The 140,547-nt window shown below is 52.5% G+C and overlaps 1 protein-coding gene across 2 annotated transcripts; it reads left to right on the top strand.

Moving 5' to 3' along the window:
• Positions 1-23,732: 23,732 nt before the first annotated feature.
• RXRA (retinoid X receptor alpha) lies at positions 23,733-125,950 on the top strand. 2 transcript variants are annotated; one of them, XM_079323893.1, is made up of 11 exons: positions 23,733-24,055; positions 87,993-88,258; positions 93,831-93,981; positions 94,641-94,820; positions 102,714-102,883; positions 106,538-106,667; positions 109,607-109,739; positions 111,815-111,906; positions 113,387-113,492; positions 116,975-117,246; positions 125,938-125,950. In XM_079323893.1, exons 1-10 carry the CDS (start codon positions 24,028-24,030, stop codon positions 117,120-117,122), a joined length of 1,404 nt encoding a protein of 467 aa, XP_079180019.1. In that variant the 5' UTR covers positions 23,733-24,027; the 3' UTR covers positions 117,123-117,246; positions 125,938-125,950. The 2 variants fall into 2 exon arrangements, with proteins under 2 accessions (XP_079180019.1, XP_079180020.1); XM_079323894.1 differs by lacking the exons at positions 113,387-113,492; positions 125,938-125,950 and having other exon boundaries at positions 23,898-24,055; positions 116,975-117,155.
• The last annotated feature ends 14,597 nt before the right edge of the window (positions 125,951-140,547 follow it).

The following is a 140,547-nucleotide window of genomic DNA, read 5'->3' as shown; positions in this document are numbered from 1 at the left end:
GTGCCACCTCCTGCCCTGCCTGTGCCACCTTCCCCTCCCTGCTGCTCGGCGCTGCTGGATGCTAAATGGAAATTTCCCCCCGTGCCAAGTGTTAAATACTTATCAAGCTAATGCAGCGTCTTTGGAGGTGTGTACAAGAGACAACATGTTACCCTAATTAACGAGCAGCTGGGCTTGGCACCGGGCTGTGCTGCAGCTGCTCCCTGAGCCTTTCCCAGGCTCTGCCTCCTCCACAGCAGGGGCACAACCTGCAGCAGGGGCAATGCCCCTCACTTTAGACTCCCAGCCCAAAGTTTGGGAACTGTTTCTGGGCTAGATTAGGGATTTGGAAGTTTTGAGAAGTTTTGGGGTGCAACGGTTTGGAGAACTTTAGGGAAACACGGTGCTGGAGGATGATGAGGCAGCAGGAGTCAATGGTTTGGGTGCTGGTTTGTCCCTGCCTTGCTGGGCTTTGCTGGGGGGGCTGTGCTTGGGCAGAGGTGGCCAGGTGTCAGTGGGGTCAGTGTGACACTCCTGGAGGTATCAGCTCTGGAAAGAGAGAAGGGCTGGGATGGGTTTGCAGTGCCAGCCTTGGGGACAAGCTGCAGAGCAGGATTGGGTAGTGGGAACCCATGTGCAGGGTTTCTCATCTGGTTGACTGCATCTTCCCAGGGCCCAGCCCCTTTTATCTGGACCACTATGGATCAGATCACTCCTCCAGGTACCCACTCAGCCCCAAGCAGAGCTGCTGCACAAACCCTCCCCATCCTCTCACATTGCCTTGAGCTCCCTAACTCCAACCCCAGAGAAGTCATCTCAGCAGTAGATGTTTGTATCATGACCTACATTGCTATTGGGTTTTAAATATAATCTTTTTTTCCCTGTGCCATATACCAGCTTCCCACATGCAAATTGCTCTGAGTGAACCATTTATCTAGAAAATAAAGGTTATGTTCTCAAAAGGCATTTAGTTCCCTTTCTGAATGATTGAGTGAGTTTTCCACTGAGAAAACAAAGGTCTTTAGCACAGTCCAAGCCAATGACAGGGAAAAAGGTTCAGGTAAAACCCCTCCATTTATTTAACAGCTCCCCTTCCTCATTCATATTTACAAGATAAAAGGGGCTCCATCAACCCATTAAAGTTAAAATATGTGTCCTGTCTTCAAGGAAAGCAAATCCCATCTGGCATCCCTGGAGGAATATAACCTTAACTTCAGCTTAATGCCACATTAGGGTATCTTACAGATTCTGCCTGAGATTTACCTGCCTTTAAGGGAGATTTATTTCTGGAGCAAACAGGCTCATGTGACAAATCTTCCACCAGCAACTTTGCAAAGAAGGTGAATTTTAGCCTCTCTGGTTCCCTGCTCTCTGCCCAGTGGTGAAGGGGTTGGTGACACTGAGGGATCTCTGAATCCATTGCAAAGCTCCATCCCCTGTCCTGGGAGCTGTGGGGGCTCCAGGTGCTTGCATTTACCTGAGAAATCAGTTTTCTGCAGCCCCATGCCAATGCTGAACCTCATGCTGGATATACCCAGGTGACTTCCTCAAAGATAGGGACCAAAAAAAGGCTTGGGATGGAAATCACAGCCTCCCCTGGTCTTTCAAAGGGTTTTCAAGGTGTGGGGTCATGGGGATCAGAGAGCTATACTGCTTATCTGAGTGGAAATTATTCAGAGTTACCTGCAGGCACACTCTGCTAGCCATCAGTTCATTATTATTGCTGGTTTTACTGATATTCATAGAAATTATGAAGGCTTTTCTAAAGGCCAAATGGATCAGAAATCTTTTTAAGTGTATAATATTCTTTTAAAAAGTCATGGGTCTAAAATAAGAGGAGTCTGTGTGGGGTTTCCCCTTTACCCACGCCTTGGGTTGCAGTTGTAACACTTCCTCCAGACTTTGCTTCTCAACAATCACAAAAATATGAGGGGTACCCTGATAAAAAGGTGGGTTTTGAGCTGATGCTGCTCCTGGGTGGGGGTTTGGGGCAGGGGATGTCCCCTGTCACCAGCCTCAGCTCCTCAGGTGTTGATGTGCAACACTGCTCAGCCTGAGAACGTGAGGACAAGTCAGCTGCAGGTGGGTGAAACCTATCTCCTCTATACTCAACTGGCCTGCCTGACTGGTTCTTTTATGATTATTTTTTATTCTGTCTCCAGTTAGGCAATACAGTTGCCTGTTAGAAATATTGCCCTGGGCTGCCAGCTCAGCTGAGGAGAAAAGCGGGTGTGTGTTGCTGAGGGAGGATGGGGATCACCCCCTCACCCCTCCCTGGGGTGGGCACCTCTCCCCTTCCCCTCTGCCAGCCCTGCCCTCCCTCTGCCACCCCACAGCATCCTCAGGAGGGAATTTTAAGGGTCCCCTCCTGACCCCTCCCCTCTGCAGCTCTCCCACACCCTGAGGAACACTGGAGGTTGTTTGACCAGAGTGGGTGAATTTGAGCCCAGCCCATAGTTTGGGATCATTAACCATCAAGGTGCCCCTGGGAAGAAGCAAAAAGTATTTGGGAAAAGTTGCTAACAGACTCTAATGACTAAATAATCCCTGTTGGAGAGAGCCTGGCAGGTTATGTGAATGTCAAGTTTCCTTGCTCTGCCCAGAGCTGGCTCCTGATTATGTAATGGGGGGGTGTGACCTCCAACAAAGGGGAAAAAGGGAAGAAAAAAAAAATTTCCATGCTGGGATGAAGAGGGAGCCCCCTCAGCCTGGGCACAGCTGGGCTTGGAGGGGCAGAGCAGCTGCCACACTCAGCTGCTGGCATGGCCAGGGGTGGATCAAGGTCCCCCAGCATCCCTGGATGTGCCACTGTCAGCACAAGAGAGCCCAAGGGACACTGGGGGGTGATGCTGGTGCTGTGCTGCAGAGGAAGGGAGGGCACAGGGCAGACACAGCCCTGAGAGGGCTCTGACACAGCACCAGCCCTGCTGCCTCTGCCAGGTGAGGCTCTGGTCGTCATTCCTGATGTGGGTCCCGATTTGGGGACACAGAGCTGCTCAGGAATCTGCTCGGTGCTTCTCAGAGGTGAGGTAGCTCTGCACATCCATCAGCTCACAGCAAGGATTAGACAGGGGATGTGGCTCCTAAAAGCTTTGACTCCTCTCACCAAGGCTGGCTGGAGTGGAACGCTGTCCCATTTTGGGGAGGGTTGGAAATGCCTCCACTTGCCTGGCTAAGCGCGTCCAGCTCTGAGCCAGGCTCACCTCTGACGAGTCTTTCCTGGAAGAAGAAGGCAATCCAGAGCTGTAGAGCTGTGCCATGGTTTCAAACGCGCTTTGCACTACCCGTGACCTGTCCTGGAGGTGACACCCTGCTCGGAACTGAAGCAGAGCAGGAGGGTGCTGCACCCCGCATCTCCTTCCCTATGGCAGCAAACCCTCCCGGGGCTCCGGCTGCTCAAGCTGCGGCTTGCCTGCCATCAATACCGCTCCAACAAGCCCGGTCGCAGACGTAGCTCGGGGCCAAGTCGCGGGGCAAGGGGAGGGATCAGCCCGGCCCGGCTCCCGGTGCCAGCCGGGCTCTGCCAGCCCGGGGCTTCTCCTCCGCACCTGCGGCCGCTCTGAACCCCGGCCTGGAGATGCGGGAGATGCTGGAGATGATGCTGGAGATGATGCTGGAGATGCTGGAGATGATGCTGGAGATGCGGGAGAAAACGGGGGAGAGCCGCGCAGCCGCTCCCAGCCCGCGCTGTCATTTTTGCGCATCCCGGGGGAGATGCGCATCCCTGCAATAAGGGATTAACACAACCGCGCTTCCAGGCGGGAGGTTTTACCCCTTCCCCGCTCCTGCTTTTTTGTTGAATTGCCCCCAAGAAATGTGGGGAGGATGCAGAATGGGGTGGCTCTGGGTGCTCCCTGCAGAGCACCGAGTTTTCCTGCTGGGAAGTGACGGAGAGGGAGAATGCAGGCGTGAAACACGCTGCTCCGGGAAAAAAAAAAAAAAAAAAAAAAAAAAAGCAGACAGAAAAAAAAAAAAAAGAAAAGGCTTCTGAAGCTTAGGGCTGGATATTTATACACTTGACATAAAGGATATTTCTGCATTGAAGTAATAAGCGTGACTCAGTAAACCAATGGGGAAAGGGTGTTCCCTTTGCAGCAAAACCTCAAAAGATCAAAGAACTCCATGAACAGTTTAACATTTCCAGTGTTAAAGGAATTGGGTTCCCCTCCCTCTCCCCTTCACCCCTCCTTCAAGTTTTGAAAAATAAATGGTTTGATCTTAGCTGGGAAGGGAATGTTTCAGCAGCTCAGAGGATGTGTGGTGCTGGCTGGGCTGGAGCACCAAGGTCATGGCCTGTGTGTCCAGGACCTGGCTCCCTGCTTGGGACATCCCAGCTTGGGACAGGGACAGTCTTTGGGCTTTCCCATTCCACAGCTGAGCTCAGGCTGGATGGAAACTGCCTTTTCCCAGATTTCACTGTGTTCTTTCCTTGGGTGAAGCAAATCTTGATATTTTTGTGGGTGTGTCCAGCAGTGGGGAGATGTTAGGGGCTGTTTCCTGGCCTCTGCCAGCAGCCAGCAGGAATTCCACAGCAGATATTCACCAAGGAAGGATCCAGCCTTGTTGGTGGCTCTTCTCTGGGATCGATAGGCTGGAGCAATATATTGCTCTGAGATAACAAATCACTTAGCTTATTGGGTCTTAATTAAGGCTCTTTTATCTCCATGACAGCCACACACCTGGGCTGTGGCCCCAGCCCTCCTTGGCCGTGGGGACACCGTGCTGGAGCCGGGGGATTGATGAGCCTCTGCTGGGTGGAATTACCTCATTGTGCTGCTGCCACTTGGGGCCATCCATCTCCTGCTGGCTGCCCCTTTCCCCACCCCACAGCCAGAGCCTCAGGGGTGGGACAGGGCCAGGGGACACCCCCAGAGGGTGAGGAGCTGGGGGAATGCCCTGGTGGGTAATGGATGCAGCTGTTGGAGTACCTGACAGCAGCAAATGAAGAGCTACATCAGCAGGAGGCACCGTCAGCTGCGAGCTGAGCGCGGCCCCGAGATGGATGGATGCAATATCGCCCTGCCAGGGGGAAGGAGGGAGCAGGGAGGAGAAGGAGGGGAGCAGGGAGGGGAAGGGGGCTCTGCTGCTGCCTCTGGGCTCCAGGCAGAGCTGCTGCTTTGTCAGGCTGGAGGAGAAAAGGCATTTTTTATTTGAGAGGCAGAGGCTGAGGGAGGCAGACACGGGATGCTCCTGTGATGAGTTCATCTGCCACTGGAGCAATCTTGCCCCCACCTTGATGCCAGCTGAGGCAGCAGGGCAATTTACTGCACTGATCAACCCCAGTTTCAGCTCATGTAACCCAAGGATGGAGGGGAACCATCCAGACCTGAGAGGAAACGTGTGCTCACGGCAACAGGAAGGAGGCACGGGCTGCATTCAGTCATTTGAAAGTAGGACAGCTCTTACTCTGAAGTCTGACTGCTGCTGCACTGACTTAGAGTGAAATAATGAGGGCTGGGAGTTGCAGGAGACTCACAGCTGAGCAGCCAAGTCCTGCAGGACCCTCTTTTTCTACAGCATCACCTTTAGGTGGATTCTTAAATCTTCTTCCACGCTGGACTCATCCTTCCTGGCACAGGAGACATCTCTGCTTTGCACCCTGGCACTGGGGCAGGCTGCTAAAGGCATTTCCAACACCAAAACCAGCTGGAGATGGCACAGATATTCTCAATACTCAGGCCAAACTGTGGTCATAGGTTGATTTTGTGACCATGGGAAAAATTGCTTTGGATTTCTCCCTTTCCCAGCATATGGTGTGTCACTGGAACAGGGAAGTGGTCACAGCACAAATGATGCTCTTGGTCATTTGGATCAGTCCTGGAGTAGGATTTGGTGATCCTTATGGATTCCTTTCCAGCCTGAGATGCTCTGTGAGACAGTAGTGGCCATATCCAGCCTCTCCTGATAATTTCAGACACTTCCAAGAGCAGTTGCAAGGTGCAGAGTGGGGACTGCTCTCTGACAGGGCAGACATCACCTTTGCAAATAGTCATTTAAAGCAAGAAAAGAATGTTCTGAGCTGAAGGACGAGGAGCCAATAATTCATTTGAGTGCTAAACAAAGTCCAAAGTACTCACATTACACCAAATCCAACTGAAGGACAACACCCTTCTCCTGTTCTGAGTTTTCATGGCTATTTATTTGCAGGTTTTTGGATGAACATGAGAAAGTTGATATAGGAATGGCCAAATCCCATAAGCTGTGGGTAAAACCTCCCCCTGCAGACTGGTTCAGTGATGTTTTAAAGCATCCACAGTGGGAATTCCCCATGATAGAAGGTTATCCTGATGTCTGGAAGGACAGAATTCCCCTCCATGCTGTGGGATGTTGCAGTCTGGGCTCTGCTCAGCTTTTGGCTTCCCCTTCCCCAAAGCTTTAGAGCTGTTTTGGGGGGTGGTGGGGTGTGATAGGCAGGGCTCAGGAGGGATCAGAGCAGCCCCAGAGCTCCAACAGCAGGATTAGCCACTGATGCCCAAAGTGATGCCATTTGTGCCAGAAAAAGCCCCTCACACCATGGCACAGGTGTCTCTTATCCCTGCACACATTCCCCAGCATCATTCACAACTGAGCAACACCTTCAGTTCCCACACCAGGCACGTGGCCACTGCAGCATTTTTGGCCTCTCCTTCCCACCAAACCCCCTGGCTCAGGGTGCTGCCAGAGAGCCCCAGCTCTGCTTTTTCTCTTGGCTGGAGTTGTTGTTCTGAGTGTTTTCCCTGAAAGCTCAGGCCAGCCCTGTCTCCATGGCTGATATATGATGCCCTTGTAATCTCCAGTGACATAAATTTCACTCCTGTTTGTGTCCCCGTGTCACATCCTTCTTGTGCTCTGTCTGTTATTGTGTCAGGCCTTGCAGTGGTGTTTCAGCATTTTCCCTTGTTTGTCTTCTTCACCTGAGGAACTCCATTATGGGATGTAACAGCTTTAATAGCTTGTAAATGGGAGACTGGAGATTTTATGCTTCAGGGAGTACCAGTCATGGCAGCCACTATTCAGGAGAAGCCTTTGCCAGTTTTTAGTACCTGAACTGGCATTTTCATCCAACTTTGATTTAAAAAAAAAGAGAAAAATAGCTTGTTTAAAGTTGTCAGTCCTTACCAGAGATGAGTTTGTCTCTGCTGGGATTCAGAGATGGAAACTGGGACAGACTGGTGTGACTGGGAGCAGATGGTGGCTCCTCTCCACGTCCACCACCAGTGTTGGGTTTGTCCCTGTCACCAGCCCTCAACCAGAGCTCGAATTGTCCAGCTTTGCCACTCTCTTCCCCAAATCCTGCCCTGTTCCTGGTGGAGCTGGAGCCCAGGCTTGGCCTCTGAAGAGGCTCTTTGACTTTCCCTGATCAGCACAGAGCAGCACACGTTGCAACCAGGATCTAATTAAGCTGGTTAATCTGAAGGAGGTACTACATCTCCATGGAAAACTGCTTCAGTTTGGCTTCTCTGGATAATAAACAAAGCACTTGGGCAGATGATAGGGTATTTAAGTGTTTACTCTTCAGAGCATTAAGTGCTAAATTTGTTTTTAGCTCCCCTATGAAAAGCCCTCGCAGAGTAAAAACACACAAAGGGTCTCAGCCATGCCTCACAGTTTTCCTGCACTCCTGCTGTGTCCAGGGGAGAGTCTGGCTGTGCAGCAGCCAGGAGCACTGACCTTTAGGATCACAGGTTTCAAGTGCTGGCAAGGAGCAGGGATAAAGCAGAAAGCATCCCCAGCTCCATCCATGGGGATGCTGTGTGCAGAGCCAGCCCAGGCAGGGGGCTGTCTTCAGTTACTCCACACTGCCACGGCCATCCTCTTCTTTTTTTTTTTTTTAATCCATTCCATCCATCACTTAGTGTAATAAATTCCCTAAATGGAAAAGATAGAGACAAAAACCTCAGAGTGAGCCAGAGCACAGAGCTCGTTTCTCCTGCTTCTTCCTCCTTACTGTGGCTGAGCCTTGGGATGAAGTTCCTGGGCAGGATTTGGCCGGGAGAAGATGGAAAGGGAAGGAAGAAGGGCTCTGGGATGGCTCTGGGCAACCTCAGGAGAAGTTTTTCCAGCCCACGTGGGGCTGTGATGGGCTGTGCTGGTCACATCTGGCCACTGCTGCCCAAAGACCACGGCAGGGAGGCCCTGGGGGCCTGAGCTGGCTATAGAAAGGGAGCACAAAACCAACAAAACAACTTTCCATTTCTAAAGCTTGAAGGGGTTTGCACCCTGCCATGCCAGGACAAAGGGAGAATTAGCAGCCAGCAAAGAGAAAAACAACACAAAGCCACATCAGAGTGTCAAGAAGCCAAAAAGCCTTTTTCCTTTTTTCCTCCTTAATGTCCGGCTTTAACGACTCGCTGTGGATGCGGAGCCGATGCGGTTCAGCTCTGCAGCACTTTGCATTCCCCTGCCTGCGCCTGGGCTCAGCTCTCCCCGCTGCTGCTTCAGCTGCGAATTTTTAAACCAATTTTGACACATCAAAACCGAGGCAGGATGACTCAGAAGTTTTCAGACAGAACTTTCTCCTTGCAGCAGGGGAAGGAGGGGGCGCGTGCATATTTAGCAGCAGCCGCCTCCTTTAAATCGACCTTTTTTTTTTTTTTTTTTTTTTTTTTCCTTTTTTTTTTTAAATTTTTTTTTCCTCTCCAGAAGAATATTATGGTTCAGGCAAATTTGGGATGTGTCTGAACATGCTTCCCCTCCACATCATGGATTCAATTACGGCGCAACACTTTGCAGATTTCTGTTAAATTTTAACTCGTTTCACATGGGTTGGGTGAACTTTGCCTGACATTTGGAAGCAGGCAACTTGTGTCATCAGGTTACACTCACACTTATCTCTGCAAACATATCCTTGTACTCAGCCCAGCACCAGCACAGCCGTGGATGGCATTAATTGGACCTGAAATGTGCTTTCCTGCAGCATTTGGCTGCTGCCTGCTTGGGGAGGATGTGTCCCCACACTGCTGAAATTGTGTGTGAGCTTGGACAGAAATTGGGGGAATGTGGTTTTGCTGGGAGGTTTTGGTGAAGGGCAGAGCTGGAGCCATGAGAAGGCTTGGAGATGATTCTGTTCCCTACCAGCTTCCAGTTTGCTGGCAAAGAAAAAGGGGTGCAGCTGGTGGCCCCAAAATTTGAACCATCCCATAGGTTTATGGCAAAGCAGTGGAGAAAATCTTTTTTCCTGTCCCCAAAGCCAGGCAGGGACAGCGTGGGTCACTCTTGTAGGATCAACCTGGCCATTCCCTGCTCTCCTCCATGGAAAGCCAGTGCTGAGCATCTCCTTTGAGATGGATGAAAACCCAGGTCTGATCAAAGCCTGGCTGCTCTCCTGGTGCCAGGCATCCACAGGGGGAAGAGGGAAATATTAAAACCCCAAGATCAGTCACTCAGTGGCTGGTTCTTACTCCAGCTGCACCAAGTGACCGGCAGGGCTGATCAAAGGCCTTGCCACTGTTGTTTTAAAGGTGACATTAACATTTAAGGAGCTTTTGAAAGCCCTGGCTTGCAATAAAAGGCCAGACACTCAGTCACAGAGCAACTCAAACGCAAGTTTAATGATAATGAAACAGCCTTTTGTTCTTAAGCTCAAAGAAGAACCACAAACCTATTTATAGTGTTTATAATAAGGGCTGTGAAGCCTTTTACACACAATCCAGCAAACCAATACCTGCAAGTTACCCAAGGATGCTGAGAGTGTGCAGAGAGATTTCTGTGCTTCCCAGGCTTCCTTCAGGCAGGGATGCCAGGCTTTGGCCAGCACCAGCAGCACTGTGAGGATGTCTCTGCCTGCTTGTGAGCCCCTGCCAAGCCTGGGGTCCCTGAGTGTGTCCCCAGCCCGGGTGGCATGGCATGGCATGGTGCAGCTGGCACAGCATGGCTTGGCATGGCTCCTCATGGCATGTTTTGGCACAGCCCTGCTGCTCATCCCATTCAGGAGGTGTTCCCACCTGGAGCCCCCTGCACAGCTGTATTTTGGTCTCCTTTGGCACATCAGGCACCAAACCTCTGCTTTAGTGCAGCTGAAATCATCACTCTTCCCTCTCTGCACCCACCCAAACTCCCTGTGGATGCTCTCTGAGCAGACCCAGCTGGCTGATCCCCTCTGCAGAGCCAGGCACATTTGGCAATGTGGTGCAGGCAGCCACGGGGTGCTGGGGGCTCAGTGCTCACAGCCACCAGCCTTCTGCCATCACCCGGGTTATAAATAGCCTGGAAATGGGATCTGAGCAGATAGGAGCCATGGCTGGGTAAGAAAATCCTCCTCTCCCTGCACTGCTTCTGGCTGTTTTGTCTCTCACTGTGAAGCTCTTTGCTTTATGGCTCCCAGCCCTGTGCCAGCTCCTGTGCTTCACCTCAGCTCCAGCCTGGGCAGTGGCTGGTACCTTCCTTGCACATGCCATTGGGAATATCCAGCCAATTCCCTCAGCCTGCAAAGTCCTGGAGAGCCTCTGCTCCACTGTACAGACATGTTTTTATGACAGTGTGTTACATCAAAGATCTTTTTTTACGCCTCCTCACCCTCCTAGATGTGGTAAATAGTGCTGGGTCCTGATCACATGCATTCCCTGAGCAGGGAAAGAGCTGGAGAGCCAAGGAGGAGCAGAGGAGGGAGGTTTTTTCATTTGGTTCCACAAGGGCTCAGGTCAGAGATTCCAGCAGAAGGAAGAGTGGAGCATCAATATCCTGCAATGCTGGATCCTCCAGACCCTTCCTGCCCACAGCATTGTCCAAAGGGGCATTCCCTCTCCTGCAGAAGAGTTATTATTTCTGTTTTCCAGAGGGATGGGGAGGCATTGCAGACCAAGACCTTGCTCTGTGCTCTGTCTCCTGCACCTGGTTGAGAGGTTCCTGAGCTGGGATGGTTCCTGAGCTGGGATGCTCTCAGGTCTGGGATACTCTCAGGTCTGGGATGCTCTCATTGTCTCAGAGCCCAAGCTGGGAGCCAGGATCTCCCCTTAGATTTCTAAGGGCATGGATATCCCAATAAATGAGCAATGGGAATGTGAGGGGGGTGGGGGAGGCAGGCAAGGGAGAGCTGGAGAGTTGGAAGTGACCCGAGCCCAGGGAACAGATGCAACTCATAACGTTAACGAGGGGTTTTCCCCTCCCCAAAGGCTCTGCACTCTTGAGAACGGGTTTTTTTTTCTATCCCATGGCAACACCAAGCAAGGAAAAAATGGGCCTGGCTTTTATTTCATTTTTTTGTCCTTTACAGGAATCGCAGGCAAACAAAAGCCCTGAACAGATTTATCATTTTTCTTTCTCCCCCACCCCCTCCTTTTCTTTCCTTTTATATTTTTTTAAAATAGGGTTAGAACAAGATGGATGGTTCCCCAGGCCCAGGGAATGAGCAAATCGAGGCAACCCTGTCGTCTCTGGCATCCCATTAAGCCAAGCTCTGCGAGGAGGCCGCCCCAGGACTTATTAAATTTGCCCCAGCCCAGACCCCACACCCCATCCCCAGCACGGGGCTGCCCCAGCTCAGCCACCTGAGTCCCACCTCACCTCCCACCTCCAGCCCCTCTCCTGCATCCCCCCAGAGCATCCCCAGCCCTGCTCTCAGCCCCCATCAGCCCAGCACAGAGCTCCATCCATTCCTGTCAGCAGAGGCCGATTTGTCACCGCCGGGGTGACAAGAGCTTGTATGGCTCTGTCAGCCCTGCCTGGGCCCCTGCAGCCAAGCCAAGGGTCCCCCCAGGGAGGGGCTGGGGGCAGAGCAGGGGGGCACGGCCAGCCCCGACCTACCCCTGACCTGGGGGCTGGAGAAACAGGGATGGAGGGGCAGCACAAAGGGGGAAAGGGGGAAAGGAAAAATAAGGGGGTGGAGAGACAATCTGAGCCCTCCCAGGTCTGCACAGGGCAGGCTGAGCCAGTGGGCAGGCAGGGAGGATCCTCATCCTCATCCTCATCCTCATCCCATCCCATCCCATCCTCATCCTCATCCTCATCCTCATCCTCATTCCATCCCCATCCCCATCCCATCCCATCCCATCCCATCCCATCCCATCCCATCCCATCCCATCCCATCCCATCCCATCCCATCCCATCCCATCCCATCCCATCCCATCCCATCCCATCCCATCCCATCCCCATCATCCATATATCCATATATCCATATATCCATATATCCATATATCCATATATCCATATATCCACATATCCTTGGCTATCTATATCCCTATATTCATATATCTCTGGCTGGATATACCCATATATATGGATATATATCCATATAACCACATATCCCTGTCTATAAACATCCTATATCCATATATCCATATATCCATATTTCCATATATTCATATATCCATATATCCATATATCCATGTATCTATATATCCATATATTGCTGGCTATATATATCCATATATCCATGTATCCATACATCCATATTGCCATATATTCCCATTCCATCCCATCCCATCCCATCCCATCCCATCCCATCCCATCCCCAGCATGGATATTTCCACTTTAATACTTAACAAGGCTTTCAGGCCCTTCTGCAGCTGGAGTTTGTTCTCAATGATAAATTTTGAATAGCTTATAAATTATGGACAGCACACGGTGTCTGTGTCTGGGAGCAAGGGCTGGCCCCAGATTGCTGCTCTGGGGTGTGAAGCTGTGCTGGCATTCCTGGGAGATGGATCTGGGATGGAACACTACTGGGATCAGCTCGCATCCCAAAGCTGCCTCACACCTCCCAGGAATCATCCCCGGCACATCAGGAACCACAGGCAGAGTTACAGGGAGCAGCACCTCTGTGCCCCTCTATATGGGTATATAGGGCCAGGGATATATGGATAGATGGAGAGATGGATATATGGATACGATATGGCCAGGGATATAAGGATATATGGATATACGGGGATATTAGCCAGGGATATATGGATATATGGGTATATTGGATAACAGATGAATCAGGGATATAATTGGAATATAATAGATACATATAGGCCAGGGTTATATGGATATATTGGATATGTGGAATATGTATAGTCAGGGTTATATGGATATATTGAATATAATGGATATATATATATAAGCCAGGGATATATGGGATTATATGGATATTTGGATATATATAAGGCCTACCAGCACTGCACAGGCTGGAGGGGTCAGGTTGCCCAGCTCCTTTTGGCAGCCATCCCCCAAATGCCCCAGCTCCAAACCAAACATGGCCTTGCCACAAGACCCACAGACTCCAGCTACAATCCCTGCAAACTGGAAGCCCTGGATCCCACAGAAACCCCTCAGCTCTGGGGGCTGGAGGGGATCCACCAAAAAAATCCAGGCTGGGAGAGGTGATTTCATTGCTAGCAACCCTGAAAGCCAAAGGGGGCTGGGCAAGGGGCCTCTCCTCTTTCCCTGGCACAGTAATTAGGTTACAGCATGGCTCCAGCTGTATTCCAAAGCTCTGATGGCCAATAAATGTGTACAGTGTTCATACATGTGCCTGCAGTATATAAAGGCTGGAGGAAAAGGGCCAGTTTTCACTACATTAATTCATAAAGCAGGTCAGGCTGGTCTGGCCCTTTACCTCACTTGTTATTTCTATTTATTAGTAATATTGATGTTTCAACCAGGGAGCAGGACCCTATCGAGCCAGCTTTAATATCAGAAAAGATTTAGCAGGAGAGCACTCTGGAATGAAGCAACAACCCCACTCTGAGCTCCTGCACCATGCAGCTCACAAACACTGTTATTATTATTTGTGATCATGTTTTATTCTGCATTTTGCTTCCATGGCAGACCCAGAATCTCTGATTACCCTGCCTTGGATGTGTTGAAGTCTGGCTGCACCCTCCTCAGGTTATTAAAAACCCCTGTCAGGACTGAAAACTAAAGAGGTTTAAATGTTGTGGAGTCGTGGTGATAATGGGTCAGGTACCCATGGTGTAATTAGGTGATCTGTTAATTACCTGGGGAGGGGCTGGAAGGGCTCCTGGTGTGGACAGTGGGACAGGGACATGACAGTCACACTAACCCAGCTTCAAACTCACTGCCTGCTGAGATGATGAGCAAGAGCCAGTCCTTTTAAAGCCAAAATACACTCACTTAACCAGGGTTCATCTGGCAAAAAAACCCTGGAATCATTGATCCTTGAGAAAAAGCAGACATGAGAAATAAAACTGTCCTGGTCCTCACCTTCCATGCTCCTCATCAATGCTGAAAACTTCACAGGGCAGGCCAATTGTTCCTGCCTGGAGCACATCTCCTGTGGCTGATGCTGAATTGGGGCCTGGAAGTGCAGGATTGCTGTTCTGCCAGGCAGCAGGATCCTCTCTGCACCTCTGGGATGTGTTTTTGGAATGATAATATTTCCTAGAGCATGGTGAACCACAAACTGTGTTTCGGTGATGCACCCAACTGCTTGGAGCTGCAGCAAATCCAAATGTTCCCAAAGAGCCACAGGAATTGTTACCTGTCTTGCCCATCCGTGGCCAGGGCATTTCATTTTCTGGCTGTGCCAAATATTCTGAGGCTGAGCTTGGATTTCTTGTGTTTGTGGAGCAGAGTTGTGCCAGGGGTAAAAACCCCTGGGAGCTGAGGTCAGTGCTGGGGGAGGAAACCAAGAGATGTCAAGAAATTTTAGGAAAAAACTTTTGGAATTCCAACCTTGCTCACTGAGGAAGACCTCAGGGGTCAAACCCAGCTCTCACACAAATCTGAATAAAACTGAGAGAATCAGCCAAGGTCACTCCAGGCTGGGAAGTGACGTGTAAATGGCAGCAGGATCTGCCCTCCCACAAAGCTGCTCTCCATCCCCCCCTCCCACCATCTCTTTTGAAATATTTATGTTGGATTGTCCCATGGTTTACACTGGAAATCCCAGCGCTGCCTCTCTCCCCCTGAAACGTGCAGTGTCAGCAGCTGGCAGCCAGGATTCTGGGATGCATCCTGGAAATCACACTGCTGGGACAGGGAGGCACGAGAGCTGCAGAGGGGAATGATCCAAATGCTTTTCCAAAAAAAAAAACAACAAAAAAAAAAGTGGCACTTTTGGAGGTGTTACAGGATTTGGGCTGTCTGGGCAGGAGCAGGGGTTGTGCCCCCAGATCCACTCACAGCATCCTGGACAGCCACAGCCCCCTGTCACTGTGTGACACAGCCAAGAGGGAATTTTTTTCTGGTGGACTTTCATTTTCGCAGGGAAATTCCAAAGGGCTGAAATAACAGAGCAGAGAAACCCTCCTGGGTTCTGGAGGAGGAGGAAACAGGGATTGTGCAGTGCAGGGGTCAGGGCTTGGGGCAGTGGGATAAGCCAAGTTCAAGACGTCCTGCCTTGGGGACCATCGTGGTTTGAGGGTGATTCTGAGCTTTTCCACCTTTTCATGGCAAATCCTGGAGGTTTTTACCAGCTGGGCAGAGGGAAATAATCAGCATTTCCCCCAGCCTGTCCCTGCAGCTGGCCTGGGGGGTGGCTGAGCTGCAGTGCTGCCCCTGAGCTCAGACTAGCAGGGCTCCTCACCAGCATCAAGGGCAGAATTCCTTCTTTATCATGGCACTGCTGGTGATTTCCCTGGCATGATGCAGGAATATTTTGCTTCTTTTTTACTTACAGGAATACCCAACCACACCTTGACCAACTCAGAGAGAGCAGAGCAAGGATGGAGCAGAGCATCCCAGTGGAACCAGTGCCACACCAGCGAGTGGGACAGCACAGGGAGGAGCCCTGGGGTGTCCCCAGAGCCATTCCCAGGTCCCCACCCCGGGGCTGGCAGGAGCACAGAGCCCTTTTCCCCCAGCCCTGTGCTATTCACTGCTTTGCTCTGCATCCTGCCCGCGGGGCACGGAGGCTGCGAGGCCATATGAGAGCGTGGCGAGGAACATCTCAGCCTGACCTACTTACAGGGCCCTGGGACTTTCTGGAATTCATCCTCTCGGAAACACAACGTGTAATTTTAGGGCAGCAGAAATCCGTGCAGGATGGGGATGCGGGCTCAGTGACGCCGGAATTGCCGTGGCTGCCTGGGAGCAGATATCAATGCACAGGCTCCATTAGCAACTCTGATTGCCACTGATATGCCTCTCATTAGATCTCGAGCCTCACACATCATTATTTCATTTACAAGACGGTTTTTGTTTGCTCTGCTCTTAATTCGTGTCTCCCCCCCCCCCCACCGCCGCCACCCACCACCCCAAAAAAATGAATCTCGTTAAAACATCACAATTGAGAGCAAATCGTGCCTTAATCCAACCTGCCAGGGAAGCCAATCACCCTGGAAAAAATCTCCTTGAAGTCTCCATGCAGGGGCAGGCAGAGGGGGAGAATAATAAAAAGACATCGAATTAGGAGGTGCCGAGGCTTGTTTGAGCAGAGAGGAAGGGACTGTGGCTGCTGACAGGATAGAAATGTAAATCCCTTTTGGAGCACCCGGAGAATCAACCTAAATGGATTAATGTGAGGACAGAGAAGAAATTACTTCAGTTGTTTCCCTAATTCGATTCAATTTATTTTTATACGGCATTTCCATAGCGAGCATCTCGCAGCTGCGTCACCCAGAAGAGGAAGAATACAGAAAAGCTCTTCTGGCAGAAGTGCTCACCAGAACAGCACAGTGGAGGAAGGAATATGAGTGCTGGCCTTGAGGATTTGATTTGCCAAATCATCAGGAAATCACATGCTTTTTTTTTTTTTTTTTTTTTTTTTTTTTTTTTCTCTGTTTGTTCCCAATTTTACTAATTTCCCCAGGCTTTTCTCAAACCATCTCCATAAATACTGAGGCTGATTCTAACCTCACACTGCTTTTATAGCACTGTAACTCAGAGCTCACACTGGTTTTACACTGGTGCAGCTCCACTTATTTCCACTGAGTAAATTCCTGATTTATGTTCGTGGAAACGACAGCAGAAATAAGCCCATGGTTTTCCCTGGAGCAATGCCTGGCTCACACCAGGCTGGGGAAGAGGAAGATCAGGTCCCTTGCAATGCAAATGATGGAGAAAAGTGACATTAAATTACACCTGGGCTCTTACTTTCAAACAGGCTTTTGCTTTCTTTTATAAAATGTTCTGTATTGTCAAAGTTAAAAAGGCATGGGAAGAGATTTGGAAGGGAGATGATGGTTGATGGAGGGTGGGTTGCTGCTCCCCTCTATTTTTTGGGGGAAAATCAACACCTCTTCCTGCCCCAGTTTCCCCCATTTGTGCACAAACTCTTCCTTGGTCCCAGCTCTATCCACCAAGAGCACAGTGCTTTGGATTAAATTGAAATGTGTGCATCCTGTTAACTTTAAAAGATTTCAGTGTAATCCTGGGGGATGAAATCCCTTTGGAGAGGGGTGGGAGAGGTCAACCTGCAGCCCCAGACCCCTCATTAGTGCTGAGCACACGTGGGGCTCTCTGCAAAGCCCCACTAACAGAACCCTAATTAATTTATTTTTTAGGGCTACACACTAAGGAGCTGATCAGTGCTTCACCCTGAGGTCTGCTGTGTTTGGAGCACATATCACTGCCTTGATTTATTCCCTGAGATGTGGAAGGATGGAGCCAGCATCCCAATAACCTGCCCTCGACAGGTGCAGCCTCCTGAGTGAACTCCTGTGAGCAGCTCCTGGCCCCTGGCAGAGGCTCCCTTTAAAAGCAGCTCCCTGGATGGACACCAGACATCAATTCTGGGTGTGATCTGGGCTCCTGAGTCCCCCTCAAACCCTGCTGGGTGACACCAGGCTGTGGCATCCAAGGGACCCTGAGCTGCCCACCCTGCCTTGGTGCTGCTCATGGGGAGAATGCAGGGCTGGTGTAACTCATGGCTGTGGCAGCCACTGGGTTATCGTGGATTTGAGGAGTTTTCCCCTCTATTTTTGCTCTAGGGACAGAGATGGGGAGATCAAGGCAGGCTGGCAACCAGCAGGGAAGTGACATTTGCTGGTTTTTGTGCCCAGGGGTCCCTCAGTCCTTGTGCTGTGCCCTGAGGAGCCTTTTGAGGAAGTGTGTGGTGGCCAAAGAGAAAATCCCTTGGGGTTAGAGGTGTCACCCCACTTCTCCCAGCTTTCCTGAGCTCCAGCCCAGCTAAACCCTGAAGGTTCAAGGTGCCTTTATCCACCCTCCTGCTGCTGTTCCAGCCCTCCAGCAGACCCCTGGCTGGGCAGGCTTTGCCTGTGGAAGGCCAGGAAGGGAAAGGAAGAGGATTCAGATGCCCCACTCCCTTTTCTGAGTGCCAGAACACCCTTGGGAAGCCCAGGGAGCATAAATCAGTGAGGCTGCATTGTTTTTGCAGGGCTGTGCTGATTTATTCTGGCTGAGGACCCTTTGCCAGGGTCCAGACTTCACACCCAGAGTGGCACCACTCCCCTGAGCCCCTCTCTTGCTGCTTTTTGCCTCCTCCTGCTCCTTCTGTCAGAGGAAGCACCAACACATACAGGGACAACAGCCCAGGGCTCTGCAGGGACCCTTTGGCCTCCCCAGACAGCCCCAGGGGGATGAGATGCCACAGCCTGACATCAGCAGAGTAAAATATGGCCCTGGCAGTAATCTGAGAGAATGTGATGGTAATTTGGGCTGGGGGGAGGAGAGGAGGAGGCATTGAAAAAAGGAGGCATTGAGAGTACACTTCCTTTCAGTGCATTGCTGGGAAGACCATTAGGAAAACCACTAGATTATTTTTCACATTCTTCAGTGCAAAACTACTGCATTTTATGACCACTATCAATAACAGCTATCATATTACTAATGCTACAGTTGCCACATATATAATATTTAAATCACATTTGTGGCTGACAGAGACCTATGGATATTCTCAATCCCAACAGGCTATTACAGTTCATATCATGTCTGTCATATAAATATTATGAATCATTTCCCACTATCTTTATGGGGGCTACATTGACATCATCAAAAAGGCTCTGGGTACTGCCTGATACTGCATATTTATATACACCTTATGTATATGTATGTGAATGGAGGGAGATTTATACCACAATCACGGGTAATAAATGCCCATGATAAAGCATATTATCTTCACACTTCATTTGCAAAGTGTTCTGTATGCAGGGACCAGGGGAAGGCCAGCAGAGGAGCTGTGGCTGAGTCACATTCTCAAGCCCTGGTGTAAATCAGGTGTCTGTGGCAGGGTGAGCAGGGTGGGGTGAGCAGTGCCTGGTTTCCTGAGCTGCTGCTGGTCCCATCAGGGGAGGCTTTGGCTCCTGTCCCCCTGGGGATGCTCTGTGTGCCTGCACTGTAAATCCCACAGCCCATGGGCTGCCTTTCATCTGCCATCCCTTAATGCTTTCCTTGCTGCCTTCTTTGGCAGCCAGGCCCTGGTCTGGGTGATGAGCTGGAATAAAGAGATCTCCAGGTGTTTAAAAAGGCAGGAGTAGACTCTCCATTTGTAAAGTCATTTTGCAAAGTAGTTCATTAAACCACTGTCCCTGCAAGCCAGGTGAGACATGCCAAACCCAATCCACCAGAAAAGCACGAGGAGAGGATGAAACCTCCCTTAGGATTATTCAAGCTGGATCCACACCAGAGCCCAGGCACCTTGAGACCTTTTTCCCCAAACCTGTTTTAAGAGCCTGAACACTCTATCAACACTTGTTCTATATGCAGAGACAGACAAGAACAAATGCAGCTCCATGGCTTGGAGTTTGGAGGTCTCTAATAAGCATTTAATGCCCAGTTCTGGAGCAGCTGAGAGCAGAGCTCTGCCTGTGCAAGAGAGGATTTGATCTGAGCACTCCCCAAAAGGAGAGAATGCAGCATCTCTGCCTGTCCTTGGCGTGGGAATGTGCCTCTCCAGCAGATCAAATAAATTATGTGCATCTCACTTCATAAACAAACATCATCAGCCTGTTAAATGCTGCTGGGAAACAAAGCAAGGCAGTTGGAATCTGCAGCAGAGACAGAAGTGGCTGGTCCTGGAGCTCTGCTGGGCTGTGTGTGCAGTGTCTCCCCAAGGAGCAGGAACCCCCCTCAGCAGCTGCATGGCTCTGGATGTGGCTGAAGGATGCTGAGAGTCTTGGCAAGGCTCTGTTCAGAGATTAACTCCACTTCCAGGCTCCAGGAGCACTGACCCGTCCCCCAAAATCTTGTTGTGTCTCTCTCTGTTTCCTAGTGGGAAGAAAAGCAAGTTGTGAGCTCCTGTTGCCCCTGAGAACACGAGGTCCTGAGGGCTGACAGATCCAGGGAGGAAACTGCAGAGTGGAGGGACTTTTCTCCTGAAATTCTGCTGGGAGGCACAGGGAATGCAGATCCTGATCCTGGAACCTGCAGTGACTTTGGGAGAGCAGGTCACTGGAGGTGAGGACACACCTGGGAAAGTCCCACAAAGTCTGCATGTGTGGAAAGTGCCTTTCCTTGGCTGGAATTGGTCCTCACATCACTGGAGTCCCACACTGCCTGCTCAGGGAGGGACTCTGTGGCCACCAGCCCCAGGCCAGTGGCCACAGCCACCCTTGCTCCCACATCATGCACCTCTGGCCCCTTGTCACAGGCTCCAGGTAGAGATGGAGCCCAGACACAGCCCATGAGCTTCTGTTCTTTCTCCCTCAGATTGTGCATTTATCCTTTCTTTAATTTGTAACAAAATGCAGCCAGGCAGGAAAGTAGATTTAATTTTTTTTTTATTATTCTAACTGTGCAGGAGGTCATAAAACAGTAGGGGAAGCACAACAGGTTTTGCTTTTTTGTCCTGTCAGATAATTCAGGGTTATGGACAAGAAAAGCTGGAACCACTTAGAATAAAATCATAGAGACTGTGATTTCCAAATTCACTCACTGTGCCCAGGTGCCCAGTTCTGAATGTGGTCCCAGCTCCCAAAACATCCCAGTGCCTGTCTCCTGCTGAGGCCCACGTGCACCTGGATCCCTTTGCCCCAGAGGGATGCAATGGGGTGGGAGTGTGGATGGAAGGAGATGCCTTTGCCTAATTTTGTTTACCTGATGAACACAGCATCTCTCTCTGCCAGATTCAGCCAGAACTGAGTGCTGGGACTGAGAGCTGCCCACATGAGGCCAGGTACCCCAAAATGATCCCGTTTTACCAGCCTGCCTTCCTGAGCAGGTTAAAGGGTGCAAGAGGACCAGAGCCTGAGTTTCCCAAGCCAGCTCAGGACCTTCAAGCATCCCTGCACCAACCAGATGTACAAGGCAACGAGCTGCCAAAATTATCTGAATGTGCCCCCCCCATGAAGACTGAAGTCCTTCCTGGGAAGGTGAGCACAGCATTAGGCAGCTTATTAAATTAATAGTGCATTAAACAACTCAGGGGAGGTGGAAGGGAGGGGAAAGGGAAAGAGAAGGTTTGTAACATCACAGAAATATCCTGGCTTACCTTCTGGCATCTTCAAGAGACTGGAAATGTGGGACTGCATCCAGCTGCCTTCTCTGGGGCAAAATTCCTTTGGCTTCTGTGGGAGGTTTTACTCAAATAAGGACTGCAGGATCAGACCTGTTATTGTCACTGCAATTAACATTTAGATCCACATCTAACATGAACTGTTACAGCCTGGTTAGGGAGAAATTTAATTTGCTCTAAACAGCTTGATGGGAGAGGAGCGTGAAATGTCCTGGTTATGGTAATTTCATGTGTTGGGAGTCTGCAAAGGTGGATTTGCAGCCTTGGCTCTTGTAACCCTGCTGAGCCTGCTTTGGGATGGGGGTTTGGGGCCAGATCCCACCCCAAGTGCTGCTGATGGACACACTGAAAGCCCTGAAGGCCTTGGGCATCCAGAGGAGGGGGGACAGGCAGGTGAGAGCCCAGCTCTGCCCCGAGCTGTGTTTGCCCTTATCAGACACATGAGCTTTAGTTTGTCTACCAGGAAACTGATTTCTACCTTTGAGCTGTCAGTCTGCACACAGATACCCATGAAATCCGTGATTTTTGCACTCTTAGAGACTTTGAACCTGCTTTTTCTGACAACCCCCAATGCTCCTTTATATCCTTGTATATTTTCATTTTTTTTCCTCTTTTCTCCCAGGAGTTGATGTAACTCACTCTTAAAAACTGACTTGGAGATGAAACTTGGCATTTCAGGTCCCAGCCCGGGAGCAAATGAAGTTACCAGTTATAAACACACACCAAAATCTGTTTGGACACGCTGAAATTACAGGAGCAGAGGATTAAAAGGATCCAAGACGCTTTATTTTGTTTTAACTTCTGCAGCTCCACCTGAGTGTCAGTTTGCAGCTGCTTGCCTCACAAGATGGGTCCTTTTTGGTGTTTTTATCCTTCAGCTGGATCGCAGTGGATTTGGATTTTTCACTCTACAGCAGATGGGCTGTGATGTGGTGAAGAGATCCCAAACTGGGATGCTGGGGTGCTGCCAGCTGTGTACCCCTCATCCAACCATCCCCGTGTGGGTCTGCCCTGCAGCAAGGGCAGGGTCTGGTGTTCTACAACAGAAGAGTTGTAGGAGAAATCCAGGTGTTGGGGCCTTTCCAGAGCCTCTCCTGTGTGGCTTGAGATCCCAGAGTGACAGGCAGGAGATGGGGCAATAAGGACATGCAGGGATGGCAGATAAGAGGCCTCACTTCTCCAGGAGGAGCTGCTAATATTTATGGCACGAGACACTTTGCCAATTAAAGAATAAATCAGGGGCAGATAAGGCTGGGGAGCGTTCCACACATCTGCCACACAGGGAGGTGATGGCACAGCATCTGGGACAGCTCTGATGGTCCCAGCTACTCTGATTTCTGTCACTGCAGCAGAGCTGGGAGCTACCTGTGCCAGCAGAGCCCCCCCAGCAGCTGTCCCTGGTGTCACTCCAGCCTCGCTCAGTGCCCTGCTCTGCTCCCCAGCGTGTGTGAGCAGCTGCAGCCTGGCCCCAGCCTGTTTGTTATGCATGTTACAGCCGGGCAAAGCGAGGGTCGATACGATGTTTAATATGCTTCATGCATAGTGGAGTCGCTCTGGTCCATCAAGCCACTAATACACATTCTTACAGGGCTGAGTATCATTTATTAAACCTGGAGGGCTGCCTGGGAAGGGGGGCCGGGGCGCTGGGGTGGTACCGGCGGTGCGAGAGTTTGCGGAGGAGCCGCGCACACACACACACAGACACACACACGGAGTTATTTGTTGTGCCTCACGGATGGCAAACGAAATAAATCGCGCTGCGAGCGCTGCCCGCCGTGTGACACGGCCCGGGGACAGGCAGCGGGGCTCGGGGGCACAGCTGGCACTGCTCAGCATCGCTCCAGGAGCCCCCTCCCGGGGCTGCCGCTGCAGCGCTGCGCACCCCGTTTTTCTTCTTTCCCATTTCCCCCTTCCTTTCCCCCTCTCTTTTCTTTTCCCCCATCTTTACCCCTCTCCTTTCACTTCTTTTTCCCCTCTCCTCTTTCCCTTTTATTTCTGCTCTTCTTTCTCTCTTTCCCCTCTCGTTTCCTTCTCTCTTTTCCTTCTCCCCACTCTCCTTTCCTCATCTTCCCCCCCCCTTCCTCCCCACCTCTAATTTCCCCTCCTCGCCCCCTTTTCCTCTCCTCCCTTTCTTTTTTTTGTTTCCTATTTCTTCCCCCCCCCCCACTCTATTTTACTCATCACTTTAAGAAAAATAAAAATACAAAACCCAAAAAAAAAAAAAAAACAAACCAACCCCCGAACAAAACCATCAAACACCACCCAACCACCAGCGCCGCGCTGTCCGCGGGCCGGCGGGGCGGGCGCGGGGCGGCGCTGCTCGGCTCGGCTCGGCTCGGGTTGGACTCGGCACGGCTCGGCACGGCTCGGGTTGGACTCGGCACGGCTCGGGTTGGACTCGGCACGGCTCGGGTTGGGTTCGGCTCGGCTCGGGCACGGCTCGGGCACGGCTCGGGCGCGGCGCTGCCGCTCCCCCTGCGCGGGCCCCGGCGCGGAGCCGGGCGCGCCCGGCGGAGTTACATTGTTGGAGTTTGCCACAACTGCGGGGCCGCTGCGGGGCTGCAGCTTCCCCGCTGCCGCCTCCTCCTCCTCCTCCCTCCCTTCCTCCCTCCTCCTCCTCCTCCTCCTCCTCCTCCTCCCCGTGGGTGTTTTTTTTTTTTTTCCCCTCCCCTCCTCCCCCCCCCCCCCCCGCTGATTTCCCTCCCCTCCGCCCGCCCTGCCTGTGTGTTTTCGCCGCCGCTCTCGCCGAGCCCCTTGGCATGAGTTAAGCACCAGCCATGGACACCAAACACTTCCTGCCGCTGGGTGAGTTCTGTTCCGAGAGATTCTCCCTTCCTACCGCGGGGGGTGGGGGACGATAAAATCAGCGCCTGTCCTGCCGCTTCCCCCGCCATCCCCGGCTCCGCTGCCCCTTCCCCGCAGCGCGCACCGGGCCCGGCGGCCGGGGGATGCGCTCGCCCCTTCCCCGGGGAGCGGCCCGGCCCCGGCCCCGGCCCCTGCCGCCGAGTTGGGCATTTTTTTTTTGTTTTGGTTTGCTGTTGTTTTTGTCGTGGCGCAGCGCTGGGGAGCGGCGGGCCCCGGCTGGGGGAGCCGGGCCGGGCCGGGCCGGGCCGGGCTGGGCTGGTGGGGCAGCGGCCCCAGCGGCGCTTTGGAACGGGGCAGCGGCAGCGCCGAGCCCCCTCCCCGCCCGCGGCTCGGCAGCCTCCGCTTCCCCCTCTTGCCTTGCCTTCCCCCTCCGTTTATTTATTTATTTATTCATTCTTTAATTTTTTTCTTTTCTCCTTTTTTTTTTTTTTTTTTTTTTTTTTTCTTTTTCCCTCTCCTTCCCGCGGCATCCGGGGCGCGCAGCGCATCGCCGGCTCCCGGACCCGCCGCTTTGGGACCCTCCTGCCTTTTTATTCTTCTTTTTCCACCCCCCCACCCCCTCGCCCCCCCCACCTCCTCCTTTTAGCTGCGTTTTAAAACCTATTTCCAGCCGGAGTTTGCCATCGTTTGGTGACTGAGTCAAGTCCTGGCTTGTAAAGGCGAATGCCTCCTGCGTCTCGCTTGCAGAAGTGATATTGCAGAGCTCAGGGCTCGGGCTGGGGGGAAGAAAAGTTTGAGCGAAGTCGCCTGGCGCCAAGTCCTGGCGAGGGGGAAGAGGGGTGGGTGTTGCCATCGCTGTCCCCGCTCAGCCCGGTGGCTCCCAGAGCTGCTCCATGGCCAGCGAGACCATCCCTGGGCTTTAAATCTCCGCTCAGCCTCTCCGTGGTGTGTTTTGTTCATTTTTTTTCTCTTCTTTCTTCTTGGTGTATTTTTGTTTTCGTATTTTTACTTGTTTCGCTTGTAAATTGCAATTTCGGTTGTTGCTTTCAAAGTGCAGAATAGCTAGAATACAGCACAAGGTTTCTCACCAGCCCAGCTCGCTGAGTGGGTTTCCAGGGCTGTGGTGGTCTGGGGGCTTTGCCAGGCAGACCCTGGCTCTATGGGCTGGCATAGCTGTAGGTGGCATCTCTGTGCCCCCCAAAAATCCCATTTTTACAGTGCCCATGTGAGATGCTGCTGGAGCCAAAAGCATCTCAGCTGCAGCGTGTCCTGATTCCAAATCCAACCAGCTCCTTTTGCTGGGGTCCATGCAGCTGCTGGGGCTCATCCCAGCAGAAGGTCCCTCTCTCCCCTCACTAGTGTGGTTTAAATAATTTGGGGGATTCACATTTCCTTGGATGCTCATGTGAAAGACAACCCAAATCTCTGTTGATCCGGGCAGGCTCGGGCCTCTGTGTGTGTTAACTGTGTTTTCTGTCAGTTATTATTTCTGCTGTTATGCTCTAAATGCTGAGAAATACACTGTGTTATTAGTCAGGTTGGTTTGAGGGAGTAGGAGGGGGAGAGTCTGTGAGTGCTGGCTTGGAGAAGGGTTTTCACACTGGTGCAAGTGGAAAACAACTGATTTATCTGCTCCTTTAGAGATGTGCCACACAGCAGCAGCATCCCCAGCACAGCCTTACTGGGGGAGGTTAAAACTTCTCATCCTTGTCTCAGGAGCAAATCCATCTGTTTGGGGTCTGTGGTCTGGGGTGGTGCTGCTGCAGCAGAGACTCCCAAACTTTATGTGCTGGTCTTTGGTCGCTGATGACTGGGAGAAATCCTTTTGGCTGCACAGGGGTTGCTGCAGGTTTTGGAGGGTCCTGCTCTGGGCAGGGCAGGCAGGTTGTGTCCAAAAGCTTGTGAGCAGTTTGTAGGATTGAGGGGAATATGAACTGAGACCTTCCCAGTGAAACCAGAGCAGAGCTGGATGAGCCATGGGGCCTCTTTAGAGGTGGAATGGTCCAAAACCCACCAGCTCCCAGCTCTGCAGAGTGCCAGGGTGTTTCACCAACTCTATCTCGTGTCATTTTTGGCAGCTGCTGTTGGAAAAACCAAGGGGAGGAAAACAGCCCAGCTTGTGGGGTTTGTTGCCCTGCACACCAGTACAGGCCTGAGCTGGGGAACAGCAGCAACGTGGCCAAAATCCCACTCTGTTCCTGCATCCCCATCAAAATCTCAGCTCAGTTTGGCCCAGCAAGGCCAAACCTGGTGGTGGTTCCTGGCCAAGTCCTGCCCGTGGTTACACTTAGATAACCCTGCTGATGTCACTGCTGGAAGTGTGGCCAGCACTGGGCACTTTTAATAGTAGTATCTCATTTTCCTGCTTCTCTGGAGAGCTCCCTGTGAGGACAGCACGTCCCTGGGCATCTCCCAGGCTGGCTGCTGTCACCACTGCCAGGATAACCTGCAGCCTGGCACGGGGGCTGTGGGCACAGGTGAGGCTTAAAACACCTCAGGGTCCAGCAGGTGCTGCCTCAGAGCCACCTGGAGTTCCAGTCCTGCCTTTACTAGGCTTAGCTTGCTCAGGACTGTCCAGCTTTTTGTTCCTCTGTGTTGTGCTGGGTGTCCAGGAGGAGGAAAATGTAGAACAATCAGTGGTGCAGGTGCTTTTGGGGCTGTGGGCATCAGCTCTGGTGGGGTGTGTGGGCTGAGGTCAGGCATGGGGTTCTTCAGGTGCCTGCTTCTTCTCTGACTTTTACAGTGCTCTTAGTGCCTTGTTTTCCCTTTGCCCATTCCCTGGGTATGTCTGGGGAGGAAGAGAGGGGTGGTGGGCTTGGGGAGCTCTCTCAAGGCTCAGCTTTGTGGGTCAAGAAGCAGTTGATGGGTGTCTGAGGGTGGTGCTTCCCTCCAGAGGTCACTCCAGCGGGTTGTGACCTCTGTGTGTCCCTCTCCCCAGCCCTGCAGCCGTGCCAGGGCTGGCTGCAGCTGCCCTGGATGTGGGGTGAGGCCTCTCTGTGTTCTCTGCTCAGTCCTGCAGGGGCTGGAGTGGGAATAAATCTGAGGAAAACAGCAAAACAACCCCCAGGTCCAGCTGGGACAGCCCAGGGCTGGGGGCTGCTCTGTGTGAGCATCTTCATCCTGCATCCCCTGGATCAGCCTGGATGCTGCACAGAGCATCTCTGGGCTGAGACCTCATAAAGATGCTCCTTACTCTTTACACCCTCAAAATCTGGCAGCTGATGTGACAATCAGCAGGGAGCAGAACTTCTGGGGGATGTGGGAAGCATCTGAGCATCCCAGTGAGGAAGGAGGAATCCTCTGCCCCACATCTGCTGGGCTGGAGCAGGAGGGGAAGTCTGGCTGTGTCCTGCTCTCTCTTTGCTGGAGCCTCGTTGACATATGCAAAACAAGCCAGGAAGGAATTTTTTGTCTTTTCCAGAATCTGGGCTGTGACAGTGAAATAAATCCTCAGAGCGTCCCTGAGTTTATTCCACAGTCGTCCTGCTGTGTTGGAGGGAGCATTTGTGTTTCTCAAATTTAGGGCATTTTATTTATTTAAAAGAGAGTGGGGGAGAAAGCCACAGAATTTGAGTTATTCATTGCAAATATTATTATTGGCGTTTTGCTCCTGTTGAGGGAAAAAAAAAAAAACCCAACGAGGGGGGAATCAAAACATTTCACTGGAAAATACACCCTGGCTTTGTCCCACCCACATCTTCAAGGCAAAAATAAATATTTATTAAGCAATGGGTTAAAAACCTTTTTGTTGAGTATTGTTTTCTGGGAGCAGGGGTGGGTTGCCATATGTCAGAGCTCTGCCACTGGGTTGAATTTTGGATTTTTTAAGTTTTTTGGTTTTTCTTGTTTTCAGGATGGTTAAAGAAAGAAACAAACAGAGCAGCTGTGGGTGCTGCAGGGCTTTGGGGTGTGCTTTGGTCCTGCCCTGTCTGTGGGCTCTGTGTCCCTGTGAGCATCCTGGTGCCTTTTCCTGGGGATTGTGTGTGCTCAGAGTATTCCCTGAGCTGCCTGAAATCCCCAACTCATTCCTGCTGTAAATACAGTGAGACAGCAGGAGCTGGGGCTCAGCAGGGTGTGGGGATGGTGTGGGGACACTGAGGGGTCCCTGTGCCCCAGCTGGGCTCCTGCTCTGAGCCAGAGCCTGGCATCCCTCAAACCCCTGCTGGCCAAGTGCTGCAGGGACCTTCCCTGCGAGCTGGGCAGCCTAATTGGGCTCTAATTAATCCTTCCCTGACTCTGATTCCCCTGACAGAGCCATCCTCACCTCCCCTGGCAAGGGCAGGTGCTGGAGCTCTCCTTGCTGTGCCCTGTGGTGTGGAGGGATCTGGACATTTCAGAGGGGTGCTGGGGGATGTGGAAGGATCTGGGCACTCTGGAGGGATGCTCAGAAGTGTCAGGGATGCCCAGCACTGTGCCAGGATGCTCAGAAGTGTGGAGGGATGCTCAGAAGTGCCAGGGATGCTCAGAAATATCAGGGATGCCCAGCACTGTGCCAGGATGAGCTCAGAAGTGCCAGGGATGCTCAGAAGTATCAGGGATGCTCAGAAGTATCAGGGATGCTCAGAAATATCAGGGATGCCCAGCACTGTGCCAGGATGCTCAGCACTGGGGGGATGCTCAGAAGAACTCAGGATCCATCCCCAGCACTTCCCTAATTGCTTCCTAAAAGACCCAGGTGGGCTCTCCCAAGTCAGTCGAGCTCCAAAGCAAAAGGGGAGGCAGCCTGGGTGGTTTTATTTTAATTGATTTTGTCAGGAGTTGCTGTATTTTATTACATTTAAAGACTAGACTCTGGAATAACTTTGAACGTTTGACACGCACACAAAAAGCAGCTTTCTGACATTTTCCTCTTTGCTTGTCTTTTATTTTATTTCTTCCCCTCTCCTCCTCCTCAAAGGGAAGCGTGTGCCTGGAGGGAGGACAGAGGAGGAGGAGGGAGGAGCGGCTGTGTCTCTCCAAAGGCTGCTGGAACATCAAGGCAGCGTGGAGCAGATGAAATAATATTGCAAATAAGGATTTAAAAAACCCTACAGAAGGATCCCCACACATGCCAGCCAGCTCAAACTGCCAGAAGATTTTCAGACAGAAGCAATTTAGCCTGGGAAAATGCTCTATTGTTGAGATGGAAACTGGCTGTGAGACCTTGCCTTCTCTCTGACAAGGTTTGGCTTACAAAAAAGCAAAGCAAAGTCAAGGAAACAACCTGAGTTTTTATTTAGAGGGGAGGGAGCTTTGCAAAATGGAGGGAGTTATCTGAGATAAACAGGGAACAATTCCCCTGTGAGAAAGGGAAGAAAGGGCTCAAATTAAGCCCAAAAGCAGCTCCTCTCCTTTGAAATTTTGTTTAACGTGGAGTTAAAAAATAATCCTGTTCAAACAGACCATTGGTAAGCACGAAATGCTCGGGCTTTTTTTTTTTTTTTTTTCCCTTTTTCTCTTACTGTGATCCACATGAAAAGTTCCAAGGTTGCACCTTGGGGCTGTAATTCTGCCTCTGCACATCAGGAGGGGATGGATCTTGGTGTGCCCAGGTGAGGCTGATCCAGGGTGGGAAACTGAGGCACACAAGAGAGCCTGAGCTGGGAACGGGGCCCGGAGCCAGGGCGTGGGCTGTTTGTGAAACCTCCATCCAGCTGGCTCCAAAAAAAAACCCCCTCCCAAAACTGCTTTTTGGATCAGGAGTAAAGAAAAGCCCCCAGGTGGGGTTTGTGGGCGAGCCAGGTGTTCCCAAAGCACGGGGCAAGGGAGAAACACCCTGAATATTTGGGTAATTAAGCAGCAGGATGAGGGCTGGCATCCCCTTTTCTAGCACAGATAATCCCTCACTCTGTGCTCATTGCTCCTTCTTCCAAACCCTGGGGGATTTGTTGTTTTTTTTTTTGGTTAAAGGCTTGTTTATTTGGCCATGAGTGGAGGTTGGTGGTGTATTTGGGTTTGGGTCTTGTCTGAGCCTTTCCCTGGATCCCATCAGCTGCAGGATCTCTGCAGAGCCAGGAGATAAAAGGGCCAATAGCAGTATTGGGGACCAATAAAATGGTAATGGGATTCCCAGCTGGTTGTTGCTTTTCATGGGCTCCTCTTTTGTAGAGTTTTGGCTTTCTTCAGCTTTACAGACTTGGGGAAAAAAATCCAGGGAGGGGGAGCTGAGATTTACAGCCCCTGAGCTGCTGGGGCAGCTCCTTTGTGCTGGGGAGGGATGCCCAGTCTCATTTCAGCTGGGTGGGAAGGCAGAAACATTTGATTATTGTTTTTCCATTTCTGGCTGACAAGTGAGTGCTGGAGGAGAGTTGTTTTCTTTCATTCTTTTCTATTTTTTTTTTTTTTCCCTTTGCTGTGAACTCTGTGGGCTGCTGCGAGACGATTTCCTTGTCTCCTACGTGCCCGTCCCGGGGTGGCAGTGAGGCAATGGCACTGGTGAGGCAAGAGGGGAAGGAAAAGTGCAGGAGAGGGTGAACTTCCAGCCAAAACACAGCCTGAGGCACGGGGGTGGCAGGAGGGGGGTGATCTTTCAGCCAGAATCCTCCCTGGGACATGTGGGATGGGAGGGATGGCGAGTGGTGGAAGGGGAGAATTGGATCAGGGAGGCAGGAGCAGAGCCTGGGGCTGACATGGAGCTGTTTGGCTGCTCCTGGGGATGTGTAGGATGGCTGAGAGTGGTTTGCCAGTCCCTCAGCCTCCCTGCCCTGCTCCCAAGGACCTGTGTGCAGGTGGGGGTTCTTGGAAAAGGGAGATCAATGAATGAGAAATGCCGTTTCTGTGCTGGCCATCCTTACCACACTGAAATGGGCTGCCCTTCTGCCCCCACCCTTTCTTTTTCTGTGTGGGATGAGGGGTTTTATCAGGCCTGGGGAGCCCTGGCTGTGCCTGGTGTGGAGGATCCATGGTCTCTGACAGCGTGGGACAGGTTGGGGATGCTTGAGCTCATTGTGGTGGGGAAATCCACGATCCCACACTGCATCCCATCAGTGTTGGGGCTGCATCTGGAGACTCCTCACACCCCACAGCAGCCCTGGGGGGGGATGTTGAGTGGGGTAGCAGCAAATAAAGGTGCCAAGGAGGGAACCCAAGTACCCTGTGAGGGAGCAGATGACTCTAGCGAGCTGAAAGCCGCTGTCTCAGAGCTCTGCACCTGCGTGACCAACCCTCCCTGCTGACCTGCACTTGTTCAAGTGTGACTTTCAATTGATCATAAAAATCCAGTGTGATTCACAGCACTCCTGCCCTGCAGCCTGCAGTCTCCCTGCATTCAGTAGCGTGAGAGAGCAGATTGCCCTCCAGTTCATCCTGCTCAGCCTTAATGGGGGAGCTGCTGCTTGCTGGGGCTGCTCCCTCTACACTCACTCCTGGAATTTATTAATATATACAGTGCTTTAGCATTTCACTTTAATTTTTTTTTTCCTCTCCAATTTATGAAGAGAGGCTCCTCTGCAGGCAAGCTCCCCAAGCTGGGGATGTGGGGAGAAGGGAGGGAGGTGCAGCTCCATCCCGGCGCAGCCCCCGCGTGCGTGCGTGTGGCTCACAGACAGTGAAATTGCACCCTAGAGTTATAAAGCAATTGTCTAGCTCAGCAGCAGAATGAGCATGAAATGGTGCAGAAAGCAACTAAATAAAATTGGGTAAGGCAGATGCATGAAAATAATGACATCTCTATCCTGTAGTCAGGCGCGCTCGCTCTTCCTCGCTGATAAACTTTTACAACAGACTTTGCATTTATTTTCCTGGGGAACTCTGCTGCTGTGGAGATGTGGTTGGTGTGGGGTGAGCCCCTGTACCCCCTCTCCTGTTTTTTGGGGCTGTGCATCCCTGCCCCCCTCTTCTATTGCTGCTCTCCCTGTCTCCCTCTTCCTTGGTTTTGTTTTCAGAGCAGGATTTTTATGCTCAGTCGAACACCAAAGCGATAACCTTTGCGACTTCATTTCCTTTTTGGTGGCCGTGCCAGGCTGAGGGAGCCCTGGGAGCTGGTGGCTCTTGGGGTGGCCTCCCTTGTCCCATGCAAATGGGCTGGGGAGATGCTTTCCTGGTCTGCTCTCATTTTTCTCCTTTTCCCTGTAAGGCTGGGGTTGAGCAGGCTGTTGTGTGGGGTGTAGGGATGGAACACCAGGTTGGTGCAGTGGTTCTGTTGTCCCTTCTGGTGGTGACACCAGGGCCACCTGCTCCCACACTCTTTATTTATCCAACTGGATGGATTAAAATGCTCCCAGTTTGTGCCTGGAGAATTGACTTCAGCTGTGATTCCTCCCCAGCCTTTCCCCTGGGCTCTGTGCTGCTGTCCCTGCTCTGACAGTGCCTTGGAGTTGTTGGCCTCAGCTCCCCCATCCACTCCCAGGGAGCTGATGCTCCCAGCACCATCCAATGTTTTGCTCATTTTGTGCCAGGATCCCCGTGGAGACTGGGAACAAGCAGCTCCTCTTCCCACCCAAGAGGCCCTTTAGGTGACATTAGGGCTGTGTCCCTGCTGTCCTCATGTCCTCCTGATGGACACTGGGCACTGCTCCACGTGCTTGTGGTGCCGGGGATGCCCTTTGTGGACAGGGAGCTTTGGAGAGCTCAGGACCGAGCTGCTCGTGGATTCTTTTCCTTGTTGGCAAGGAAAAACCAGCCCTGGGCTGTGCTGGTGCCTGGGGCTCACCACCCAGCCTGTCTGCAGCAGAATCTCCATCTCTGACTCTGCCTAGCTGGGATGTGCCCCTGGGGTCCCAGATTAGCTGCTCCAGTGCCTGCCCATCACACGCAGCCCAGCGTGGATCCCACGCTCAGCCCCGCAGCACAACAGCAGCACACGGCATTTCCCCCTCCTCCTGCAAAATCCCAGCTCCTCTGGAGCGAGGCAGAGCAGGAGGTTTCCCTGCAGGGATTATTCTGGCTCTGGGCAGCCGGATGCCAAAAACCCTGCCAGTTTTTTTTTTTTTTTTTTTTTTTTTGCTGGTGTGGTTCCGCAGCACCGGAGCGGCGAGGAGGGAAATGCACGCGTGCAAAAATCAGTGTGAAAGCATAAATCAGGCCAAGAGTGAAAGGTTAAAGAAATCCAGAGGAAGCAGAGTGATGTGCGTGATAGAAAGGGGTTTCCTGTACCTACAGAGGCCACCCAGGCTCCCTTCCTGCCGGGGCAAACCAAAACTTTCTGCACCCCTAAGCAAATTGTGGCTGCTGCTGTGAGCCAGCCGTGCCAGCCTGGGTGTTAATGCCCTGTGCTTTACAGGCTGCTCTCCCAGCCCCTGCCCTGGGATTTATTTATAGGATGCTCAGGCAGGTCCAGGGAAGCTCTGCAGTGCTGGAAGGGCAGGGTGCAGTGACCTGTGCTGCCCTAAATCCACGTTCTCCCCGCTGCCATCCTTGCTGGTTTTTTACCCTGTGCTGCTCCTCATCAGGGTCCGGATATCAGAGGGGCTCCAGGAAGAGTTAAAGCTCCTGGGACAATTACCTGCAGGCCCTTATTTAAGCACTGAGGAAGGCTTAGCTGATCCCAGCTGGAGATAGCCTGGCCCCAGGCCAGCAGGTACCTGTTGTGTGCAAATTTGGGAGACTTTAAACAGCGGTTCAGAGCAGGGACTTGCTGGGAGCAGGACCCCCAGAGGGCAGTTTGGGGTGGCTGATGCTGGCACCCCGAATTACACCCTGCCAGCACATTCCTCTGCTGCTTGTAAGGCTGGGAGACACGGATTTCACTGGCTGGGGGGTTTTTGGCAGTGTTTGGAGCTGTGTTTTGGTAGTGGGGCTGCTGTGCTTTACTTTGGGGTGTCACCCTCCTCTCCAGGGGGCAAAACCAGCAATTCCCTTCTGGCAGGTTGCTCCCCTCACCTGTGGGGCAGGTTTGTTCTGTGGAAATCAGAGGGCTCAGGCTCTGGCTTTTCCCAGCAGGTTTTTTTTGGGGTGGCTGAGGGTGCTGGGTGCCTCTCCCTGCAGGCACTCAGGTGCTGCTCAGGTTATCCCAGTGTTGAGCCATGGGAGCTGAGGCTGGGCAGGAAAAACCTGGAGGAAAAACCACGTCTGGTGAGGTTTCAGGGCCTCTAGGTGTGTGCAGGAAATGTTGCAGGGCAGGGATTTCTTGCAGCAGGTCACAAACAGCAAGGTGCCCATCTGGAACCCACGCACACAAGGAGGCTCCTCCTCTCCTGGTGCCATCCCAAAACCCTGGGGACACTCAGGGGATGTGGGGCTGCTCCAGGAATCCTCCAGGTCTCGTTCTTGGAGCAGTTGCATTTGCCCTTGGATGCTGGGAGGTGCAGCCCTGGGGACAAAGCTTGGTGGAGCACCCTAGGAATGGTGTTGGGGGATCCCCAAAACTCTTCTCAGGGCTTTGCCAAGCAGGCAAACCATAGGATACAGCTTGGGAAGCAGTGCCATGGAGGGTGGAACTCATCCCTGAGAGCAGAGAGATGCTCCCCAAAATCTGGGGACCCCAGAGCAGCCCTTTGTAGGGAGAACTTTGGGGTGGAGGAGTGCTGGGGAGGAAGGGGTGAGCCTGGAGCTGGGAGTAGGGATGTGCCTGCAGGGTGGGAGCAGCCGGTCCTGCCAGTTCTCCCAGGCTCTGGGAAGTCCCTGGAGCTGCAGTTGAGGCCAGGATGAGGTCCCAGATCCCTCTCTCTGCCACCACTTTCCAAGGGCTCTTCCTTAGCTGTGCTTTGAGAGCACAGGCTGTGGGAAAACACAGAGAGAGAGTTTGGGAGTAAAAGGCAGCTCTGCGTGGGAAGAGCCAGTGCACTCCTAATTCAAAGCACCTTTACAAATGAATCAGGTAGAAGTGACTCTACAAAAAAACAAAAAGGTCAACCCCAATGCATTGAGCTGCCCTGTAATTGTCAGTGTGGAAATCATGGACACATGAGGGATTAAATCCACAGCCTGGATTTGGTTCTGGGGGTCCCGTGGGCCTTTGGGCAGAGGAGCTTTTGTCAGGGTGGATTTTTTTTTGTGGACCCCGTGGCAGGAGCTGGAGCTCAGCATTGATTTCATTGAGTGGTTTCAAGATTGCATCAGCTTAACCAAGGACTGGGATTGACCTGCAGTGATTTGCTGACTTTATTATTAAGGCAATGATGGGGCTGAGCTGCAGGAGAGGGATTTCAGTGCTCTCTGCCTGCTGGGATGACTTGGAGCAGCACTGGCAGCACTTCCCCAATTTTTCAGCCCTTTTTTGCTTTGAGGAGGTAAAATCCTGAATGTACCTTGTGGGTTCATTGAGGAGAAGGACTTTCCATCCCAACTCTTGGCCCTGTCAGTAGCTGCAGAAGAAGAACATTATAAGGAGCTATTCATCATTGCAATTATTTTATTAAGAGAACACTGTGTGCTGGGGAGCTGGAAGAGATGGAGCTTTGGGATGTTTTCAGCATTATAAATACGGGTTGGTTACATCACCCAGCTTTTCAAAAATGGTGTGTGTCGTCCTGGTGAGAGAGGATTTGCAGACAACCTTGGAGAGGAGAGCCAGGTGGCTGTTCCCAGCAGGGACAGCAGTGCCACTTGTCTCTGCCTCTCCCTCAGGAATGAGGAGAGAAATCTCTGGTCTCTGCCAGGCAGGAATTGGAGCCTGTTCTGGGCTGGACATGCTGGAATTGGCTCCTTGGGGACAGGCACATCATTCCCACAGCAGGTGACACAGCACGCTGCTGCAGCCTCACACTGCCAGACCCCAAAATGCTGCTCTGGGGGCTGGTTTGCAGATTTGTGTGCTGTGCAGGTTTTTCAGGGGTCACCCAGCTGGGTGCCAGCTCACCCTGCTGTGCCAGGGCTGGTGGCTTGGCTGGTCCCTCTCGGGCTGGCACCTCCAGGTGCGTTATCACAGGGTAAAGTCCACCATGGGAAAATGCCTGGTGGACTTTTAACTGCAGTCCTCTGGAGAGCCCAGCTCAGAGAGCTTTAACTGTTTCCTGGCAATCTGCTGGAAGGTGGGGAGTGGAGGAGAATGGGCTGGGGTCAGCTCCCTGCAGTGGGGGCTGGCTGGTGGCTGTGCCAGGGTGGCCACAGGGATGTGCCAGCTGCTCCTGGGGTCACCACTGCTTGTCCCCACTGCTGGCACAGCTGTGATCTCCCAAAATGCTGCTCTGGGGTCACTGGGCTGTGCTCCTCAGGACACAGCCAGTGTCCCTGCCCTGCTGTCCCTGCTGCTGTGTGGATTCAGAGGATGGGGATGAGTGGGCATCACTCTGCAGCATCCTCACCTGTGGGAAGCTGCATCTGGAGGCTGAAAGCCTCCAAAAATGGCATTGCCATTTTTGCTGTCCCACACTCTGGTTTTGCCTCCTGCTTTAGACACCTGAGTGCCTGGTGGGATTTATTTCAGCATCTTCATCCTTCTTCCATTTGCCCTTCCCCTTGCTTTTGTTTTGCAGCTTTTTCCCCCCTCCAAGGTGTGAGTTTTGTTTGCTCTGGGTGGGTCTGTGAGTCCTGAGCAGGTCCCCACTGCCAGCCCAGCTGGTGACAGCAGCACAGCCAAGCAGCCACCCCTCTGTGTCACCCTTGCTCAGTGGGGACAGGGACAGGCTGTGCTCCCAGAGGGATTTACAGGGGAAATCCATGCAGTTAGGATTTTGGGGATGGCGTGGCTGGCTGTCCCTGCAGACACAGCTCAGTGGAATGGGGGAGCTCCCCATGTGCCACCAACTGTGCCCTCACTGGAAGTGATTCCCAAGTGAGAAATTCCCACTGTGGAAGCTTTTATTACCGGGCAGAACTAGGTTTGTTTTGTTTATCATCCATTTACTGGGCTTTGGAGGCATGCCCAGAGTTCTCCAATTTTGTGTGTGTGTGTGGATGTGTGATTTATTAGGATTCAGGGCTGGGGTTTCTTTTTTCTGGTTTAATTTTCACTTCCTCAAACTGACAGGCCGTTTGAACAAACTTCTTTTGGATAATTTCCTCTATAGTTTTCGACAGCCTCCTAAAAATAAAAAGAGAAAACATTGCAACGTGGTCGATAATTAAAAAAAGCCTCATCTGTGACCAACCTGGGCCCTGATTTTAGTAACGAGGAGAGCTCAGAGAGCTGGAAAAAAAACATGAATTCACTTTTTGGGTGCTTAGAAGTTTTGACAGCACTGCAGGGATGGCTGGCTTTGCTTGTTTGGCCGTGGGGCTGTGATCCCAGGCACACTTGGGCACGTGAGTGCTCCATTAAAAGCACTGTGTGTGTCTAAACCCTGCCAGCTCCCAGCTCTGCTTTCCTCCCCACAGCAGTCAGGAAGAGGGAGGAGAGAGGGAGTTAAAAAAAAAAAAAAATCTGTTTAAGAAACGTTGGAAAATGTAATAGGAGCCTGCAGGGAGCAGGTAGGCAGACACCTGTAGCTGCCTTGAGCTGGGTTTGCTGGCAGGGTTTTTATGAGGATTTCACAAGTGTGGGTTTGGAAATGGCTCAGGGAGGGTTTGTGCTGGCTGTTCTCTGGGTCTGTGGCAGTGCTGGGGGGACACAGGGTCCCAGGGGCTGTGCTGTGCATCTCCTGTCAGCACTGAGATTGAGATGAGGGAAAACTTCCTTTCCCACTGTCCCAGCTATAAAAGCATGAGAGAGAGAGAAAGAGAGAGATTTCCCCCAGGGATCAGCAGTGATAAAAAGGCTCTCTTTTGAAAAGCAATGAGAGAAAAGAAGTGTGTCTAATCCTCACAGAGAAGAAAGGGAGAACATCTCTCTGCTGTGAGCAGGGTGGGGGCTGCAGGAACCCTGGTGTGGAGGAATCCTCTGGGCAGGAGCAGAGACAGGTTTTATTGCTGGGATGAGCCTGGGTGGGCTTGGAGGAGCTCTGGGAGCTGGGTGCAGGGTGAGGGCAGTGCTGTGAGTGCTGCTGCCTCAGCCCCAGTTGCTCAATCCCTGCACAGGAGCTCTGCGTGGGAGAGACTTGCTCAGATTTTCTCTCCCCTTTCCCCCTGGCCCTGGAGGAGGCTGGAAAGGGGAGCTGCAGCCCCGAGGGAGGAGGGATGTGTGTCCCCAGGGCAGGTGTCCCAGGGCCTGCTGCAATCCTGGATCTCTTTTTCCTGATGATACAGGGCTGTGCAGCTGGCCTGACTGGCTGCAGCAGCTCCCTTTCCCCTTTTCTCCTTTCCCTTTCCCTTTCCCCTTCTCCTTTCCCCTTCCCCTTTCTTCTTTCCCTTTCTCCTTTCCCTTTCTCCTTTCTCCTTTCCCCTTTCCCTTTCCCTTTCCCCTTTCCCATCCCCTTTTCCCTTCCCTTTCCATTTCCCTTCCTTCTCCTTTTTCCTTCTCCTTTCCTTTTTTTCCTTTCCCTTTTTCTTCAGTGACATCCCCAGTGTCCACTCTTGGTGCAGAGGCTGCTCTGTCACCCCTCAGTGATGGGACAGTGGTGGCTTGGCTGCTGGTCCTGTGCTTGCCACGTCCCAGCTGAGGCCACCAGGGTGCTTTTATTGCTGTTGTGGTTGATGATTTATTTCCAGCAGCATCCACCCTGTCTTGTGACTTGATTAAAAATTAAAGCCAGCAGAGTGGTGTGGTGTGGCTGCTGTGAGCCCAGGGTCCCTTCCCTGAGCCCTGTGGGGTTCCCAGCCTGTGGAGTGGGACAGGGAAATCTGGGAATGGCAGGGAAAAGGTGGAATGACCTGTCTGGCCAGGAGGGGATGGAGAGGTGGGATCAGTAGGATCAGGATCCTTTCATGGGCTGACAGCTTGTGAGTGTTTATTTGTGTCTTCTTGAGCTGAATAATGGGAATCCCCGGCCAATAAAATCCTCATTAGGTTGAAATTAATGAGTTTATGTTTCAAAATACAACAACAACACCACTCAAACCCACAACCCTGCAAAGGGAACTCCATCAGGAAGGGATGGGGCAGTGAAATGGAGCAGATGGGGAGGAAAGCCAGGCTGTTTTTGGGGTGCAGCTGCTCCCTGCAGAGCCTGGTGGGCAGAGGCACAGTCACAGGGGGGCTGCAGATTTTGGAGACACCCATCAGCATTTTGCTGTTGGAGTGTGTGCAGGGAGCTGAGCCACATGGCTTCAGAGACAATACCTCTCCTGTGTCATTGTCACTGCTGCCTGGACACTCTTCTTGGTGGCAGCAGGGTTGAAATTCTGAAGGTGATCCTGGGATGTCACAGCTGACAGCTTCAGTGCTGGGGGTTTCTGCTTGAACCAGTGACTCAGGAACCCTCACAGAGAAAGGGGAGCAGGAAGGCAGCTCACAGCTCTTGTGAAAGACACAGGCTGCCTTGATACCTGTAATTAAAGCAGGTGTCAAGGAATGAGCTGCAAATTCCTCAGGGGGCATTGCCTGAAAGTGGCAGCTCCTCTCTGGTCAGGAGCTGGGGAGAAGCTGCTGCTGAGCCCCCAAGGACCAAATGTGAGCCCCCAGTTCCTCTCCTTCCCAGCAGTGAGGAATTCAGGTGGATGTGAATGTCTTTAACCCATCCTGCAGCTCCAGCCAGCACCAGGGAACCACCCCAGTGGAGCTGCAGGAGTGTGCCTGCTGCTCATGGGTCTGCCCTGGGCAAAAATCCTCCTGGGAAACATTTGGGATGTTATCAGTGGCTGAGCTGGGCAGAGAGGTTTGGGGTGTTTGGGAATTGCAAAGGAGCAGGGGCAAAAGGAGGTTGTGGAGGCAGCAGTGGGGTGGGGTGGGGTAGGATGGTCTGGGACTTGGAGGAACCCTTGGGGACACATCCTGATGGATGCTGGCAGTGCCACCCCAATGGTTCCATTCCCCTGCAGTGCCTGTGTTACCCCCCCAGCATGTCTGTCAGGGCAGGGAAACTGAGGCACGGGGATGATTTTGTGTGTTTGCTGTTCCCAGTTGCAGCACTGGTCCCTTTTTCTCCAGCCACTCCCAGGGCTCCCTCCATCCCCAGCTCCATCCCAGCAAACACCAAATCTGCTGAGCAGATGGAAAAAAATTCTAAAAAGAGGAAAAAAGAAAACAAAACCAACACCCTGCCCAATAATATGAGGAAGAAATGTTGGTGTGTCCTGGGTGGATTAGTCGAGACTCCTTGCTGGATTCCTCCAAAGGGAGGTGCTCGTGCTGGAAGCCAGCCACCAGCTGGGCCTGCTGCATTTTTCCTGGATTCTCTTACCATTTGGGGACTGAACTTTAGTCTGGAAAAGATGTATTTTTAACTCAGTTGTGTCTGAGGTTTGTCTCAGCTCCGTGCTGCTTGGCTTTCTCCTGTCCTGGCCGTGTGGTGGGAGGTGAGGGCCGGACCTCCATCCCAGGCTGGGCCAGGAGGAGGAAGCAGAGGAGGAAAGATTTATTCTGACACAAACAAAACCATTGCAGGAGGTGCCTCCTGCTTGGCCCGGGAGTGTGGAGCAATGGGAATGGTGTGCCAGGAGTGATGGTGCTGAGATAACTGTGGAAAGCAAGGAAGGGATGAATACCTTGGAAAGGCCTGATGGACCCAGCCACCATTGCCTTGGAAACAGCCACTGGAGTGTGCAACATCCCTGTCCCTGCTCCCCTCCCTCCCAGCTGTGCCCCCTGGGCTGGGCTCAGCCTGGCCAGGCTCAGCCCAGAGCCCTGCCCAGCTTGGTGGGCCCCTTGTTTATTTAAGTTGTCACAGTGGCTCTGCAGGGTGTCACTCACTTCCCCTGCCTGGGGACACGCCCGCCCCAGCCAGCGGGACAATCCGGGCTGTGTTTCCATGCTCCAAACAAATCAAACAAACCCCTGCACTGTTATTTACAGCACGGGCTCGGGAAGAGTCCAGCTCAATATTGTTTCCTCGCTGAGTTTTTCCCTTTGTGGCTCACACACGAGTTTGTTGTTGTTGGCTGCTCCCGAGGCCGCGGTCTCGCGTGCTGGGGCTGCTGCAGCCGGGGGGGCTGGGCTGGGCTGGGCTGGGGGCTCTGAGCACTGGGAATTACTGGGAGCTGGGCTGGGGGGCTCTGAGCACTGGGAATTACTGGGAGCTGGGCTGGGGGGCTCTGAACAGTGGGAGCTGGGCTGGGGGGCTCTGAACAGTGTGAGCTGGGCTGGGGGGCTCTGAACAGTGTGAGCTGGGCTGGGCTGGGGGGCTCTGAGCAGTGGGAGCTGGGCTGGGGGGCTCTGAGCAGTGTGAGCTGGGCTGGGGGTTCTGAGCAGTGTGAGCTGGGCTGGGGGGCTCTGAGCACTGGGAATTACTGGGAGCTGGGCTGGGGGGCTCTGAGCAGTGGGAGCTGGGCTGGGGGGCTCTGAGCAGTGGGAGCATCCCTGGGGGCTGGGCTGGGGGGCTCTGAGCAGTGTGAGCTGGGCTGAGGGGGCTCTGAGCAGTGTGAGCTGGGCTGGGCTGGGGGGCTCTGAGCAGTGTGAGCTGGGCTGGGCTGGGGGGCTCTGAGCAGTGTAAGCATCCTTGAGAGCTGGGGGTGCTCTGAGCAGTGTGAGCTGGGCTGGGCTGGGGGGCTCTGAGCAGTGTGAGCTGGGCTGGGGGGCTCTGAGCAGTGGGAGCATCCCTGGGGGCTGGGCTGGGGGGCTCTGAGCAGTGGGAGCATCCCTGGGGCCTGGGCTGGGGGGCTCTGAACAGTGTGAGCATCACTGGGGGCTGGGCGGGCTCTGAGCAGTGTAAGCATCACTGGAGTGGGCTCTGAGCAGTGTGAGCTGGGCTGGGGGGCTCTGAGCAGTGTGGGCATCACTGGGGTGGGCTCTGAGCACTGGGAGCATCACTGGGAGCTGGGCTGGGGGGCTCTGAGCAGTGGGAGCTGGGCTGGGGGGCTCTGAGCAGTGTGGGCATCCCTGGGGGCTTGGCTGGGTGGGCTCTGAGCACTGGGCATCACTGGGAACTGGGCTGGGGGGCTTTGAGCACTGGGAGCTGGGCTGGGGTGGGATCTGAGCACTGTGGGCATCACTGAGGGCTGGGGTGGAATGGATTCTGACCATCATGGGTATCCCTGAGAGCTGTGCTGGGTTCTGGCCATCGTGGGCATCCCTGAGAGCAGGGCTGGGCTCTGAGCACTGTGAGCATCCCTGGGGGCTGGCATGGGGTGGGTTCTGACCATCGTGGGCATCCCTGAGAGCAGGGCTGGGCTCTGCCCACTCTGGGTATCTCAGGGAGCTGGTTTGGGGTGGCCAGGACTGGGCTCTGTCCCTCATAGTCATCCCTGGGAGCTGGCATGGTGTGGGATTTTCCCACCTTGCTGGTGGCTCTTGCTCCATGGCCCACCTGGGATTATCCATGGCAAGTTGGGAAGGGTGGCTCTGCTTTTGTGAAGGGATTTTGCTGCTGCTGGCACAGCAGGGATCTCTTTGGGGTGAAATATTTGGGGTTTCCTGCAGAGGGGTGGCAGGTGATTTTCCATCCATCCAGCAGTGTTGCTGCAGCCTCAGTGATGCTGGAAGGGACATTTCTTACCAGGGAGGGGACATGGATGTAAAATTGTCACATTTTCACCCTGCTGCTTTCAGGCTGGGATGGGCAGGGGTGCAGAGGAGGGTGACACCCCCCTGGTGCTGAGCTGCAGACACATTCCCATGGGCAGCATATGGCACTAACCCAGATGGGAATCTGCTCCTGCTCACAGTGCTCAGTGTGCTGGCCACATCCCTGCAGGGGTGGCCCCAAAGCCACCCCAGGGTGGCACAGCTGGATGGCACCCAAGGGACACTGCCTGGGCAGAATCTGCCTGCACAGAGCTGGCTGAGCTCACCAGCACCTGCCTAGCAGGGCAGGGCTTAAAGCTGGGCTTAAGAGGCTAAAATCTGGCTAATGAGTTAATGGCAATGAATTAACTGCAGGGCACTTTGCAGATATTAACTAATTGTTGTGCTGTGGGTCTGTGTGATCACCTGGCAGGCTGAGCTGGGGAGGAGCACTCAGGGTGTGCTGGCAGCAGGGCTGTGACTCCAGCCAGGGCTCCTCCTGCCCCTGCTGCTGTGGTGACACTCACCAGGGGCTGCAGGCATGGCAGGATCACATCCCATCATAGATCCCTCTCTGTTTTTCTGTGCAACCTCTCTGCACCCACAGACTTTGGAACCTGAGCATCTCCCCATCCCTGTGAGTGTTTTAGGGAGAGGCAGCCCCCTAAATGTTCTCCAGGATGTTCCTGGGAATCACCACCCAGGCAGGCTCTGTGTCTGCTGCCCTTCTGCTCTCCCCAGCAGCAGCAGCTGAGGAGTGTCTGTAATGCCCACAGCACAGTGGAGGTTTTCTAGAGGGACAGGATTTCTGCCTGGGTGCAGGTGCAGCTATTTTTAAATCCCTCTGGACACAGTGGTTTGGCCCTTGTGCACTTTCTGTTTGTTTATTTACTTCTTTTGGCAGCTGAGGAGTTTGTAGAAATGACTCAAACATCAACTTATTTTGTCAGCTTTTGGGGATTAAATCTCAGAGCCCCATTGTGCAAGCAGATCTAATTTTAGGCCTGTGATCTTAAAATAGAAGAAAGGAGAGGCAAGAAGAAGCAATAATTAGGTGTTTTTCCCTGGGCCAAGGAAAAAAATCAGGCTGTGAGGTGGCCCCAAGGAAGAGATGTGGATGCCCACAGCCAAAGTCAACACTTTGGGAGGTGGCTGGAGCTGCTGCTGGCTGGCACTGGGAAAGGACACAGCACAGAGGTGTGGGGACATGGTGAGGATGAACCCCCTGGTCTGATGGCACTGGGAATGGACACAGCACAGAGGTGTGGGGACATGGTGAGAATGAACCCCCTGGTCTGATGGCACTGGGAATGGACACAGCACAGAGGTGTGGGGACATGGTGAGGATCAAACCCCTGGTGTGCTGGCTCTGGGGTATTTTGGTACTTGGTTGCTCATCCCATTCATGGCTCGAGGCTGGTCCAGCTCCTGATGGAGTTCCTGGCCAGGCAAGGTGGGTCAAGACAGCCCCCATGGCTCTGTGCAGGTGGCCCTGGCTGCTCTCAGCACCCTTCCCCATCAACATGACAAAGGCAGAGAGGGAAAGTGTCCCTGTGATGGGGGGACACAGAGGCCAGGTCCCATTCTGTGGCAGGACTCATCCTCCTGTGAGCAAACATTCTGTTGATATTAAAATGCTTGGGATTTTCCAGCAAATCAAAGCTCTCCCAAGCAGTGCCAGGAATAATTCAGCAGCCTCCAAAAAACAGCTTTCCCTGAGGATTACTTGTTCCTGGTGCCAGGATGATGGATGAGAAGGGGTTCAGGTGACTGAGTCCAGCCTGACCTGATGGTCTCATCCCTGCAGCCCAGCAGGGGCTGTGCCATGGGATCCTTGCTCTCCATCAGCCCTGGAGGAGCTCATCAGAGCCTGCCAGCTTGTGGGGCATCTCAAAAACATCCCATCAGCTTGTCAGCACTTTGTAATCTCCCTCCTCCCCAGCAAATCTCTTGCAAAGGTGTTGACAAAGTCAGAGGATGCTCTGTCTCCCTGAGCACCCACCAAACCCTCCTGCCTCTGTCAGAGCCTCTCCTCACCTCTGGCAGCTGGCTGGAAATGGGGATGGAAAGCTGCTCCTAATGACAGAGCAGGAATAATTCTGGCTGTTACCTTGATAACAAAACCAACCAATGCTGCCTTTAAACTGCCAGCAGCAGTGAAAATGCAAGGCATGTGTTCAGGGAAAGCTTCATTCTCCTGATGGTTTTGGAAGTTAAAAAAACATACACAAGACTGTTTGCTTCTGCTTGAAACCTCTTTTGTGATCCCCCCTCTCCTGGATGGCTCAGCTGATGCTGTAGGTGGATGTTTGTGCTTGGAGATGTTTTTCCATATGCTCCTCACAGCTCTGCTCGTGGATTTTGCACATGGGCTGCAGGAGAGAGCTAGGCTGCTCTAATATCAGCTGATAATGTGAAATGAGCTCCACTTTACATAAATTGAGACATTCAGGCACTTCTTGGCCTGGGTAGGGAAGGATGAGGGTTCCTGCCCCTTTTTCCCTGTGCTGGGAAGGGAGGCAGAGCCCTGGGCTCTCCCCCTGCACACCCAGCTCTGTAATCCACTGCCAGCTCAGGGTGAATTCCACCCTGCCGTGGAAATTTAGGTCAAAGGTGCTTTTAGTTCAGAGGAATATGATCAAATTAGGGCCTTTTGTGTTTGCCTGTGTTGGTTTGTTGTTTTTTTTGTTTTGTTGTTTTTTATTTTTCTGAAGGGACTTGCGTAGGCAGGGCTGCAGGAAGAGCTTGGCACATGGCTGGGCAGATCTGAGCACCCCTAAACCAGGACAGAAGTGCCTGTGGCAGGGCTGGAATTTCAGCTGGAAGTGTCACAGTCGGTCCAGAGCTGGTTTTCAGCCAGGGATGTGTTTCTGGTGTGGGCAGAGCTGGCAGAGCCCCTGAGTTGTGGAGTTTCCCCAAGCCCACCCCCAGGGAGGGTTGGCTCAGGGACTTCCCTGAGGCCTGGGGAGTGGAGGATTAAAATTTTTATCCCTTGGGGAAAGCAACATCACCATGTGCTTGTGAGCTGGGAGGTTTCCTCCAAAGCCCCTGCAGTCCTGGGCAATGGGGAAACTTGGTTGTTGCCACCCCATTGCCCCAGCTCTGCCTGGGGTGTCACCCAGTGTCACCCAAGCTCTGGGTGGCATCCCATGGGAGCTTCCTTTGGTCCTGCTTTGCTGTCCCTGCCCTGCTCTGTGCTCCTCTGTGCCTGCTTCTTGGTTTTCCACTGACCCAATGAACCAATTTTGGTGTCATTTCCAGCTCCTGGTCCCCTGGGCTGAGGAGCATCACTCTGGGCTGGCAGGAGCAGAGAGGAGGCACAGGGAAATCCATCCACTGGCAGCAGGGAGGAGGGCACATTTGTGGTTTGGTGCTTCATCTGCTGGGACCTCTTTGCCCAGAGGACATTGCTGTGTTTGTGCCAGCAATCAGCTGTTGTGGTGTTGGGTGTTAATCAGCTCTGTGTCTGCAGGGCAGGGGCACCCTACAGCCCTGGGCTTCCTGCAGCAGGGGGATCCTGCACCCCACAGGGATCCTGCACCCCACAGGGATCCTGTGTCCCTCTGCCATCTGCATCCCTTTCCCTTCCTGCATCCCATTGCCACCCTGGCCCCCATTTCCCTTCCTGCATCCCATTTCCCTCCTGTATCCCATTTCCCTCCTGTATCCCACTGCCATCCTTCATCCCCTTGCCCATCCTTCATCCCATTGCCATCCTGACCCCCTTTTCCCTCTTGCATCCCATTTCCCTCCTGCATCTCATTGCTATCCTTCATCTCACTGCCATTTTGCATCTCTTTCCTCTCCTTCATCCCATTCCCCCCTTCATCCCATTTCCCCCCCTTCATCCCATTTCGCCCCTTCATCCCATTTCCCCCTTCATCCCATTTCCCCCCTTCATCCCATTTTCCCCCTTCATCCCATTTCCCCCCCTTCATCCCATTTCCCCCCTTCATCCCATTTCCCCCCTTCATCCCATTTCCCCCCTTCATCCCATTCCCCCCCTTCATCCCATTTCCCCCCTTCATCCCATTCCCCCCTTCATCCCATTTCCCCCCTTCATCCCACTCCCCTCCTGCCCAAGCCATGCAGTTCTCACTTGTGGTCAGGAGCAGGGGAAGAAGAAGTAGCTACGTGGTGAGTTCTCACTGCAAATACCCTAAACCCCCAATTTCTGTGGTTGGTTTTTTATGCTTGGTTCTTTTCTGAAGAAATCCATGAGTTGGCATTGCTGAGGCACCACAGCCTCCTGAAACCTGTTTGTTTTCATTCTGACATTAACACAAGGTCTAAAATAAGCCCTGCAGTTTGTGATTAGCGATAGGCAGGAGTGAACCATTCAGCCTTAAATTAATTCTGCTGGGGTGCGTTGTTATTTTTGTGTATTTTTTTTATTTTTTTCCCCCCTTTTATTATTGATGCATAATGTATGATGAGAAAAAGTGGAAAAAAAAAATAATTAAAGTCTGAAGAGCGCTGCATGGATTCATTCATTATGAAATCTGGGTCAGCAGCCAGAGAAGGAAAACAAGGAAGGGGGGGCTGCTGGAGTGGAAAAACAGGACTTGAGAAGCGCTGCAGGCACGGCAGGAATGCGGGAAAGGCTCTTTGCAGCAGCCTGGGAAACCCGGAGCTGCATCCTGGCTGCCCCCCGAGGAGCAGCGGGGTGGGAGGGGGATCCTGGGGAGGGGATTCCCTCTCCTGCTCCATCAGCCATGGGCGGGGGGCTGGAGCTGTGTGCTGAGCCAGCAAATCCTGCCCAGGGCGTGGGGAGAGGGGGAAGGGGCTGGGGAGTGGGGTTAGAGCAGGGTGGTCGCAAAGGGGTGGGGAATGTGATCCCAAAGGGGTGGGGAATGTGATCCCAAAGGGGTGGGGAATGGGGTTTGCAGCAGGGTGATCCTATAGGGCTGGAGATTGGGGTTAGAGCAGTGTGATCCCATAGGGCTGGGGAGTGTGATCCCAAAGGATTGGGGATTGGGGTTTGCAGCAGGGTGATCCCATAGGGCTGTGCTGACTCAGAATCCCTGTGTCATGACATTTCTGTTCCATGACATCTCTGTGCCATGAATTTTCTGTGCCATTAATTTTCTGTGCCATGGCATCCCTGTGCCATCCTATTTCTGTGCCACAAGTACCCCCCAGCACATTGCTGGGATTTTGGGATTTCAGCCCCTGCCTGGGACTGCAGCTCATTGAATTGCAGAGTGTGGTTGAAACTTGGAATCTTCCCCACTGGCAGGAAGCACTGAGATTTCAAACCCTGTTTTTGTGCTGGTTTGGGAGAAAAAGACAGGATTTTTGGAATTTAATTGCAAGATGTGAATTCCCCTCCTTCCTCTTGCTCCTTCCACAGGAAATATGGCCCAAATTGATCAGGCTTTGCAAACAACCAGCCTTCATCCTTGGGAAATATTCCATCATAGGAGCATTCATCCTTGGGAAATCATTTTCTGACCCAGTCACATTAAGTGCTTTTCTGAGCAAGCACTCTCCATCCCAGTCCCCAGCAGGACAGAGTCGTGATCCCAGTGGGAGCTTTTGGGCTTTCCCTTCAAGCAAATATTAATTCAGGCAGTGTCAGGAGACCCTTCCTCTTGTTTCAGCCCACTGAGCAGCCCCAGGATTCACCTGTGCCGTGGGGGAAGCCCTTTGGTCTGGCTCCTGCACACACTGGGTTTTATCCTTTCCCTGCTCTCCTGCAGATCTGCTTGCATCATGTGGGAACCATAAATAAATGAACTCAGCTGTTTGTGTTGCAGCAGTGAGGGTGATATAATCCTGTGTGCAGCAGAGATGGGATGGGATGGGATGGGATGGGATGGGATGGGATGGGATCAATGGGATAGGATGGGATCAGTGGGATGGGATGGGATGGGATGGGATCAGTGGGATGGGATGGGATCAGTGGGATGGGTGTAAGGATGGATAGAAACATGCACTGATCCCCAAATGGATCTGCCCTTCCCTCCCTCCCTGAGCCAGATCCAGCTCTGTGCAGGGAACTGGTGACACAAACAGAGCTGGTTGAACCCAGAGGGTCCCTTTAGGGTCTGGGTCAGTGGTGCTGCCTGTGGCACTCACTGGCTGTCCAGGAATGCTCCTTCCCTGGGCAGCAGCATCTCCAGCTGTCACAGTTTCCCTCGAGGGATCTGGTTTCCCTCCCATAAAGACCAGCCTGATTTAGTCCCAGGCTATGCAAAAAGGGCTGTTTGGGGTGGGGAGAGCCAGGAAGAAATGGTTAAACTGGAGATGCTGGGGTGTTTTCCCACATGGTGGATGCTGGGGGAGCACAGAGCTGGTGTTGAATCGGAGAGAGGTAATAACACTCCTAATTTTCCTGTGTTATTTAATAAAAATGTAAATTGGCTTTGGGTGGATGACTCACCCCGGAGGGTGGTGTGGATCAGGATTCATTGGTGGCTCTGTGGAACCAGTTGGGCTTTGTTCCCTCTCCTCAAAGGCAGCTGGGGTGGTTCCATGGTGATGGTGTGGTGCTGGTCTGGCTCCTGGGCTCCCTGGTTCCTGCTGAGCCCCTCATCCCCTTTGGCCCCAGCATTTGGGGACAGGGAATGATGGGCAAAGCCATGGTGGCTTTATCCAGTGTTGGTGGATGTATCCCATTGGGAATCCCTGGAAAGTGTCCTGCTGCCAGCAGGGAGGCAAATCTCTGCCCAGGACTCTGTGGGGCAGAATTTGGCCCCATAGCAGGAGGGTCTTCCATCCTCCTGCTCCTTGCAGGGTGGGTGAAAATGTGCCAGGACACTGCACTCTGACCCCAGTCCAGCTCTGGACACTAATGGATTACAAATAACAATAATAAATGACAGGAGATGGGATAATCTACCTACTGTAATGTTGTATTACCGTGGCTGTTAGTTATAGATTAATGTATAATTATATTACATTGGCTACATATGCATAAAGCTCGTGCTGTGGGGGCCTTGGCCAGCCTTTAACTCTCTGTGGTTCACAAAGAAACTTCAGGGGTTTGATCCCACACATCCCAGGAGCCTCTGCCAGGGCATTTTTGCCACACAGGAGAGCATCTCTGCTGCTGCTGCAGCTCCATCCCCATCTCCCTGGGATTGCAGGGAGTGCTGGCCACAGGGATTTGCACATTTTGCAACAGCAGGTGAGGGATAGAGTGGGGAATGAAGCCCCCTGCATCCCCCACCTCCATCACTCACACCTGAGCAGCACAGGGCAGGGCTCTGGGGGCTCCCCAGAAGATCCTTGGCGTGACCAAGACCCAGTTCTGTCGAGAGTAATGAAGTGAGAGTTCTTCCCCTCAGTTATTTTTAATGTGGTTCTGCTCAGGCTGGGCTAAATCCAAAGGAGCTGCCTCTTGTTTGCAGAGGCTCCCCCTGTGAGCTGGATTGCTGGGCTCAGGGTAAATCACTCACTGCTGGGAGGCTGCATGGACTCACATCTGTTTGGTTTTGGGCTTTGGGGGAAGAGGATTTTCCTGATGTTGTGGCTGAAGTCAAGGGTTTGGGGATTCTCCTCAGAGCCTGTGCTGGGGCAGGGGGTTTCACCCTTTTCCAGGAGGGTTTCAGGGCTCACCCTGCTCTGGCTTTCAGCAGCTCCAGCCCCACTTTGCTCTGCTTTGCCAGTGGACATTGATGTGCTCTTCACTTTGCTGAGCAGCACCTGTGGGATGGGCAGTGTGGTTTGGGGAGGAATGGGAGTTGGGAATTCCTTCCTGCTCCCCTTCCCATGCCAGTACAACCCTCCCTGCTGTCCTGCCTTGGATTTTTGATCCCTCTCTCCCTTCTCTTCCAGAGAGGGCGAGAAGCAGAGGCAGGAAACGTGGGCTGCTGCCAGATGGCTCGAAATGTAGCATCTGTAATACTTTATCAGAAGAAATTACAGCCCAATCACTCTCCCTGATTAAACAGCCTGGCCAGATCCTCCACGAGCCAGCTGGACAGCCTCAGCCTCTTGCCACAGGACACAGAGGATGGTGGCAGAGGGAGGTTTGGGTGGGGGTGAGATTGGGCTGAACCCTCCAGAAATGGGGTGGGTGTGTTGCCACCACCCTGGGTTGGTCCTGCATGGTGCCAGCTCCTGCTCTTTGCTTTCCATGGGGTGTGGAGGTGAGCTGAGCTTGCTCTCCGAGGGAGAAGGCACCTAGAAGTTGATTTTTCCCCGTCTTGTTGGTTTTCCTAATCTTAGAAAAACAGCACAGCCATGCCAAGCTGCTGGTGTTGTGCTTTTGGAAGTTGTTGTGAGCAGCAAAGGGTTGAAGGATGCTCCAAACCCCCAGGACTGGGTCCAGCATCCCCCATTCCATAAAAGCACCTGGAAAAAGGGAAACTGAGGCAGGGCAGAGGGTGCCTCTGGGATGTGGGAGGTCATGTGGAATGCTGGTGGGAGCTGGATGCAGAGCTCAGTGCTGTGAGCTGCCTGTCCTCTGGCTCACCCTGCTCTGGCCACTGCTGCCCTGTCAGTGGGCTTGGTGCTGTGAGCTCACTCTGGCTGCCTGCAGAAACCCAGCCATGGACTAGAGCCACTCATTTCCACTCATGCTGGTGGAAAAATCTCCTGCTGGCCTGAGCAGGGGCTGCTTTCCCAGCCTGCTGCCTCGCCAAGGAATTTACTGTGGAGCCTCTTCCTTCCCTGATTTGCCTGAAGTGGTGACCAGATTTTTTATATATCTTTTTTTTTTTTTCTTAAAGGAAAGCAGGAGGAATCTGTGCTGTTTAATGTGTGGAATTAGCTGTTGGCCATAGGAAGTTTGTGCATTAAAAAGGGGAGGAAGGTGTTGAGTGTCTGAACGTGGTCTGGTGTGGGATGCTTCTGGTCTGAGCTGTGCTGAATCCCCTTCCCACATCCCTGTGCCTCCCCAGCAAACCCACAGGGACCCAAACAGTTCTGGAACCTGCCTCAGGCACAGCTGTGCTCATCCCTCTGCCCTTGGTGGGGAAGAAATGCTGGGCCCAGGAAAAACAGCAAAAAAAAGCACATTTTCCCCTCATCTCCAGTGGGATTTTTCTGCAAGGATGCAGGTGGAGCAGGGCTTGGGGTCTCCCAATCTCCTGGGGCTTAGGAAGGGATGCAGCCATGGGATGGTACAGCATGAGGAGGATGAAGGAGCAGCTTCCCTGGATGCTGGAGCCTTCAGCCTCCCAGGGTTTGGGCCAGAGGAGGGGAACTGTACACCTGGAGAAACATTATCCCTTCCCCTGCCCATAAATATTTCACAGGCAGATTAAAAATTGAGCTCTGCCATCAGAGGAAACCAGCTCGGTTTCAAGTTCTGTTTAAGTATTTTTCTTTATAATGTAGCTGTGTCAATTAGAAAATGACATTGCTATTTAAAATGCTGTTCCGTGGCCCTCTTTAATTAAGGCAGCGATATAATACCAATCTGCTCTCATTAATGAATTTTTAACAATCAAAATGAGAGCTGAATGACGCAGGGGTGGATTTGCAGCGCGGGTGTTTTCTCTGACAGTGAAAGGAGCAGAGGCTGCAGAGGCACCTCAGCTGCTGCTGGCTGGTTTTGGAAGGGTTTCATCCCTCTGCTGGCCCTGAAGAATTGTGCTGGAGGGGGAAAAAAATCCTTCTAAGGCTTGTGGGTGGTTTTGCGGGAGCGCTGGGAAAAAGGAAAAACAGCAAAATGTTGAGCAGAGGCACAGGTGAAAGCAGAGCTGGGAGTGGGGTTGTGAGCCCAGGGGCCACCTCAGGGTCACATCCTGCCTGCTGCAGGCTGTCCTCACTGCTCAGACTCCTGGGCATCCCTGGATCCCAGCCCAGTTTTCCCTGGAGTCCTCATTCCCCAAAATGTCATTTGCTGTGGCACCAAAGTGTGTGATGCAGTGTTGGGCTGTGTGGCCTTCCCACCCCAAATAAATCCCTAATTCCCGCCCTGTTCCCCACAGAGTGTTTCTGTTTTTGTTTTGATGAGTCAGGGTGGGTTGAAGATGCTCCTGCTCCTCATCTTGTGCTAATTGTCTGCCACTATTTGATCAGGAAGCCTTTTTGCCCTGTGGTTATTATCTGGGGTTGCTGCAGGAGCTCTCTCCCCTCTGCTTCTTCCTTCAAGGAGGCAAAAACAAAACCAGGAATTTGTTTGAATAATAAAAAAATTAACCAGGCGTGAAAAGCTTAAGCGTAATCATTCCTGTGACCTGCTTTGATTTGAGTTGATATGATTTGTTTGCTTTCTCATCCTTCCTCCCTCTTTCCTTTCCAACACCCACCCCTTGCTCTGGCCTTTTTCTGATGAACAATTTGGGTGTTTTTGGGGCAGTGTGTGCATGGGGCAGCATCCCTGGGATGCTGTTGGAGCAGGCTGGATCAATCCACATCTCCAGCATCTGACAGAACCTGGATGTGCAACAGGGATTTCTGCAAATCCCATCCTTCTCCTGCTGTCCCCTGCTTGCCTGGGGTTTGGTGACACTCCTGGGCACCTTGCAAAGTTTGCTTTGTAATTGTCACCAAACTTTTGCTTTCAAATACTTTTGTGTCCAGCTAGAGTGACCAGCCCAGAAGTGCTGGACCTTCCCCCACCTCCCTGCCTTGCCAAAGAGTTGAGAAAGTGGCTTGAGGTTTCCTGGCTGGGTTTTTGTTGCCATAGGGAAGAGAATTGAAGCCTGGAAACCATCCTGTGGGTGCAGGGAGGAAGTGTCAATGTCTAGGAAAACAAGGAGAAAATAGCAGCAGCAGCCCCACGCCGTCTCCTGAGCCCAGCAGGAGTTGGGACAAACCCTCCTGGCAGATGGGAAAGGCCAGCAGGGTCGTGTTTGGGGTGCTGTTTGTGCTTGCTGGCACTGCTGGCACTCAGGGATGGCAGCCAGCAAAGCCATGGGCTGGGAGAGGGGCAGCCACCCCTGCAGCTCCAGCTCCATTCCCTTCCTGGGAGAGAGCAGAATGTGGAATCAGGGAATGTGGAATTCCATTCTCTGCTCTGATTTCAGCAGGAGGAGAGAGATGCAAGGGTGGCTTGGAGCTTTTGCCCAGGAATAGCCAAGGATCTGCTTGGAGGCTTGCATCCCACTGCTGATAATTTTGGAGCTGAATCATCTGCATTTCTGCTGCTCCCCAGACAGCCTCAGGAATATGCATCCCCAGGGTGTCAGAGGCACATTTTTGTGGGTTGACAATGGATCTGATTAAGGAAAAAAATCAACCCAAATGACATCTAAAGCCTCCAGCCTTGAAATCTGCACTCCTGTTGCTCATTCCCCATTCAGACACTCCTAGGGACGTGCGTGGCTGTGGCTGTAGAGCAGAGCTGGAGCCAGGGCTGGGGGATGAGTAAAACCCACCTGCAGAGGCTGAGGAAGAGGAGCTGCAGGGCTGGGAGGTGCACTTTGGATGGTTTTGTTTCAGCCTGTGCTTTGGGGTGGCTCTGGTGATGCTGGAGCTATAGGGAGGTCAGGAAAGGCTCCTGTGGATGCAGGGCAGGGAGCAGGTGGAGCTGCACTGACACTGCCAGTGCCACCAGCTGAGCTCTGGGCTCACCCTGACACTGCCAGTGCCACCAGCTGAGCTCTGGGGACACCCTGACACTGCCAGTGCCACCAGCTCAGCTCTGGGGGATACCCTGACACTGCCAGTGCCACCAGCTCAGCTCTGGGCTCACCCTGACACTGCCAGTGCCACCAGCTCAGCCCTGGGGATACCCTGACACTGCCAGTGCCACCAGCTCAGCTCTGGGGACACCCTGACACTGCCAGTGCCACCAGCTGAGCTCTGGGGACACCCTGACACTGCCAGTGCCACCAGCTGAGCTCTGGGCTCACCCTGACACTGCCAGTGCCACCAGCTCAGCTCTGGGGACACCCTGACACTGCCAGTGCCACCAGCTAAGCTCTGGGGACACCCTGACCCTGAGCCAGCTCAGGAGGGTCAGCTGGTGGTCACAGGGCTTGTGGTCCCCCACTGTCACAGCAAGGGCAGGTGTGCTCAGGCGTGGCATTCCCTGCTGTGGCTGTTTGAGCATCAGTCAGAGCTGTTCCAGCATCCCTCAGAATCGTTCAGTGTCCATCCAAGCTGTTCCAGCATCCTTCAGAGCTGGTTCCTGTGAGCTGTGCCCCAGCCCTGTGGCTGCCTGTGGCCAGGGCACTGCAGGGACAGTTAACCCCTCCTTGCCCAGCAGCAGGAGGAGAGCAGAGGGTGGATGGAGCTGCTGTTGGCCCTGCAAGAAGCAGGGCTGTGGCTGCTCCCCAGCAGGCACAGGGGGACAGATTTCTGCCTTTTGTCACCCAGCCTGGTGTCAGGCATTGTCCTGTGTCACAGGTGCTGCCTGAGTGGCTCTGCTGTGTGACATCTCCCCTGTCTGCAGGGGTGGCAGCCTCTGAGCTCCTGCAGGGGGAAAGGGAGGGAAGATCAAACCAGAGGAGCTGTGAGAGTGCAAATTGATTTTTAAGGGAACCCCTGGAGGGAAGCTCCAGGCTCTGTGGCACAGCCTGTCAGCTGGTGTCCCCAAAGCACCACTGCCAGCCCTCCTGGGGGGGCAGAGAGCTGGCTGTTTGTCACCTGTTTGTGAGCCAGGTGATTTCCTGTGCCCAGGACACGCCAGCTCATCGCTGGGATTGTCACCAAGTTTCACTGGGGCATGGGAACTTCCTAGTGCCAGGCTCTGGGTGGCTGTAGGGGTTGAGCTGGCACCTGGTGTGCCCCACGTGGACTTGTTTGGTCCTTTTGTGACTTTTCCTACCTGAGAAATAAATCCCTTTATTCCTTCTCCCACTGATTTGCTGGGGAGCTGGCACAGAGCTGGCTGAGCCAGGGGATGCAGCATCTCTCCCTCCATCCTCTCACACCTGCTCTCTCCCAGCCAAAGAGTTTCATTAGCTCACTAATTAGGGTTAAAGCACTAATTAGAGTGTCTGTGCCGTGTCCTTGGGAAGGCAGCTTGGCTCCTGGGTGCTAATGGAGCTGCTGTCACAACAAACAGCAGGCACACGTGCTGCTGCTCCCCCAGCCCAGGCAGGATTCTGCTGCCCACACCATGGACCAGGAGCTGCTCCTGGCAGCATCCTCTGTCCCTGTGTCCCCCACTGGGCACAGAACAGGGCCAGCACTGTCCCAGCTACACCTCCCCACTGGGACAGACACCACACTCCTGCCTTCACCCTCACTCATAGGTAAGACTGAGTTTAAGGGGTGCTTTTTCTATTATTTAATATATTTTAGTAGTAAATTTCCTGCTAAGTGGTGCTTTGGAAGATCAGACCCATTTTGTCTGGCTCAATTCAGTGAAGTTTGATCTCCCCACAGAGAGCTGCAGTATTTTTAATACTTCTTCTGCTCAACCTTCCCCTTGAAAATACCATTTCCCCCTGTAAAAATAGACAAACAGCCCCCAGACGTCGCTCAGAGAAGCCTTGCAGCTGGACAACAAAAACATTTCTCCCTTTCTTTCAGACTCTTGAAAAACCTGGAGGGTTTTGGGGCTTTGTTTTAACCCCATCCTTTCCAGGAGCCATCTGCAGGATTGCTGTTTGCCTGCATGGCACTTGCCGTGTCTGAGCAGTGTTCCTGTGTTGTCATGAAACAGAAGAACAGGATAATTAAATTGCCCTTTTCCCAGTAAAATGTTACCATCTCAGGGGCTGTGGCTCTCTGCCAGGCTCACATGCCTGGCTGCTGATGGGAGGTGTGAAAAGCATCGGGGAAGGGACGGGGTGGTGATTCCTGGGGAGGGTTTGTGGAGATTTGTCACCCCTGGGAGCAGAGGGGATGCCCAGGAGGGGTCCTGGGTGCTCCCCCCGGTAATTCCCAGCCCTTAAGCTGGGGCTGCTGGAGGGCTGCAGGCAGGGATAATCGAGATATTCTTGTCTTTAAGCCTCTCAAGGGTTGCAGGTCTTAAAAAAGGCTCCTGCTGTCGAGTGGGCTGGTGGGGTGGGAGCAGAGGGGCAGCCAGGACAGGCTCAGCAGGTGATGCCTGTGCTGATGGCTCAGTGCAGCTCTGCTGGATGCTCCCAGGGTTAGCAGCAGCCCTTGGGGAGCAGCCAGGCCTGTTGGCTCATCCCTGCCTCATCCTCCATCCCTCAGCTGGAACAAGCTCATGTAAAAGCAGTTTTGCATTTTTCTGTTATTCATCCTTCCTCCCCTGCTTTCTCCTCTGTTTTCCTCCTCCTCCTCCACCCTCTGCCAGCCCAGATCCTGGGATCCATCAGTGTTGCTGCTTTGCCTTCAGCTATGACCCTCCAAGAGCTGGCTGTCCCCTGCTCTTGTCACCCCTTGGTGCCCCTCCCCTGGAATATTAACACCACAAATCACCAGCGACAGCCGGGGCTGGAGGAGGTGTGGGAGCAGGGATGGCACTCGTGGTGGCTTTGTCCTTCTCCTCAGGGCTGTGTTTTGCTTCCAGAGAGAGGGGAGCAGCTGAACCCACCTTTAAAAGTGGGGAGGTGGAAGGGTAGAGCAGTAATTTCATCCCAGGATGAAATGCAGAATCCTTCACACTTCTCCATCCAGCTGTGTCCAGCTTGACTATTCTGTTTTCTTCTTTACAAACCCCACGGGTGCTGGGAATCCTGGAGCTGGGCTGGGAGCAGTCACACCCCATGGCAATGTGTGCACCCCACATTTTGCTGTGTGAGGCCCTGAGGAATTCCCATTCTTGGTGGATGTGGGGAGGAGCAGATGTAAGGGGGATTACCAGCAGGATTTTTTTGCAGGCGTGTGTGCACACGTGCAGCCAGGCAGGCAGGGATGGGGCAGAGTGGCACTGCTGAGCCTGGCACCCTCCCTGCACTGCCAGGAACATGGGACAGAGCACAGGAGGTGCTTGGGCACAGCTCTGGGTGTCCCCAGTGGTTGGGGACAGCACTGGGGACGTGGCTCTGCTTGCTGGGCTCGTGCTGCTGAGGGGTTGGAACCCTGGTCACTAAGAATTTTAAGCTCTCTATTTTTAAAATTAAAACTCATCAGGTGGGGTTGCTGTGGGGGGAATGGGCAGTGTGGGTTGTTCTCCCTGGAAAGGTCCCTCTGTGCCTCAGTTTCCCCCAGTGGGGGAAATATGGAAAGGGCTGGCTGGGAGGTCACTGCCCATGCTGGATGCATCAGATGTTCTGAATCACAGCCTGCTGTGGCACACAGCATCCTGGATCACCCCAGTGCTTCCAGAGCTTGCCAGCATTCCCTGGAGAGGGCTGGGAGCAGCTGCCAGCCAGCCCCTTTGGCCTGGGCAGTGACAGTGACAGCAGGGCAGGGAGCAGTGGCACCCAGTGAGCACAGCCACAGCTTTGCTGTCCTCTCCCATTCCCCCTTTTCATTTCCAGGGTTTTTATTGGAGCTGTGCCCCAGCAGCCCCCCGGGGTGGGTTTGGGAGGGCAGGGAGCAGGCACTCAGCCAGAGCTGACCTTCCCTCTCCACTGACCTTCATGCCCATCAGCATCAGCTCTGCTGCCTGCACAGCCAGGATGTGCCTGCAGGCTGGGCAGCCCTTCCCCAGGGGCTCAGCAGGGCTGCAGGGAGCTGGGGGTGCACTGGGCTGCAGAATTCAAGGACTTTGGCTCGCTAGCAGAGGTTAAAAGGGGAGCAGTGGGATCTGTTTGGGTATCACTGATGGGAACCTCTGCCTTGGTGCTGCTGGTGGCCTCCCCTCAGCCCTGCCCAGCCAAGGGGAGGGTGGGAGGCACAGCTGAGGGACAGCCATTGCCCATGGACTATCCTGGAGGAAATAAAAACATAACTGGTGTGGAAAATCCATGTGGAATTGGCATCCCCAAGAAACTGGGGAGGTGTGGGTGCTGCTGAGCCTTGGGGTGATGGGGTCAGGATCCACCTGGGTGTCAGTGTAAAAATCCCTGGATGCACAGGTGGGAAGGGCAGGGGATGGTCCCTGTGCCCAGCTGCTCCTCAGGGTCTCTCCTCTCAACAGAGGGCTGTTCTGTTACTGGCTGAAGTCCTTTCTTGTTCACCAAGGAGCTGTTTTGGGGGGAATTGCCTTCTTTAACCTATTCATGACTTTCTGCCACACTGGGGGGCAGGCTGGGGGAACACTCAGAAATGTCTCCTTGGAGTCACAGCTGTCACCCAGAGTCACTGGAGGAGTTTTGGACCTGAGCTTCACCTGCTGCCTGTGTGGAGGATCCCAGAGTATCGTTGCCCCAGCCTCTTCATGGTCCTTGAGCCATCCCACTCCCACTGGTGCCCAGGGAATGCTGTCAGGAAATGAGTGGCAAAACCAGCATGCCAAGATCTTCCCAGTGCTGAACCCAAAGTTATCTCAAGCAACATCCCCTTTTATTTTTGGAAACAAATAAACCAAGCTGCTGGAGCAATGGGCTGAGCTCCCCATCAGCTGGATTACAAATGAGAAGAACCATCACCCCACTTGGGCTACCCCAATTTTCATGGGCTGCCAATGTGTTGGGCTCCTGGCTGGATTCATCAGTGCTCTGCTGCTGTGGTCACTGTCCCTGCCCTGTGTCACCTGTGCCAGTCCTGTTCCAGCTGACCAGAACCTGAGTGATGCTCCAAGACACCCTCCAAATTCCTGGGATTGTTCTCCTCTTGGGCCTGCTCCAAAGCCCATCCATGTTCCTGGAAGCCATTCTGAGATTGCTGTCTCTGAGAAAAGATTGGTTTGAAAAAAGTGTTGAAATACCACAGGAAATGCTGTTTGTCCAAGATATCTGCCACAGTCAGAAATGGCAAAAACTCCTGATTTGGATGGAAGTTTACTTGTCCTGGGCTTCAGCTCTCAGAAGTTTTTTTCAGCCAGGATCTGGGCAGAGTTTGGGGATGAAATGAGTGTTCCTGAAGGATCTGCTTGGTGTGATCCTGGCATGGAGTGCCTCCTGTGCACCACCCTGGAGAGGGACAGCAGTGGGTGGGTGGCAGAATTTGCTCACAGGATTGTGTCACCTTCATCCCTGCTGGCAAGGGAGAGGTCACAAGGTGAGCCCAACAGCACCCATTTCTCTCCTTCTGCTGCTGGGCCAAACCCTCCCTCTTGGAGAAGAGGAAAAAAATAATAATCCATAAGCCAAGAAGCTTGAGAGCTGCTTGGGAGCATATTTATCACGGGGAAGAAAAAGGCTCTGTTCGCTCTCTGCGCTGTTTATCACACTCACAAGGGATGGAGAAAATGTTCCATTTGTTGGGTACAGCCAGCAACCCACACAGAGTATAAATTAAGGGCTTTTACATGCAGAGTTCCTGAAATAAAACACACACACACACACACACAGACACACACACAAAAGAGAGGAGTTCTGTGTCAGCCTCTCCCCGCTGTCCCTGCGCCCCAGCCCCGCCGCTGGCTCCCGTTCAGGAATTCCACATTATCTCTGAGCGTTTCCAGCTTCCTCAGCAGGGAACAGCTCTGCTTCTGTCTTCCTGCAGCCACATCTGGAAAGTGTTAGGCCAGGGTGTCAGCCCTGGGCTGGCTGGCATGTGCTCTGTGCTGGCTCTGACACCCTGCCCGCCTCCCTGCCTGCCTGCTCCGTGCCCTGACACTGCACTCAGCTTCAGACTGCCTGCCCCTGAGCAATCAGGCCATGAGTTTCCTCTGCCTCCCCTTTTTGGAGAGTTCTGAGAGAGTTTTTGTAGCTGTTGCAGGGAGAGAGGGCTCCAGGAGCCTCCAAAGGATTGACCTCTGCAGGGATGCTGTGCTGTGGTCAGGGATGCTCTGCTCTGTTCAGTGATGCTTTCCTGTGCTTAGAGATGTTCTGTTGTGCTCAGGGATACTCTTCTCTTTTCAGGGATGCTCTGCTGTGGCCAGGGATGCTCTGCTGAGGTCAGGGATGCTCTCTGTGGCCAGGGTGCCCTTCTCTGTTCAGGGATGCTTTCCTGTGGCCAGGGATGCTTTTCTGTGGTCCCTAGCTCTGCTGTGGCCAGGGATGCTCTGCTGTGGCCAGCGATGCTCTCTGTGGCCAGGGATGCTCTGCTGTGGCCAGGGATGCTTTCCTGTGGTCAGAGATGCTCTGCTGAGGTCACAGATGCTCTTCTCTGGTCAGGGATGCTTTCCTGTGGCCAGGGATGCTTTCCTGTGGTGCCTAGCTCTGCTGAGGTCAGGGATGCTCTCTGTGGCCAGGGATGCTCTTCTCTCTTCAGTGATGCTTTCCTGTGGTCCCCAGCTCTGATCCTCCTCTGCTCCCTGTGCAGATCCTCCTCTTGGCACCTTTTTGAAAATCTCACTCTCTGCTCAGGGGAGTTTTCCTCCCCTGGATGTGTTTCTGGCTGGCATCCCCGAGCTGTAGCTCAGCAGGGATGTGCTGCTGCATCTGCTGGATGCTGGAGGCTGGAGTTAGTGGGAGGTGAAACCTCTGTGATTCCCCAGTGCTCTGGGAGGTGTCTGGGGAGGTTCTCACTGCTCTCTGCTTGTTTTAATGCCTGTGGGCTCTTCCCACTGGGATTTCTTCCTTTGGTAGGGAGTACCTGGGGCATCAAAACATTTGGCTGCCAGCATCTCGGGCCCCCCAGGAGAAGTCCCCATGTGGTGTGAGCACATGGAGATGCCCTGCTGGATGGTCTTCAGGTCTTTTCCCACCTCAGTGTCTCTGATTAGAGCAGGGCAGTTGAAAATGGGAGAGTTCCCTGTGATATCCAGTGTTTTAGGGTTCCCTGTGTGAGGCACTTTGGTTCCTTGCTGCAGGTGTGGGTGACAGTGGACAGAAGGAGATTAGCAGGTGTGGGTGACAGAGGAGAGGGAAAGGGCTTTGCAGGTGTGATGGGAGATTTGCAGGTGTGTTGGGTGATGCTGTGCAGGGGGAAGGAGATTTGCAGGTGTGTTGGGTGATGCTGTGCAGGGGGAAGGAGATTTGCAGGTGTGTTGGGTGATGCTGTGCAGGGGGAAGGAGATTTGCAGGTGTGATGGGTGATGCTGTGCAGGGGGAAGGGGCTTTGCAGAACACAGGTGATTCAGGGGCTGATGTGCCCTTCAGAGCAGAGCAGATGGAGAGCTGGTGGCCTGTTTTCCAGGTGGGATAATGACTGACCTGGAAGCAGTGCCTTAATGACCTAATGACCAGCGTGTGCAATCCACAGGAGGGTCCTTGGCAGGGAGGGATGTGGAAATTCTTAGATATGCCCTAACCAGAGAGGGCTCCCTGTTTTTTTCCCCCCCCCCCCTTTTTTTTTTCTCCCTTGCTTTTAACCTGGCAGCCATACAATGATGAGATTTTAAAATTAAAGCTGAAAAAAAAAAAACCAACCCAACAAAAAGCAGCCAGAAAAAGAAAGCAGGCTTTGGTTTTATAGACCCTACAGATGCATCCGGCACCAAACTGATCCCAGATGCAGCTCCACTGTCAATAGTGTTACACCAGGGATCAATCCCCTTCATTGTTTTATGTGGCCTCTACAGCATCATCAGCTAATTAAAGCTAATGGCTCCCAGAGCAGCACTGACAGCATCTGATGCTATCAGCCTGCCCAGCCCTTCCTGGGCCACTCCAGAGGCAGATCCTGCACTGCAGCCCCTGGCAGGAGCTGTATTGACCCTGAGGATCAGGCTGCAGATCAATGGGAGCTGTTGTTAAACAAACATCGCCGGATTAATGTCGGCTCCAGGGGGAGGAGGTCGATGGCTGCTAATTCCAGAGGGTGGGAGGGACAGGGGGCAGGGTGACAGCGGTGACAGGGGCTGCAGGGGGACAGGCCAGGCTGGGAAAGGCTCCCCGTGTCTGTGGCAGTGTCTGAGTGTTTCCCAGTCTTGGGTTTATCAGCCTGAGCCAGGCTGTGCTGGGCAGGAGCCCAGTGGTGTCCCCAGGGGCACTGGAGGTGCCCAAATCCCTTTCCTCAAGGGTGGCATGGTGGCCTTGGGCTGTCCCCAGAGGGTACAGGGACCCCTGTGTCCCTCCTGCACGCTGTCCTTGGCATCAGCATCATCCTGCTTCCCCTTCTCTTGTGGCTGCTGCTGTCCCTTGGCTGGGTGTCAGGGATGCTCAGGGATGTGGCTTGGGAAGGTTTCCATTCCCACAGCTGAACCACCCTGTGCTGCAGGCAGTTTCCTTGGGACTCTCTCCTCTTTTTGCCTCGTTTTTCTCCCATTTCTCTGTTGCTCAGAAAGTCTTTATCCCACATTGGCAGCAGCAGAGTTGGGGAGGGTCAGTCCTGCAGGAATGACCTTTGCTGTTGGATTTGGTGAAGAACACCAAAAAAGGAGGAAAAATCCCACCACCACCTTTTCATCCACCATCCCCTGGATCCCCTGGTGCTGCCCCTGTGTTACCCAAGGCATTCCTGCTGGGCTGGTGGGAAGGTTGGAGCAGCTCTGGGCTGGAGCAGGCACAGGAGCTGCTCCCAGCTGACATCTGGGAGCTCAGCACGGCTCTGGTGTCAGCACAGCTGAGAGCAGAGGAGGTGGGAAACCCCAGACACCTGCAGCTCAGTTAATAAATATTTATTTGGAGGTGACAAACGCTCTCCTGGATGAAGCCAAGTGAGCAGAAGGAGGATTGTGGGGGAGTGACAGGGTGTGCTGCTTTTTTTGGGGGTTTACCATGGGGATGTCGAAAGGAGCAGCTGATGAAGCAGAGGATGTTGAAATTCATTTCCCTGACGTCAGGGCAGGCAGGAAACATCCCCCTTGGCAAGAGAGGGCTTGGCAGAAGGAGCCCTGGTCCTGTGGGGACAGTGGGAGCATGCCTGGGGCTGGTGAGATGTGACAGCAAGGAGCAGGAGGATGCCAGGTCAGGGTATAAATAATGAAAAGGATGAAGTTTAATTGTTGTCTTAAAAAGGAGAAATGAAAGGAAGGGAGCAGTGGGGGTGGTGGGTGCTGTGACTTGGGGCTCTGGTGGGTGATGGGAGCTGGGAGCAGGGACTGGGTGGATGCCTGACCCTGGGAAAATGGGAAAAGCTGCTTCTGTTTCTCTGCTGGTCCGTCTGTGTGTGGTCAGGGGAAGGGAAACTTCCTGTGTTGAGACTTTGGGGCATTCTCTCTGTATCAGAGCAGTGTTTAGCAATCCAGTCTGAGCTCTCTGGGCATCAGGGCTGCCATGTGCTGTCACCAGCAGGGTCAAACCCATCTCCTGTGGCTGTGCCACCCATCCCTGCCCTGGCTGTGCCATCCACCCCTGCCCTGGCTGTGCCTTCCATCCTTGCCCTGGCTGTGCCACCCACCCCTGCCCTGGCTGTGCCATCCATTCTTGCCCTGGCTGCAGCCCTGCAGTGCAGAGAGGCCAGAGGAGCTGTGCAGCCTGTGCTGGTGGCTCAGGGTGCTCTGGCAGTGCAGGAAGCAGCTGTGCCACGCTGCTGTGTGTGGGCAGCAGGGCAGTGCCCTGCCACATCCTGCAGCAGCTCAGCTCCCTGCCAGGCTGGAGCAGGAGCCCAGGATGTGGCAGGATGTGGGTGTCAAATGTGCCCAATGCCTTGCAAGGCATGTGCTCCCAGCTCCTGATCCAGTCTCTGGCACTCTGGGATTGACCACAGCCACCAAGGGGTTTTGGTCTCAGGTTTTCTTGTAGGGATTTTCCCTGCAGCTCCACTCTTAGCAGGCGTGCAGGCACCAGCCTTACCAGCTGAAGGTTTGAGGAGAGCTCTCCTGGGTGCTCTTGTGACAGGCACTGAGGAACCTCCACTGTCCCACTGCCCCTTGCCCATCTTGACATGAGGAAATGGGTTCAGCAGAGCTAAACCTCAGGAAACTCCAAGCCCTGGCAGTGGGGAGTCTTTACCCCTCCCAGGAACCAGAGTGAAGCTGCCAGGCTGTTGAGCTGCTCCCCTGTCCTGTGGGGCCGTGGGTGGCAGTGGCAGAGCTGGCAGCAGTGGAGCAGCAGGACCTGGGAGATTAATAATGGAAGCGCTGGCATCCGTTTTAGATTAGCCAGAGAAAGCTCAGTGCCCATCTCGCCCAGCATGTAACTTTAATGCCCAGATAATGAGCAATGATATTTATTTGTAAGAGATCTGCAGATATCACTGCCCAGGGAGCAGGCAGGAGCTGTCAGAGCCTCTCCAGCCCCAGCTGTAACCCAAGCTCTCCCCTCTGCCCAGCTCACTTTTCACACGTGGGCTCCTGGGCAGCCCTGCCTAAGATTTGCTGAAGCTGCTCGTGATTTGGGCTCTGGGGGTGAGGAGGTGTTGGTCTTGCAGGAACAGGGTTAAACCCATCTCAGAGCCTGCTCCCCACACTGTCCCTTGGAGCATTGGATGTGCCCAGGGAGGGTGTGGGGTGATCTCAGAGGAGAGGGTGGTGTGGAGAGCCTGGGAGAGGTGCTTTCCTCCTGATTTTGGGGCTGTTCTGGGGAGTTTGGGGCAGAGAGCCACTTGCTTCCTCCTGGCTGGGTGCACAGGGATGTTGAGGGCAGTGACTCTGTTGTGTCAGAGGCAGCAGGGAGGGATGCTGGAGCTGCTCAGCACCGTGTTGGGAGCAGGGTTCAGGAGAGCATCCCTGCCCCAGGCTGGGTGGGGCATTCACATCCCCCTGTAAAAGTCCATCACAGCATCTTTACAGTACTGGAGGCTAAACTGGGTGTTGTCCCTTCCACGTGTTGTGCTCTGGGGAAGCAGTTGTGTCTTGTGGGGTGTTTGGGCTCCCTCAGACATCCCCCAGGTTGGGAACAGGGCTGTTCCTGCCTCCCTGTCCCAGCGTGGGCTGCTCCAGGAGGGCTGAAGGATGCCCAGCGTGCTGTTGTGTAACTGGCCAGCAGACAGGCTTAGGCTGCCTCTGGCAGGTGGGTGTCCCTTCCTTATTAAGCCATCCCCGGGGTAATTAGTGTGCTAAAGCCTGATGAGATAATGCTCCATTATTTTTGTGCTGTTGGGGGATTAGGAGCAGCGGGATTTCTCAGCGGCTTTGTCTCCGCTCGGGCTCTGGGCTGTGCTGCACGTTCTCAGGTGGGGAGAGCACACCTGGGCATTCCCTGCACCTGGCATCCCCCTTGCTGGGGCAGCAGGGAGGGATCTGATCTGCCAGTGCCAGGACAGCCCCATCCATCACGGCACTCCCAGCCAGCGGAGCGAGGAGGTGACACTTCCAAATAAACAGGGAGAGGTGGGTGGTGCACGCCGGGGCGGGGGCCAGGGATCCCAGGGGGCTTCTGCTGTGATTTATGGCTGGGACAACACTGGGCTGAGCCTCTGGAAGCTGTTTGCTGTCACACTGGCGTGGGGGCTGCGAGGACAAACATCCCCCAGCGTGGTGACACGAGCCCTTCCAGCCCTTCCAGGATGCTGACGGAGCTCTGAGACACGCAGGGATGCTCCAGGGAAGCAGCTGGGTGGCTGAAAGCAGGAATGAAATGTTGAATGAAACAGGGCCTGGCTCGGTGGGGCTCCCCTCCTCCTGCCACCCCAGCACAGGCAGCCCTGGAGGGATGGAGCTGGCACTGGAGCAGGGAAGCAGGCAGGCTGGACGCGGGCCAGGCTGCACACTTGATCCAAACACAGCTGGAGCTGATCTGATGAAGTGAGAGGTTAAGAAGAGAGCATCTGTTATCTAAAGGGGACACACAGAGGGAGACTGTAAGCTCTTTATTCCCCCCACCCTACCCCCTCTGTTCAGTGCATCATCCCTGACTTTATTTCTCTGATTTATTAAGGAAGCCTGTGCTTCCGGGGCTGTAATTAAGTGCCACTGTGTGAGCTGTTGATAGTGCGTGAATGATATAATGGCTCGCACGGCTGCTCGGTGCCTTGGGAGCCCCAGCAGCCAGCAGGGATCCCTCCTGCCCCTCAGGGAGCAGGGCTGACTCACTGGGCAGTGCCAGAGGCAGCAGGGAGGATGCTGGAGATGCTCAGCACCGTGTGGGGAGCAGGTTCAGGAGAGCATCCCTGCCCCCTGTCAAAGTCCATCACAGCATCTTTGCAGTGCTGGTGGCCAAACTGGGTGTTGTCCCTTCCTGGCTGCTCCTCAGTGCTGTTTTTAGGTTTGAGGAGCAGTTGGTGTCAGCTCCCTGCAGGTTTCCCTCTGCTGCCAGAGGAGTTTTGTGGCAGAGCTTTGGTGTGGAGCCAGGATTTGGGGGGTTCTGGCTGGGAGCAGCCTCTGGAAAAAGGCCAGAGCTCACAGCTGGAGGTGCCACAAGGGATTCACTGGAGCTGTGTCACCCTGTCACCCTCCCTGCAAGGTGTCCCCATGCTCCCAGACATTTCCAGGGAGGCATTTCCAGGGTGGCATTTCCAGGAAACCAAGGGAAGGATCTGTTCACATTCCTGCCTGGCACAATGGGCTCTGATCGTGGTGTCCCTGTCCCTGTGGCTGTCCCAGGCCGTGCTGGCACCTGGCAGTCTGTGCTGATGTCTCTGGCTTTCCCCCAGGGCTCAGCTCTATTCCCAGGATTGCTGCTGAGCCTCCCTCTGTGCCCAGCAGCTCTGCCCTGGCACCCCCTCAGTCACTCCTGAGCTTTAGACTGATATAAATTTCTTTTTCCTGTAAGGAACGTTTTTGATACATAAGCAGGATTATTTTTGTGGCTTGGCCAGTGGCCACAGGAGGAGCAAGCTCAGGGCCTGGAGAAGATTTTGGCTCCTGGCTGAGGGGGAGAGGAAGAGGAGGAGGAGGAGGAGGAAAGGATAAAAAAGCCCAACCTTATGTGTAAATAAACTTAAAACTAAAAAAAGTGACAGAGATTATTTGCTGCTTAATGAACTGAAATGTCCAACCTCCCACTGAGCAGCGACATTGTTTATAAACTACAGAAAGGGCTTTATTTTAATGGGCAGTAAATCCCATTCATCCCCAGCCCTGGCAGTGCAGGGTGAACAGGCTGGTGCTGGACACAGCCTGGCTTCTCCAGAGGAGCTGGTTTATCCCCCTTTCCCCACATTTGCTGTTTTCCTCCTCTCTCCTGATCCCCAGCACCATGCTGATAAGGGGGTTATCTGGCCAGGAAGAGAGGAGGAATCTGTCCCAGTGCCTCGGCATGTCACATCCTCTGGTGTTTGTTTATTCATTTCAAGAACACTCCCCCCCTCCCTGTTCTGTCCCTGGGTGGCAGCTGGAGAGTGGCCCGAGATAATCACAGCCTTATTTTTTATTTATTCCTCTTAAATAAAGCCTCCTGTAGCCTGCAGGCAGATTTTGTCCAGTTGCCCCCATCCTGTGCTCCTGCAAACAGGGAGTGATGCTCCTTGGTCCTACACTGAGGATCCCTCTTGCAAAGGGTGAAAATTGTGTTTTTGGTGTGGCAGTGGGGCATGGAGGACCTCAAGGCAGCAGCCAAGCAGTTGTAGGCAGGAAATGCAGATCAATATTCTGTCCTGGGCAGAGGATTGTGAAAAATAAATACATGGTTGAAGCATCTGTGGAAATGAGAGCATCTGAGATGGGGGGAGAGGTTTGGGTTAAAAAATGGTGGCAGGTATTTCTCTATGTTTGGAGCTGGTCAGGCCTTGCAGGACACAGTGGGAATAGGTTGATTAATGTGTTTTGGGGGATCTTGAGCCATTGGGAAAAGTTGGGAGCTGGTACTCACTCATAGGAGAGGGAGCATGGTGAGGTCAGGTGGGAATTTCAGACATACCTGACTTCCCCAGCACCTCAGAAAACTCCTGGCCATAACTCATTGGGTGATGTGCTCCTAAGGCAAGGAAGAAAATAAGTTATCTATTCCTGCTTGAGTTTAATATGCATAATCTGCCATTAATCAAACCAGGGCTGTAAGATCCTTACTGAGACCTAATCAGTGCATAATGGATTATCTACAGGAACTAATAAAAGGTAATTATCTATGCTTTGCAAGTTCCAATTACTGTACTTATATGATCAATTAATTCTTGTAACAGTTTCCCAGGTGCAATTTGTGTGACAACATTAGGCTGACTGCAGGCAGAGCCTCAGTGCCTGCCTGGCTGCAGGGATGCTGGCTGGGATGGCTTGAAGCTGGAGGAGGAGAGATTTAGAGATTTTAGGAAGGAATTCTTTACTCAGATGATGGGCACAGGGTGCCCAGAGAAGCTCTGGCTACTGTTGGATCTCTGGAAGTGTCCAAGGCCAAGTTGGACAAGGCTTGGAGCAGCATGGATTAGTGGAAGGTGTCCCTGCTCATGGAATAAGTGGGACTGGATGAACTTTGAGTTCCCTCCCAGCCCAAACAGGATCCTGTGATGTGCCCAGAGAAGCTGTGGTTGCTTTTGGGTCTCTGGAAGTGTCCAAGGCCAGCTTGGACAAGGCTTGGAGCAGCATGGATTAGTGGAAGGTGTCCTCTGCCCATGGAATTAGTGGGACTGGATGAACTTTGAGTTCCCTCCCAGCCCAGACAGGATCCTGTGATGTGCGGGGCAGCAGATGCTGGTGGCAGGGATGTCACCCTGCCAGCACAGCCAGCCCAGTTCATGCCTTGGGAGCTGAGGCACAGTGAGGGGCTGTCCTTGGTGGTCTTTCAGCCTTGCAGGGGGTGGTCCTGCCCCAGCCAGAGCCCCTCTGGGCTGGGCTGTTCCTCCCTCTGAGCGCGGGGTCAGCGGCCGCGCGGTCACTGCCCTGCCTGGGGGACACTGGGGGACACTGCCCGAGCCAGCATCACCTCAGAGACCCCCAGTGCTCCCTTCCCATGCCCCCAGCACGGCCAGCTGGCTCCACTCAGCCCCTGCTGCCTGTGCTCAGCTCTCTCTGTGCCTCACAGAGGGGCTGAAAGGAGGAAATATTCCAGCAATGTCTGCGCAGTGTCAGGGACGGCGTAAGTGACAATAAATTTGGGACACTTTGTGTGTCCCCCCAGCATTGCTGTGGGTAATTTAGAGCAGATTGAGGCAAAGGGCAGATCTGAGGGTTCTGCAGGACTTGAGGTGGAGGAGGAGAAGTGCTGGGGAATGAAGGAGAACACCATTCCTGCCATGCTGGGTGGAGCTCAGAGCCAAATCCTGCCAGGCTGACCCTGGACACTGCTCACACTGACTCATGGCTCAGCCTCTGCTTCTTCCTTCTCTTTTGGGGGATTTTTAAAATGTTCTCAGCAATCCAGTGTCACCTTCTGGTGTCCTGCAGGGTCAGGATGTGTTTTGGGCTCAGATTTGGGGTTCTGCAGGCATGTCCTGCTCCTTGAGACATGGGGATGTGTCACCTCATCCCTGCTCCATCCCTGTCCCTTTGAACCCAACCCTGCTGGGAACCCAGGCCTGAGGCTGTTTGGGAAGGTGTTGGATCAGTTTAATGAAGTTCTCTCAAGGTTTGCTGCAAATCTTTCTGTTTGGTTTGATTGCAGCCTTTGCAAAGTTTTACATCCCTGCAAAAGAGCAGAAACAAGAAAAATTGTTTCAATACAAAACTTGTTTTTTTTTTGTAAAAAACAGATGTTGACATGGGATTGTTTGAGAATATCCATTGTTACTTCCCCCAAACATGAAATTAATTCATCTGTGTAAGTCCTTTTTCTGGGAACAATCCTGGTTTCATTGACATTTTCAGTTAACACAGAAAAAAACCTCAAATCCACAAAAAATACCAAAAAAAAAAAAAAAAAAAGGAAAAAACAACCCCCTGAAGCCTTTCTACTTATAAAAAGAACCTCCTCTCCCAGTTCTCCCAGTGCCCAGGATACAACCAGTGCTTTGTTCCCAGCATGGGTGATGTTCCCAGCTTGCTCCAAGCTGGATGGGGCTGGAGGGGAAGGGATATTTCCTCCTCTCTGCTCTGGTTTTGGGGGAGATGGTCAGAATTCCCTGTCTTGGTGTGAGCTGGGGGTTTTGGCTGTTCCTGGAGCTTTGCCCAGCGATGGGATGAGGAGGTGGATGCAGGCAGGTGAGGCTTTGTGTCTCCATCACCTCAGGGAACCTGCTGGGCACTGAAATTCCAGCCCTGAGCAGCTCCCAGTGCAGCCCCTCCTCTCCCCTTGGCTGCAGGACTGTCCCAGCTCTGGGACCCATCCTTCCCCTCTGCTTCCTTTGGTTTGGTTTTCCAAGCCTTGGCCACGTGTCCAGCCTCAGCCCCAGCCTCTTCCACATCTGCTTTTCTCTCCTTTTCTTTCTTTTCTTTCATTCCTCTTTTATTTATTTTTTTTTTCCTTTCCCCAAACAAGCCACTACAGGCTCCTTCAGACATTCCCCTGCAAACTATTTATTCTCCCACTCACTTTGCCCCATCCCAGCCTCCTGCTCCTGCTTTCTTGTCTGGGTTGTGGTGACCAAGTCTGGGCATGCCAAACCCCATCCAGCCCCATTTCATACCTTTGATTCCAGCTTTCCATCCTCCCCTGTGCAGACGTGACTCCCTGTGTGCTGTGGGTGGGTTTGGAGCTCAGCACCCACCCTCTGGCTGATTTACACCTTTCTGGGCCAGCTCATCTCACACTGAGTCCCAAAATGAGCTTGACAGGGAGGTCAGGTGGGTGATGCTGGCCAGGGGGCTCATCCCTGGGTTCCTGCCAGCAGGAGGGCAGGGATGCCCTCAGAGCCCCCCAAATTCCCTGCTGGCTGGCTGGTCACAGTGAGGGCAGCTGGCTGCATTGATTTCATTCTGCAGGTTGCACTGATCACAGGTTTTGTTTAAAATCCCCACTCAGCCCCTCTGACAGCATTTGTGAAATGTGGTTTCACAGGGAGAGCTGCTGCCTCTGGCAGGTGTCGAGTGTGACCAGTGCAGATCACGCTGAAAATGCCACCCTGGGTGACAGGGAGTCACTGCTGAGGAGCTGCTGGGCACTGGGAGAGGCTGACAGCTGTTTGTCAGGATTAGGAAGAGTGTGGCTTGGCAAAGCCTGGCTTAGCAAGGGCCGGTGCAGATAGACTCGTGTTCCAGACCTAATCTGTGTTTGTTTGCTCTCTTTGTTTTAATTTGAAACTGAACCCTCTTCCCTGTGGTTAGATCCTCCCAGCTAAGCAAGTTTTAGCACAGGGAAGTTGCTCAAGGAAGGGAAAGGATGCTGGATGAGGCGTGAAGTGAGAGCAACCACCGTTACCACAAACACTTCCAACCTTGGGGAGCAAAACCATCATTTCCCAACTTCTGGGAGCAAAACCATCACTTCCCAACCTTGAGGAACAAAACCATCACTTCCCAACCTCTGGGAACAAAACATCAGGGTTTCTTTTTGCTCCATCCTCTCCATTTATCCCTTTTCCAGTGCATTATTTCCTAAGCCAACATTGCTGCTTTTATTATTCCTGCTCATTGTTTAAATAGCACCAGAAGTGTACACAGCGTTTTTCAAACACTGGGGAAGAAAAGAACCTTTCTCACAGGGAGGATTGTGCTAATTTAGGTGATTGTGGTAGAAATAATTAAGGCTGTGAAGGGCAGGGAGCAGCACAGAGTGGTGTTAGAGGAGAGGGGTGGCCTGCAGTGAGGTCCTTGTGCCATCTTTCACCTGGGAATAGGAATTCTGAGTTTTGGGAAGGTGGGTGATGGGAGAGGCATGGTCTCCCTCTGACACAGCAATTGTGCCAAGGGCTTCCAAAAGGAGAGGGAAAAACAATCCCAGACTTGTGGCACCCAGTAATGCACTGACCCAATTGTGCACTGCTGTGTAAGGGGAGAGAAATTCCTTCCTGACCCTTGGGCTCATCAGCCCATGCCCTGAAGCATGAGATTTGATTTTCTTTATCTGGCTTTCAGTAATTGCAGATGTTGTGGTTGGTGCTCCCTCTATCCCACCCCTCAGCAGCAGCATCTGCTGCCTTTAACTCAGTGGATTTCTCCTCTGGGAGTTCCATCCCAAAGCTTTGCTGGGAAGTGCCAGGAGGGAGGGAAGGATTGCTGGTCCCAGGGGTTTTCCCAGGCTGGTGGCTCAGCTGGGGAGAGCAGGTGTCCCCATTGCCACAGGTAAAGTGCAAAATATTTGGGATTTCTGTGCCAGAGCCCACCCCTAAAGAGTTAAAAGCTCTCACCCCTTCCAGTTTGGGGAAGTGGAATTAGTCACAGCCCTCAGGAGAAGTGCTGGCCAGGTTATAAAAATGACAAACGAGCAGAAACCAATAATGAAGTTGGTGTTTTCTGGGAATGCTGGGCAGGAACAGAAAAACACATCAGCACAGGTGGTGGGTGCTGGGATGGGCTGCCCTGCCCCTTGTGCTGTCCCCTTGTTCTGTCCCCTTGTGCTGTCCCTTTGTACTGTCCCCTGGTACTGTCCCCTGGTACTGTCCCTTCCTCCCCAGCATCCCTGAGTCTCCCTGGGATGGTTCTGCACATCAGCACCTCCCTGGGGTTTTTGGTTCCTCTGGGAGCAGAGCTGTGTGATTCCAGCTCCCTCTGGGTGCTCCTGCAGCACGAGGATATCAGAATTTGGGGATTCCAAAGGAATCTGAGGGGATGCTGAGTTTCTGGTTCATCTCCAGGGTAGCATTCCCACAGCAGAGAGGGAGCACTGGAGGCCACATTTCCTTTTCCAAAGGGACTTGTCTGCAGAGGAAAAGGCTGCCTAATTAGATGGCTTGAAAATCTTTACCACTTCTCATTACAAATACATTCATCATCCCCTATTGAAAGGACCACGCTGCAAAAATGACATTATTATGATTGTTATTATTTATAGTGTAGGTATGAATGAGCTTAATCTCTTCCTAGCCTGGGCTGGGTTCAGAAAGGGACCAAATATCTCAGTGCTGCTTTTTGGCCCTGGTGTCACCTGTGTTCTGTGCAGCCATAAACCTGATTTGGGATGTCCTGGGAATTTGCAGCAGTGCTTTAAAGTGGGAAGCTTTAAAATGTGTAAGAGAGGGGGAAAAGTGGTCTAGGGGTGTAAATAAGAGGTGGGAGCAAGAGGGGTGGTACCTGGCAGAGGCCAGTGCAGGGAAATGGGGAAGGCTGTGGTGACAAGGGACTGAGCTGTTCCAGGAGAGCAGGAGGTGTCTGCACAGCATTCCAGGGTTGGTGGCTTTCCCAGGGTATTAACACATTTCTCTAATTAATATAAACTTCCTTAATCAGCCCTGGGTTCTGGCTGACCTGGCTGGGTGTGCTGCTCCTTTCTTTGGGATGTGGTTTCTCTTGGAGGCGATGCCTGGTGCCTGGAGCTCTGTCACAGCCACCCAGAGCCTCAGGGATGGGTGGCAAAATGCAAAACTTGCTCCACTGTGGTTCTTCTGGGTGACACCCAGACCTTGGGGAGCTGTTGGGGAGCAGGGGGTTAATGGAGGCTGAGGGGGATGGATACCTGGGAAAAACTCCTGATTTCTCACAGTGCTCATTTCCAGGGTGGTGTCTCCACCACCCCTTTCCAGTTGGAATTAGTGGGGCTAGTTGGACAAAGTGAGCTCAACTCCAAACACCCCAAAAACTCCTCAAACTTAAAAAATCCCAGAGCAAACCAATCTCACCCCATCACTGCCTGGAGAGAGAGAAGCAACACTGAGGAATGAAAGATTCCAACCCTCTCTTTGCCATCAGCTGGGCAGGGAGGAGGTGTGCAGTGTGCTGCTGGGCTGGGGAGCACAGAGCTGCCAGCACAATCCCACCTTCCTGAGGCACAGTCCCACCTTCCTGAGGCACAATCCCACCTGTCTGAGGCACAATCCCACCTGTCTGAGGCACAATCCCACCTACCTGAGGCACAGTCCCACCTTCCTGAGGCACAATCCCACCTTCCTGAGGCACAATCCCACCTGTCTGAGGCACAATCCCACCTTCCTGAAGCACAATCCCACCTGTCTGAGGCACAATCCCACCTTCCTGAGGCACAATCCCACCTGTCTGAGGCACAGTCCCACCTGCCTGAGGAACAATCCCACCTTCCTGAGGCACAATCCCACCTACCTGAGGCACAGTCCCACCTACCTGAGGCACAATCCCACCTGCCTGAGGAACAATCCTACCTTCCTGAAGCACAATCCCACCTTCCTGAGGCACAGTCCCACCTTCCTGAAGCACAATCCCACCTTCCTGAGGCACAATCCCACCTTCCTGAGGCACAATCCCACCTTCCTGAGGCACAGTTCCTGATGCACATTCCCACCTTCCCTGGCACATCCCGGCTCTCCCACAGCCGTGCATCCATCGGAGCCGCTCCGGCGCGGGACAACCTCCCCTCCTTGTGTCCCTGCCAGTGCCCTGTGCTGGTGGCACTGCTGCAGCCCCCAGGCTCATGAGGTGGCTCCCAGTCCTGGTCCATCATTAGCCAGGGAAAGCTGCAGGGGTGTCTCTGGATTCCTGGCTGCCCTGGACACGCCGCGCTGCGCTCGTGTCGCGCTCTCCGCGCCGAGCGCTCTCGCAGCACAAAACCCCAAACCACATGAAAGCAGCCTGGTTTCACATTGCACTCTAACCCCAAATTCAGGTTTGCCTGGAGTTTCAGTAGTTCTACAAACCTTTCCCACGAACCTGCAGTGAGAGCTGTCGTTGAGCCCGGTGTTGGTGCAAAGCCAGGCGCGGCTCGGGTCGCGTTTGAGGTTTGTGCAAGTGGGAAATTGTTGAGAGTTTTGAGAGGAAGGAAGGAGGGAACCCAAACACACCTCAGGGCAGTGCTTGCAGGGAGCCCTGCACATATTTGGGGCCAAGCTGTCACTCCTTGGGGACCCAACACCGTGGTACCTATATTCTCTACTCTGAGGGATGTTCTTGGGGATGCTTTGAACCAGCTTGGCAGCGTCACCCCCAAACCAGCTGCTAGAATTTGATAAAAGCTGCTGCTCTGAGCATCCTGGCTTTGAGGAGTGATCCAACAACCTTGTGGCAGCTTATCCTGGTGTCTGCCACCTCTGGGGCTGCTTTGCCATGCCTATGGCTTTGCTTTAGGATAAAACCCAGCAGAAAGATGCTCCAAAAAACAAACGTGGGGTTGAGGATGAGCTCCAAACCACACCTGGCACACACCCAGCCCTGCTCTGGACTCTGTGTGTTACTGGATCCACCCGCCCATCGTGTTTTCGGCAGCGCCGGCTTTCCTTTCTCCAGCAATTTCCTGAAATAACGTTAGGGAAATGTGAAAATCTTGAACTTTTGAACCTCCCCGGAGGACGGCAGGAGGAGGGGACGCCCGCCTCCTCCCTGACGTTTATTTTGGCTACAGGGCCTGGGGCTGGGGAGGAGGGGGCTCTGCCGGCCCCTTCATTAATTAATGACTTTCTCATCGCTGGGTCACGGAGGCGAGGAAGGCAGAGGAAGTTTTCTTTTGCTGGCAGATGCCGGGGAGAAGGGGAGTGCCTGGGCTGGGTGGTGAGGGCAGGGGGTGACACTCGGGGTGATGGATGGGGGATTGTCCCCGGGCTCTGGGTGCGGAGAGGAGCAGAGCAGGGAAGGGGGATAGGCTGTGCCTGGGAAGTACTTTTCCCTCTGATGAACTTCAGAGGAGTATAAATCACTGCCAGGCTGCAGCTGCGGAGCATGTGACGCTGGTGAATTAATGGGACTGTGGAAGAGCAGCCATGGCATTCCCCTCCTGCCTCTTAAAGGCACCGCCGGCCTCAAGGGCTGGGGGGGACGGGGGCAGGGGGCTGGGGGAGCCTCCAGGGCTGCTGGACCCTGAGGGAGATGGGTGTGCCCATGGACACGGTGCTGTGATGCTGTGTGTGCTGCACTCAGTCCATGGTGCACTCAGTCCATGGTGGAACTCAGTCCATGGTGCACTCAGTCCATGGTGGAACTCACTCAGTCCATGGTGGAACTCAGTCCATGGTGGAATTCAGTCCTTGGTGCACTCAGTCCATGGTAGAGCTCAGTCCATGGTAGAGCTCAGTCCATGGTGGAAGTCACTCAGTTCATGGTGGAACTCAATCCATGGTGGAACTCAGCTCAATCCATGGTGAAACTCCTTCAGTCCGTGGTGGAGCTCAGTCCATGATGGAACTCAGTCCATGGTGGAATTCAGTCCCTGTTGAAAGTCACTCAATCCATGGTGGAATTCAGTCCTTGGTGGAATTCAGTCCTTGGTGCACTCAGTCCATGGTGGAGCTCACTCAGTCCATGGTAGAGCTCAGTCCATGGTGGAATTCACTCAATCCATGGTGGAATTCAGTCCATGGTCTGCAGGCTCCTGCTCTGCTGCCTGTGTCCACAATGTTATTTTTGGGTACCTGGTGAGGCTTGGTGTAGTGGTGCCTGTATTCAGTTTTGTGCACAAGAGTGGAGGATGGAGGCAGACCTAGGGCACCCAAACCTTGTGTCTGGAGTGCTGGGTCTGCAGCAGAGATGGCTGAGCCCCTGCCCAGGGGCTGCAGGTGCTGTGGCCAGGGGGACCCTGGAGCATCTTTCTCATGGTGGCATCAAGAAGCCACCACGTGCTAGGGCTGGGCATTCCCATCCCATACAGAGCTCACAGGCAAACTGCTGCAGGCTCTCCAGCTCACCCAGGGTCCCCATCACACCACCCTGCTCCTCTCCCTCACTCTTTACAGCAGTGCTGGAAGAGGGAGAATCTAGCACTGCACCTCCTGCCCAGTGCTGCTGGAATGTGGGAGGGGGAGGGAGCCAAGCCACCAGCCCAACAGTTAAAAATTACTAAATACTTCCCTAATATAATTAGGTTTCCATGCAAGCAATTGCCTTAATTGCCAGAGGGATGTGGGGCAGTGCAGGGGGAGCCAGGCTGGGCTGCTGCTTTGGTCAGTGTCTCATGTTCTGCTCCAGCTGCAACAAGGGATTTGTGGGGGGAAGATATTCCCAGGGATGCCCCAAGAAGGATTTGGCTGGGCCAAAAATAAATCCAAATGCTTTGTGAGCACAGTAGGGCTGGAAACAAGTGGTGGAGAGCAGGATCAGCATCACCCTCCTGCCATGGGTTTGCTGGAAGATGAGCTCAGATTCTACCAGGACATGCTGCAGTTTAAATTCCTGTTTATTTTCTAAGTGCTGTTGGAATAGGGAAAGTTAGGCAGCTCAAAAAAAAAAAAAAAATTAAAAAAACCCAACCAAACCAGAGCCCACTCTGTGATTTACGTGGTAAAGGAGATAAGTGGGGATTTAAGGAGAGGGGAATATATAATTGAGACGAACGTGTAACATGAGCAGGGATCCAAACAGAGAGATTGTAATCAGAAGTGTGAGGAGAAGCTGGGGTTTATTAATGCAACATCTCATCCATTTGTCAGCTGAAGAGGAGCAGCCTTTGCCAGCAGCTGGAGGAGGAGGGGAGGATGTGGGGATTCTCTCTGTGCAGGGATCCAGGCTGCCATCATCCTGCATGGAGCTCAGCATGGAAGTCCAGGCAGGATTAGGGGAAAAAGGGAACTCTGTGGTTTCTGGGAAGCTGGGTGGTGTTGTTTTCTTTTTGCTCTAGGACTCAGGAGCTGGGGGAGTTGCTCATCAGGGCTCAGAACCACCTGAGGAAGGGCTTCTTCAAAATCCCTCACCCTCCCCAGGCTGTCCCTGGTGCCAGTGCTTGGCTGCCCTGCAGTGCCCAGCCACACCTGGCAAGTGCTGCTGACCCCATCCCACAGCCCTGCTGACCCCCAGAGCTTGGACAACCCCCCTGTCCCAGCCTGGAGGTGCAGTCTGGAGCAGACACATCTCCCCCAGCTTTGGGGGAGCGCTGTGGGCAGCATGGAGCCCCAGCTCAGGCTCCTCATGCAGCATTTCCAGGAGCTGAGTGCCTGGCATTCCCATGGTTTGCCCTTGCTGTGTGCTGGGGGGTTCTGCTCTGTGCTCTGTGCCATGTCTCCCTGAGCCTGTGACAGGAGAGGTGACACCAAAGCCTGGTGAGGTCACCCTGTTTCATACCCTGCACAGGGAGAAAATGGATTAATTTATCTCCATCCCTTGGGGTTGTTCAACGATGCTGATGGTACCCAAGGGGTTAACCCATCTCTGGCTGCATCTCCATGCAGGGAACATTTTTGTGAGGGGTTCTTCCCCTTCCCAGGCCCTGGCAGTTATCTGGGGCTGCCAGAACACCAAGCCCTGCTGGACATTGACCCGTCCGTGCCGAGCTCAATTAGCTGAGGCTATCTGATTGGACTTGGCGCAGCCTAATTAGCTTTGGACTCCAACCAGAAACTTAAACCCAAAGGCAGCTTGCAGGCAGCCCATCCCTTGCCTGCCTGAGGGAGGGAAAAGCTTTTCCCAAGCCTCCTGTCTGGCCTGGGAAAGGGGAACAACCCACCCAGCCTGCCTGCCCATCCCTGCGGCCACACAGCTGGAGCTGGGGGGCTGAAACCTCCCAAAATGTGTTACAGGCCACAGAAAACCCAAAGGCAGCTTCTTCCTCTTGGAAAAAAGTGCTTGGCATCTGGTTTCCAGAGGGAGCTTGGTTTTTTTTGGAAGGGGATGTGACTGTGCCTTCACTGTCTTGTCACACACCTGTGTAGCACACAGTTCTCAGGCTCCTTGTTCCTCCTGGAGCTGCACAAAGTGATGGTTTGTCCCTGAGGGAGCTGCCTTGCTCCTGAGGGTTCTCCTGAGACCTGCAGGAGGTGCTGAGCTGGGGAGGGATGGCTGTTTTGGGACCCTGGGTTCCTTTCCCCATCTGTATTTCCAGCTCTGTGACCATTAAAGCACAGAAACGCTGCTAGGAAGGGACCTTGAGGGATCTGCTGACCAAATTCCCACCAGGTATGGTGCTGAGAGGTGGACATTTCTCCAGGGGAATTGGAAACAGCATTCCCATGGGCTGCCCTTGCCCAGAAACCCTCTGCAGGGGTGGCTCATCCCACTGGGATGCTCAGGATGGGTCTCAGCTGAGACATGGAAAACTCCACGTGGCTTTTTCAGCACCTTCTAAGGGAAACCACCAGAGCTGGTTTTCTGGCAAACCAGTAAGCAGTGTTGGTTTTGCAGCTTTGGTGCAGCTGCATGCTATTGGTGAGCACCAGGCCCTGCTGGATCAATTAAAGCCCATTAGGCCAAGTGAATGACTGTAATTATCTCAAATCTGGATTAATGTGCACGCACAGCACCGTAATATAATCCTCCTGCCTGGTGCTTTGTGGGCCCTTGTTCCTGGGAGCCAGGGAGGAGGAATCTGCAATTCCTGGCTGTGTCTTCCTCCTCTTCCTCCTCCTCCTCCTCTCACCTCCTGCTGCTGGCTCAGACCCGAGCATGGGGCTTGGTCCATCCTGCAGGATCTCTCGTGTGGGCTGATGTTTGCCCTCCTTGCTGAGCCCAGGTGGGAGCAGAAGTTGATGGGGAGGTGCTGTCCCTCCTGGCAATCCCCAAAATCAGCAGAGCAAGGGTGGGTGCAGCACATCCTGCACCTCCAGCACTCAGGAGCAGCAGTTTTAGCCCGTGGATCTCAAAGGCAGTGCCTGGGAGAGCTGCTGGGCTGCTCTGCTCTTGGTCTTTGGGATTTGGCTCATCCCAGATCTGCTGCAGGGAAGCTGAGGATTGGCAGCTCGTGTTTTCTGCATCCTTTTGGCTGCTTCTTGCCCTTGCAGGGGGCAATTCTAGGTTTCAGGGGAGCTGAGTGGAGAGCTCTGCTCCAGCTCTGAGCCCCCTCTGCTCTCCACATCCCTCCTCCCTGGAGCCCAGTGTGGGGACCTCCCCAAATCTTGGGGACAGGGGTTGGGATGAACCCTGATCTGGGTTTTTTTGGTGGCCCCAGCCACATGTGTGGCTCCTTATTGGGATGTCTGGGGGATCTCCAGTGGGAGTGGAGGCTTCTCCTCTTTCTGCTGGAATGAGCCTAAAGCTTCTGAGCTCCCCGTGCATCCCTCTGGATCCTGCTTGGATTTCATAGCTCAGAGCCCAGCACCCCCTCAAGGGCAATTAGATCACATAAAACTGCAATTGAATGTAATTAAAAGGCCATAATGAGCTCCAGCAACCTGTGGGACCACTGTGCTGGATTTCTCACCCTGCTCTTTTTGGGGTTTGGGATGGAGCCAGCCAAGGTCAGTGGCTGCAGGGAGGATGAGGAGCTTTGGCAAGTGCCACCCTCAGCACGTCCCCAGGCTGGTGGTGCCCATCAGGACAGAATCCCTCTGCTTCTGATGGGCAGAGGGAGCATCTTCTCCTCTGCTGGAATAATTCCCTGCTAGTTTGGTGTCCCTGGTTCAGTTTGGGAGCTGGAAAGGGGCCAGGATCTCCAGGAGTCACCTCTTGGTGTGGCTGCTCCAGGCTGTGTTTGGGGAAGGTTGGTGACAGGGCACTGGTGGCTGAGCTCTTGGCAGCCCCAAATCTCCCTTTTAGGCTGTGTGAAGACACCAAGATGTTAGAAAGATGCAACCCCAAGCAGGATTTAGCTGGGAAATCCCAACTGTGTCAGAGAGCTGAGTTGGGGGGAGCATCACTGCCCTATCCCACACCCCAAAAACACCAGGAGGGGCCAGCCCTGCTCTGAGCCACTCCTGGCAGCCCTGGCAGCAGCAGCACACTGCCCCTATTATGGGCTGGTTCCCAGCCAGTAAATGAGGGGCACTGTGATGCAGAACAGAGAGCATTGTGTGAGCAGGGCCAGCACCAGCCCTCCAGGGATGAAACAGGAGCCTGTAATTCCTCAGCGCTGTTGTGACATCTTTGCACAAGCGTGTGATTGAGTCACATTTGCTTTATCAGCAGAATCCTTGTTTGCCTGGGTGCAGCTTCCCCCCCTCCCCTCCCCTGGGCTGCCCTGCTCTCCTGCTTTTCCCTGTATAGGAAATAGGGATTATAGATATAGGTTGGATATTAGGAAAAGGTTTTTCGTGGAAAAGAGTGATAAAGTATTGGGATGGTCTGCCCAGGGAGGTGGTGGAGTCACCATCTCTGGGTGTGTTTGAAAAAGACTGGATGTGCCATGGTTTAATTGAGGTGTTGGGGCATGGGTTGGACTTGATCTTGAAGGTCTCTTCCAACCCAAAATTCTGTGTGAATTCCCTCCTCTGCCTGCCCCTGGAGATATGGGTGGAGTCCTCCATGCACTGAGGAGATGGTTTGGGGTGCAGAGATGATTTGGGAAAGGGTCCACGTGGGATTTCCAGGTGTTTGCTCCAGTGATGGGGCAGCTCATGGGGACAGCAGCTTCTGGAAAATTCCTCTTTTCACTCCTTCTCCCATGGAGATGGGGTAGTCCCTGCTGGCTTTTCTGCCACTGCTCCAGGAGCAGGGTGTGATTTTAGCTGGCTCCTGAAAGGGTGGGGTGTGGTTTTTAAGGGAAAAAATCCCAAATAAGGCCCTGTGCTGTTGCTGAGCACTCTTGGTCAGCTCTGGCATGGGCTCATCTGCCTCCTCTATGGCAGCTCTGAAACATCAGGAGCAGCAATCCCATTTTTGGTGGGGGGTCTCCAGACCCCTGGGCACCCAGGGTCCAGCAGGTGATGGGGTGAGTTGGGGGTGAGTATCTCCCAAAAGCTCCCTGTGGTGCTTTGAGCCAGATTGCCAAAAAGAGGAGAAAATAGGATGGAGAGAAGGAAGTGTTGGAGCTGCAGGGACAGAGGTGACCCAGGGATGCTGCTGCAAGATTTGGGCTTCCCTTCACTTTGTGGGAAGAGAGCAAAGGTTTCCTGAGTGATAAATGAGAATTCTGGCTGGGGAGGGAGAGGCTGTGGAAAAGCCACTTGTGGGTGCTGTGATCACATCAAGCTGTCAGGTGAAATTCTGGCAGCAGGCAGAGGATGCTGTGGAATCCTCCAGCCAAGGAAAACCCCTGCTGCTGCACTGAAACCCCAAAAAGCATCTCTGCTGCTGGCTGGGTGCTCAGAGGTGCTGCTGCAGGGACACACAGAGCCAGAGGTGAGAAACTCTGTGGCTTTGAGGTTTTGGTTTGGTCAAAGTGAAAGCTGCTGGGAGGAGGAACCCACCCTGTGCAGATTGCAGCTGAAACTTGAGTTTCAGCACAGCATCACCTGGGGAGGATCCTGAGTGTGGCTGGAGAAACTCTCCCAAATCTCAGAGCAGATCCCAGTGGAGAAAGTGCACGTGGAGGTTTTGAAATGCCTGCAGACATTTCTGTGAGCTGCCCCAAGTGCTGGGTTTGGGGGGGTCTCAGAGGGATGTTCTCAGGTTTGTCTTGGTACTCAAGTCCAGAAATATAAAAAAAAAAAATCAATTCCAGTTACTTTTTGGTAAAATCAGAGCTACTCAACATGCTGGATTCCCATCCCTTTGCCTGTAGCTGTGGAAAAGATGCCCAGAAGGGATTTATGGATAGAGCACAGCTGCATGCTCTGACACCTTGGGATGCATTCCCAGGATGTGCTCAGAGCCCAGGTGGTTTGAGAGGATCAATTACCTGTCCTCTCTGGGCAAAGTGCTTTAAATTTGCAGCTTAATCTGCTTGGATTTGCCATGGGCTGCTGCTGTTCTCTTGGCTCCTGGATGAGTTTTTGGGGTAAGAATCACACTGCACACCCAGCCCAGGCACTGCTGGGTCCAGGGTAGCCTGTGAAGGGCAAGAGGCAGCTCTTGCTCCATCCTCCCTTCAGTGCTCAGCTCTGCTGCTGTAAACTGGGAGCAAACTTACTCAAGATTGTAGGCCAGGGGCTGTTTAAATTCATCCCTGAGTTTGTGATCAGGACAAAAGTGAGGACCTGACCTCTTGTGGTCACAGCATTACCATGGCAATTTTCACATGCAAACCACTGTCCTGCCCCAGTCCTGCTGTTCTGCTGCTGTTTGCTGTGGGGAAGGTGAGAGAAAATGAAAGGGAAACCTCCATCATTTGAGGTTCCTTTTCTGGAAAGCACCTGAGATTCCCAAGCTGCTTTCGAGGAGTGAAAACAAAAGGAGGTGGGTTTTCACTGAGTTCATTTTGGAGTCCCCAAAGGAGCATTTAGCTGATTCACCTGATTTGGGGGTGAGGATTTGGAGCCTGGGCACCCCCAGAGTGATGCTGGGGGGCAGAGGAGGAGGAGGATGCTGGCAGGAGCCTGATCTGTGCTGCTGCTCCTGCTCCCTCCCAGTGTGACCCCACAAAGCCCTGACACCAAGGCCTGACTTAAGGAAGGGAGTGGCAGCCCAAATTTAGGATTTCCTGCTGTTTAATACCCAGAGTTGATTTGCTTTCTGATTAAGGAGGAAGAAGTGCTGAGGGGAAAGAAAAAAAGAGAAGCGGAAGCAGAGGGTTGTGAGTGACTTTCCAAATCTCAGCTGGTGCCAGGGACAGGTCTTGGGGACAACTCCTGGAGCCCTGCCTGGGGTGCTGCAAACCCCTCTGACCCCAAGGGATTGGATCATGGGATCCAGTGGAATGGATTGGCTTGTACCCCAGGGGAGCAGCTCTCCTCAGCTGCAGAAAACACAGCTCAGGGAGTCTGCTTGTGCCTTGAAATGGGATTTTTTTTTTTTTTAAACTTCTTCTCTCTCAGATCCCAGTGCTGAGCCACCAGGCTGCTGAGTAAACTCCCAGGATATGCCAGAAAAGGTTTTCCAGCAGAGCTAGGTCACTGTAGTTTTACTGGCAAAGCCTCTTAGGCATAAATGAAGATTATTCTGATGCAAGCTTATGCTGGTACACTTTATTCCAGTACAAATGAGCTATCCTGGGAAAAAGAAGTGCCTCTGCATGATGGAATTGTTTCTGCTCTGGGATATTTTGTGGTCTAGAAATGTTAAAATCACAGCCCTTGGTGATAGTGCTGGATCAGCAGAAGCTGCTGCAGCTGCTGCAGACGTGCCCTGGTCACTTGGAGTGACACTGGGTGACAAAATGCCACAGGGGAGGGTGGCCAGGGCTGGTGGCATTCCTGATGTTCCTAGAGGGGCTGGCCTGCCCATCTGGGGTGCCTCCAGCTATGGGTGTTGGCTGGTCCAAGCTGGAGCTTTGTGCTGAATGCCAAGGGGATGGAAAAATAGCAAAATAACCAAAATAGCAGTGCAGCTGCTCACAGGTGTTGGGCACAAATGTTTTTATGAAGATTTTTTTTTCCTTTATTGAAAATTATCGATAATATTCTTGTTCTAATTATGATTATGATGTTGCTAGAGGGTTGATGGGGTGAGAAGGGTGATGCAGCAGTTGAGATGCTACCCTGGATTTTGGAGCTGCCAGGATCTGTTCCAGCTTTGGCTCCAGTTTGCTGTGTGACCTCAGTGAGGTGACATCTTGTGCCATCAGTGTCTGGCTTTGGTGGCTGCTGCTGCTAAAAACCTCAGTGAGGTGGGAATCCATCCCAAAGAGAAAGCAGGGATCTGCTGATGAGCACCAGAAACACAAAACTCAGAGTCAATCCCTGCTGGCTCTGGTACCCAGGGCATGGTTCCTGCTGTGGGAACACTCCTCAGCCATCCCAGCACATGGATCATGTGCCCTGCCCTAAATGTCATATATTCCTTGGGAAAAACATTCCCATCCAAACCCTGTGGCTGGCAGGCTTGTAGTTTGGAGGAAGAAAAAGAGCTTCACTGCAAATTCTTCAGCTGCTGACAAGCTCTGGTTTCTGATCTCCAACTGCCACGGGGCATCTTTGGGGATAGACAGAGGTCCTTGTGCTAAAACAAAGGACACACACAGAAAATAGCTGCACTTGATGGGTGTGACAGAAGGGAAATGCTTTCAGAACTTTTTTTTTTTTTTTTCTCTCCTATTTTTTTTTAATTTAGAAACAGGCACAGAGTTTATTTTGGTCAAGAGATAGTCACATACAGCAGCTTTAAATGGCAGAACTCCTCGAGGAGAAGGAACAGTCTCACACTGCTTGAGCTGCAAATGCCTTTGGGGAAATGCCTCCTCTGTTTGCTGCACTCCAAGTGGTGCTCATCAGTTTGGGAATTTATTTGTGCCTATTAAGGATATTTCCTCAGTCTAGGCTCTTTTCTTTTTTAAATATATCTTTTTTTTTTGTAGCATTCTTTTCACAATCAAGGTCCTTTAGGACACTTGTGATAGGGAAGAGGGCACACTCCTTATTTCCCTGATGCCCATCTCTCAAGTTCTGTTTTCCCCAAACCCCAATTCCCTCCAGCCAGGGACTGGCAGCATCTGAGCTGAGCTGCTCTAAGTGGACTCTTGACTTTGCAAGGTTTATAAAAACCATATTTGCTTGCTGGATGTAAATGTTTGCCATTGCTGCTGCTCTCCCAGTGGGGTTTTGGAGCAGGGAGTGTTTGGATGAGGAGTGGAAACCTCCCAGTGTCCCAAGAAGTTGCTTGGAACTTTTGAACTGATGCTCTGCAGAAATCCTGCTGTGTTGGGATTTCCCAGTGTGTGGCCAAAGGGTTTGGGTATAAACACACCCAAATGTGGCTGTGCCTACCCAAATCCCCCCTTCCACACAGGATTGTCCCCCTCTCTCTCTCCTTTTTGTTTTTGCCTCCCAGTTCCTTGCTGGCTGCTGGGGTTGGTGTTAATGTGGGAGCAGAGTGGGTGTGCAGGGAGCTCCTGAGGTGCCCAGGAATTGGGATTTTGGGAGAGGTGCTGGCCCCACACGTGCTTTGCTGGCTGATGTGCTGCAGGAGGTGTGGGCTGGTGGCCAGTGACCCTCCTGTGACCTCTCCTGCCTTCAATATTCCGGATCTTTCCAAAGGAAGGACTGACCCTGCTCCTTCCCTTTGCACAGGTCAGGGGTTCCCTGGATCTGCTGCATCCCTGGAAGGTCCCTCCATCACCCCATGGGTGTTTTTGGGGTCCTGCTCCAGAACCAGCTCCTGGATAGCACTCAGGGGTTCTTTAGAGACCCCAAACCCAGAGAGCTGGGAAGGGCTGTGCTGAGCTCCAGGAGCAGCCCTGGAATCCTGCAGGAATTTCCTGGGGTTCCTGTTGTGCCTCTCTCACGTCACTGAGCCACGGGTGACGTGGTGGCCAGCACTTGGTTTGTGTCAACATCCTGTGAGAGCCTGGCAGGGACAGGGACAGGGACAGGGGACTGGGAACAGGGGCAGGGGACAGGGAATGGGGAAAGGGAGAGGGGCAGGGAACAGGGAAAGGGAACAGGGACTGGGAACAGGGACAGGGGACAGGGACAGGGAAAGGGGACAGAGGACAGGGACAAGGACAAGGGAAGGGGACAGGGAACAGGGAAAGGGGAAAGGGACAGGGAAGAGGGATAGGGACAGGGATGCCTTTGGGGTGCTGGGCTCAGAGCTGGGGATTCTAGGGGCAGCAGTGGGATTCTGGAGGTAGCAATGGGATAGTGGAGAAGTAATGGGACTCTGGATGGAATGGTGAGATTATGGAGATGGCAACTGTGGGATTCAGAAGACATAAATGGGATGCAACACTGGGATTTTGGAGGCAGTGAATGGGACTGTGGATGCAGTGATAACATTCTGGGCGCAGCAAAGGGAATCTGGGGGCAGCAGTGGGGTTGTGGATGCAGTAATGGAACTCTGGATGTAGTCATGGGATTCTGAGTGCAGTAATGGGGTTCTGGGTGCAGCAGTGGGATGCTGGTTGCATAAATGAGGTTCTAGATGCAGTGATGGGGTTCTGGGTGCAATAATGGGATTCTGGGTGCAGTAATGGGATTCTGGGTCCATTAATAGGAGGCTGGGGAAGGATGGCACTGTGGAAACAGCAGTGGGATGCTGGTTCCACATCCTTGCTAGAGCAGCCTCGCTGCCTTGCTGAACCCTCCCTCCCTCCTGCTGGGGTCTCCCCCAGGATCAGGGATCCTCAGGGAAGGTTCCTGGGGCTGGGCTGCTCTGGGTTCATTGTTTCCCACCGTGTGACATTCATGTGCTAATTACCCCAAAATCCTGGGGCACAGCTGATCCTGAGGGGTGCAGGTGACTGAAGAGAGAATTTTCCAGACTTTAGCTCACTCTGGGGTCTGCAGCCAAGGCAGACCCACCCTGAACACCGTGCTGGTTGTCCCTGTCTCTGGGTCTGTGAACTGGGGGGTCTGGGTGGGTTTTGGGGGGATCCCCAGCACCTTCCTCCCCCCCTCCCTGGGGGCAGAGCCAGCCCCTTCCTCACTGGGATTGTTTTGCAAGCAGCGTGACAGGATGAGGAGGAAATGTGCCAGGAGTGGCTCCGTGTCTCCTCTTGGGAGAGCTGCAGTCTATTTATAATCCCCCCCTTCCCGCCCCCCTGCTCTGCTCCCCCGGGACAGCAGGAGTGTTCCAGAACAATTCAGCTTGGAAAAAACCCCTAAAAACCTCCAAACCCCTCAAATCCAGCAGCGTTCCCTGGGGATGGACACACAGCTCACATGGGTGTGAGCCACCTCCAAGTGTAGATGTCCCCAAATGCCAAGTTTTTGGCTATTTTTCTCTAAAATTCAGCAAAACTACTAAAATATAAATTGTACTAAGTTAAAAAAAAAAAAAGCTAAAAATCAAAATATCAAAATTAGAAAAACCAAACTAAAAATAGACAGTAAAACACTAAACTGTATTAAGTCATATTTCCTACAAAGTACATAAACGAAAGAAAAACACCAATCAAATAATACATAATTGTGTGAACAGTAGTTTTAAAATATATAAGCAAATATAATAAATACAATATGACATGTAGTATATATTTTTAATCTACTAAAATTTTAATTATTTAATTATTTATTTTATTTCTTATTCTTATTTATTTATATAATTATATAAATATACAAATTATATATAATATACATTATGTATACATATGCATATGTATGTGTATATATAAATTATATGTATTATAATGTATGTTTATATATTAATTATATAAATATAATGTATAGTATGTATTATATAAATATATATGAATTTTATATATAATATAAATTATATAAATGTATATAATATATATTATATATATTATATTTATATATTATAAAGTAAATCTAATAAATATAAGTTAATAAGTAATACATATGTAAAATATAAGTAAATATATATTTATAAATTAAATATATAAGTAAATATATAAGTAAAATATAAAGTAAACGATAAATCAACTTCTGCATTAATCACATTAATTTGTTCATTCCTACACCCTGGCAGAGCTCAGAGCTGTGCCAGGGAGGTGGAGGAGAGCACTGATGCCTGGCTTGGGGTGGAAATGCTCTTCAGGCGGTGGAAATGTTCTCAACACGCTCCAGAACGAGGTGGTTTGGAAAGATGGACCCGCACTGGGAATTCTGGGGAGACTCAACCCGTTTCCTCTCCTCCTTCTCTCGCAGATTTCTCCAACCAAGTGAATTCCACGTCCCTGAACTCGCCCACGGGCCGGGGGCCCATGGCCACGCCGTCCCTGCACCCGCCCCTCGGGCCGGGCATCGGCTCCTCGCTGGGCTCGCCGGGCCAGCTGCACTCGCCCATCAGCACCCTCAGCTCGCCCATCAACGGCATGGGCCCCCCTTTCTCTGTCATCAGCTCCCCCATGGGCCCACACTCGATGTCTGTCCCCTCCACGCCCAGCCTGGGCTTTGGCACCAGCAGCCCGCAGGTGAGGGGGTGTCCTGGTTTGGGGGACAGGTGTCTGCTGATAAAAGGCAGGAGCTGCTCTTTGAAATTCTCTAAATTATTATAATTTTGAAATTAAGGGGCTCTCAGGCAAAGATATGGGAATAGGAATAACAGTTCTTTATTAGAAAAATTAAAATAGAAATGCAGTATTGCAAAGAACAATCCCAAACCCTGCCAGAGTCAGAATCCAAGCTGACACCCGTCAGTCAGTCAGGGTGGTGGCACAGTCCCATTCAATGGTGGCTGCATCCTCCTGCAGGGGCAGATGTGATTCAGCTGGAGCAGTGCTCCTGGAGAAGGTGCAGTTTCCTCTGAAGCTCCAGGGATAATGTGGAAAGGTCTGGTTTTCCTCTGGAATCCAGTGGAAAGAAGGTGCCTTGGTGTCCAAAATCTCAGTTTTTATCTGGGTAGGAAAGGCTTGGCTCCTCCCCTGGCTGGAGCATCTCCCAGTGGGATGATGGAATTTTATCAGTCGTGCACTGGGACTCAATGGCCATGAACAGGAGATATCTCCTGGAGGGAGGATGGGCTGTGGGAAGATAAAGATGATTGCCCCAGCTGGTTTAAAGATGGCCCATTAGCAGAGAATATGTGCCAGGAGATAAAGATCACTGCCACACCCAGTTTTAAACAATGGCCCATTAACAGGAGATATCTCCCACAGGGATAAGAGTCACTGCCACACCCAGTTTTAAACAATGGTCCATTAACAAGAGATATCTCCTGGAGGGAGGATGGGCTGTAGAAAGATAAAGATGATTGCCCAGCTGGTTTAAAGATGGCCCATTAGCAGATAATATGTGCCAGGAGATAAGAGTTCAGCACATGGTGACAGAATCCACATTTCTGGCCACATCCTGTATTGTAGCCCAAAATGGGGGCAGTGCTGGATGCTGCTGCCAGTTTGGGCAAGGATGAGCCACCACTGGGGAGTTTCTCATCAAGAAGAGGCAAAAATTAGAAGCCCAAGGGAGAAACTTAAGCTGGAGGCATCCTGCTCCTTTTTTGGGGCTGGACTGAGTGTGCTGTCAGAGACCAGCACAGCTGGAACACAGCTGGCCATCGCTGGTTGTCCCCAGGATTGGGGTGGAAGGGGAGTGGTGGCCACACCTGGGGGCTGGTGTAGCTGTGGCAGGAGCCAGAGCCACCCTAGGACTGTCTGGGCTTCTTCTCCTTCCTGGGCAGCAGCACATCCCCTCCAGGGCCAGCCCTTGGTCCCCATAGAATCATGGAATTGTTTTGGTTGGGAAAACCCTCTAAGATCATCCAAGTCCACCACAAACCTATGTCCCCACGTGCCACACCCACACACCTTTAACACTTCCCTGTACAGCCTGACAACTCTGTCAGTGAAGGAATTACCCCAAATAATTCAGCCAATCTCATCCTTTGCTGGCACAACTCGAGGCTGTTTCCCTTTGTTCTGTCACTTGTACAAACCCAGGGGTCCTGTGCCCGCTGCCCCTTTCTCCTCCCAGGGCAAGAACTGGCCTTCAGTGCCTGAAGATTATGTAAAAACCCCTCCAAGCAGGGCCAGATAAGCTCTTTTTAAAAATAGCCAGATTGGGGTGCTGGCCAGCCCCTGCCACCTGTTGCTGGCTGCTCGCACGGGATATGTTTAGTAAAAGGGCAGATTAAGGAATTGGCCACCACCTGCTGAGGGTTTATTTATTCCAGGCCCTCTCTGGGACTCCAGCACCTGCCAGCACCTTTATTTTTAAATATTGGCCTGGTTTATTCCCAGAGATAACAGGGCTTTTTACTACATGGGGCTGACAGCTTCCTCAAGATCCAGCATCCCTGGTGGTCAGAGAGGAATAAAATTTACCTCTGGCTGAGCTTCTCCCATGCAGGATTCAGGCTGTGACCCCCCTGAGATGTGCAGGACCTGCACCCCACTTCCCACTGTGGGACAGCAGCAGGGTGGACACATCACTCCTACCCTGGGGCCAAGGGAAGAGGAACTGAAACTGTGCCTGGGAAAGGGCAGCCAGGGTGAAACCAGCAGCCCCAGCAGCAAAATGGGAGTGGGAAGGGGGATGTGAGGCAACCCTGGGGAGAGCCACAAGCCGGGGAGACAGCGGGGAAGGGGCGACTGCAAGGTGCAGTTTGGGGGCAGCCAGTGGGGAACTGAAACAGAGCAGAGCTTGGGGGCAGGGGGGAAGTGAGAGTGCTGGGATTGTGCTGGGAGCGAGCTGGCTCCAGCCCTGGGGACACCAGCCCTGGGGACAGCAGCTCTTGGTGGCTCCAGCCCTAGGGACAGCAGCTCTTGGTGGTTCCAAACCCTGGTGGCACCAGCTCTTGGTGGCTCCTGGCTTAGTAGCTCCAGCACAGGTGGCCCCAGATCTTGGAGGCTCCAGCCTTTGTGGCTTCAGCTTTTCTGGCTCCAGCTCTTGGTGGCTCCAGCTCTTTGTAGCTCCAGCTCTTGGTGGCTGCAACCCTGGTGGTTCCAGCTCTCAGTGGCTCCAGCCCAGATGATTTCAACCCTGGTTGTTCTAGCTGAGGTGGCTCCAGCCCTTGGTGACACCAACTGTGGTGGCTCCAGCTCTTAGTAGCTCCAGCCCTGGTGACTCCTACCCTGGTGGCTCCAGCCCCTGGAGCACCCTTCCTTTGTTCAGGGACTTAAGTGTTTTTCCTGGAGGTGACACTTGGGGAGGTTTCAGCCTAATGGCTCCTGCCATCTGTTCCCTGTCTGGCCACATTAGGTCCCTGTCCCTGCAGCAGGCAGAGTCACCTACCTGGGCCAGCAGAGAGCAGGGGGAGGATGAGGAGAAGAAGCAGGAGGAGGATGAAGATGAGGAGGAGGAGGGGCAGCGAGGCTGGTGCTCTGCAGGGAGCACAGCCCCCTGCCCTGGCCAGCAGAGCTGGGGTAATGAGGCGTGTGGCCCCCGTGGCCGGGCAGGGGTGGCACTGATGGAAGGTGGTTTGCATCAGATGGCAGATGCCACTTGCCATCAGCCCACGCCTCATCACCTCTGGAGAGGCAGCAGAGCAGAAGGGCAGGCACTGCTGGAGCTCCCCAGGGTGGGTCCCCTCTGCCCCAGCTCCACCAGGAGGGGAAGGAGCTGCCAGGCTCCCAAAAAACGAGGGGCTCACCCCACCCCGTGTGGTTCTGCAGCCCTTGGTGATGGTGCTGGAGGATGCTCCCAGGAATATCCCAGGATCTTGTAGGGTTTGCAAACACAGCCCCAAAATCAGGGTGTGGGGCAGGGGTCCTGCCATGGGGTCCTGCCATGGGGTCCTGTATCCATGGAGGGGGATGCTGGTGCTGAGCCAGGAAAGAGGGGAGCTCTCAGTGGTGAGCAGTGTCCCAACCAGGCTCCTGGGTTTAACACATTTCTTAAACCCTCTTACCCAAAATTATTGGGGAAACAGAGAAAAAAAGCACAGGATTTTCAGCAGGAAGGACTTCCCATGCAGTTTGCAGGAGCAGCTGCCCCAGGCATGGCTGGCAGCAGCTCGGGATGCCCGGGGGCAGCTGGGGAGAGATCAGACATGGGATTAGGCTTTTCCAGAGCCACTGTCTGCCTGTGCACTGTGCTCTTTGCTCACCCCGGGGCTGGGGGGTTTTTTGGGATGGGAGCAGGAGGAGGAGAATAAAGCAGAGCTTGCCACAAGGGCCAGGATTCCTTCTGGAGCTGGAGAGGGACGGGAAGGAAACAGAGGTGCTGGTGTCACTGGGGAGGCAGAGCCCTGGTTCCTCCCGTGTCTGGGCTCACTCCTGAGCTGGAGCCCTGCTGTCCCACAGCAGAAGTGCTGTGTCAAGGCTGCTGTCCCCTCCTCTGTCCCCTCCCTGCACGTGCTCCTGCAGGGGAAGGGCTGGGGCAGGCGCCAGGCTGCTGTGGGAAGCCCAGGGTGGCTCTGCTGAGGTCTGGAGCCAGTGCTGGGAGAGGAACTGATGACTTTCCCCTCCCCAGCCAGAGCTGAGTCAGCTCTGAGCAGCTGATTCTCCAGGCTGAGGAAGGCTGGTGGGACCCCCACCCTCCTGGGTGGGTTTTGCTCTGCCCATTGTTCCCCCAGTGTTTTCATGGGGCTGCTTGGGGCTGGGGGTGCTGCACCTGGGAATTGGCTCCACTTCCCAGAACAGGCTCTGGGAGAAATTCCTGGGGCAGGTCATCCTGACTTGGCAACCCCTGCTCCTGGGAGAGCACAGAGATCATGTGGGACTCAAAAAGAGATGCTGCTCCTCCCTCCCCTCTCTGCTCTGTCAAGCAGGAGTGCATCCCTGGGTGGCACCAGGTCCCAGCTGCCTTTGATTCATCAGCTGGCACAGGCAGGGTGGCACAGGGAGGCAGATCCATCCCATTTCTCCAGGGTGGCTTTACCTGGCTCTGTTGTGTGGCTGTCAGTCACCTGCCTGCCAAATATTCCCCACCAGCCTGCAGACTTGAAAGCCAGAGGAGTGGCTGTGCTGCTCTAATTGACAGATCACAAGCCATGGGATTTCCCTGAATTAATTTGTGACAAGTGCAGTTGCTGAGGATCTCTGTTAGAGTAGGGGAAGGCAGCAAAGGGAAGCACAGGCCTGTGTCTCCACCCTGGGATTGCAGTTGGCAGGGGTGGTGGCTCTGTGACAATCCCTGGCAGGCTGATTGCCCTGGGGACACCCACAGTGGTCCCAGCCAGCTGTGTCCAGAGCTGGCCAAGTCCAGATCCCCCACCACCCCCAGACCCTCCTGGGTGGGGTGAGCTTGTCCCCTTACCAAGATGAGTCCATGCTGCAGCTCTGTGCCTCAGTTTCCCTTTGCACACAGGGGTGTGACAGCCCAGTGGGGGATTCAACCTTCACTCCACAGCAGTGCCATGGTGACAGCACCAGTCCCACCCAAATCTCTGCCTACTGGGGGCCAAGGGAAGGAAGGAGAGACATTTGGGAGCTGCAGGGACATGTCCCACCCACCCCAACTCTGGAATCCAGGCCCTGCTGCATCTGGGATGTGTTTATTTGCCATGGAGCTTTCCTTTGGAGAGATAATGCTGAAGGGATATCTGTAAATTGCAGAGCTAAACAAGAGTGTCCTGGCCTTCATCATCCATGCAGGGGCTTGCTCCCAGCCAGTCCTGCAGATCTTCCTTCCCTGTGCCTGTGCTGCTCTGAAAGGGGAAGGCTGCTGACCCCTGCCTGTGGGGCTGTGCTGGGCCAGTGCAGGAGGAACTTGCTTTCCAGTTAAATCATGGAAAAACATCCTTCTTGGATGGGCAAGGTCAGCTCTGCACGGTGCTGGGAATGTCCTGCCCCCTGTGTCACCCTGCTGCCAGCCCAGGGCCACCCCAGCCCCTGTGCCAGGGTAGATGAGTGCTGTGCCTTGGGGCTGAGGGCTCCTGTGCCCAAATCCTCTTGGATCAGCAGTGCTGCTCCCTGTCTGAGTGACACAGCCCCGTGTCCATGTGTCCCTATCTCCCAGTGTCCCCATGTCCCTGTGTCCCTCATGTCCCCATGTCACCGTGTCTCTGTGTCCCTGTCTCCCCATGTCCCTGTGTCCCCATATCCCCATGTCACTGTGTCCCTGTGTCCCCAGCCCCAGCTGAGCCCTGTGCTTGTCCCTCCACAGCTCAACTCTCCCATGAACTCCGTCACCAGCACAGAAGACATCAAGCCACCCCTGGGGCTCAACGGGGTCCTCAAAGTGCCAGCACACCCCTCAGGGACGATGGCCTCCTTCACCAAGCACATATGTGCCATCTGCGGGGACAGATCTTCAGGTGAGGCTGGCACCTGCCCCGGGGGGCTCAGGGCAGGGGCTGGGGGTGCCCTGGCACAGCTCCTGGGGAGTGCAGCAGCTCTGCTGTGGGACAGCACTGCCTGAAGAGCTGAGCCAGGAGGTGCCAGGTCCCTGTTTAGCAGTGGGGTCACATCCTCACCCTGTTGGCAAACAAGTGGGGTGTCCTCCCTGTCCCCATCCTTTGATCTGCACTGGTGTTGTCACACAGTGCCACGTGGAAAGATGCTCTGGCCATGGAGTTTCTCCACTCCTGGGAGATAAAGATGTGCTAATTCTCTCTATTCTCCTGCTTCTCTTAAAGACTCCAGAAGTTTGTGAGCCCTTTGGGACCCCTCCTGTGCCCCATGTTGGATGTGGAGGGTGGGAACAGGGTACAGAGCAGGCTGGGTCTGCTTTGGGGAGCTCCTAGGGGTACAGGGGTACACTGTTTCACTGCTGCATGGCCCAGAAATGGCCTTTCCCTGGATGTAAGACAGGCTGTGACCCACAGACACCTTCCTGCTTCTGTGGAATCTAACCCACACTTCCCCAACTCCAAAAAACCTCTTGGAAATTTCTCTTTCCTCCCCCAAAACCCATCAGGGAGCAACCCAAAGAAGCTGTGACCGCCTTTAAACCCGATTCTTACCTTTCCCACAGGTAAACATTACGGGGTTTACAGCTGTGAGGGCTGCAAGGGGTTCTTCAAGCGCACGGTGAGGAAGGACCTGACCTACACGTGCCGGGACAACAAGGACTGTCTGATCGACAAGCGCCAGCGCAACCGCTGCCAGTACTGCCGCTACCAGAAGTGTCTGGCCATGGGCATGAAGAGAGAAGGTGAGCCCTGCCCTGCCCTGCCCTGCCCTGCCCTGCCCTGCCCTGCCCTGCCCTGCCCTGCCCTGCTGGGCTGCTTTGGAGGGCAGGTGTCTGCCAAGAAAGGCAGGAGATGCTGTTTGAAATGGAGATTGTAACCCCCCTCCCTCTCAATTGTTATGGTTTTGAAATTAAGGGGCTCTCAGGCAAAGATAGGGGAATAGGAATAACAGTTCTTTATTAGGAAAATTAAAATAGAAATGCAGTATTGCAAAGAACAATCCCAAACACTGCCAGAGTCAGAATCCAAGCTGACACCCGTCAGTCAGTCAGGGTGGTGGCAGCAGTCCCATTCAATGGTGGCTGCATCCTCCTGCAGTGGCAGATGTGGTTCAGTTGGAGCAGTGCTCCTGGAGAAGGTGCAGTTATGCTGATTATATGGAAAGGTCTGGCTTTTCCTCTGGAATCCAGTGGGAAGAAGGTTCCTTGGTGTCCAAAATGTCAGTTTTTATCTGGGTAGGAAAGGCTTGGCTCCTCCCCTGGCTGGAGCATCTCCCAGTGGGATGATGGAATTTTATCAGTCATGCACTGGGACTCAATGGCCATGAACAGGAGATATCTCCTGGAGGGAGGATGGGCTGTGGGAAGATAAAGATGATTGCCCCAGCTGGTTTAAAGATGGTCCATTAGCAGAGAATATGTGCCAGGAGATCAGGGTCACTGCCCCACCTGGTTTAACAGATGGGGACAGAATTCACATTTCTGGTCACATCCTGTATTACAGCCCAAGACACCAGGGCACCCATGGGTGCTGCTGGGACCTTGGTGGGTGCCAAGAAGCAGCATCAACCTTGCCAAGGTGACAGAAATCTCATTTGTGTTGTAGTTTCACACGGCAGCCAGAGAGCTTTGTGTTCTCCAGAGCCTCTGGAGCAGCACTGAGTCCCAGAGCAGGGTTTAGGTGATGGGTAAGGATATTTCCACTCCAGCCTGGCCTTGGACACTTCAAGGGGTGAGGCAGCCACAGCTTCTCTGGGCATCCTGTGCCAGGCCCTCACCAATGCTGCACTTTTTCACTGATGGGGAAGAAAAAGCAATTTGGTCTCTTTAAGACAACTCTTCCTTTAGTGGAATTTAAATTTAGGATCTAAACGTCCCTGGCAGTGCCTCTTTTCAATGATCTTTTGAAATGCTGACTGTGTCTGTTGCAATCTGCTGGCAGAACAGGCTTTTAGCAGACACGACGTGAGAGTGACCCCAGCTCTGTGCTGCTTTCTCCCCTTACATCTGCAGAGCCACACTTGCCTCCCTGACAGGCTGATAAACCAGCCCTGCTCTGGCCCTGGCCCCCAGCTCCAGCCTGGGAGCCTTTGAAGAACACTTAGGCCTGTCTGGAGCACTGATTAAACAGGGCAGTGCTGGAGCTGCTCTGAGTGTTGGGCAAACTGTGCCACGCTGGGTTTGGGGGGTTACCTGAGGACCAAAGGCACCAAGTGTCACAGCTGTCTGTGCTGGAGGTGTGGGGGGATTGCCAGGGCACCCAGGGCACCAAGCTTAACCCTTCAGTGCTCAGAACAAGCATTGCTGCCCCAGCAGAGCAGTAAATGCAGAGAGTGAGGCATTCAGGGCAGTGCAGCAGCAGGGCCTGGCATTGCTCTGGGGGCAGAGATGGGGAATGCTGCATCCCATGGGAGATGTGCAGCAGGATGAGGAAAATCTGATCCAAAACCTGAGTCATGGGAGATTCAGGTGACCAAAAAAAAAAAGATGAGAATTCTCCTGTGTGTTCAGAGCATCCCCTTCCTCTGGCACTGCATCCAGAACCTTCCACAGGCAGCTGCAGACCCAGTTACCTGCCAGCCCCCCAGAACAAGGTGTGCAGGGCTGGGAAGAGCAGCAGGAATGCTGGAGCTCTGCCACCCTGTCAGCAGGTACCTGCTCTGTGCCTGCTGTGATTGCATGGGCAGCACCACTAAAAATTACAGGTCCATTAATTAATTTCTAAATGGTGCTGGAAGTCCCCAGGGAGCACGTACAGTGTGAGGACTCTATTAATTCATCTTGATTAACATTATCACAATGAATAGCAAATGAATTCGTAATGATCAGACAATTATTTAAAAGTGTGACAGATGGGATCCTGGTGGCTGCAGGAATGTGCTCAGACAGTGCTGGGGAAGGGCAGGAACTGGTGATTTGACAGTCAGCATCAGATGATTCAGGCATAGTCTCCACATAGGAAAAGCTGGAATAACTCCCCTGTCTCTTGTTATAAACCTAAAAATTCAGTGTCTCACAGAAATCTCTCAGTTGTCCTAAAGCTGGAATCAGGAGTTGGATCCTGCTGAGCTCTTTCTGAGCAGCTCTTGAGTTTCACATGTGATGTCCACCTGATTTGTCAACAAAGGGTCTCTTCCCATTGCACCCATCCCAGCTGACTGGAATTGTTCTCCCACCTCTAATTTGGGCTAAATCCTGCATTGCTAATTCCTTTTGCCTAAATACTCATAACATTTTTATCCTCTAGCATCAGCTCTTGCATCTTTTAAGTAGCAGAGCCTGGGTTATGGGCTTCATTTCCCTAAAACCCATCCTGCTCTGGAGACCTAATTTATAGATTGCTGCTGGGAATTATCTCTCCTGTTGCACTGAGGTACTGGGGTGTGGTGGAAGCACAGGAAAATCCTCTAAAGTGAGTGCTGGAGCTGTGGGGAGAGGCAGGGCTGGGCTGGGGAGCAATGCTGAGACCTCAGGGTGATGCTGGCAGGAGGAGTGAGAGCCAAGGTTGTACTCTTAGGTTGTGTAAAAGAAAAGGGGTTATTGGGTGAGAAGATGGGTTAGAGAAGTAAAACCAACCTGATGGAGGTTTGGAAGACCCAGAGGGATGGAATTTGTGCCCAGCCAGGGCAGAAGCAGCAGCTGGGGCACAGGAATGCTACAAACCTTGGCTTGGGGTGGGGAAAGGCTGCAGGAGCAGAGGATTCCTCCTGCTGTGTGCATCTCTTCTGGCTGCTCCCTGTTGGGAGCACGTCAGGGAGATCCCAGTGTTCACTGGAATGAGCCTCACTCTCTCTGAGATACTGCAGCCACAATAAATAAGCAACTGGGAACATCCTTTTCCCCTATGAATTTCTACCAGCAGTGTAAGCCTTGGATTTTTTTGCACTCTGTCTCCCTCTAAATACCAGATAGTCAACAAAATTAAGATTGCCATCAAGGATTTTGAGTAATGCAGGGGTTATTGTTGTGGGGGTGGCTGTTTGCATCCAGGAGCTGAACTCTCCCTGCTGGATCTGTTCCTCACTGGGGTCTGAGGTGTCTGTGCATCAGCAGCCCTGGGTTCCAGAGGGAAAAAGAGGAAACTGCCTGGGATTCAGGGAGGCAGAGGTCTTGGGAAGAGCTGGGAGCAAACAGCAGGGGGTTTGGGGTGGGGGGTCCTGTGTGGCAGGGGGTGACAGCAGAGGTGACAAAGGTGCAGCTGGAGCTGTTCTGTGGGATGGGATTTTGGGATTTTGGGATGAGTGCTGCCCCAGCAGTTCTGGCAGCCCTCAGGGTCTTACAGGGAGCAGGAAATACCAGTGAGGAGCCCTTTCCCAGGCTCCCTTGGCTGCCTCACAGGGAGCAGCCCTTGGGAAGCAGCTCCCAGAGCCTTGCCCTGGGTGTGAGGGGCTCCCTGGCAGAGGCAGGAGGAGCTCTGGGCTCTCCAGCTTTGGGAGCAGGGCTTGCAGGTGGCAGGCTGGGGCTGGGGCTGCTGCCAGCTGGGTGAAGTGGATGCTGCTGCAGCCTGGAGCCCATCTGGAGAGCAGAGAGCTCTTCTCCTGCAGCACCTGCAGCTCAGGCTGCCTGGCTGATCCCAAAGCTGCTCCTAAATCCAGCATGCTGGGATTGGAACATGCAGGACATCTGTCCAGCTGCACAGCTGCTCACTGACTTCAGGACTTTGTTAAACTCCACAGCTTGAGTTCATTCTTCCTCTCCTGTGTTTGTGGTTTGGTTTTCCCCCTCCCACTTGGGTTCAGGTTGGAATTGCAGCATCTCCACAGCCTGGAGACCTTCCCATGTCCCCAGGGAGCTGCTCCATCACTTAGAGGGACTGGAGATTCCCACCTGGAGTGACTTGTGGCTCTGCATCCCCTGGAGTCTGGGCCATCCCTCAGGAGCAGGAGGAATCTGGGGAGAAAGAGCAGTAATTCAGGTTTCCAGTGCTCTGTCAGAGTGAATGTGGAAGCAGGCAAGTGGCCACAGCCTGGTGAAGGGGCAGAGTTCAAGAGCACAGTTATTTTTAGGAGTAATTTTGGAATGGAAAATGTCTTCCAGCTTAATGAGCTTGTTTCTTATATCCATTTAAAGTGCTGCTCTTTAAACCAGCTGGTTAAATGATGCTGGGTTTGGGGTTTTTTTGTTGTTTTTAAAGATGCTCTTAGGTTGAGAAAATGGGTTTGGCTTATGGTTTTCTCTCCTTTTGTTGCTGTTTGTTTGTACTTCAGTGTCCAGAGAGTGAAGTGAGCTAGAGATTTTTTGCTATTGTTTTCCAGAGCTGTTCCTCTTGTGAGCTAACTGCAGGCAAAGGTTTCAATCCACTTTTTAACACTCTCAAGTTACACTTTTTAATTATCACAGTGGTATTTTGCATGCCTTAAAAAAATTACAGCGTTCAGTTGAAAATGTTGGAGGGAAAAAAAACCAAAAAAACACATTTACTTCATGTGTCACAGCTTTTGAGGTTGCTTACAGTAGCAGAAAGCTGCACCTCTGAAAAAGGAAAAAAAGGTGACACACGAAAGGAAAGCAGAAGAAACACTGTCTGAATTGGTTTTCTCAGCTGTCTTGGCATTTTGGATATAAACAGGTACCTGGGGCATAAATGCTTCAGGATGCTGATGATGCACAGCAAAGATGTGGCTTCATGAAAGGCAGCACAGCCCAATAAATTCCAGTGGGAGAGAAATGGAAATCCCCAATAACCCCCAGCCAGCTCCTCATAAATAACCACCCACCCACCTGCAGGATGGGGAAAATTAAAACTGAGCAGGTTTGGGGCTCTCTGGGCTGAGGTTTGGTGCCTTTCCCTTGTGCTGTCAGGATGCTGGGTGTGTTTCCCTGAGAAAACCCCATTTTTTTGGGCAGTGAATTATCCTTTCCCCATGAAAAGTGCCAACCCCCACCCTGCTGCTGCTGGAGGGAGGGGTTCTGATCCCAAAAACCTCTTTGTTGACACAGGGTGAGTGTCACTGGAGTTGCTGCTCTGTCCCCAGCAAACAAACCAACCTGTGCTGCTCTCAGAAACACCATTGCCCTGTGCAAAATAATTTCCTTTGGGCCTCTCCCTCCCTCCAGTGACATTCCTGTGGCACAGAAATTCAGAGCCCCTGAGTGTGGCCACCCACAGGGCTTGGTTTGGCCACCAGAGCTGGGTTGGGTGGCACTTTGCAATGGACTCAAAGCTGCTTTTTTAGCCATCAGATGATGAGCAAAGCCAAGGAGTCCAGTGTGATGTGGACACCTGCAGAGGATGGATCTGGCATTTTGGCACATCAGCCCTCAGGCTTGGGGAGCTGAGGCTCATCTGCAATCCACAGGATGAGACATTCTGGGTTTTAGAGACACAAGAGGTCACCAAGGAGTGCCTTGGACACATGGGGCTCCATGTCTTGCTGTACCATGGCCTGGGGAAGTGCAGATGGGCTGGAGAAGCTCAAGATGAAACATGACAGCAATTGGCCTGAGGGAAGCACAGACCAAATCAGGCAGAATAACAGGAGAGGCTCTTCATCAGGTGCCACAGAAAACACAGAAAACACAGGCTTCTGTCCCTGGGCTCAGACAGAGCTGCAGGAGGTAGGGCTGCCTCTCTGAGCTCTCAGACTGCATCTCTCTTCTCCTCAAATGGATTGCAAGGTTCAGATGCTTCCCTTATGTTCAGAAAACCAGCCTGGAAAAGCTCTCACCCATCCAGGGCTCCTTGAAGAGAAATGCAAGTGTTGGCAGAGCCATCAGCACAGAGGAGAGGGCTCAGCTCTGGGGTGGCCACAGCCTTGCAGGAGAGGGATTTATGGGATCCACCCAAAAATGTATTGTTGTCATCTCCAAAGTTTATTAGTTTATTTGACTAATCTCCAGTGGGAGTGGGGAGTGAACTCCAGGGATGAGGTCCCAGCTCTGCTCACTGCTGGGGATTTTCCCAGATTCCATGGTAAAAAAAAAAAACACTTGTCCTTCTCTCCTTCCCTCTATTCTGTGTGTTGGGTTTTTCCTTCATCTCAAGGAGCAGTCCCCATTTTTTCCTGGGATGGTGACTTGTCCCTCAGCACCTCTGCTAAGAAAGAACAACTGGAAGTTTCTCTCCAGCCCTGGGGATGGATGGATGGATGGATGGATGGATGGATGGATGGATGGATGGATGGATGGATGGATGGATGGATGGATGGTTGGTTTTGGGGTTAACACCACAGTGGAGTGACCCCAGTGATCCCAACTTTGCTCCTTCATCCTTGAGAGCTCCTGTGAATCCCCAGCAGCACTTTGGCATTTAATTCTTTTTATAAGATCCCATTTGTTGAGGGTTTGCTGTTCTCTCAGGCTCTTGTGTTATTTAGTAGGTGTTTCATCTCCTCTAATGTGCCCAGAGGAATCTTGGTGCATCTGTGCTGCTGAAGAAGAGTTGGCATTAAGCAAAAACTTCCCTCTTTCTGATCATTGCAGAAGCAGGAGTGGGGTTGGAGGGGTGAAATTAAAGCAGAATTTTTTGGTGGCTTGAAAAAGAAGAAGAATCCACACCAGATGGACAAAAGCCACGACACAAATGTGAATTTTACCTGGCTCTGGCAGCCCAGCAGACAATGTTGGTGGCCTGGGGAGCCTCTGCAGCCCAGAGGAGTTTGCAGAAAGGAATCTTCTGTCTTTTTGCACAACAGCTTTCACATGGAAGAGTCTGAGCAAACAGCAACACAGAGGGAAGGTGGAGGGAGCACTGGGAATCTGCCCCAGGAGCTGGGTTAATGGGATCAGTGGCCAGAGAGGGCTCCTTTAGCCTGTGCCTCAATTTCCTGGGGTTTATTTATTTATTTGTTTGTTTTTTCCTGGAGTTTCCTATTGTAGGGTTTGGTTTTGCACTTGGCATAGAGCTGATGGTCTGAAAAGCCTCATTGTGTTACAGACAGCTCTGGTTTCCCCCCAAATCACCTGTGCCCCTGCTGTTCTGCCTGAACATCCCATAACCAGCTTCAAATGCAGCAGGGAAGGAGTGCTGGAGTAATTGTCAATAAATAAATGGCTTGGAAATGTGACGTGGGAAACAGTGGTGTGTGGAAAATGGGGGATTTAGGGTCTGTGACAAGGTGATGGAGAGACTTCCCAGTGGAACTGCACAAAGCTGCTTTCCAGGGGTAGGAAAAGTGTGTGCAGGTTTCCAAGGGAGATCATTAATAATAATAATAATCATGTTATTAGCATCTAATAAGTGTTTTTCATCTGGGAGCTGCTCAGACATAACTCATCAGCACATGGCAGGGTTTGGGACAGTTCTCTCCTGTCTGTTTGGGGCTTGCCCCAAGGCAGGGGCAGGAGAGGGGCAGGACATGGCACCAGGGCAACCCAGCACTGGCTGAACTCTGCATTTCTGCTTTTCTCTATTCCTCTTTAGGATTCTCTGATTCTATCCCTTCACAGTGACTCAGAGTTGCTTCCTCCATGGTGCTTTCCTTCATTTATCTTTAACCTTTTCATTTCCAGCAGCTGTCCCTCTGCAGAGGAGGAGATTTCCCAGGCAGGATCACCCCTCTCCCTGCTGATTTCTGAGCTGGGGCTGCTCCCCAAATCCCATTCCCTGGGAGCAGGCAGAGGGGGGATGCTGCAGGATGCTTTGGGGTTCTGTGGGTGCCCCTGGCAGTGACTGTGTCCCCTGTGTGTCCCCTGCAGCTGTGCAGGAGGAGAGGCAGAGGGGCAAGGACCGCAACGAGAACGAGGTGGAGTCCACGAGCAGCGCCAACGAGGACATGCCCGTGGAGAAGATCCTGGAGGCTGAGCTTGCTGTGGAGCCAAAGACTGAGACCTACATCGAGGCAAACATGGGCCTGACACCCAGCTCGGTGAGCAGCCTGCCCCAGCCAAGCCTGGGACAGCAGGAGTGGCTGTGAGGACAGTGGGACACGGGGGATGTGCTGTGTGGGGAAAGAAGCAGCTCAGAAATGCAATTATTCACACAAGGCTGGCTGTGGGACATCAGGAGTGACCCTGAGGACACAGGGGCTGTGCTGTGAGGGGAAAGAAGCAGCTCAGAAATGCAATTTTTAACACAAGGCTGGCTGTGGGACATCAGGAGTGGCCATGGGGACAGTAGGGTTGTGCCGTGTGGGGAAGGAACCAGCTCAGAAATGCAATTATTCACACAAGGCTGGCTGTGGGACATCAGGAGTGGCCATGGGGACACAGGGGTTGTGCTGTGTGAGAATAGAACCAGCTCAGAAATGCAATTCTTGGTTCTGTGTCAGCTCAGCAGCAGGAAAGCAGAGCCAGCAGCCACCAGCCTTTGGTGGCTTCTGTCCCACAGTAAGAGGTGCTGTAAGGAATAATTAAAAGGGCTCACTGAGAAGATTTTATTGTGAAGAACAGCCCTCAGTGCTAAAAGGCAGGAAGACACTCCATGCTCTGAAGATCTTGGAGTCCAATTGAGGCAAAAACAGACCTGAGTGGCTGAAGTGCCAAGAGATTGAGCTAGAGAATGAGGGTGTGACTTCTCAGGTGCAGAGTTGTGCAGCTGCTTGGCTCTGAGGAGAGAAAACCTGGAGAAATTTGCCTAGAAGTTGGCTTTCAAGTTCATTTCCCAGTTAGAAACTTAGAGAATCAGGTACAGAATCAATCAGGCACAGAATCATGTGCAGAATCAGGTACAGAATGAATCAGGAACAGAATCATGTGCAGAATCAGGGATAGAATCATGAGCAGAATCAGGGATAGAATCATGTGCAGAATCAGGTCCAGAATCAATCAGGTACAAATCCTCACCTGCATTTAAGAGGAGATTCCCATCACCACGAGGATATAAAGGACTTTTTTTTTTTTTTTTTTTTTTTTTGGAGGAGGAGTTAGTGAGGAGCTCAGAGAGGCTCTGACTGCTCTCAGGATTAAAAATCCTTCAGGGGAGCTGGAGCCAGTGTTGTGCTGACTTGAAAACAAACCCTAGAGAGGGAGCTGGAATAAATGGCTTCGTCTGGCACCAGGGCTCCTCAAATTGAAAGCTGGTTCCTGCATAATTCAGCAGGCATTACTGTGAACAAGGATGTGTGCTGCATCTAAATAGAAGCAGGAGGCTTGTTGAAATGCCCTATTATTGTCAGGCCCACGAGGTGACATTTGTAGCAGGTTTAGCAGATGGATGAGATCAGCAGCTCTGGGTCACCATGGATGGGGAGAGGGAAGGCAGAGGAGCTGCTTCCCTCCCCCAGAGCCCAGGTGAGGGAAAGGCAGATAAATCCAGGCCCTGATAAACATGGGGAGGAGAAAACACCAGCAGTTTGCTGCTGGCCTGGTGTGTTGGGTGCTTTGATTTGTGTCTCTGGTGGTGACCTGCAGGGACATTTCCAGCTGGGGGTGGCAGGGTGATTTAGGGATAAGCACCTTTGTCTCCCCCATAGGATGGGTTAGAAGGGATCTTAAAGTCATCTTCTGCCATGGGCAGGGACATTTCCACTGTCCCAGGTTGCTCCAAGCTCCATCCAGCCTGGCCTTGGACATTTCCAGGGATCCAGGGGCAGCCACAGCTTCTCTGGGCACCCTCCCCACCCTCCAGGGAAGGGTTTTTCCCTAATACCTGCTCTAACCCCACTCTCTTTTAGTTCAAATCCCCATGTCTTGTCACTCTGTGCTGTCACCTTGTGCCATGTCCCTGTCCCAGGGGGTGGCTTTGCCTCTGCCCCATGCTTTGGGAATTGAGGCTGCTGTAAGCACAGCCTGGGACAGGCTCCTGGCCACAGAAAGGCAGAGCCTGTAACTGAGAGCTGCCCTCCCCATCAGGCCTTTGGAATTCTGGTTTCAATTCCCCATTTTCTGGAAGCTGCAGCTTTCCAGGAGGGTCAGGTGCCCTTTGGCTCTGTCACACCCCAGCTCTGTGCCCTTGCTGTTTATTGCAGCAGGGGATTTGCTTTCCCTGCCCAGGGAGAGTTTCCAGCACTGCCATTCCCTCCCAGAGCCAGGCAGGGCCCTCTGGACACTTTTAGCTGCTTCTCACACTCCAGTGATCAGGTTCTGCCAGGAAGAGCTGTGGTGGTTCCAGGAATTGCCATCTGAGGTGGAACTGAAGCTGAGGATGAGGTTTGGAGCACCAGGGGTTGGGGACAGCCTGTGCTGCCCATGGAGGGACAGCCAGCACCTGGTGCCAGCCTGCCCAGAGCCAGCCCTGATGAGAGCTTTGGCAAAAAAACATCTATTTACCTAAATTCCCCCTTTTGTGGGGCCCTGCAGCACTTGCTGCTGCAGGGGTTGGGAGCAGGGGGTGTCCATCAGTCATGATCCCCATCCCACCTCCCTGGCATGCCAGGATTCTGCACCTGCCTGAGCAAGCTGGGATAACTGAAGTGAGGGATATTCAGAGCCTCTGGTGTCCTTTTTCCCCCTCCCTAAATCTGAATATCAACACTCCCTGTGCTTCCAGTGAAACTCTGCAGAGCTCCTCACACACACTTCAGGTTTTACTCAGGTAAAATCCCATCTGATCTCCTTCTCCCAGTCCCTGCTCACATCTCCTTGCTCAGGGAAGAGCCCCAGCTCCCTGGAGTGGGGCTGGCTGCCCTTGCAGCCCTGGAGGGGGTGGCACAGGGAGGGCAGCAGTGCCAGCCTGTGCCCATCCATCTCTGCAGGGGACAGGTGGCAATACTCCCCAGGCAGGTGCCCTGAGCTTGCCAAATCCTGGCTATTTTAAGCCTGGAGAATGGGAGGTGTTGGCCACTGAGGCACAGAGCTTTGGGTTTGCTGCCAGGGCTGTGGGGCAGGGCTCAGAGGGCACTTGGCAGCCTGGTCCTGGTCTGCCACAGCTTCCACTGGAATTCTGCCCCTCCTCTGGCATCCCACCCCTGCCCCTGCAAGCCAGGGCTGAGTAAACACTTCTCCAGGTTGGAAACTGCTCTTTTAAGGACATGGGAAGAAGCTGATGGTAAAATCCTGCTGCTGGGATTACAGTGGGACATGGGGAGGGCTCATCCATCCCTGTCCTGACAGGTGAACCCTACAGACACACTTGGGCCAGCCAGCTCAGCCTTCCCCAGGCTTAAACAGGCTCTTCCAGTTCCTAATCACAAATCCACTTGAGCTGTGAGCAGTTCCTTTAAACAGGGATTTGGTGTGTTTAGGCTGACTGTCCTCCTAGAGAGCAGATGGTTTCTGTTACTGGGTAATATTTCAAAGGAAAGGGGTTTTCTCTCTTTTTTTTTTTTTTTCCTGCAATGCCCCCTCTGGTGCTGCTTTATCCAGCTGGGAGATGCTGGTCTGCCCTTCCCCAGGCTGGAGCTGCTTGGATTCATCACTCAGGGTGATGGATATGGAGCTCAGCACTCCCAATTCCCATTTTGGGGCTTGCTAAAAACTTACAGCCCTTGTGGTGGAGCAGGCAGATCCCTTCCTTTGCCTGTGAGTGATAACATCCCTCAGGGATGGCAGGCAGGCTGCTCACCAGCCTCTCTTCCTCACTCTGCCTTTTCCAAGCTTTTCCATCTCATTTTCTTTTTTTTTTTTTTTTTATTTTTTGGCAGCCCAATGACCCTGTGACAAACATCTGCCAGGCAGCAGACAAGCAGCTCTTCACCCTGGTGGAGTGGGCCAAGAGGATCCCCCACTTCTCCGAGCTGCCCCTGGATGACCAGGTCATCTTGCTCAGAGCAGGTGAGTGACATCTGTCCCCAGGAGAGCAGAATCTGAGGGACAGATTGTCCCTGAGCCTGGGACAGGTTGTAACCCCCAGATTTAGGTCTTAGCAGCTTGAAAAATCTTTTAATTGATTCTTGATAGACTCTGATAATTCGGTTTTTAAATAGGATTTTGAAAGCCTTCCATGGGATGTGTGGCTGAATTGGATCCAAAATGTGGCCCAGCTTTATCTCTGATCCATGAGGAGCTCAGAGATGGGGGATTTAAACCAAAGGAGTTAAACTCTGCCTTCCTCCCAAACCCAGGTTTGAAAGACCAAGCAGGCTCAGGCTCCCATGAAATTGCATCAAACTGAAATGTTTGATCATAATTAAAACCAGAAAGGAGAGAAAAGTACATCTCACTTCTTCTCCCACCCACCAAGATGAAAATAGAACTCTCAGGGCTTATTTTAAATTTCCTGGTGCAGCAGGGGGGCTGCAGGAGCAGGGTTTGGGAGTGGAGAGCAGTTGGCTCTAGGAAGGGTCTTCCCCTCTTGAGTGAATTCCAGCTCCTGCTGCTGTGCAAAGCTCAGGAGGGCAAAAAATCAGGAGCAGAGCTGGGGGAGGATGTGTTTGAGGCATGAAGCTCTTTGTGAGCCAGAGACTTCTAAAGTTCCTTTTATTTCCCCCAAATTCACTTTTGTCCAGGTCCTGCACCCTCCCAGGGTGGCTCCTGGTGAAGGTGCTCCATGGATTTTGTCAGAGCTGGCTCTGAGCCCTTTGGAACATCCAAAGTGGGTTTGAAGAGGATTTTTAGAGCTTCTTGTGAGAGTGGGTGAGCAGGGAAGCCTGTCTGTAGGGACTTTTGAGGGCTGGATTCAGACAGAGCTCTGCCTTTCCCTTTTGGGAAGTGGAGCCCAAACCCACCATGGCAGTTCCAGCATTTCCTCTCTCTTTAGCAGGCTGCAAACAGAGAATTCCTGACCTGTGTTCTCTGTCTGTGGCTCACTCCACACTCATGGGCAGGAGGAAAGAGGCTGCAAACCCCATCACATCCCAAATTTCATGGTGCCTCCAACCCTTGGGCTGCAGCTCCCTGCTCCAAACATCCCTGCCAGGCCTCAGATAACCTTCCCCAAGCCTCAATGCATTATTGAGTGGCCTGCTGAGAACAGCTGCCCATGAAATATTGAAGCATTAAAATCCAGCTAAGAGCCTCAGTCAGGCATCCTGGGAGGCCAAACAAGTGGAGCACACAGCTCTGGATGGGCTGGCAGCAGCTTTCCTCAAGCCCTGAATCATTTAAAAATACTCCCTCTCTGAGCTGGTTGGGAGGGAAGGGAACCTGGCTTGGTGTGTTTTCCACTGGTTTTCTTGTTTCCAAGCTGAGGCAGGAATAACCTGATGTTTTCTCAGCCTGGCAGAGGATGCTGAGTGTCACATCCCTGCAGCTGCAGCTGCTTTTGTGGGGCTGCTGGGGAAACTTGGCAGGCAGCATTGCCACTGCTCTGCCAAAGTGTCCCAGAGCATCCCTGCAGGCTGCAGCCACCCTGCTGGGTGAGAAAGGACTCACAGGAGTCACAGGAATCACAGGATTCTGCTCTGCCACTCCTGAGCTTGGGCTGGAGTGCAGAACTCTCAGGGTAGGTCTCTCATTTGCTGCCTGTGGTTATAGAGAATTTTTCCTGCTTGCCTCTGTCTTGGCAGCTCATTGGGGATGTTCTGGTGAAACCCAAGGTAGGAAAATCTTCCCCATTTATCTGAAACATCCCTGCTCTACATGGGAATAATGCAGATGAAGGATGGTGTAAGCCCAGCTTGGACTGGGTGTGCAGAGAAAACTCTGGTTTCTCTTGGCTGTGGAGCTGCTGTGGGATAAATTCCCATGGATGTGGCTCTGGGAGTTCCTGTTTCTCCCTGGAACAAGGTTTCTGCAGCTCCTTCTCCTCCTTCCTGCTTGGGCTTCCCAGTGTTGCAATCCCTGTGAAAGTGCCAGGCCTCACCCAGTAAATAGCCAAAGAAATGTTCCCCTGGCTGGGGTGGAAACATCTTGTGGCCACTTAGGAAAGAGTGAACTTTATTCCTTGTCAACATTTCTGGTGGCACAGCCCAGGGCTGCAGCAGAAGGTAAATACAGCACACATGGACCTTGTGTTTGTTGCAGTGAGATGTGTTCTTGTGGCAGGACAGCTACAGGAAATTGTGTTGCTTTTCCAGCCTGGGGGAAAAAACCCTAAATCCAAAAATCCTGAGGTTTCTGGACCAGAACATGTTCATGCCAGGGGTGTTGCAGAAAACCCCATCTTGTTTTACTGAAAATGGCTGAAAGTCACCCAAATTTCCAGCCTTCAAGCTTGGCAACATTTCCTCTCATTGAGGCTTTGTTTCATGAATTCTTGAGCTCAGATTTAGGAACTGGAGAGGTGTTGGGTTGGGAAGGGGAGCTGGAAAACGTGGAGATCATCCCTTCCCTGCAGGTCTGGGCTCCCAGAATGTCCTTCCTCTACCCCACAGCAACCAGTGAGACTAAAATCTATTTTCCAAGCAGTCTCAGACATGGCACTGTGCAGAGAACAGCCCCAATCCCTCCCAGTATTTTCATGGCAGAAACAACAAACCCACAAATACATCCAGAGATTTCATAGTGTCTTTGACAGGGCTCAGGGCTGAACTTTTGTGGCCTGAGGAGGAGCCTGATGAGCTGCTGAGGGCAGAGGGGAGCTCAGGGCTCCACACCCCCTGTGCTCCAGGCAGAGCTGTTTAGTTTACAGAGGAAGCTGCTCCCCTTACCAGCTGTATTTTAGTGCTTGGGTTTTGATGGTTTTTCCCTTCCCTACCACCCAAGAATAATCTGGCTTCCCCTTCCTCCCCATTCCCAGCCACGCTCCTGCAGCAGGAGCAGTTCCCTGAAAATTCCTGGGTGATTCCCTGAGCTCTAAACTGCAGTTTGGTGTTTTTTTGTTCGTGTCTCAGGGTGGAACGAGCTGCTGATCGCGTCGTTCTCGCACCGCTCCATCGCGGTCAAGGACGGGATCCTGCTGGCCACGGGGCTGCACGTGCACAGGAACAGCGCCCACAGCGCGGGCGTGGGGGCCATCTTCGACAGGTGGGACAGCTGGGACTGCTCCTCACAGCTCCTGGGGGGGTGGGATGGCTCCTCAGAGGTCCTTGGATGGGTGGGATGGCACCTCAGAGATCCTGGGGGGGTGGGATGGCACCTCAGAGATCCTTGGATGGGTGGGATGGCACCTCAGAGATCATTGGATGGGTGGGATGGCACCTCAGAGCTCCTGGGGGGGGTGGGATGGCACCTCAGAGATCCTGGGGGGGTGGGATGGCACCTCAGAGCTCCTGGGGGGGGTGGGATGGCACCTCAGAGATCCTGGGGGGGTGGGATGGCACCTCAGAGATCCTGGGGGGGTGGGATGGCACCTCAGAGATCCTTGGATGGGTGGGATTGCATCTCAAACCTCTCTGGGGGGGTGGGATGGCACCTCAGAGATCCTTGGATGGGTGGGATGGCACCTCAGAGCTCCTGGGTGAGTGGGATGGCACCTCAGAGATCCTTGGATGGGTGGGATTGCACCTCAGAGCTCCCTGGGGGGATGGGGCTGCACCTCACAGCTCCTGGGAGGGTGGGGTTGGATCACCAACCTCCTTGGAGATGTGGGATTCCATCTCCAGCCTTCTTGGATGGGTGGGATTGCATCTCAGACCACCTTGGAGAGGTGGGATTGAATTTCCAACCTCCTTAGAGGTTGGAACCTCTCCTTAGAGGGGTGGGATTGCATCTGAAACCTCTTTGGAAAGGTGGGATTGCATATCAGAGCTTCTTGGAGATGTGGGATTCCATCTCCAACCTTTTTGGATGGGTGGGATTGCATCTCAGACCTTGTCACTGTAGGGGTGGGTGTGACACACAAAGGGACACACTGCATTTCAGAAGAGTAAATTCCATTTATCACAACTGGCTGTTTTTTATACCCTCTACGAAGTTTACACTTTATTCATTGGTTACAATAGATCAACACAACGTTCATTGGTGTAAAACCCATCTACACCTCTGTTTTTCACAAAACTTTTCTAAAAATAATTTCCCAGCTGCAGATTTCTTCTTGCTTTCTCTCCTCTCCTCTCCTCTCCTCTCCTCTCCTCTCCTCTCCTCTCCTCTCCTCTCCTCTCCTCTCCTCTCCTCTCCTCTCCTCTCCTCTCCTCTCCTCTCCTCTCCTCTCCTCTCCTCTCCTCTCCTCTCCTCTCCTCTCCTCTCCTCTCCTCTCCTCTCCTCTCCTCTCCTCTCCTCTCCTCTCCTCTCCTCTCCTCTCCTCTCCTCTCCTCTCCTCTCCTCTCCTCTCCTCTCCTCTCCTCTCCTCTCCTCTCCTCTCCTCTCCTCTCCTCTCCTCTCCTCTCCTCTCCTCTCCTCTCCTCTCCTCTCCTCTCCTCTCCTCTTTAATTTTATTTGCACAGTGAAGAGGCCCCAGCAATACTCAGCAGGTTCCACAGGTGTGTCCCCAGGGCTCTTTAATCTCAGCCTTTGGGGGAGTGTTTTAAAGCCAGGCTTGCAGGGTGTTTGACCCCCAGTGTGACTCCAGGCACTGCTGAAATGCTGATTCCTCTCCCTGAGACTCATCTTGAGTTGAGACCAAATCACCTTTGCTGCTCTGCTCTGTGAGGAAATTGTTCTTCAGACCTGGGTGACATCATTTGTTCCTGTGAGGTCATAAGTGCAAGATCATGACTTTGCTGCAGGATCTAACATGAAAAACTGGGCAATCAGTGGAAAATATTTCAAGACCAACACCTGCACTAAGAGCAAAGGGAGCAATAAAAATTACCAGCAAAGGAAATTACTTTTAGATACCTGTTGGGGTGGCTTTTTATTGTTATTTTTTATTTTTAGGCAGCTTTCTCAGGTGCCAGAGCCTCCTGGAGAATGGATGGAGGTGGTTTTTATGGTCCCTGCTGTATCTCACAGGAACTATTGATGTTCCTAATGAGCTCTTTTTGATGGAAGAGGGAAATGAGGCCACATCCTCAGCTGGTACAGACCAGCACCATCCCCAGCTTCGTTAAACGTGACCGGAGCTTCTCACTCTGCCTCTGACACCTTGGGGCTTTTATTTTTTTTTTTTTAATTAATTTTATTTTTTGTGCTGACTCTGTGCTTTCTGTGTCCTTTTGCAGAGTACTGACAGAGCTGGTGTCCAAAATGAGGGACATGCTGATGGACAAGACAGAGCTGGGCTGCCTGCGAGCCATCGTCCTCTTCAACCCTGGTGTGTGCCTGCCCCTGCTCTTGGCTGCTCCTCTGTGCTTTTCCTCATTTTCTTCCCCAAAAAAGCCCCATTGGAAGCAGCAGAGAGCAGCCAGATGCTGAGGATAGGGCAGGAAGAGAGGCAGGGGTGAAAATTGGTTTGGGTTTGGAAAAGATCTTAAAGCTCATCTTGTTCCAAACCTCCTTCCATGGACAGGGTCACCTCCCACTGTCCCTGGCTGTTCCAGCTCCATCCAACCTGGCCCTGGACACTTCAAGGATCCAGGGGCACCCACAGCTTCTCTGGTCAACCTGTGCAGGGCCTCCCCACCCTCACAGGGAAGAATTTCTTGCCAAAATCCAATCTAAGCCTATTCTTTTTCAGTTTACAGCCATTCCCCCTTGTCCTCTCAGCTCTCCCCCTTTTAGAGTGGCTGGGAAAAGGAAGTTCAGGTGCTTGAGGGAGTTGTCCCTGAATTGGAACAAAGTGGAATCTTGATGTTGTTGAAGAGAAAAATGTGGATTAGAGCAACACCAGAGCATGGAGATTATTATCTCTGCTTCCCAACCTCATCATCCAAGGGCTTTTATTACCTGCATTTCTGGAAAAAGCCTTTGCAGACCTGGAGAGGCTGAAAGAGATAAAATGTGCTTGTAAAATACACAAACCCTTCAATTTTTGGCCATAGTTTCACAGATTCTGGGAGGGTCACATTGCTCCCTTTTCCCCCTCAGCCCCAGCTGCCCAAGGGAAGAAGAAGATTCAATGCCAGGGTTTTTCTCCAGCATTCCAGGCAGCAAATCCCTGTGCAACAGGAGCAGCCTCACATACCTGCACAGCTCTCTGGAGGGTATTTCAGAGTGGATCAGCCCAGAGCAAAACCAGATGGCAGCCAAGGATAAACTCCCCATCCTCACCCTTCCCTCACTGCCCTCACCCAGCACAGTTTGTGCCCAAGCACAGCTCCTTGCCTGGATTTTCCCACCACAGCCAGGCCAGGCTGTTCCAGCAGGCTTTATTAAATTTTCTTGGGTTTGTTTTTCTTCTTGACCAGTTTTTTGGATTTGTTTTTTTAGTCCCCCCCCTCCTCCTTGTAATCAGCAGTAATTTATTGTCTGTAATTTGGGATTAGCCATACATGGTCAAAGAAGGGGGATTTGGAGAGGTTCCTGTGGCACATGTGCTTGGGGTATTGATATCTTCACTGTCCCTTTCACCCTGCTACAAACAGATCCTGGGGGCTGTGCTAGAGCAGGGGCTTCTCCTGCTGCCCCACCACAGCCCAGGGATGGAGGGGGAATCAAACCCTTTAGAATGAGGGTTTGGAACCACTGGGATGAGCCAAAACATTCGGGGTGTGAGGTGAGGAAAATTCTGTAGTCGCAGGGTGAACCTTTGAGCTGCATCCACGCTGGAAGAGGTGGAGGGAGTGCACAGAGGGGTTCCTGCCTGCCTGGGAAGCCTGGAGGTGTCTGCTGATGGTTTTTGTGTTGCCTTTTAGACTCCAAGGGTCTCTCGAACCCGGCGGAGGTGGAGGCGCTGCGGGAGAAGGTGTACGCGTCACTAGAGGCTTACTGCAAACACAAATACCCCGACCAGCCTGGCAGGTGAGCCCCCTGTGCCCCCCTCCTGACCCCACAAACCCCTGCAAGGGCTGCTGAAGCCCCTAGCCTGTCCCTGTGTCCTGCTTTTTGAAATGGAAACCCCCTCGCTCCAAATTATTATAGTTTTGAAATTAAGGGGCTCTCAGGCAAAGATATGAGAATAGGAATAACAGTTCTTTACTAGGAAAATGAAAATAGAAATGCAGTATTGCAAAGAACAATCCCAAACACTGCCAGAGTCAGAATCCAAGCTGACACCTGTCAGTCAGTCAGGGTGGTGGCACAGTCCCATTCCATGGTGGCTGCATCCTCCTGCAGGGGCAGATGTGGTTCAGCTGCAGCAGTGCTCCTGGAGAAGGTGCAGTTTCCCTCTGAAGCTCCAGGGATGATGTGGAAAGGTCTGGTTTTCCTCTGGAATCCAGTGGAAAGAAGGTGCCTTGGTGTCCAAAATCTCAGTTTTTCTCTGGGTAGGAAAGGCTTGGCTCCTCCCCTGGCTGGAGCATCTCCCAGTGCGATGATGGAATTTTATCAGTCATGCACTGGGACTCACTGGCCATGAACAGGAGATATCTCCTGGAGGGAGGATGGGCTGTGGAAAGATAAAGATGATTGCCCCAGCTGGTTTAAAGATGGCCCATTAGCAGATAATATGTGCCAGGAGATCAGGGTCACTGCCACACCTGGTTTAACAGATGGTGACAGAATCCACATTTCTGGTCACACCAACCCAATACACCTTGGCTCTCTTCTCTCCTGGGATCTCTCTCCAGTGACTCCCTGTGGATAAACCTCTCATTTCTACCCTCTCCAGCTGTGAGCATCCCTAAAAAATTTTAAAAAGCTCTTGATCCCCTTGCCATGAAATCCAGCAAAGTGGGCAGAGCAGAGGAGCCCCAGCTCCCCCAGCCCCATCAGTGGGACGAGCACATGTGGGAGCGGGGAGGGATCATTTCCCTTCTGGAAACCACAGCAGGAATAGGACTCACATGGAGTTAATTTTCAGTGGCAGAGGAGCATCATTGCTGGGAAGTGAAAGCCTCAATTGATGCTCTTTTTCTCCCCTCCCTGCCTCCCCCAATCCAGCTGGGAATGGGAGGGGGAATCAGGAATGTGTTCCTGGACCTCTCCGGAGCTGAGTGGGCGCGTTTTCCCACTTACAGCCTGGAGCTGGCAGCTGCCAGTTGAGCTCCTGACAGCTTCTTGGGAAACCAAGCAAAGCACTGGGAGCTGCTACTGGTGTGTGAATGGTGGGGGAAAACAGCCCAGGCAGCTGGGATTTGCATCTCACCTGCATTCCTGGCCCTGTGTGGATGGTGAAATCAAAAGGATGCTTTCACAGCAGGGCAGAGCGTGCCCTCAGAAGTGATGCTGGGTTTGTTTTTTCTCCCTCTTTGGGTCCCAGAGTGCTGGCAGATGAAGAAAGGTGTGTTGTGAAGGGATTTCTGGGATGTTCCTGTTGGTTTGAGGCAGGGTGAGGGGTGTGTTTGCTTTGTGGGGAGCCAGGGGGATGGAGGGATGAGTGCAGGGCAGGGCTCTCACCTCTCCTCTGCCAGGGGCTTTGTGTGCACCCCAAGCTGCTTCCTCTTCCAGAAACCTTTATTAAATCACATTTCTGGAGCAAATGCAGAGCCAGAGCCTGAACTTTGGCTGCTGTGGTGTTGCAGAGGAGCTGTTGTGGCCTTGGCAGTCACAGCCAGCAGCTCTCCTGGATTATTCCCCTGCTGGGGTGAGCTCTTTGCACACTGAGCAGCATCTGCAGCCCTGGCACACACAGGGGGTGGCACAGGGACAGCCCTGCTCCCCATGCCTGGCACACACAAACACTGAGCCAGCAACCCACAGCCCTTCCCCAGGGGCTCTGGGATTTAATCTCTCCCTGACCTTGGGCTGGGAACCTTTTTGTGTGATGTTCACCCCCTCCCTTGGAGGTTCTGCACGCTCAGGGGTGTCCTGGGAGCTGTGCCCAGGTCCTGCTGCCCTCCCTGCATCCCTCAGAGGGGAACCCACGGGCTGGCAGCTGGGCTTGCACAGGAGCTCCCCAAAATTCCCCAAAAACTGGGCATCCTCATGGTGTCATCACAGCTGGGACTGCAAACAAGTTCTGCCTGTGGTTGAGCTCCATGCTGTGGGATTTCTGGAATTCTGGAAGAACTCCCACCTTCTCACCTCCAAACCCCCACCCAGCAGCAATTTGGGAGCACCCTGTGAACAACAAAAGGGGAATTTTTCTGCAGAGAGAGGAATTCCCAGGGAGGGCTGGGTGCCTGTGTGACACCCAGCAGCCAGGGCTGGTTATCTCACAGTTAAACACATCCCAGGGCTGGAGCCATCATCTGGTTTGCTTTAAAATGAAACTTCCTGAATGGGATGGTAGAACTGATTTGTTTTTCCTGGCCTTGCTCCCACTGTTCTCGCCAGCTCAGCAGAAAAAAAAAAAAAAATTAAATTAAATAAGAGAGAGGGAATTGTGTGTGCATGTAGAATATCTGTGTGCATGTTTCTGTGTGTTTTCTGCAAGGTCCTGCCTCTCCAGCTGTGCAGGAGCAAAGAAATTTTGGACAGTAAATGAATATGATTTATTTATGCAGAATTAATATGATTTATTCATTTGATGCAGAAGCTGATTTATTGTTTACTTTTAATTTTAGTTATACATTTTTAAATTATTGTTATGCATTATTTGATTGGTGCCTTTATTTTCTTGATGTGTCTTGCCCAAGCTTTGCAGGTTAAGATGATTGGTTGCAGTTTAGAGCATCATCTGAGTTTTTTAATCTTGGTATTTTATTTTTTTAGGGGTTTTTCTCTTTTAATTTAGCACAATTTCTGTTTTAGTCGTTTTGAAGAGTTGCAGAAAGTTTGATAGAAAAATGCCAAAAAACGGTTCATCTAGTGCACTTTTTATAAACAGTAGTTTAAACTAAGAAATATGTAGAAAAACAGGTAAATATGTATAAAACCAGGTAAATATATATAAAAACAGGTAAATATGTAGGAAAAGAGCTGAATATATAGAAAAAAACAGGTAAATATGTATTAAAAAAGGTAAATATATATACAAACAGGTAAATATGTGTAAAACCAGGTAAATATGTATAAAAACAGTTAAATATGTATAAAAACAGGTAAATATGTAGGAAAAGAGCTGAATATATAGAAAAAAACAGGTAAATATGTAGGAAAAAGGTAAATATGTAGAAAAAACAGGTAAATATGTATAAAACCAGGTAAATATATATGTAAATATGTATAAAACCAGGTAAATATATATATAAATATATATAAAACCAGGTAAATATGTCTAAAAGCAGGTAAGTATAATTTGGCTGGAGCTCATGGTGCAGATTGTGACCCGGGCTGCTCTGATGGGTTTCCCCAGTGCAGCCCCATAGCCGGGGCTGTGGCTGACCCCGGCTTTGGGGGGTTTGTGGGGTGGCAGGGCTGCACCCAGGGGTGTCTGACCTCACCCTTCCTGTGTGGCCCAGGTTTGCCAAGCTCCTGCTTCGCCTCCCAGCCCTGCGGTCCATCGGCCTGAAATGCCTGGAGCATCTTTTCTTCTTCAAGCTAATAGGCGACACGCCCATCGACACCTTCTTGATGGAAATGCTGGAAGCGCCGCACCAAATGACTTAAAAAGAGAACTCTGCTGGGTCAGTCCCTCGCCCCGGGGGGGGGGATTTTTTTTTTTTTCTCTGCTTTCCTCGTCCCTCCCTGCTCCCCCCAGCGCTGGAGGCATCGTTTGCTGCGGGGGACCCCCCGTCCATCCCGATCCTGTGTCCCCCCCCTGTGTTTGCTGTCACTGCTGCGTCTCCAGAGCTGCTGCCCCTGTGCTACTTGTAGGGAAGTGGGAGCGGAGAGAGCTTTGCCAACCCTCCCCCCCAGCCGTGCCATGAGGTTTGGGATGAGCCACCAACCTTCCCCAGCCCTCCCCTGGGGACAAGGACGGTGCCAGCCCTTGGGGCACTGGGGTTTGGACGAGCCCAGGGGAGTGGTTGGACTCTGCTGGATTGCAGCTGGGCTATTTTCAGAGGATGGAGTTGTTTTTTTTGGTTTTTTTTTTTTTTTTTTTGGAAAAAGAGAAGAAGAAGACAAAAAAAAAAAAAAAAGGAAAAAATTCTATTTTTGGTTTCTAACTATTCTTAGTAGTCTGGGTAGTTACTTGGTGGAGGGAGAGGCTGTGCCCTGTGGAATCACAGAGTATTCTCCTTCCACTTCAGAGCAGAGGATTTGGGATTGAGCTGAACCCCCCCAAAAACTGGGCACAGGAAAAGCCACCCCAAAGTGCCCCTGTGGACATGAGCCAGCTGCAGCACTTGCTTTAAGGCTGCCAGAGCCTCCCCATGGCCCTTCCCCAGCTCCTGGGGGCTTGCTGCCCTCAGCACAGCATCCCAGAATATCCCAGTATATCCCAGTGTGACCCCACTCCAAGGTTTCGGCTCACCCAGGAGCTGCTCCTGTTCTTTCAGCCCTGCAAAACACTGCAAGGCACTAATTAGTGGGAGTGCTTGGCCTGGCTGGTTAATTACAGCTGTTAATTAGTGGTGGAGCAAGCACAGGGCTCCCCCTGCCCTGGATCTCCCCCGTGGGGTGGGGGTGGGAGGGCCTGGCTGGGTGGGGGATGTGGCAGCACCATTCCTGTCCCCTCTGGGGTTCTGAGAGCACCAAAAGCACCTTTTGCACAACCCTTCCCTCGAGTCTTGGTGTGACCTGGGGGGCTGGACAGGATTTTAGGGGTTAGGGACACAGGGATGGAGTGCGTGACCAGAGTCAGCAAGGGGACAATCCCCCTTCACCTCCCCATCTCACCCTCTTCAGGTGTCTCCAGTAACCCCCCAAAAACATGAATTGGAGAGAAAACAAAGCAGAGAGAAGGGAGAGGGGTGTTGGGGAGGGTGTTCCCTCCTTGGCAGGATGGACACACTGTGCTGGGAGCTGAGTGCCTGTGCCCAAAGGCTTCCCCACCATGTCCTCTGTGAAATCCCAAAATTCCTCGTTGCTCCCCATGGTTGAAAACTGCTTTGCTCCTGGATGGAGCAGCACCCACCACCACCCTCCCACCTCTCTTTCCCCATTTCCACCCTCCTGTTGTCATCCCAGCTGGCAGCTGCAGTGCCCAGCTCCATCCCCTGCAGCTCCAGAACCAAAACCCCTGAGGATTTCAGGTGTGAGTCCCCCTGGGGCTGCCTGAAGTGGCCAATCAGCAGAGGCAGGCACAGCCTTGGCTCTGTTTCCCCAGCAGCCTGCAAGCCGCCGAAAATATTATTAAACAGCTTCACCCTGCAAGAATTTGCCAAGAAAAGGAGGCAGGAGGAATGAAATCTGGCAAGGGTGCCAGGAAACACGAGCAGGCTGTTCTGGCAGCAGGAGGCTGGCACAGCCCCAGGGAGGTGGCAGATCCAGAGCCCCCAGCCCCAGCCTGGCTCTCCCAGCAGGAGGGAGCCTGGGATGTGCTGGCACAGAGGAAAAGCTTTGGGGAAGTTGGTGGATGTTGCACTAGGATAAAGCTGCTGGTTTCTGGTGGGTGGAGACACTTATGGGAAGGGGCTCTTGGGTGCTGTGGTGGCTGCAGGGTGGCACAGTGGGAGATCCCATCCCATCCCATCCCATCCCATCCCATCCCATCCCATCCCATCCCATCCCGTCCCGTCCCGTCCCGTCCCGTCCCGTCCCGTCCCGTCCCGTCCCATCTCATCCCATCCCATCCCATCCCATCCCATCCCGTCCCATCTCATCCCATCCTGTCCCATTCTAATTTTATCCCATCTCATTTCATCTCATCCCTTTTCATTCTATCAGGTTCCATCATCTTCCATCCCCTTTAGCTGTCCCCATCCCATCCCATCCCAAAGCCACAGGGGAGGCTCTGCAGACCCCAAACTCCCAGTCAGGATCACCCCTGTGCCTCAGTTTCCCTGCTGGAGCAGCACAGCCTCAATCCATGCCTGTGCTGCAGAGATTTTTGTCCTGGGATTTCATTTTTCAGCTGCTGGAAGAAAATTTGGATTCCCAGAGCCCAGCCCAGCCCCTCCATCCTCATCCCAGCCCTTCCCTGGGCAGGAGCAGCTTTTGTGTGTCCAGAGCAGCCTTAAAACCAGCTTTGCATGAGTTGGATTTTTCCCTTTGTGTTCTTTTCACTTTGGGCTTTTTGTTGTTGTCATCCTGACAGGGCTGAGAGTGCCAGGTGAGCTCAGGTGGCTGCAGGGAAGCAAAAGTCACATTCTTGATGTGGATTTAACTCAGTACTCCTGCAAAAATCTGCTTTGATTTGGGTGATCTATGATGCTTCAATTCCTTTTTGTTGGTGGGACAATCTTTAATTTTCTAAAGATAGCACAAACATCAACCTTTCAGCACCCCCATCCCAACCTCATCCAGCACATCCCAAACCCCAAATCCTGAGTTTCCCTGGGCACTGGCAATACCCAGGAGGGGCTTTAGGGGAATGTTGGGCTGCTGATGCCCCCAAAAAAATAAAAATCCAAGTGTGGAGAGCTGTGCTGTGCCCATCAGAGGGCTGGCCCATGGGTGTGTGTGTCCATGTATGTACTGTAGATATCAACACTGTATAATACCCACTCACTATACACATAGAGAACTGTAGCAATTACAGACTTTTCCTGGCTTTTTTGTGGTTTAAGTCGATTTTTTTCCTGTTTTTTTTTTTGTTGTTAATTTGTTTGGTTTTTTTTCCCTTCTCCTTGCTTTTTTTCCCCCCCTTGTTTTGTTCCCATTGTATCTGAATCCCTTTCCAAATTGGCAAATGCCAAATCTGGATTTTTATTCCTCGAGACAAAGGAACTGCATCTATTTTAAGATGCCTTTTTGTTTTTCTTCTTTTTGTTTTGTTTCTCTTCTATTTGTTTCCCTTCTTTTGCTTTTCTTCTTTTCTTTTGTTTTTCTTTTTTTTTTTTTCTTTCTTTCTTTTAAGCAGGTGGTTTGGAGTAAAAGAATAGCTTTAGCAATTCCCAATACTTAGTGATGGATGCCTTGGCTATGGGATACATAGATTAAAAAAAAAAAAAAAGACGTTAAAATTTAGAATGACAAAAAAAAAAAAAAAGAGAAAAGATAAGGAAAAAAAAATATCTAAAGCATCAATAAAGTTAAAATCTATTTTTGTACAAATGTAATTTTATCCCTTACTGTATCCTCAGATATTTTCTTTCCTGGATTGTTTTGTTTCTTCTACAGAGATTGTTATAAACTCTCTCTATTTTTTCTCTCTTTCTCTCTGTAAGTTCAGCCACAGGGATCTGGAGAAGAGGGAGAAACTTCTGACCATGTTTTAAAGGCTTTATATGAAATCTCTTTTGAAATAATTTTTTTGAATGAACTTTTTATTTTTTTTTTTTGTTTGTTTTTTTTCCCCCCAACTTCCAAAATCTTTTTTTTTTTGGGATGGGAGAGGGGTGGGAGGGAGGGGGAGGGCAGGTCTGGGGGTGTCTTTTGTCACGTATCTCTGGCGTTCCTGCAGGTCTGTTTTACTGTGAAATCACTACCATATATTATTATTATTCACTTCAAAAACAACAGAAAAGGTTAAAAAAAAAAAAACAGAAAAGGTTAAAAAAAAAAAGAAAGAACTACTGCTGGAAACGCCAGTGTTTTGAGAACAATTGTATTAGAATTGTGGAAAAAAAAAAGAAAAGAGAAGAAAAAAAAGAGAAAAAGAAAAAAGGAAAAAAAAAAAAAAAAAAAAAAAATATATGAGCATTTTAAAATATAACCCAGTCCAAGCCCTCGTTTGTTCTTGTTGGTGTGTTTGGAGTTAATCATGGGGGGCTGTGCCCGTGACAGGGCTTTATTTATTTATATGTTTATTCAATGCTTGGTTCCTGCTGTGTTTTCTTCTTTTGGGGGGGGGCACTCCCAGCCCCCCAAACCTGGGGAAGGGCTCTGCTGGCCACTGATTTATTTTATTTTATTATTTATTTACTTATTTATTATTTTTATTTATTTATTTATTTGTTCGTTCGTTCATTCAGTGCTTGGTTCCTGATTTATTTTATTTATTTTATTTTTATTTATTTATTTATTTATTTATTTCTTTATTCAGTGCTTGGTTCCTGCTGTGTTTTCTTCTTTTGGGGGGGGGGGGGCACTCCCAGCCCCCCAAACCTGGGGAAGGACTCTGCTGGCCACTTATTATTTATTATTTTTTTATTTATTACTTTTATTTGCTTATTTAATTTATTTAATTTTATTTATTTATTTAATTAATTGTTTGTTTATTTATTCAATGCTTGGTTCCTGCTGTGTTTTTTCCTTTGGGGGGCACTCCCAGCCCCCCAAACCTGGGGAAGGGCTCTGCTCTCCCTCTGCTCCATCCAGGGAGGATGAGGAGGAGGAGGAGGAGGAGGAGGGGGAGGGGGAGGGGGCGGTTTGAACCTTGGCCAATCCTTTGCTGATTTTCCAGCGATCTCAGCGCCCTGTTTTGACTCTGCTCCCGATTCCTTGACACCAGCAGACGATTGTAACGCAATCAAACCTCTCAGCTCGGGGCTTTTGTTGTGTCTCTGGGATTCACCCTTGCCCTGGGCGAGCTCTGCTTTATCTCCTGAAATCCTGAGCTTTGCAGAGCTGGGGACAGCCCAGTTCTCCCAGTAAAATGCCATTTTCTGTGCCCGGGTGGGAGATGCAGGGCTGGGGATGCAGGGCTGGGGATGCAGGGCTGGGGATGCTGGGCTGGGGATGCAGGGCTGGGGATGAAGGGCTGGGGATGCAGGGCTGGGGATGAAGGGCTGGGGATGCAGGGCTGGGGATGCAGGGCTGGGGATGAAGGGCTGGGGATGCAGGGCTGGGGATGCTGGGCTGGGGATGCAGGGCTGGGGATGCAGGGCTGGGGATGCAGGGCTGGGGATGCTGGGCTGGGGATGCAGGGCTGGGGATGCAGGGCTGGGGATGCTGAGCTGGGGATGCTGAGCTGGGGATGCAGGGCTGGGGATGCAGGGCTGGGGATGAAGGGCTGGGGATGCAGGGCTGGGGATGCAGGGCTGGGGATGCTGGGCTGGGGATGATGGGCTGGGGATGATGGGCTGGGGATGCTGAGCTGGGGATGCAGGGCTGGGGATGCTGAGCTGGGGATGCTGAGCTGGGGATGCTGGGCTGGGGATGCTGAGCTGGGGATGCAGGGCTGGGGATGCAGGGCTGGGGATGCAGGGCTGGGGATGCAGGGCTGGGGATGCTGAGCTGGGGATGCTGAGCTGGGGATGAAGGGCTGGGGATGCAGGGCTGGGGATGCTGAGCTGGGGATGCAGGGCTGGGGATGCAGGGCTGGGGATGCTGAGCTGGGGATGCTGAGCTGGGGATGAAGGGCTGGGGATGCAGGGCTGGGGATGCAGGGCTGGGGATGCTGAGCTGGGGATGCAGGGCTGGGGATGATGGGCTGGGGATGCTGAGCTGGGGATGCAGGGCTGGAGATGCAGGGCTGGGGATGCAGGGCTGGGGATGCAGGGCTGGGGATGCTGAGCTGGGGATGCTGAGCTGGGGATGAAGGGCTGGGGATGCTGAGCTGGGGATGCTGGGCTGGGGATGCAGGGCTGGGGATGCAGGGCTGGGGATGCTGAGCTGGGGATGCAGGGCTGGGGATGATGGGCTGGGGATGCTGAGCTGGGGATGCAGGGCTGGAGATGCAGGGCTGGGGATGAAGGGCTGGGGATGCTGAGCTGGGGATGCTGAGCTGGGGATGCAGGGCTGGGGATGCAGGGCTGGAGATGCAGGGCTGGGGATGCAGGGCTGGGGATGCTGGGCTGGGGATGCTGAGCTGGGGATGCAGGGCTGGGGATGCAGGGCTGGGGATGAAGGGCTGGGGATGCTGAGCTGGGGATGCAGGGCTGGGGATGCAGGGCTGGGGATGAAGGGCTGGGGATGCTGAGCTGGGGATGCAGGGCTGGGGATGCAGGGCTGGGGATGCAGGGCTCACCCTTGGGGTGACATTGCTGGATTTCTGAGCTGTGACAGACGGGGTGTGGTGTCAGCAGAGGGTTTGAAACCCTTAAAGAAGCGCTGTGAGCCCGACCCTCGGGCTCTCCAAACAAACCAGACACATCAGCTCTGTCCCTGGTGATTTGTCACTCCCTAATTGCCCGAGAAAAGCAGGTTGGTTTTCTCCTCCTGACCTCTCTCAAGGAGCCTTTTCACCCGGGGTCGGGGTCACAGGGGCGCCTTGGGGTTCTGCAGAGCATTTCCAGTGACATTTCCATTTCCACTGGAGCAAAGAGCAGAGAGCAAAGTGCAGAGAGCAGAGAGTAGAGAGCAAAGAGCAAAGAGAGCAAAGTGCAGAGAGTAAAGAGTAGAGAGAAGAGCAGAGAGCAAAGTGCAAAGAGCAAAGAGCAAAGTGCAGAGAGCAAAGAGCAAAGTGCAGAGAGTAAAGAGTAGATAGAAGAGCAAAGAGCAAAGAGCAGAAAGCAGAGAGTAGAGAGCAAAGTGCAAAGAGCAGAGAGCAAAGTGCAGAGAGCAAAGAGCAGAGAGCAAAGACTAAAGAGCAGAGAGCAAAGAGCAGAGAGCAGAGACTAAAGAGCAGAGAGCAAAGTGCTGCTGCCATCTCCCGTCCGCTGAGAGCCCTGCCCAGGATCCCCCTCCCCTAAATGGAATCCCACTCCCCTTTCCTGAGATCCAATTCATTTTCCTGGGATCCTTCTCCCTTTCCCAGATCCCACTCCCCTGCCCATTCCTTCTCCCCTTACCCAACTCCTGTTCCCCTGCCCAGAGCAGCCCTGGGGATGGGATGAAACAATCTGTACGGAAAAAGAAATAATAATACAAAAATTGTGGGGTTTTTTTTTGGCAGCTTTTAAGTTTTTTTCTTGTTTGTTTATTCCCTTTTGCCCTCACCCTGCGAGGCTGAGAATATGAGGAGGTGAAGCTCTGCCTCTCACTCCTCAGTGCCCCAAATCAGGTCTGTCTGAGCAGTTTTCTGCCCCTAAAAGATGCTTTGCTCTCAATCACTTCCATCCCCTTCCCTCCTCTTTGCCCTGGCCCTGGAATTCCTGTCCTGACCCTAAAATTCCTGTCCTGACTCTGAACTTTCCTGCTGAGGTGAGTTGCACAGACCAGCAGCCCAAACATTGAATCCCAACACATTTGGACTCATTTTCCCTTCAGGTGATGCTCTTGCCTGCTCTTCCCTCCCAGCCTGACCAAGGGTTAAAAATTAAATTTAAATCCTCATTTAAAGCATCACCTAAACCCAGGCTCCTTCATTTCCAGAGAGCCCCAGATCCCAAAGCAGGGGCGAGAAATATCAGCCACAAAAATTTTGCTTCTCCCTGCCTTACAACACTGGCAGTGAAACCTTGTTTGGCTTTGGAGGCAACATTTTCCATCCTGGGCTCCAGCACTGCTCAATTGCTCTAAGCCCACATCTTGTTTTTCTTCTGACAGAGTGAGGTATGAGTCTTGGCTCGCTGAGCCTCTGCTAAATGAAAAGATGCTTTTAAAGCTCATTCACTCAACACTCACCCCAAAACCCAAGAGGAGGGTCAGATGGAAATTTGCTGAAGTTATCAGCCAGACTTTCTGCTGGATTCCTTTTGTGTTGAGTATTAAGCTGAAGGGCATTAAATGAAGGCACAAGTATTTGCTGGAGTGTTGGTAAAGGTAGAAAAGCCTGATGATTAAAGCAGCCAAGACATTGAATTTATTTTCCTGTGAAAACCTCGTGTTTGAGTCATTGTGACTCCTGAGGACTCAGCTCTCAGGATTCATGTTGTCTGGATCTTTTAATTTATCACATAAAAGCCTCCTGCTTTTCAGAAGAGCAGCCCCATCCTTGTGTGAGTTCACTGGAGTGAGCTGAGGGATGGAGGGGGAATTTCCTGGCTCAAAGCTGCAGGCTGGGAAGGGTTGGACTCAAACTTCTGTTCCAGCCTGGGTGATTCTGGGTGATTCTGGGAATCTCTGAGGCTGCTCCTGCTTTGCTGCTGGTGAGTTTTGCAGGCTGGAGTCTCTTCTTGGGGCTCCCAGCTCCTTCCTCTCCATCCAGGGGCTGCTTCCCTCATCCTGCTGGTGCTGGGAGAGGGATTGCCATTCCTGCCCCATCCCAACCCATTTTTCCCATCCTTGTTCCTCTATCAGGGCATGTTCTGACAGCCAGAGGTTTCCAGAGGTGGGGGAGGATGAGGAGCTCCAACCCTTCTCCATCCCTGCCCCATCCCTGTTCTACCCATGCCCCATCCCTGCTTGGTCCCTGTCCCAGTCCTTCTCCAAGCACTGCCTGATTCCTGCTCCATCCTGTTCCAGCCTTGCTCCATCCCTTCTCCATCCCTCTCCCATCCCTGCTCCATCCCTGCTTGGTTCCTGTCCCATCCATGGCTCATCTCTGCCCATCCCTGTTTCATTCCTGTCCCATTTTTATTCCATTCCTATTCCATCCCTGCCCCATCCCAGTCCCATCCATGCCCCATCCCTGTTTCATCCCAGTCCCATCCCAGTCCCATCCCTGTTCCCTGTCCATCCCAGGCTCTCCAGGTGACAGGGAGGTGGCAGGCCCAGGGTGGGAGGCAGTTCCTGGGTCTCCATCCCCCTCTGACTCCCCTCCCAGCCCGAGCAGACTCCTCAGGTTCCTGTTTCCTAATCCTGAAACTGGATCCTCCTGTCAGGATGAGAAAAGCTTGCTCTGGCCTGTCTGCTCCTGCTCCAGGATTGTTTCTCTCCTTTTGGCAAAGAACTGAATTTCCTGCTGTCTGCAGGGTGGGGGTGGGTCCCCAAACCCCCCTGGATTAACCCTTGCCTGTAAGGCTCTGGTCTTTATGTGCTGATACATTTCCTTCTTTCTTTTAGTGTCACCTGCTTTTCTTTCTGTGCCACCTTCCTCTGCTGGAAATTCCTCCTCTCTGCCTTCCCAAGCTCTCTGCTTGGCCCCTTTGGAAAAGGATCATTGACAGGAGATTCCTTCCAGCCCAAAAAGTGCTCCCTGTGAGTTTCAAAGCCACAAGAGCTCAGCTCAGCCAGTTTTAACTCTGGCCTGACACAGCCCCACATCCCCAAACACAAATCAGATTTTCTGGTGACAGCAGAGACACTTGGGGGCCAATTTGTGGCAGTGAAAAGAACAACCCCAGGAAATATTCTCCAACTCCATGTACATCCAGCCAGCTGTGGGTCCACTGGGGTCTGATATGGGATGCTCCAGAGAAGAACCATTTGTAGTGGGGTAAATCAGAGGGTGAATTAGGGCTGGCTGCCCAGGGCATCCTCCCTCTGGGATTTAGGATTCCCCTTGCTCACTACAGCCCATCCCATCACCCCTGCAGGATCCTGGATGCTCCCTGAGCCTGCAGACCAGGCTGGCAGCAGACACAATTTGTGGCTGGCTATTTGCTGTTGTCACTCCAACCATTCCACCTGACGAGGCAATAAAGATGAAAGCCAATAATAAGCAGCCAGCCATCACTGGAGGGGGGGAGGAAGGCTGTAATTTACTGTGCCAGGGCTGCAGGGAGTCCATCTGAGGCTGGGTTATTGACAGCAAGTCTATCTGGGTTTGTTTCTTATGGTACTTACGTGAGCCCCGAGCACTTGAGGGTGACATTTTTAAAATCTAAAAATATATAGCTGGTAGCAAACTTCCAGCAGCATGGAAGGGAGGGGGAGGATTTATGCCCAGAACATTGTGAACTTTAAGGGAAAGTGTGTTTGTGGGAAAGGTTTTGAAGGGGTTGAAGGAGAGGGGGAAGCTCCAGACTCCGGGGGTGTCACTGGGGGTGTTGGGTTTTGCTGATTTTATCCAGGGAAAAATCTCATCTCTTCCCAGGGATGTAAATCAGGAATGCTGCTGGAGGCTGGGAAGGTACAGACAGATCAGGTGTTTTTGTGCTGCCCCAGGCTGGCACCCCTAGAGCAGCCCCCAGGGAGAGCCTGGCTGGGGGCTGTGCCCCCCGAGGGTCATTCCAGCTGGGAGCTGGTCCTGGGCTGATCCTGCTCTGTGTTTTTTTATTCTGGAGCATTTCTGGGCCAGGCCAGCTCCAGGCTGAGGGCAAACCTGGCTGTGGTGGGAGCTGTGTCTCCTCTGATGTGCTCAGGGCTGCCCCACAGCTCTGTGTAAATAAGGGATTTAACCTCAAAGCAAGAGGATTTGGATTCTTATTTCTTTTTTTTTGCCCAAAACAAGCTGTAGCTGTGCTGAAAACATCCCTGGGACTACAAGGACTTGACCCTGCAAATCTGGGGACCCTCATGGTGAAGAGATGTCACCAATTCCCTCCTGAGGAGATTCAATCCATCCTTCCCTTCCAGCATTATTCCTGTGGGGGAGGGAGGAGGTGGATTCAGGAAACACAAAGAATGAGTAATCTCTGTCCTGCCCCTGCCAAGGGAGCAGAACCAGCCCCACGAGCATCCCTGCTGCTTGTGGGAGCTCTGGGGTGTCAGCAGGGTTATGATTTATGGCAATCAATCCTTCAACCTTATTTATAGCAGCAGCCCCACATGGGATTTCACACATGAAGATTGCCTTGTTCTGCGACCTCCCTCCTGCCAAAATCATCCCTGGGCCTCCCAACCTTCCTGCAGGCTTTTGTTTTGTCTCTGCCCTGCCCATGTGGGGAATTGCCATTCCTGCCCCATCCCAACCCACTTTTCCCATCCTTGTTCCTCTATCAGGGCATGTTCTGACAGCCAGAGGTTTCCAGAGGTGGAGGAGGGTGAGGATTGCTGTGGGCAGGCACAGGGCTCTCCTTCCTTGGGAGAGTGTGGCTGTATTTTCTTGATTAAAAATGAGATTTTCACCTCTGTGAAATATTCTTCTGGACTATTCAAAATATTTTCCTGCTTGCCAACTGTTGTTGTCAGGGTTCTTTCCCATCCTGCTCGTCCTGCTGCTCGTGGGTGTCTCAGTGTCCTCTGGTCCATCCAGGCTGTCCCTGTTTTCCAGGACCTTGGCACATCTGGGAAACTCTCTTTTCCTCCGGGAACTTTGAAAACTTTGAGTCAGGCACAACACTGAAATGTCAGAAAACATACAGCAAATAAAATGAGCAGATAGGAATGAACCCCTGATCCCGTGACAGAAGAAATGAGTGGGGGTCTCAGGGACTGTAATTAAGTTTTGCCTCTGATTAACTGGGAATGGGCACCTTGGAAACCCTTCTCCCTGTCAGAATAAATGGTGGCAGAGAGGGAAAGTGTTGCAGAATCTGTTCAAAGCTGAACCTGCTGCTGGTGCTGGGGTCAGCTGTGATGGATGGAGCCCTGGGACCCGCTGCCTGTAAGAGCCACATCACTTACCTTGGAAATGCAAACCTTATGGAGAGGGAATCAATAATTTCTGGAGCCTGGCTGGTGCTGACACACGGCCCTGAGCCTGCAGGAAAGGAACTCTTTGTTAATCTTCCTCCAGAGGCACGAACAGCTCCTAGAAAAAGCTTCTGAAGTCAGTAACTAATTACAGGCTCCAGTCTGTCACCCCGACAGCTCTGGGGGAGCAGGGGCTGTGCTGCTGCAGGATGATGGACGAGCCTGCACCAGCTCCTGCCTTGCCTCTGAAAGAGGAAGAATTAATGGGCAAATAAATTACAAATCAATTATTAAACCTTAGCGGCGTGCAGGGCCCTGGTATCAAATATACATTTCTAATTAACTCAACAACTCTTGGCTAATGGGGGCTGGATGCTGCCTGCTGCTAGAAATGGGGATTTTTGGCACGTGCTCTAAATTGAGTATTTTATGTCTCCCTTCAGTGAGGCCACGAGCCTGTAAAGATCCTTTTAATGCACACACAGCACTGAGAGACCCCAGAGCTTCATGCTGGGACTCAGGACAGACCAGGGCAAGCTGCAAGGTGGTGCAGAACAAATCCAGCATGTCCTGAGTGCTCTGTGTGTGCTGAGGGACCCCTTGGCTCTGGTTGAGCCCCAAATCCTCAGTGGAAAGAGAATCCAGGGCGTTTTCCTCCCCTCCCTGCTTGTCTGTCAGCACTGGGAGCTCCTGCCATGAGAATCCCCACAGCCTGGGACCTGCCTGCAGTGTCTAGACAGATCCCAGGCCAGAATTCCTTCCTGGAGCACAGAGGAAATCAAAGCACTTGGCAGATGGACTGCTGCACCCACACCCACCCCTGTCCTGGTGTCCTGCAGCTCTGGGGATGCTCCCAGAATCACTGAAAGCTGGGACAGGGCTGAGAAGCCCCTGAGGGAATTTGGCTGCCTCTGGGGTGAGGATTAGGGTGATTTTCTTGCTGGAATGGGTGGCAGGCCCCTGGGAGGAGCTGAACCTCGGGGGGATTGGGTGTCTGCACCACGGCAATGTTTCTGCAGCTCACTAATCAATTATGATTCTTAGACAAGCTCCCATATGGTGCCTTTATAAATCACTCTCTCCACTTATCAAGCCTGTCTTGTTTGCCTGACATGAGCTATAAGGAGGGTGGTTTTTAGGCTAATGTTAACTCAAGCACACAGAATGGGATTTATTTATAGAGTTTTAGAGAAGTGGTTTTTGGAGAGGCAAAATCCGGGTCCTAAGGAGAAAACCAAGAGAGTGGGAACTGAATATCTGCACAGCAAGTTGGGCTGGGGATAATGAGCTCAGTCCCAGCTCAGAGATCTGCAGGGCAGGTCTGACCCACTGTGCTCAGCTGTGGGACCCTGGGGACAGGCAGGACACCTCAGTGTGAGCAGGGGCTGAGCACAGAGCTGGGACAGTTCTGAGAGGGAACAGAGCAGAGATTTCACCTCCCAGCGTGAGCAGAGAACAGCACAAGGGCTTTGGAGGCTCAGGGGAGAGTCCCGGGGCTGTGACACGGCCATGCCCCGGGGCTGTGACACGGCCATGTCCCTTGTCCTTGTCCCGGAGCTCTTTGTCACACACCCCAGCATCTCCCGGCCCTTCCCTCGCTCTCTTGCTCCCCCCAGGGCGCTCACCCGGCTCCCGGAGCATCCCCAGCTCCTCCACTCTCTCCACACCTCGCCGACCCCAGCAGGTTTCCTCCAGCCATGAGGAAATTCCTCTTTTCCCAGACCGCCCTCCTACTCTCCTAACCCAAATTCTCAGCTCTAGAATCACTTTTCTCCTCTCATTTTTTTTCCCCAGAAGTGTAAATCCTCATTTTTCGTGCTCTAAATGATCCACATTGCTGGACCACAATGTGTGAGCACTAATCTGTGGCTCTGTCTCTTGGCTTTTTTATTTTTATTTGCATCACTTGGGATATTCCACTTTGTTTTATCGGAATACACAACCCCCCTGCACTGTTTGCAGATTGGCTTCTGCTTGAGAGCTCCAAAATTTGCCATTCCTCTCCTATTAATATGCACCCAGTTCTTTTCCACTGGTGAGATTTCACAATTCCAGCTGTGGATTTTTGCCTACAACAGCTCTAAAACTGCCCAAATTCTCTCTACTCTGCTGAGAGATTTCATTTTGCTGCCTGGTGCTGCAGAGAATCCCTCTCCCACACTTCTGCTTCCAGTATCCCTGATGCCAGGAACGTGTGTAGGGGTTCTATGTTGAATAATTTTCCTTTTTCCCATGGGAAAAATCCAACCTGAAAGGAAAATCCAGCATATCAACAGGGAACCTCCCTGGGCCTGCTGCATTCACGGGATTTGCATGATCTGAAAGGGATAAGCTTATGGAAACCAGCGTTAGGAAGCAGGATCAGAAGGCAGGGGATGGATGGACAGGTTTCTCAGGAAGTTCCCAATGACCACCCTCATTTCCTGGGGCCAACAAGCTTGTCCCAATAAAGCAGTTTGGGGGCGGGTGGGAGGAAGGCTGTGGCTGATCCTGACATCAGGATCACGAGAGGAAGGAGGATTTAAACCGGCTCTGCAGATTCAGGCTTCGGCAAGGTCAAGAAGACGGAAAAATTCCCTCAGTTCTGAGCCCTGCTCCTGCACGGGGTGGGGAAGCGGCGGCAGTGACAGCCCAGCTCGCTCCTTTGGGATTCCCTCGGGGTTTTGTGGGGATCCCGGGATGCCGCGGATCCATTCCCGGGGGGTTCGGGATTTTGGGAGCTGCGATGTCCCCGCGCTCCCACCGGATGGCGCCCGAAGCCCGCAGGCGGCTGCGTCTCCATGGCAACGCCGGCCCTGGGTACCGCCCTCGCATCCCGCATCCCGCATCCTGCATCCCTAATATCTGCTCTCATATCCTGCATCCTGCATTCTGCATCCTGTATCCCCGATCTCATATCCCGCATCCCGAATCCTGCACCCTCCATCCCCATCCCTTATCTCACATCCCATATCCTGCATCTTCATCCCATATCCCCCATCTCACATCCCACATTCCCCATCCTGCATCCCTCAACCTGGATCCCTCACCCTGGATCCCCCATCCCATATTGTGCATCCTGCATCCCCCATTCCCCATCCCATATCTCACATCCCCCATCCCACATCCCCCATCCTCCATCCCTCACCCTGGATCTCCCATCCCATACCCTGCATCCCCCATCCCATATTGTGCATCCCGCATCCCCCATTCCCCATCCCATATCTCACATCCCCCATCCTCCATCCCTCACCCTGGATCTCCCATCCCATACCCTGCATCCCCCATCCCATATTGTGCATCCCACATCCCCCATTCCCCATCCCATATCTCACATCCCCCATCCTCCATCCCTCACCCTGGATCTCCCATCCCATACCCTGCATCCCCCATCCCGCATCCCCCATCCCATATTGTGCATCCCACATCCCCCATTCCCCATCCCATATCTCACATCCCCCATCCCACATTCCCCATCTCACATCCCATATCCCAGATCTCCCATCCCATATTGTGCATCCCCCTTCCCCCATCCCACATCCCCCATCCCTTACCCTGATCTCCCATATCCCCCATCCCATGGGGTCACAGAAGGCCCTGCCTGGCTCTGGAATTTCCCCAAATGTGGCTCTGGCTGTGCCCAGGGCATTGCTGGTGCTCAGCTCCTTTCTGGGGTGTGCAGAGGCTGGGCCAGCTCTCCCTGGGGTTGGGATGGGATGAGGGTCAGAAATCCCCGTGTCCCAGCAGTCCCAAAGCCAGGCTGCCCCTCCCTGCACTCCAATCCTTTGCCTGGGAAGCTCCCACTGCCACGTGGCCTTTTCCACTCCAGCATCCTGCTCTGGGCCTCGCTTTGCCTCTCCTTCTCCTTTTTTTCCTCAGGAAACATCTGGATGCCGAGTGAGAAGCATTAAAAGGGGGGGGGAGGGGGTGGGGGAAGAAAAGAAAAGAAGAGGGAAAAAGGCAAAGGGGGAGGGGATCTTGGGAGCACCATATGATTTCACTTTCCTAAGACAACTGCAATTATGCCTTTGAGGCTTTACCAGTCACTGTAGATTCAAACCATGCTGGATGATGTCAGTGGGAAAATATGAAGGCCCTACTGGCTGCTCAAAAAAAAAAAAAAAAAGAAAAAAAAAGAGAAAAAGCTCCTTTTCTGGCATTTTATTCTCCATTCTGAATCAGAAGAAGGGTGTTGTCCAGATGGACTTTTTCTTTATTCCTTTCCTGGGCTTGCTGATCCCTTGGGAGAGGGGAAATGCCTCCTGGATCCCTCCAAAAGAGCTCCTCCTCTGTCCTGGTGCTGTCTGTGTCTGCCACGAGTCTCAAAATCCTCACAGCCAGCACTGGGAATGGATAATGGATTTCTCCCAGCTCAGACACATCCCAGGCTGGGCTCTTCTTGCTCATACTGAGCAAGGACCATTAAGTTTTGGAAACTGGTAAATAGGATGAGGAGATGTTGATCTCAGCTTAGCAACCATGAGAATTCCAGAAGAATTCCTGTGTTCAGGCAACTTCCAGCTCCCCAGTCTACCTGACACTGGAGGGTTTGGGGAGTTTTGGATGTGGTGAATCCATGGGGAGCCTGGCAGAGCCATTCCAGCTCCAGCACAGGAAGGGTTTGCCAAAAGTTGATTTCCAGACCCACTGGAAACACCAAAACACAAATGTTCCTGGAAAGCTGAAGCATCAGGGCTGCAAATGTGGACACAGGGACAGTTGTGGGTTTGAGCAAAGGCAAACACAAAAGCCTCTGGGAGGGAGGAAGGGATGTGAGGAGCACCCTTGGGATGGGGACCCGTGGAACAAGAACCCCACAGAGGAGAAGGATGAGCCCAGCAACTGTGTTTGGTCATGGTGGAAGCTCAGTGTGTTGGATTGGTGTGACCAGAAATGTGAATTCTGTCCCCATCTGCTGCAGCCGGGTGGGGCAGTGACCCTGATCTCCTGGCACATATTCTCTGCTAATGGGCCATCTTTAAACCAGCTGGGGCAATCATCTTTATTTTTCCACAGCCCATCCTCCCTCCAGGAGATATCTCCTGTTAATGGGCCATTGTTTAAAACTGGGTGTGGCAGTGACTCTTATCCCTGTGGGAGATATCTCCTGTTAATGGGCCATTGTTTAAAACTGGGTGTGGCAGTGATCTTTATCTCCTGGCACACATTATCTGCTAATGGACCATCTTTAAACCAGCTGGGGCAATCATCTTTATCTTTCCACAGCCCATCCTCCCTCCAGCAGATATCTCCTGTTCATGGCCATTGAGTCCCAGTGCATGACTGATAAAATTCCATCATCCCACTGGGAGATGCTCCACCCAGGGCAGGAGCCAAGCCTTTCCTACCCAGATAAAAACTGAGATTTTGGACACCAAGGCACCTTCTTTCCACTGGATTCCAGAGGAAAGCCAGACCTTTCCATATCATCCCTGGAGCTTCAGAGGAAACTGCACCTTCTCCAGGAGCACTGCTCCAGCTGAACCACATCTGCCACTGCAGGAGGATGCAGCACCATGGAATGGGACTGTGCCACCACCCTGACTGACTGACGGGTGTCAGCTTGGATTCTGACTCTGGCAGTGTTTGGGATTGTTCTTTGTAATACTGCATTTCTATTTTAATTTTCCTAGTAAAGAACTGTTATTCCTATTCTCCTATCTTTGCCTGAGAGCCCTTTAACTTCCAAAGTACAATAATTTGGAGGGAGGGGGTTTACATTCTCCATTTCAAAGAGAATCTTCTGCCTTTATTGGCTGACACGTGCCCTCCAAGCCAGGACAGAGTGCACTGATCTTGCAGAACCCTCAGGGGCAGGAGGAGAGGTCAGTTCAGCAGGTTACAGGACAGGACCTGTCCCTGGAGCACAACAATCCCACCCTGTTCCCCTGTCTTGTTGAGGTGACAGTGCTCTGTGAGCTCTGCATTCAATCCATGCCATCACTCCCAGCCCAGCTGTCCTGGGAATGTGTGTTTTCCCTGCCCTGACCTTTCCAAGCTGTTTACACTTCTCAGGAGTGATGTCCTGAACCCACTACAAGATTTTTCAGTGGTGACAGCAAAGAGCATCCCCTGACATGTCTGTGGAGATGCAGGTCAAGGCTTTGGACAATGCACCCCAAACACCCTGCTCAGGCTGCTCTCAGCATCCTGAGAGGTTTTGCTGGCTCTTTGCAGACCTCCAGGGAGAGGCATGAGTGCAAATTAGAATTAAAATGTTCTCCTTGAAGGGGATTCTCCCATGCAAGTATCCTTTGTGTCACACAGAGAGCACTGGAAAGTTATTTAAGGATCTGAGTGACAGCAGTTTCCATCAGGTGGGTGTTGAACAGGAGGTACCCAACCCCTCCACCCTTCCAAACCCCCACCTTTGTTTTTTGGAGTAAAATGTTATTCCTTCAGTGCTGTTCTTGCACAGAGCAAGAGGTTACAGCTCCAGCCTCCCTGTCTGGAGCCAGAACAAATCCCAAATCATGGGTGGATATGAGCAGGGGGTGAGGGCACTGCTGCTCCCCTGGCTGAGCTCCCTGAGCAGGGCTGGGAGCTGGAGGTGCCACATCCCAAGTGCTGCTTCTGAGCCTCCTCCCCATCCACTCCCTCCTGAATCTCCTCCCTCGGGGCTCAGCCCCAGCAGAGCACCCATGGGTGCCCCATATCTGAAGGTTTATGGCTCCAAAAGTGCTTTAAAGCACTGAATTCCCCTTTGAAACCCAATTAAAATGTTCTCCAGGACTCGGATTACAGCAATTAACTCATTTCCATGTCCCCAGGCACATCTTGCTCACTTGTTTGGGCAAATTTAGGAGAAGCATTTGGGTTTCTGTCTAACCCCCCGTCTCCAGCTCTGCCTTTGGTGGCTGGGAACTGAGCCTAGACATGAAATAATGAACTCAAACCCTTCCATGCATTGACCAAAGAAAACAAGCTGTCAACTAGAAATATTCCCTCTCCTCTTTTCCAGGCACTCCAAATCTCCTTCCCATCTGTAGGTGGGGAGGCAGCAGGAGGAACTCAGCATGAAATTGTCAGCGACAGCGTGTGATGCTGTTTGGAGAGCATAAATCAGTCTAGGAAATGAAAAGCACTATCTTCTCCCTCTTTCCCCCAGGTTTGCTCAGTGTTTTATCCCTCTGCAGGGATGTTAGGAAGGAGATTTTTTTGGCAGCTTAAACCCAAGTCTAACATTTGTCGTTAGGGCCTTAATTATGTTCAGTCTTCTCAGTGCTGTTTGCATTAGGCCATAATATCTCCCTCTCCTGAGCTCCACCGACTCCACTTGAGCATGAAAATGCTGCTGGAGAGGCTGAACCTCTCCAGGATTTTCAGTTTTCATTTCCTGGCTCAGCCTGGAGAGCGACAGAACCTGGGAAATTTCGCCGCCTTCCCCAGCACAGAATGTGGGACAGGGGATGATGCCCCAAGCTGGGCAGAGATTTCTGAGTGTTGAGAAGGGAATGAGGGTTTGGGCAGGGAAGGTTTGGGCTGAGGCTCCCTGCAGCAGGAGCAGAGCTCAGGGATGGGATTGATGAGATTGATACTCTCTGGGAAACAGAGAGAAACTTTGGAAATGCCTTTTAATCCTCTTTAAAGATGAAACCATGTGCTGGGGGCTCCTTTAGGCTAAAACAGGGTCAGGGCATCAAGGAATATCCTGAGTTGGAATCAGGATAACAAAGCCAACACTCCCACCCTGAGCCTCAGAACTCCATGAATTCACAGCCTTTGTGTTGTGACCATTCCCTGGGGATCCATGCAATTCAAAGAGGTGTCTCCATCCTCCAGCTGGGACAAGGCAGGAGAGGAAAGGTTTGAATTTGTCCAATATTTGCCAGAAGAGACGTTGCTCCAAGTGTCACCGGGTGAGATTGTTCAGATCTCCCCCCAAGAGGCACCTGGGTGGTGAGGGCACTGTTGAGTCACTACAGACTCTTCCACCTCCTTGTGCCTTGGCTTTGACACTTTTAGGGTTCAACTCATCCCCTCAGCCTCTTTTCCTTCCCCAAACCCAAACCAGAGCTGATCCCCTCGTTCCTGGGAGCTCTCCCTGGGACTGAGGCTGTGAATTCTCCAGCACAGCAATTAGCACCAATTTTCCCAGACAGCTGCTCCCATCTGCTCCGGGGGTTGTTTGTGTTTGTGTTGTGCAGGGAGCAGATTTTTTTTTGCTGAACTCACACGGTTCCTGCAGTTGAGTTTGTCAGAGTGAGATGAACCATTTAATTTATTTTGGTTTTTTAAATTTGTGCAAGCCCTGAGAGTTTGGTCTTCATCAGTGGCTTTCCCATCCCTGGAAGTGTTCAGGCCCAGGTTGGGTAGAGTTTGGAACAACTTAGTTTAGTGGAAAGTGGTGTTGCTCCTTCCTGAGGAGCAGGATGAACAAAAATCAGTGGAGAGGCCTCAAAGAGAAATATCCCATAAATTCAGATTTTCTGCCCAGTGAAGGGCTGGACTCTCCCATCACCTGGGATGCATTTGGGATAATGTGGGATCAGCCTTGCATGCTGAGAGCCACGAGCCTGGAGGGGCGATGGGATGGGTGGGGAGAGCCAAGAGGAGGAGAATTCCATCAAACCTGCTGGCTCCTGCATGGAATGAGCAGGGAATAAAGAGGGAATGAGCAGGGAATGAACAGGGAGTGAGCAGGGAATGAACAGGGAGTGAGCAGGGAGTGAGCAGGGAATGAGGAGGGAATGAGGAGGGAATGAGCAGGGAATGAACAGGGAATGGACAGGGAATGAGGAGGGAATGAGGAGGGAATGAACAAGGAGTGAGCAGGGAATGAACAGGGAATGAGCAGGGAATGAGGAGGGAATGGACAGGGAATGAGCAGGGAATGGACAGGGAATGGACAGGGAATGGACAGGGAATGAGCAGGGAATGAATAGGGAATGGACAGGGAATGAGCAGGGAATGAGCAGGGAATGAAGAGGGAATGAGGAGGGAATGAACAAGGAGTGAGCAGGGAATGAATGGAGCTTCTGTTGGGTGGGAAGGGCTTGGATTTCAGCAGGCAGGGAGGGAGGGAGGCTGTGCTGGAGCAGCGCCGGGAGGGGCCCTGCTTTACAAAACAAACAAACCACTGTGGCTCCTGAGCAGTCTGGAGCTGGAGAGGGGCCGGGGTGATTCACCATCACCACCTGATGTCAAACGTGTCCCTCTGCACGGGGAACTCAACCAATGGAAGCTCCAAGGCTGTTTGCCCAAAACTGTTCTGTGGCTGGTGAAACCCAGATGGGGCTGATGGTGGCCAGGGCTTGTCCCTGAGACCAGGCAGAACATTTGGTGCCACCCCAGCTCTGTGCACCCCATTGCATGTGCTGGGGGTGCTGCTGCCCCTCTGCCCAGTGCCTCCAGTCTCCTTTCTCCCACCTCCAGCAGGACTCGGGGGAAGCATCCCCAGATGTCACCTGCCTCTGCTTTGGGGCCAAACCCTGGAGTTCTCAAAGGGAGAAATGACATTCTTGTTTTTTTGGCAGCTCCATCTGACTCCCCACAAGCACTGGAGTGGCCACCACTTCCCTGTTTATGTGACCATGGCCACCCTCCCCTGTTTATGTGACCATGGCCACCCTCCCCTATTTATGTGACCATGGCCACCCTCCCCTGTTTATGTGACACCATCCCAGCTCAGTCTGTCATGATTAGAGCAAGCCTTTATTGTTTGGACTGATTTAATCTTGCCAGTTTTTCAATTGCTGATTTTTATAAACACTTTTAAGCTCTGGATGCTCTGCTTCCTCAGAATATGGCACTCACCCAGCAGAGCTAAAATCCAATCTGGACAACTCCATAATGGAGTAATGGATGGATGCAATTCCTGGTGCTGGGAGCCAGCAGCCCCCTTCTGCCCTGCTGCTCTCAGGGTCCAAACCCAGCTCCAGGCTGCTTTTCCCTGGCTCTGGCAGCAGGATCCATGTGGAAAACACTAGATGGCAGCTTGAGGCCACGTGTGAGCATCCCCTGCCCCAAGCAGGGCTGTGTGTGTGGCATGGCTGGTGGCTCCCTTGGCACTGCCAGGGCACTCTCAGGATGCTCCTGCTTTTCTCCAGCTGCAGCTTGGACTGGAAATTCTTCCAAACTCTTCCTCTGGGGCCTCTGGGTCTCAGCCAGCTTTGGCAGGAGTTGGCAAAGAGGTTTGGGAGGAGGTTTGGCAGCTCTGCAGGGAAGGGGCGACCTCGACAGTGGGTTTGCAGAAATTCAGGGGTGGCTTGAAAGGGCAGATTTTGGGAATTAGGGAGAGGATGTTTGCAACCCCTGTGCCCTTTGTCACTTCTGAGCCTCTCAACACAACCTGGAAAGACCCTCAGGGAGCAGAGCAGGTCCCACACCCCCAGAGCATCCCAAAATGCAGCCAGGCATCATCCAGCCCCCCATGAGCCATATCAGAGCCCCCCACAAACCAGGACAAACCGGGATTTCTGTCCCACAAAGGGCGACTTTTGAGGAACAGCCTCTCCTTCCTCCTTTTATGACATCTGTGCAAGCTGCAATGCCAGATTTCTGACTCTCCAGGGATCCAGCAGGCACATGAGGGGCTGATTAGAGACATTCCAGGGCTTTTTAAGGACAGGGACAGGAGGTAAGCCAGTGAGTGACCAGGGCTTTGTGCACCTACAACACATTTTGCAGCTGCTCTGTGTCTCCAAATGCTGCCAGGAGCTGTGGAAAACTGAGGAGCAAAGCAGGGAATTGGGATGCAGAAACCTGGGCTTCAGGTCAGTGGTGAGAGTAAATATCCCTGCAGCTTTTTGATTTTTGGGGCAAAACATCACCAAAAAGAGGAGGTGGGAGGTGTGGGGTGCTGGGTCTCAGCTCGGAGTGGAATTTGCTGCAAACCCTCCTGGAGAGGGGTTGGATCTGAGGTTTTTCTCTTTTTTTTTTTTCTCTTTGCTCTTGGGATTTTGACTTTGAAGAGCAGCCAGGGGTTGGGACGTGGCTTTTCCAGGCTGATTGTGCAGCTTGGAGATGTTTCACAGCCATGCAGCCGTGGCTGAACTCCTGAACTCCCCCAGGCTTCCAGAGCTGCAGCCCAGCCCTGGGCTGGCCCTGCCTCCTGTCCTTGGGGACACTGGGGACGTGGCTCCTCAGGGGTGGCTTTTTCACCCGTGAAAGGGCTTGGACATCACAATTTCAGTTGCCAAGAGTTGAGGGAGGCCACCAACAATGGGATATTATCCAAATAGCCAACAGTGATGGCAAAACCTGTGTTCAGCCTGAGCACACAGAGCAGCTGATGTCCAGGTAATATTTAGTGCAAGATGCCCAGGGAAAAAGGGAAATCCACTGGTGTTGCAAAGGCTGTTTGAGCTCTGGAGAGGGGCTGTGATGAGGACTTGCAGCTGTGGGGGATTTAGGGTGGAAGAGACCTTAAAAATCTTCTAATGAGCAGGGACACTTTCCAACCTTCCACTAGACCAGGTTGCTCAAAATCCCATCCAGCACGGCTTTGAACACTCCCAGGGATGGGACAGTCCCTCCAGGGCTCTTGCCCAGGATCTGGGAGCTCTGCAGGTGCTCAGGTCCCTGTGGGGTTCTGGGGTGTCTGTCAGGAGCTGCCATGGCCGTGTGTCAGCAGAAGGGAATGTTCTTCTCCAGCATTTTCGAGGCAGCCTGGAAGTCAGGCTGCAGATCTCATGAGTCACCTCCCCTGCACATGTGGGCTCCAGCACAGCCAAGATCCATCCCAGTGCCAACAGCAACACGGTGTCTCCTAGCAATGGGAGCAACCCCACCACAATAAACCAGTGGGACCAGTGCCCCGACAGCAAACCTGCATCCACTCAGCCTCCCTGATGAGCATTTTCCAGCTCTGTCCTGCAGGGAAAGCAGAGGGAAGTCATTTGTG

Source organism: Erithacus rubecula (genome assembly GCF_903797595.1).
Source record: "Erithacus rubecula genome assembly, chromosome: 21".
In the NCBI taxonomy this organism is placed as follows: Eukaryota; Metazoa; Chordata; class Aves; order Passeriformes; family Muscicapidae; genus Erithacus; species Erithacus rubecula.
This window is presented reverse-complemented; position numbering and strand designations above follow the sequence as displayed.

Bases quoted from the DNA above. Each gene is read 5' to 3' on its own strand.
- RXRA (XM_079323893.1), top strand. From the start codon at position 24,028: ATGGACACCAAACACTTCCTGCCGCTGG. The intron at 24,056-87,992 runs GTGAGTTCTGTT...CTTCTCTCGCAG, and splicing joins CAAACACTTCCTGCCGCTGG to ATTTCTCCAACCAAGTGAAT. The intron at 94,821-102,713 runs GTGAGCCCTGCC...TGTCCCCTGCAG, and splicing joins CATGGGCATGAAGAGAGAAG to CTGTGCAGGAGGAGAGGCAG.